The 138,208-nt window shown below is 50.0% G+C and overlaps 11 protein-coding genes across 24 annotated transcripts; 3 read left to right on the top strand and 8 right to left on the bottom strand.

The window, feature by feature from the left end:
• The first annotated feature begins 24,020 nt into the window (after positions 1-24,020).
• Skeletor (DM13 and DOMON_DOH domain-containing protein skeletor) lies at positions 24,021-49,440 on the top strand. Of its 3 annotated transcripts, XM_076520665.1 has the most exons (14): positions 24,021-24,167; positions 33,353-33,490; positions 34,772-34,844; positions 35,640-35,748; positions 36,687-36,849; positions 37,618-37,877; positions 43,446-43,545; positions 44,281-44,465; positions 44,555-44,860; positions 45,422-45,593; positions 45,659-45,852; positions 46,533-46,757; positions 46,824-46,988; positions 49,183-49,440. In XM_076520665.1, the coding sequence occupies exons 1-14, from the start codon at positions 24,083-24,085 to the stop codon at positions 49,213-49,215; spliced, it is 2,208 nt and encodes a 735-aa protein (XP_076376780.1). In that variant the 5' UTR covers positions 24,021-24,082; the 3' UTR covers positions 49,216-49,440. The 3 variants fall into 3 exon arrangements, with proteins under 3 accessions (XP_076376780.1, XP_076376779.1, XP_076376781.1); XM_076520664.1 differs by having other exon boundaries at positions 46,824-49,440; XM_076520666.1 differs by lacking the exons at positions 43,446-43,545; positions 44,281-44,465; positions 44,555-44,860; ... (3 more) ...; positions 46,824-46,988; positions 49,183-49,440 and adding an exon at positions 40,187-43,309.
• Positions 49,441-49,593: 153 nt separating this feature from the next.
• On the bottom strand, positions 49,594-55,198 carry LOC143259240 (DDB1- and CUL4-associated factor 10 homolog). Of its 2 annotated transcripts, XM_076520670.1 has the most exons (6): positions 54,433-55,198; positions 54,201-54,314; positions 53,765-54,134; positions 53,465-53,680; positions 52,759-52,917; positions 49,594-52,686 (listed from the first exon to the last, which is right to left on the bottom strand). In XM_076520670.1, exons 1-6 carry the CDS (start codon positions 54,636-54,638, stop codon positions 51,811-51,813), a joined length of 1,941 nt encoding a protein of 646 aa, XP_076376785.1. In that variant the 5' UTR covers positions 54,639-55,198; the 3' UTR covers positions 49,594-51,810. The 2 variants fall into 2 exon arrangements, with proteins under 2 accessions (XP_076376785.1, XP_076376784.1); XM_076520669.1 differs by having other exon boundaries at positions 49,594-52,917; positions 54,433-55,195.
• A 616-nt stretch (positions 55,199-55,814) lies between these two features.
• Positions 55,815-66,565, bottom strand: St2 (Sulfotransferase 2). The gene is made up of 12 exons (XM_076519487.1): positions 66,365-66,565; positions 66,183-66,279; positions 65,823-66,124; positions 65,667-65,761; positions 65,314-65,604; positions 57,719-57,896; positions 57,457-57,660; positions 57,287-57,383; positions 57,031-57,187; positions 56,847-56,967; positions 56,594-56,688; positions 55,815-56,523 (listed from the first exon to the last, which is right to left on the bottom strand). The coding sequence occupies exons 1-12, from the start codon at positions 66,555-66,557 to the stop codon at positions 56,212-56,214; spliced, it is 2,142 nt and encodes a 713-aa protein (XP_076375602.1). The 5' UTR covers positions 66,558-66,565; the 3' UTR covers positions 55,815-56,211.
• Positions 58,642-63,613, bottom strand: knk (cytochrome and DOMON domain-containing protein knickkopf). 2 transcript variants are annotated; one of them, XM_076520667.1, is made up of 12 exons: positions 63,364-63,613; positions 62,139-62,361; positions 61,954-62,062; positions 61,037-61,275; positions 60,806-60,974; positions 60,617-60,728; positions 60,407-60,543; positions 60,201-60,336; positions 59,943-60,132; positions 59,522-59,877; positions 59,337-59,444; positions 58,642-59,170 (listed from the first exon to the last, which is right to left on the bottom strand). In XM_076520667.1, exons 1-12 carry the CDS (start codon positions 63,437-63,439, stop codon positions 58,983-58,985), a joined length of 2,043 nt encoding a protein of 680 aa, XP_076376782.1. In that variant the 5' UTR covers positions 63,440-63,613; the 3' UTR covers positions 58,642-58,982. The 2 variants fall into 2 exon arrangements, with proteins under 2 accessions (XP_076376782.1, XP_076376783.1); XM_076520668.1 differs by having other exon boundaries at positions 62,139-62,358; positions 63,364-63,611.
• Positions 63,778-67,605, top strand: LOC143259244 (uncharacterized). Its single transcript, XM_076520679.1, has 6 exons — positions 63,778-64,175; positions 64,277-64,352; positions 64,414-64,653; positions 64,709-64,836; positions 64,920-65,631; positions 65,710-67,605. Exons 1-5 carry the CDS (start codon positions 64,142-64,144, stop codon positions 65,174-65,176), a joined length of 735 nt encoding a protein of 244 aa, XP_076376794.1. The 5' UTR covers positions 63,778-64,141; the 3' UTR covers positions 65,177-65,631; positions 65,710-67,605.
• On the bottom strand, positions 67,510-74,141 carry LOC143259237 (uncharacterized). Of its 3 annotated transcripts, XM_076520662.1 has the most exons (4): positions 73,169-74,133; positions 69,106-73,100; positions 68,851-69,025; positions 67,510-68,702 (listed from the first exon to the last, which is right to left on the bottom strand). In XM_076520662.1, the coding sequence occupies exons 2-4, from the start codon at positions 72,982-72,984 to the stop codon at positions 68,479-68,481; spliced, it is 4,278 nt and encodes a 1,425-aa protein (XP_076376777.1). In that variant the 5' UTR covers positions 72,985-73,100; positions 73,169-74,133; the 3' UTR covers positions 67,510-68,478. The 3 variants fall into 3 exon arrangements, with proteins under 3 accessions (XP_076376777.1, XP_076376776.1, XP_076376778.1); XM_076520661.1 differs by having other exon boundaries at positions 69,106-74,135; XM_076520663.1 differs by lacking the exon at positions 67,510-68,702 and having other exon boundaries at positions 68,857-69,025; positions 69,102-74,141.
• A 2,154-nt stretch (positions 74,142-76,295) lies between these two features.
• LOC143259241 (heat shock 70 kDa protein cognate 4) lies at positions 76,296-80,826 on the top strand. The gene is made up of 4 exons (XM_076520671.1): positions 76,296-76,452; positions 77,209-77,425; positions 78,796-80,040; positions 80,126-80,826. The coding sequence occupies exons 2-4, from the start codon at positions 77,218-77,220 to the stop codon at positions 80,638-80,640; spliced, it is 1,968 nt and encodes a 655-aa protein (XP_076376786.1). The 5' UTR covers positions 76,296-76,452; positions 77,209-77,217; the 3' UTR covers positions 80,641-80,826.
• On the bottom strand, positions 80,790-82,994 carry LOC143259243 (uncharacterized). 2 transcript variants are annotated; one of them, XM_076520678.1, is made up of 3 exons: positions 81,798-82,994; positions 81,165-81,685; positions 80,790-81,092 (listed from the first exon to the last, which is right to left on the bottom strand). In XM_076520678.1, exons 1-3 carry the CDS (start codon positions 82,486-82,488, stop codon positions 81,027-81,029), a joined length of 1,278 nt encoding a protein of 425 aa, XP_076376793.1. In that variant the 5' UTR covers positions 82,489-82,994; the 3' UTR covers positions 80,790-81,026. The 2 variants fall into 2 exon arrangements, with proteins under 2 accessions (XP_076376793.1, XP_076376792.1); XM_076520677.1 differs by having other exon boundaries at positions 80,790-81,685.
• A 143-nt stretch (positions 82,995-83,137) lies between these two features.
• LOC143259242 (uncharacterized) lies at positions 83,138-101,014 on the bottom strand. 4 transcript variants are annotated; one of them, XM_076520674.1, is made up of 7 exons: positions 100,292-101,014; positions 95,936-96,079; positions 94,367-94,528; positions 93,056-93,232; positions 91,203-91,466; positions 85,972-86,231; positions 83,138-85,754 (listed from the first exon to the last, which is right to left on the bottom strand). In XM_076520674.1, the coding sequence occupies exons 1-7, from the start codon at positions 100,536-100,538 to the stop codon at positions 85,563-85,565; spliced, it is 1,446 nt and encodes a 481-aa protein (XP_076376789.1). In that variant the 5' UTR covers positions 100,539-101,014; the 3' UTR covers positions 83,138-85,562. The 4 variants fall into 4 exon arrangements, with proteins under 4 accessions (XP_076376789.1, XP_076376787.1, XP_076376790.1 ...); XM_076520672.1 differs by having other exon boundaries at positions 83,138-85,757; positions 100,292-101,013; XM_076520675.1 differs by having other exon boundaries at positions 83,138-85,757; positions 91,320-91,466; positions 100,292-101,012.
• Positions 101,015-102,557: 1,543 nt separating this feature from the next.
• LOC143258932 (uncharacterized) lies at positions 102,558-111,354 on the bottom strand. Its single transcript, XM_076519486.1, has 13 exons — positions 110,946-111,354; positions 110,289-110,358; positions 109,623-110,083; positions 108,000-109,536; positions 107,186-107,310; positions 107,024-107,123; positions 106,060-106,554; positions 105,779-105,988; positions 104,840-105,351; positions 104,043-104,528; positions 103,048-103,214; positions 102,827-102,979; positions 102,558-102,745 (listed from the first exon to the last, which is right to left on the bottom strand). Exons 1-13 carry the CDS (start codon positions 111,134-111,136, stop codon positions 102,678-102,680), a joined length of 4,575 nt encoding a protein of 1,524 aa, XP_076375601.1. The 5' UTR covers positions 111,137-111,354; the 3' UTR covers positions 102,558-102,677.
• Positions 111,355-111,547: 193 nt separating this feature from the next.
• LOC143259217 (uncharacterized) lies at positions 111,548-136,454 on the bottom strand. 4 transcript variants are annotated; one of them, XM_076520630.1, is made up of 11 exons: positions 135,526-136,454; positions 130,117-130,319; positions 129,108-129,231; positions 128,771-128,897; positions 118,225-118,399; positions 117,014-117,131; positions 116,383-116,600; positions 115,817-116,116; positions 115,190-115,414; positions 114,716-114,859; positions 111,548-113,907 (listed from the first exon to the last, which is right to left on the bottom strand). In XM_076520630.1, the coding sequence occupies exons 3-11, from the start codon at positions 129,218-129,220 to the stop codon at positions 113,798-113,800; spliced, it is 1,530 nt and encodes a 509-aa protein (XP_076376745.1). In that variant the 5' UTR covers positions 129,221-129,231; positions 130,117-130,319; positions 135,526-136,454; the 3' UTR covers positions 111,548-113,797. The 4 variants fall into 4 exon arrangements, with proteins under 4 accessions (XP_076376745.1, XP_076376747.1, XP_076376746.1 ...); XM_076520632.1 differs by lacking the exon at positions 135,526-136,454 and adding an exon at positions 134,500-135,401; XM_076520631.1 differs by lacking the exon at positions 135,526-136,454 and adding an exon at positions 130,918-131,118.
• Between the last annotated feature and the right edge of the window lie 1,754 nt (positions 136,455-138,208).

The following is a 138,208-nucleotide window of genomic DNA, read 5'->3' as shown; positions in this document are numbered from 1 at the left end:
CTCGTCCCTTTTTTTTCCATATATACATGTATATATATATTATCAATCGCGTCGCATATTTTTAAACAATTGACAATTAAATCGTGAATTCGAGACCTTCGAAGCCGCGAAAGTCGCGAAAGTCTCTCGAGAATCACGCGAAACGTTTCGAGAGACGTCGAACTTTTCCGCGAGGAAAGGTGGCATTTCACGGCGGAGGGTCCGCTGAATTAATTCGCGCGCGGAACAATTACGAGCGCCGGGGAACGAAGGCGCGAGCAAACCGGCCAGTTACTTCCTCGACCGTCGTGCTGTTGCGCCCGTATCGGGTGAGAGGGAACGCACTCTCGGCTCCGTGAAGGCCGATCGTGATCTCGTCTCGTCTCGTCTCGTCCCTCCGTTGGATCGCCTCATTCCACACGCGCGATTTTTACGACGCGCGAGGACGCGGCGAACGATCGCGTAATTGAGGGATCGATCGATCGACGGCCAAGGCGTGAATGAACGCGAGGACGCCGCGCATCCCTCCCCCTGCGATCGCTGATCCGGAAACCGTCCCCGTGAACCGCCCTTTCGTCGCCTTAATTTCAATTACCCGCGGAAAGTTCCGCGTCTTCGATTACCCGATCGACGGCCAATTTCCGGAGACGAACATTCCTCGCGTTTTACGATACGGTCCGCTGAAAGCGCCGATAAAATGCTCGACGCATCCTGCGCGCGGGAAAGAAACTAATTAATGTTTGACATTCTGTTACACTTGCAGCGCGGCGCTCTCCGAATTCTATTACATTTTACACCGTATCGTGCCGAGTTCGAACGAATCCGCGGATCTCTGCGCGAAGTATTCTTCTTTCGCCGGAGAACCGCAGATGCTTCAGAATTTTACCGACATCGACGCCGAACACTGCGGAGGTCTAAAAGCGACCAGCGAGAAGAGCCCGATGAGGATTACAAGATAGAATTTATTCGATTTTTATAACAGCGTTTCGGCCGAACAGAGAAACGTATTCAATCATTTCTAATGGAAGCAGAGCTTTACGACTTGAATAATAATTCTGAAATAAAAGCCGTATAACTGTACAAATGTGAATAAATAACGCGGATACTTCGCGACTCGTCCGATCGTACCGCTGTTTCCGTCGTAACTGCGTAAACGCCTGGCGAATATTCATTTCGATGGAAACGGGAGCAATCGAGACTCTCGCGAGCGTCTTCCCGCGATAAAAAGGTCGGCACCGTTTCGAAGGTGCTGCGCCTATTTCCGAAAGCACCGGCGAACTCGAGCTTCGTCCGTCCGGAACGGGTGTTAATTGAATCGTCTTAAGAGAGTCCACCCCCCCCCCCCTCGGTTCTCTATCCGAGACCGCGGCGGTGTTAATTAGGCGAGAGATGTCGCCCGGCGACGGTAGCAAAACGAGCGGCGTTAAATAATAATGATCGCGGGAACGGCGCGGCGTCACAATGCCGTAACGCGCGGCGCGCGTTGCCGCGATTCAATGGAGAGTCTCGGAGCTGAAACGCTGAAGCGTTGCGACACGGTGTTTCAACGCTCGCCGAGAGGAGAGCCGCCGCCGCCGCGGATCTCTCTCTCTCTTTGCTCTCTTCTCATGGAGATGCCGGTCCTCCGTCGCTGAGAATGGAATCTCCTCGGCGGAATCGGCCGATCTCACGGTGTGCAAGTGGCATTGGCGTTGCCGTGGCATCTCGTCGCGCTGTAACGCGTATTAATTCGTTAAGACGCGGACGAGCCGCCGCTATCCGGCGAGGATCGAGGCCCTGAGCTATGCCGCGCGAGAGAAAGGCGATCGGCAACGATCCTTCGACTCTTTCAGCGCCGATTTCGACCGCCGACACATCGTACGTCGAAAACTGTCGAACTTTCCCCGGCTCCTCTTCGTTTATTCGTTAACGCCCACGCTGACGCTCGCGTGCGACCGACGGAATTATCTGTTCGAATTACAGCAATGTGTTCCTTACCGACGCTCGGATTCTGCACAAGACTGGACAATTTGGCGAGAGGCGATACGATTATTCAAAACAGAGCGCAAGGCTCGAATAATCGTATCTCCTCTTCCCAAATTGTCCATTTCTGTGGACAATCTAAGCGTCGATTAGAGAGACATTACTGTACTGCGATTTTATTGTCCTCGAACTTCTCTTTCCTGCGTCGATTAACACCGCCAGGTGTTTCTCTTTATTCGTTCGGAAAATGCATCCTCGGAAGAGGAACCGATTGAAATAGCTCGTGGAAAGAAAAGAGCAACGTCCGAGCGGTGCCATTACAGTAATGTCTCCCTTACTGACGCTCAGATTGTCCACGAAAATGGACAATTTGGGAAGAGGAGATTATCCTAGCCTTGCGTCTCGTTTTTATAATCGTTGACAATTTATAACTATAAAAACGAGACGCAAGGCTCGAATAATCGTATCTCCTCTTCCCAAATTGTCCATTTTTGTGGACAATCTGAGCGTCAGTAAGGGAGACACTACTGTACTCGCGATCGGAGGACACGAACGCGGCCGACGAAATCATCGCTCGCCGTGTTTCTAATCGCTTAGAATCGGCCGACTTCGATTTTCGCGATCCCCGAAAGCGAATTCACCGATTACGGATACACCGACGTTGCTCGAAGAGACTAATTCTTTCATGTATTCGCGCACGTAACGTCGCTGCTCTCGGAATGATTAAATGTTAATTGAAGAGATAGCAAATTGCTCAGCCTTCGCCGGCACCGGTAATACGGATTACAGAAACCAATTAGCAAGGGAGAATTAATAGATAGAATCTGAGAGGAGCGTTCTGAAGAACAGGCGGCCGTTCTGTCGATTATATTTTCTGTCTATAAATCACTCTCCACGGTGTTTTTACGTCACGATTAATCAGCCGCGCGTACACGGTTGCTTTCTCCTAGATCGAGAGAATTCTGCGGGGCCCTGTTACTTATTTATATCGTCGGCGGCGATTTCTTTATTACGCGAAGCTCGTTGGAAAATCGTTTGCCGATCGATTCCTCGCCGCTCTAATTGCGATACCCCTTCTCCTTCGATTTTTTTAATTGCGAATGCTGCTCTTTCGCCTCGATCTCGCAGTGGCCTCTCCATTTTATTATCATGAAATCAGTACGATAATTTATTATATTAATAATATATATTATATTATATATAATTAATTATATAATTATTTAATAATATATATTATATTATATACAATTAATTATATAATTATTTATATTTCATAATTATATTATTATTATTATTATTATTATTATTAGAAGATTAATAGAAAATTAGTACCATATTTAATCGTGAGAAAATTACGAGAAAAATATTTGACGCTCGACTAAGTATACAAACGAATTTTACGCGCGAAGATGTCTCAGTGTCTCAGTCCGATATTTAATCCCTATCCCAAATTATTATTATTAATTTACGCGCAACTAGGCTCCGGCAAATCGTACCAACTAAATATAGATTTTCTAACGTTTATATCTGTCTCTCCGAGAATAGAGATCGTTCACCAAGATCGAAGACAGGCACGGAGATTGAAGACAACGGTCCAGGTGCGGAATTAAAAGGCTCGAGGACTCGGGGAGCGATTCAGGCTCCCCGTTTAAAAAGACGCGATACCGAGGAACGAACGTTTTAAAAAGAACACCGACGATCCCGAACGGCTCGGAAGCGGTTCTTCACGGGTCCCCGGAGGCCCGCGATTCCGCCGCGTTCACCGCGAAGACCGTCTCCTCGCGCGAGTTATTCGAAATTATTCCTCGTCCCCGGACCGCCGAACAGATCCATTACTCCCGCCGCCTTATAAATTAGTCCTTTGGGTGCGCGCCGGCTCATCAGCGAAACGCTCGGCAGATTGCATCGGCGTATTCCGGGCCGGTAATATCCGCGAAGCGCGCGAGCACGCGCGCGCGCCGTTTAATCGTCGTCCTACCGATTCGCTGGGACGCGTCGTCCCTATACATACTTCGCTGCCGGCAGATTCCCATCGGCCGCGGGGAAAAATTGAATAGTCTTTTATTAATCGTGCTCGATTCCGCGGCGAGGTCCGAGCCGGACGCAATCGAATTTATCCGAGGCAATTTGCCGGGGCAATTTAGCGGAGAGATAGATAGGGGGATAGGGTATTATCGGGCTGATACAGCGATATCAAAACAGCGGTAATCAGTGCGTAGAATATTAGGTTGGCGGTCGCGGGACGTCCCGGATCCAATTCGCCCGGCGAAGTATTAATTCCGTCTCGTTCTCCGATCGGGTTCCGCCTTCTCCTTCGCGTTCCGCGCGAATCGATGCGAATTTTTACACCGCCGACTGCCGAAGGCGATGGGATACCAAGAAAGCGTGTCGTTCGAACGCTCCCCGTTTCACACAGAGAGAGAGAGAGAGAGAGAGAGAGAGAGAGAGAGAAAAATAATGGGAATGACGCTTGGTTATGTTTATCAATTACTGTGCCCGGTAAAACGACGTCTGCGAAGTTTTCGACAAATTAGATTGTTTCTTTCTCATTTTTATCTATATCGCGCTTCTTAAAACGTTTCGATTAAAAGTGAAATGCTATGAACATTGGGAAATAATTGAGAAAATATACGGAACAGTTTTCGAGCGAGTTCTTAAGAAGATGAGAAGATAATTACCGTCGGTCAGTTACCGAGATTTTTCTGATCACTGTGCGTCAATTTCTGTACACCGATATAATTATTGTATTATTTGTACACTGATCCAGTTACTGCGTGTCATTTTCTGTACACTGACCTAATTATTGTGTGTCAATTTCTGTACACTGATCCAGTCGCTGTGTGCCAATTTGTGTACACCGTGATCCAGTTACTCCGTGTCAATTTCTGTACACCGATGTAATTACTGTGTGTCTATTACCGTACACTGATCCGATTACTGTGTGTCTATTACCGTACACTGATCCGATTACTGTGTGTCCATTACCGTACATTGATTCGATTACTGTGCTTCGATTACTCCGATCGGTTCTATGTAAATAATTCTACATATAAAAAAGAAATGTAAAAACACGAAATATTTCGTATTAAATTATTTAACGTAATATATTATTTATGCTTCGACGCTTACGCTATTATTAAAAAAAAAGAACGCATCGGAAATTCGAAAAGTTAGTTTCCACGTTTTATGGTTATTAAGATGTTGAGAAGTTTTGTCAAATTTTATTCAAAAAATCCAATATCTTTAATTCAGTAATATCGATTTTAAACGCAAGTAAAATTGCTGTGAGGGCACAGTAACCAGGGACGAGCACAGTGATTGACACACTTGCCTTACTAAATGGCGATGTTTCGTGTCGCGACGAGTGTACTCGACGCGCGTAAAAAAATAGTCGCGATTGTTTGGATGCGAAAGCGGAATAAATTAATTGGAGGCGAAGACGAGATAAAATGAATAATATAAATAAATAATTATAATAATAATAATATAATTATTATAATAACTATAATAATAATAATAATATAATTATTATAATAACTATTATAATAATAATAGATAATAATTATAATAATAATAGATAATAATAATAATAATAATAATGCAAAGTGCAACGCTTTGTTTGTCATCGCTGCGTCGCCTACTTTCCGCGACACATTTCAGGCGCACGGTTTTCAAAGAGGTCGCGACAGCTAACCGGCGAATTGTCGCGGTTAATTCGAAATTGAAGAATACGCGAAAAACACGGGTTCATTTCTGATGCTGGCTGCTCCGGTAGGTTGCAGGGGGGGAGCGAATGCAGGTGTAAAGAGCGCGGTTGCATGCCGTGCAGCGACACGCGGGATAGTTCGGCCGGCGAACTCTTGCGAGATCTGGCTTGTTTGCGGAAACACAGCGTCCCGTCGACTCGCCACTTTCGTAATCCACGATTTGCGGGAACTGGGTTAGGAGATTCGCCGTCAACTGGGTCGCCGTAATTACTGAAATTACCGGCGAGCCCTGTTTCTGCCGTCTGCGAAACTCCGCGGCGCTCTAAACGCGGTTTTTTAGCCCGAGCCGCGGTAAACTTTTTAGCCGCGACGCGCCGCGGATATTGTCTCGCGAAAATTTCACGGTTCCTCGGAGAACCGACGCGCCCACCGTTCCAAAGCCACTCTCCGTTCTCGTTCGACGCGGAATTTTCGCGGAATTTTCCTGCGAACGTCCCACGCGGCGGGAAAGAAGCCGCGCGACGAGTCGAGAGAAAATACGATGAACCGAAAGCAAGTACAGCTGTCCCTCAATTTACGCGGCACTTTTTCACGCGGTGCATTGCAACCGGACCGCGCGATCTTCGCGCGGAGTAAAGCGTTTCAAACTGTGAGAAACGGAGGTTAGACGACAACGTGTTTCTTCGTTGGATAACGCGAACGTTTTGAAAGTGAAACAACGGTATCCTTAAATTCTTCGAAACCCTTTTACACGTTCGCATTTCGTCTACTCATTTTTCTTTTTTTTTTTTGCCGCGAATCCATAAAATCTGCGAACCGATCATAACACTCTTCGCGCGGTGTATCAATTTACGGAGCCAGTGAATATTTGTAAAGCTCTTGAATCGGCCAAACAATTCGAAAGTGCCGTTATGGGCATCGATCCGAACGTTCGGCGAGCCTTCGGATTTCGATGGAATTTAATGAAGTGTTGCACGCGGGTTTGTGAAAACTTGGTAAAAGAAAATATCGCGAAAATGTCGTCGGCAAATATTAACATCGACGATGAAAGCGACGTCGATGTTTTATCGAAACTCGGATTAGCTACCGAATCGTTCGAGCGACGAAGGTGACGAGTTTGTGCCAATTAAAAAGAAAAAGAACGTTTTAACAATGAAAAAGATCGGTTTAAGTTGCAGCAGCGATAGCGAGAGACGCTCGGAGTATCGACGGAAATAAACTGATTTCGGAGTTCCGAAGAATCTTTTTGAAATTGCAAACGCGCGAAGATCCGCGCGATCTTGTCCGGGGGAATAAATATTGCAAGAACGGCTTTCCATGTTAGGAACGATCTAGCGCAGGGGTGTCAAACTCGCGGCCCGAGATGAACATTTTTGCGGCCCTGTCAATATATCCGACGCAAAGTAAAAATAAAATAGAAATGTGAATTAGAAATTTTTGAAGTAGTCTCGGCCAATAAAATTTCTCCCAAAATAGGAAAGATAGTATCAGAGTAGAGATGTCAAGTATCAGGACGTAAACAATAATTTAACTTTATATATGTTTATTACAATGTACTAGTCAAAATAAAAATATTTGTTTCTATGAACATTGATTTTTTTTTGCGGTCCACCTGAAGTTAAGCATTGTTTATTTGGCCCAAGTTAGCTTTTGAGTTTGACACCCCTGGTCTAGCGTGAATAGGAGCACTTACCCGCGAATAAAAATGCCTTTATCACGTCCGCGAGCGTTCTCCCTTCGGCATTACAAACAACGGGCACCTTCTTCTGTTTCATTACTGTCACTTCGCTGGAATATTGTCAACTTCTCCGCTGTCGTTCCCGCTGTCACTTTCTGCCAGCGTGTCGTCGATGTCGTTCCAATCGCCTCCACCGTCGATGGTTTTGTAACACTCGGCCAGACTAGCCAATCTTCGGCACCTTTTTTTATCTGGAAAGCGACACACTCGTCAAGGTGAAGTCGATTATTTCGCGTTGGCGTCGAGAATATCGGAAACAATTGGTGGAACTGTTTTATTTTTTCTTTTTTAAGAAACTGATGACTGAATTCTGCCTAATTGACGATCAGATTGTGCACAGAAATGGACTGGATTTGTTTATTTTTGCGTACAATCTGAGCGCCAATTAGGGAGAATTTACTGTAGAAAATGCAACACGGTAGAAACAATTTAAAAAATTGTGTAACAATTTAATTTATCAATTTTCAATAAAAAGTAAGCATTAATCGTTTGTACGTTCCTTGCACATCGCAGTTGGATTATTGCAGATGATCTCTATTCCGCAGAAAAACCCGCAATCTCCTCTCGTGACCTAAAGGCTACCGTTAAAAATTACGAACACATCGAAGCACGGTACAAAAAGTTCAGAGTTTATCTCGACAGTTTATCCACCGGAAGTCTATCAACACTTTCATGACCGCTCTATAAATCTTAAAAATTGTGTAAAATTCAAGTAATTCATTCAATTAAATTTTTAAATCGCAAATGAAACTTACATGGCACCGATTACTTCTTCAATACTCGTACCTCTTGCAAATGTTAATAAAATTAAGAAATGATTACCGTCAATTGATTACCGTAAAAATGAACTTTCAGGAATTAAATTGGGAAATTTCCCTATTCGGTCATCGAGCGATTAATCGGGTTTCCAATTATTGTACTAAGAGGAAACTTGATATCCTTTTTTTTTTGACATAATCGGACAGAGCTTTCGACAGGTCGAATGTCATCGATAACTACGGATTCGTCGATCGACGGAGAATTTGGTGAACGGGAGCAGGCGCGCGCCGGCTCGCGTCAACTTTCTTCGAGCGTTGTGTCGGTAGCACGCGAGGTGTTGCCATAACAGCTGGTTCCCGATGGCGTGCGAGCGGGTATCGCGGGGGATTCCGTGCACTTAGTAGAGCACGGACGAAACGAGCCGTGTAAATTCATCCCGCGCCGTCCTTCCAGATTTCCCACCGAGTTCTCCGCGCGTGGGCGAGCGTGGGCGAGCACGGACAATGCAGCCGTCTCGAAGGACTCGCTCGCCTTCGAGCGGATGAAGGATCGCCGATCGAAGGATCCAAGGATACCGTGGCGCCCGGAGTGACCGTTCCTACGCCTACAGTTGATACCCGATCCGAGCCTACGCGCCGTTCTTTTCCATCGGCGATTTCGTTCCCGAGACGAGGATCTTGCGAAACTTGGGTGAACATGGCGGGAACCCACCTGCCGGGAGGCGATCGGGAGGGAATGGGAAGGCAACGGGAAGGCAATGGGGAGGCAATGGGAAGGCAATCGGGAGGAAAGAGGACTCGCCTGGTCGCGGCGCGGCGCGGCGCGCTCCCAATACTTTTCCGCGCGAAATTGCCGCTCGTTTCCCGTCGACGGGCATTCGTAAACAAAACCGTAACGGGGCCCCGCATTAACCGTAATTCCCCCTTGATACAGATCTCTTTGAAGCCGCCCGGTGATTCAATGGAGCCGCTGAAATTTCCGTGTCTCGTTGATCCGAATAGCGGTTGATTAAAGCAACCGAAGGCCCGACTGTACAAACCGCGCGCCTTTGTTCGGGCCGTGTCGAATTCCGCTGGCTTTCCGGCAATGTTTTCGGCAAGAAATTCTGGAACAGTCTCGTTTCGTAGATCGACGCAGGATCTCGATCGCCCGCGATCTGCGCAGCTTCTTTGTCGGACTCCTCGGCCGCGAGTTGCTTTTGTTCCAGGTTCTAAGGGGAAACGGACTACATCGAGCAGACACTGTGTTTGGTCTATTGTGGCGAAGAATTCAGTGGGTTGGAAACCTGGTGATGTAAGTTATATTTTCGATTATGTTCGCTCGCGTTTTAAAATGTAATCTGTACATGCTTTTTCGTAGCTTCGAACTCGCTTCGAGATATTGCACTGTACTCCGCACGCGTCGATATTCTTTATTAAATTGTATATTTTATAAAAGTGTTGTATTTGAAGAAAATATGAAAGAAAATCGAACGTACAGAGTATAATTACAGTACACACTGTTCAAAGAGACTGCGACAGTTGGTTAAAAGTCAGAAGATTTGCATCCGATTGCTGGCGACACAGAATTAAACAGCTCCAAATATTGTATTTTACCATAGTTTCAGGGGAAGAAGACAACATTGCACAGACGCCTTGGAAAACACCACATAAAGCAGACACTACTTAATTATCTTTCACCAGTTACCTTCGGAGCAAGCGCCGCTGTTACAATATTGGATCAAAAAGACGGTTTTATTTTATAAAATTAACAATTTTATTCCTAATGTTTACATACTCGCTCAACGTTAACATATGGTACATACATAGTGAAGAAAAAACGCAGGAAAAAATCAAATATGTACTTTTATAAAAGTTAAAAATTAAAATTGCCGTTCAGCAAAGGAAGGAACGATGCGAGTATATTCGTTATGTCACGAAATACAGTAATGTCTCTCTAATTGACGCTCAGATTGTCCACAGAAATGGACAATTTAGGAAATAAACCGCAAGGCTCGAATAATCGTATCTCCTCTTCCCAAATTGTCCATTTTTGTGCGCAAACAATTTTCGGAGCAAGACTCGAAGCAGCTCAAATTCGGTCTGTTCGACGTCGAGGATTTTTATGCAAAATAAAAATTCAATTTATTCGTTATTTTGTACTCGCTATTATTTATGACTTATTATTATATTTTACTGATTATTAGTACTATTTTTTACCGATCCTGATTTATTTGAAAAGCATGAAAGTCGGCATCTAAAACAGAAATACAGTAATGTCTTTCTAATTGACGCTCAGATTGTCCACAGAAATGGACAATTTAGGAAATAAACCGCAAGGCTCGAATAATCGTATCTCCTCTTCCCAAATTGTCCATTTTTGGGCGCAAACAATTTTCGGAGCAAGACTCGAAGCAGCTCAAATTCGGTCTGTTCGACGTCGAGGATTTTTATGCAAAATAAAAATTCAATTTATTCGTTATTTTGTACTCGCTATTATTTATGACTTATTATTATATTTTACTGATTATTAGTACTATTTTTCACCGATCCTGATTTATTTGAAAAGCATGAAAGTCGGCATCTAAAACAGAAATACAGTAATGTCTCTCTAATTGACGCTCAGATTGTCCACAGAAATGGACAATTTAGGAAGAGGAGATACGATTATTCGAGCCTTACGGCTCGTTTTTACGAATTGTGAACAATTATAAAAACGAGCCGCAAGACTCGAATAATCGTGTTCTCCTCCTCCCGAATTGTCCACTTTTGTGAACAATCTGAGCGTCAGTTAGGGAGACATTATTGTACCGCCGTTTCTCCGTGACGAGTATACTCGTCGAGCCCAGCTAACCGTGTTAGAATCAACTTCCAATTAAACTAGTTTAATTAGCACGACCAAACGACGAAATAAATAATGTTCAGCGACACCTCGAGGAATCCGGAGCTCTCAGGTTTTGCATCGCGCGAAAAAGGAGACGGGAGGAGGAAGAGGAAGAGGAGGAGGACGGTAATGAAAGAGGCCGCAGGAAAAACGGCAGCGGAACCTGTCGATTTATCTCTGGTCGGCCAGAACAACGAATCGCCGTAGAAAAGCGGAAACGGTAAATTCTATCGGCCGATCGTTGTTTCGAGGTTACAGCCGTGAAATTGCACGGTGTGCCTGTGCCGCGCGAGGACGGCACGAGCGGAGCGAACGATTGTCCGAACTGTGCCACCCTCGGAAGTTCGCGAGCGTTTCGCGGCGGCCGGCCGGTGCCTTCTTTTCTTTCGTTTTGCAAGGACGTTTACGCGCAATTACGGCGGCCGGGAGACGCGCGGCAAATCGTAAACCGAGCTGCACGGCCCGGATCGCTGTAAAACGTTTTGTTACCGTCATACTTGGGGAAACGCAACCGCGACCCAGCTGCGTCGCTGCGAGACCGAAGTTTCCACGGCGTCCGCGGTGCCTCCCAGATGGGACTTCATCTTCGCGGACCGTCGCGGAAATATACGTACCAGGATAAAGGGAATTACCGTTGCATCGCAGCTTCCTTCTCGATGCAATCGCTGTTTCGCGAAGGCCTGGTTACGCGGCGCATAGTTGCCGCAGTTTCGATCACAGTAATTCGTAAACGGATCACGAGCATGGTCGAAAGAGGTATAAACAAGCGTGTAAAATTGCATCGGGGGGCAGATTGTCTTCTTCGCTAGAAAATAATTCCCAAAGTTCGAAGAACATTCTCACTTTTTCCTTGAAACTCGTCGCACACCTCACGGTTACCACGACTGTCTCCATCGACTTCTCTTAATTACCAATCACTATTGCCACAAACTGGACATTTTTTTGCACTTCGTACACGTCTGTTAAAATCTCTGTTATCGTCGCAACTCGATCTTCCCCCTTTCAATGCCCCCTCCTCCCTTTCTCCTTCCTCATCCCTTTTTTTCATTTTCCTAATCTAAGTAGCTATTTTCTTTTCACGCTGTTCTAACGCAGCGTCTATCTCCCGTTTATCAAATAAATATTATTATTATTATTACTATGATAATATTCGAAGAAGTATCGCTCGCCTCCGACGAAACATGCTCGGCTTCCCGTTGCGAGTAATCGGCGTAGTTCTCGCGACGGCTGCGCGGAGATATTACCGCGCTGAGGTGAAACACGAAAGAACAAGTCTGCGAAGTTTCTTAGAGGTGTGTCAAGTGAATTCGCGGGGAAAAATGTGCGAAGCGGTGGTTGCTCGTAGACCGGGAAATGGGAAAACCCCCTTAACGGCGGGAAAATGGCGACGGGTCCCCGGGAAAAGCGTTCGCGTGCCGTGCACGGCCGTTCAACCGCTGGATTATCGGCGTATGAGTCAGGCGTGCCAGTCCTGTTGCATAAAAGACGCTTAAGTATGCATAGAATCAGCCGCACGGAACGATAACACGACGGAGCCGCGAAGTAATGGGAAAGATTATTTATGGATTGCGATATCTCCATATATCTCCGGCTGAATTACGAGGATCTCGGAAAGTTCCCGTGGACGCGCCTTCCTGACACACATTTCCCTCGCCCGGAAAATCCCGGGATTTATAATTCTTCATAAATCCCGTCGAAAACGCCTAAACGTCACCCCCCAGCCTTTCGATCGGCTTTGAACGCTGTCTCTCCGTCTGTCCGACAAAATTCTCCCAGCGCTCGGCCACCGTTCTCCGCTTTATCGCGATGACGAACGAGCGCGGCACGCGCGCGCCGCTCTAATTAAAAAACTTGCCGGTGTTTCGGGATGGAGAACGCATAAACGGGTCCGGGCCAGTGTTCGCGGGAAAAGTAGCTACGTCGAGGAGTGGGTGCGGGCGACGCATGCGAAGGGAGTCCTTCGCGGCGGCGCGGCGCGTCTACCGGGTGAACGCTGATGCGGACGCGTTGCCGCGTATCCGCGGATCGAGGAGCGCGAGATGAACGGCCACGATTGCCGTTAATTGTAACGACCAGGCTATCGATCGTGGGATCGGTTTCGTCCCGTCGAGAACAAAGGATCCCGAGACGCGGGACGACAGGACGGTTGGTTCGTGCGCAATTTACGCGAAACAGAGTGGAAAATGTTGAGCGGGTCGCGCGATGCGTTGCAAAAACTGCGTTACGCAATAAACGGGCAAGCATCTTCTGATGTAACCGCGGCGGAGACAGCCTGAAAAGCGGAACAGTGGTCCGCCGGTTCTCGGTTCCCCGTTTCCACCACGAAAGTCCCGCTCCGGTGTCCAAGTAATCGCTCGGAAACCGGTCGCGCAAGAGGACGACGCTTTTGAAGACTAGTTTGGCAATTTCTTTTTCCCACGTAAAACTACTCGAGCCACCTTTAGAGTAAACTTTGAAGGCTCGTTGACAAACGTTTTGAGCCGTATGCGTGATTTTTTTCGGAGTCGCTGGCATCAGAATTCTGGTAAGTTAATAGTCGATGCACGGTGCTCCCTCCGTAGCGTCGCGGGTCTGTTGTCGTTGTCCGGCGTGTTAATCATTGTTAGGCGAATTCTTCAGACATTTCCGACGATCTTGCGAGTAAACTAGTTTAGAAATTGCTGAACTAGTTTCTAACAAAAGCTGACAGGTATTCGTTTTTCTACAATAGAGAATATAAAAGCTCGCGGAAACAAGTTTCTTCTCGCGAAAATTGCTGGTCGCCTCGATGTTTTAAATGTTGACACATATCTTCGACTCGATAATGTTCTAATTGGTGTCGAGACGAATCTAACGACCTGCTGCACCGTAACCATAAACCTTGAAACAACGCTGAAATAATTTTGTCCACGGATCGCTGCTGCGCCAGACCATCGCGCGGGTCATCGACGAGGCATCCTGCGCTGCTCGGAGACACCCCAACGGGTTTCTCGAGTGGCGCGACGTTACGGAGAGATACCAGGATCCCCGGAAATCCTCGTTAAAGGACGAGGGGCAAGCGCCGCGCCGGATAATTTTTGATCCGCTGATCTTTATTAATCGGCGAGTTCGTAAAACTTCGGGGAAAGTTCGGCGGCCCTCTGCGCGCAGCCCTCTTTCGCAACTCGTGCCGATATTTCCATAAGTCTTCGAGATGATTATGGCCGGGGCTAGGACCTCGAAGTTCCCCAGGACGCCGCGGCGTCGGATCAGCGGACGGTTGCACAAATTTCCAACCGGTCTGCGCGGCCACCGTGAAGTTTAATGAAGTTGGCCCGCCGATCGAGCTGGTTTCCCCGGCGAAGCGGCGCGGTGCGGCGCGACGAGGCGCGCGGAGAAGCGAGCATCCGCCTCGAAGACGCACACACGGGCTCGCTCGAAGCGGCCAGGCCGCCTGATATTTAATACTTTCACTCGAACTCCTTGACCCGCACACAATTGCGCGTGGACTCGCGTGCAACCAGTCCGCTGCGCTGCGCCGCGCAGCGCTGCACCGCGCCGGCCCCGCGCTGTTATCTTGGCCGCGTATGCACAACGGGTCTTATTGCATGCACGACTTGCGTACAGGAAACGCCGGCCCGCCAATTAATACGCGAACGACTTCCAGGTCTGCCGAGCGCGCCGGACACCGAGACGTTAACTTCGTTTTTCTTTTTTCTTTCTTTCTTTTTTTCGACCGCCCAGTTTTCCCGAGAGAGCTGGGCTTTCTCGGTCCCGGGGAAAATTTCACTCGGCCGAGCGAATAAATGCGTCCGGACGCGATGCACTCGATCAATTATGCAATCCTTTGACACCCGGCGAACGCTGGGACACCGCCCGCGCCGGTCAAAGCGACCCAGATTTTTCGTCCGGCGATCATCGCTCGGATCATGCGGCACCTTTATGAGCCGTCGTTTATCCTCGATCAGAGTCGGCGGAGACCTCGTTGCAATTTTAGCGCGCGCACCGATGCGACTATTCGCGCCCGAAAATAGTTTTAAGCGCGAAATTGTCGTCCGCGACGTTTGCGAATACAGTAAATTCTCCCTAATTTCCCTTTTAGCTTTGTAAAGAAAAAAAATGGACGATCTGGAAAGGGGGGACACGATTATCCGAGCCTCATTTTTATAGTTACCGATTGTTGTCAACAGACATAAAAACGAGGCGCAAGGCTCGAAAATTAGGGAGAATTTACTGCACTATACGTCGCGAGGAATATCTTAGTCTCGAAGTTGAAACAGCTTCGCATGCAAAGGGTGAACTGTTCGGTCGATCGAAGGTATTTCTCGAGAAATATCGTTCGAAACCCGAGGATCGACTGCGGGAACTGTTCCGGGAACATCCAGGAAGTGCCTACGGTCCCCGGGACTGACGAGAACGCATTTACAAGTGTGTACCTCGTGCCGCGGAAAGTAATCAGGCCTCGTAAAGACCGCACGGAGCCGCTGACAATGGAGTCGCAACATCGTCGCCCGTTGCCTCAAGTGCTCATAAAAGGTGGGCACAGTTGTGGTTAGATTGTACTCGGAACTGCCGCTAAAATTTCTCCAAGTGCTTATAAAACCAGCGGTCTCCTTTTAAAAACATCGCCTTCGATCGAGGCGATCGCGGGGAATCCGGACAATCGAATCCGATGCCGGCAACTAAAAACTAATCTCGATCGCGCTCGTACGAATGGTGTACCGAAATTGGGACACCGAAAGTTTCGATTCGAGTGCCCGATAGGAAACGTCGATCATCGAGCGTGCTTCCGGCCAGCGAGGCGTCGCAATCTCCGCGAAATGACTCGACGAAATCGCCCGTCCGGCACTAAAACTTTGTGCGGCCCGAAGATCGGTATATAGTCTCGTGCTCCGAGGAACGTTATTAAAGTATCGCTTTAAGGTTCTTCAACGCGTTATCGATCGCGATGCCCTCGGGTCAGCTGACGCGGCTCTAACTCTTTTAACCCGCTACGCTATTAATCGTCATCGTCGCTCGATCGAAAATCGGGGTACACGGATACGAAGTACGGTAATTTCATCCTAATTCGCGCTCGGATTGCGCGCGAAAATGATCGATTCGGGTGGGAAAGATGCGATTATTCGAGCCGTGCGACTCGTTTTCACAGTTACCGATTGTCGCCTGCCACAAAAACGAGACACGAGGCTCGAATAATCTTCCCGAATTGTCCACTTTTGCGCGCGATCCGAGCGCGAATTACGGAGAAATCGTGCAAGATAACGCGAATTAGAGAGAAATCGTGAAAAATAACGCATCTCTGGGACAAGTATCGTCCTTCCAGCACGCAGAAAAGATTACCGGTTACGCGTGTGCTGCGCCTGGGTCGAAGAGGTCGCACGGAAGTTCCGGTCAAAGGTGAGTCCTTCCGGTCCCGGGCTTTCTTCTTCCTTTCTTCTAACCGCGACTCGCACTTTCCATCCGAATTCGGCTGAGAACATTGGAAAAAGCGAGCGTCAGAGCAGCGCGGCCGCGGTCCCAGGTGAAACCTGGCGCCGTGGGAACACGAAAATTGGTTCCGGGGCCTCGACGCTGCCGTTACCTGCCGCCGTTCACGACGGCCGAGGCCGACGCCGAACGACAGAGAAAGTCTTCCTTCTTCTACGGCCAGAACCTCGCTCGCCGGCATGGCACTTTCGCGTTATGTGTCGCGACGCTCGTGAATACGGAATCTGTAATAACATTAGTGCCGGCGAGATTCGCCCGGTTGCGTACCCGCGCAAACGAGATGGACGTTATGCAAGCCCGGCTTCTGCGGACCGGTATGTTCGCTGCGGGGCTTTCGCGGCTCGACAATGTTGCTGCGCGATCAACATTTCTCATCCTCGATCGTTGATGCGGGGCTCATCAGGTCGTTCCGTTTCTCTTCTTCGAAGACTATAGTATATAGTATATACTACAGTATGTGCACAGTATATATACATGTATGCATAGTATATGTGCTACAGTATTTAGTATAACAATATAAACTATTGTTTATGTACGTGTATGTATAATAATATTATATTATATTGTATATATATTATAAAAAATATTATAATATATATATAATATAATATTATATTATTATACATACACGTACATAAACAATAGTTTATATTGTTATATTATATATATATATATATATATATATATATATATATATATGTATGTATGTATGTATATATATATATAATTTAATAATATAATATAATATTGCTGTATAATAATATACAGCAACGTCTCTCTAATTGACGCCCAGATTGCGCACAAAAATAGACAATTTGGGAAGAGGAGATACGATTATTCGAGCCTTGCGGTTTATTTTTATAGTTATAAATTGTCCACAATTATAAAAACGAGCCGCAAGGCTCGAATAATCGTATCTCCTCTTCCCAAGTTGTACATTTTTGTCGCCAAGCTGAGGGACAATTTGGGAGAATTTATTGTAGAGGGTATATGTCCCGATTTCTGTGCCTGTCGCACTTTCTCCGTTCCAGGACTAAAAACTTGTATTAAAAGGAAATGTTTTATTTTATCTATTCATTTATCTATCAACACGCAAGATTTAAGATTCAAGAGAATATTATCACATTGTATTATATTCCACTAAAAACATCATCTAATCACTGATTTCTGCATGGCAAGAAAATGATTTCCAAAGAAAGAACTATCTGAAAAATCGAAATATATCCTTACTGTGTTAAATAAAAATTCGAGTATTTAATGGCAGCTTCGGTAGAGCAAAAATTGGCTTAATGGCACGGAAATTGGGACATCCACCCTATACAGGGCAAGTCGCTAAACTCTCTTCATTTTAAACTGCGTGCCTACCGTCTCGCCTGTCAAAACAAACACAGAACTTCTTAAAAGGTCAATTGACGAAGAAAATGGCCGGTCTTCGGATCCCCGGCGATGGAAACGTGTGTTTCCGATTGACAGCGCGAAGGTCTTATTATCTGGGAGCAGGTAGCAGGGAATCATTGTGATTCATGATCGCTCGCGCGAGTGAACGTTCACGCTCGAGGAGTCGCGTGGTCTCTTTACGAACCAGTTTGAACGGCGTCGAATGGGATCCTCGTGGATCCACTTTGCGCTCGCGACAAAAGGAGGGTACGCTCGTTGAAAGTGAAACCATCGCGGCGTAAAGCAGCCTGGTACCGTGGCTAGGGTTACGGTTCACGATTCATGGTTCACATGTGCGCTTGGACAAGGAAAATGCCTGCCGATCGCCAGAGAGAAAGAGAGAGAGAGAGAGAGAGAGAGAGAGAAACACTCTGACCGTTTTTCTCGGAGATTTCCCAGGAAAATTGAAGCCGCGGCGAGCTTTTCAGGGGCGCGCGACCGTAAGCATTCGACTTTGGCGGCCGGCTAAAGGACGAATAATTACGGCGGTGGCAATTACCACGCTCGTCCGTGTTTCACTTGCACTTGGCCATGCTTATTAGCGGAAGTTAATGAGTCCGGCCGATGAGTTAACGAGAGAAAATTGTTTTGACGAGCTCGCCGCAACCGCCGGTCTCCCTGCTCTCTCTCTCTCTCTCTCTCTCTCTCTCTCGCTCTCTCTCTCGCTCCGTCTCTTTATCCGGAGCCTCGAAGGCTCGTTCTTATGAAATTGATTTTCTAATTCAGATGCTGCATCGCCGGCAAACAGGACGAAAACAAGATCGTGCCGCGCGCGGCACGGTTTCTCGCGCGTGACGCCATTTTCGCGGAGCACCGACAAGTCCGGCAAATCGATCTTCGCTTTCCTCCGGGAAAATTTTCGTACGCATAACTCGCACCTCCCGGCGTTATTAGACTGCGGAGCTTTATGTGCTCACCGGCTGGAAGATTCTTCGCAGACTCTTACTCCTTGGAATTCTGAGCAATTTGCCGCAGTTTTATGTTGCTCCCCAGCACGCTGGAAATATCGATGTGGCAGAACGTTTCGGACCCTTGAAATTTAAGGGCTGGAGCGTGATAGTTCCAGCAAGATTCTTATGATAGATCTTCTGTCCAAGTTTCTCTACGTACGCGGTCAGGATCGTTGCACTGTCGGATCATTAATATCAACTTTAACATTCGATATCAGCATTGAACCGCGGAAAATGTTTTCTAATGACCCGCCAGCAATTTGGAACATAGTTTACGAAGATTGCGATGTTACTGCGCGAAGTCGAATTGTTGCAAAAATCAGGCCACTGTGATATTTTATACGAACTAAATAAATCAACGATTTTCATTCATTTATTTTATTTATTGTTGTTTATGTGTTATTGTATAATGTTATTATGTGTTTTACGCGATCACCTTAGGGTATGGAAAAAGATGATGATCAAAAAGAAACGCTAGTTTGATAGGAACATATGTATATGTTGGTATATTTGCGAAGGGTTAATCTGAAACGATATTCAAATTTCAGTGCATTTCTGATTTAAAAAACTGATAAACTGGTTAAAATTCTTGGCTCGACTCTTGGAAAATCATCAAAAATCTTGGAAAATCGTCCAAAGTCTTGGAAAATCGTCCAAAATCTTGGAAAATCGTCCAAGGTCTTGGAAAATCTCGTAACGTCTTGGAAAATCTAACAAAGTACGTGGAAAACCTTGCAAAGTGCTGGAAAATATTGCGAGGTCTTGGAAAATCATGAAAAATCTCGCAGTCTTGGAAAATCTTGCGAAGCCTTGGGAAATCGTTCGCGAGCCTCGCACGGCCGAATGTCGATCACGAAAGGTGTTCCGAGATTAAAGGAAAGATCTTCGGCGAGATCCGTGCGTGAGTAATAATCGTCTCTAATTACTAACCGCGCCGCTCCCCTCCGCGTTCGCGGGCGACGAGCCGCAGAAAGCGGTTTCTAGGTTGAACAGAAACCTCTTGGTTTCTGTTGGTACACGACCGGCCCGCATACCAGTCCAGCCATGAAAGAATGGAGAGCAGAGCCGAAGCGATGCCTTGAAATCCCGCGCGGATCAACGCGTGTCCGATTGCGAGGAGAGGCTTTCTACAACGAAGACGGACCATCCTGGCCGATGTTTCCGAATAAATCTGCACCCAACACGCGTCTCTGCGAGCCCTCGTTTCCTCTATTAATTCACGCTCGATTACCGCGGCGATACCTTCGATTGCCGCCATTTGTTTCCTTCCTAAAAGCTTCGGCAGCTCGAGCATCGCCTGCGATACCGCGATTTTTCTCGGGAACGGGCTGCACCGTTTTTTCTTTTTTTAACTACTTTCTACGCATTCCTATGTATTTAAGGAGCGTGTATAATCGCGTAGAAACGTAACAACATTCGTCTCTCGTTAGCAGACGGCGGATTTTTATGCACTCGCGGCAGAAATGAACAAGCGAAATGCAGCACAGCGATGACATGGGAAGAATTCGAAGGATCCTGTCACGCTATTTCGAGCTTATTGGAAGAACAAGAAGAGAAGAAGAAGCACGTCATTGTTTAACTCTTGTTCCGCACAGTTGACACGGACAATTTTTATCTCGCAGAAATGTCCGCGGTCGGTTCATTAGTATGGAAAGTTAGGGCAGCGCTTCGCGAGGGTCTTAAAATTGGGTTTCCGCCTGCTCGGTGCTTCGGCCGAAGACTGATAACTTTCTCAATATTCGAGAACGGGAGGAATCCTTTCGAGATTATATTTTTGAAGTGCCGAACTTTAATAGAATGCAAGCGGAAGTCGTATCCCTTGCTCGTCGCAGTAGGTACGAACTCGTAAAGGACGAAGGTCTAAAAAGTAGTAGGAAAAATCCGGTTCGATGATTCTTCGTGCAATTATCCGCTTTTAAAAATAATCCACGATGCATCGAGTCAATGGCATATCTTGAATAAGCAGTGCATCATTTGTTACGCGTGCGCACATTTTACTATTTATTTTATTAATTGTAATCATTGCATTGTGTTTAATTACTCGAAATATGTATCGCAACGCGCAGCAAACTGCGATGCAACCATAAACAGTTCGTACATAATAAAATGGAAAGTCCGATTGAATTTAATACGGCTAATTGAAGGCTGAAAAAAAATAATTGAATATATTTAATTCAACACCCACGAAAGTGTTTTCATAATTTCTATAATTGTAAAGTGAGAAACGGAGCTTCCGACCGCGACGGGTTCAGCGTTAAATCACCGTATACATTATATCCTGCAATCGAAAGGGTACTTCGCCCGGTCAGTTAATATATAATAATGATAATGATGATAATAACAACCGTAAGAGCTGCAAGAATTTTCTAGATGGTCCAGTGGGCCGATCCAAATCGCAGGATCATCGCGAGAGCCCTCTGAAACTCGGCGGAATCGGCTTTTCTTCTCGATTCGACGTAAGCAGGTGTAGGCCTAGGATTCGCAACTTCGTTTTCCCCGGCGCGGCTCGGCTCGGCGGCTCGGCGCGGAAAAACTTTCACGCGTCCGAGGCCGAGGAATTTCAATTCGCGACGCGGACGGCGTCGCGGCGCAATATTGGCGCGGAATTAAAATTCCAACGGGAACTCCGGCCAATTGAAAAATCCTTCCTTCCATTTCTTTTCTTTTCTTTCTTTTTTTTCGTAGTCCGTAGACGGAAAGGCAGCCGGTGTCCCCGCGGCTGAATCAGAGAAACGGCCTCTTCGATGAATAATATTACAGCGGATCGCGGCGGCGGGGGAATTGCGAGAGGAGCGCAGCTGGGGATCCGAGTTGTCGCAGGTGCGATTCGAAGATACACCGAGACGATTACACGCGTCACTTGGTCATTGTCTTTCGCAACAATGGCTGGTACACGTTTGTTTAGGCTCCCCTCGGCTCGCCGGCGGGGGCGGGATAATGGGTTGCACGTGCCGCACAGGCTCGCGGGATCTCTTTCTTCCTCGAGACGCGGGCACCGCACTCCCGCTGGCCTGTGATTAAGTTTAATCTCGCCCACGCATTGCGGCTAATAATCGCGGGACGATTATGAGAGCCCGGCGTGCGCGCGCGCCTCGTCGAGTTTCGCGTCGACGAAAGAACGCCGCGCCGTTACGGAAACGAGCGCGGCCGGCGATTATGCGAACAAGAACGCTCTCCGTCGAACTTTCTTCCCTCTTTTGTTCGGGACGAATACGCTCGGTGTCGCGTCGGACACCGTGCGATCCTCGATCGCCGAGCAACACGCGTATTCTCGTTTCGTACGCGACTTTCTCGCCGCGCCGCCGAGCCGAGCCATGCGAGCGTTCTCCATTTTGATCCGAAGAGAGTCCGGGATGCGACCGATTCGCCTTTTGTTCGCATTGATCGACAGCCGTTTTTCCCTTTCAAACGACATCCGGCCGGCATTCAACGAAATCACCGCGATCCCGACGAAATTCGTTCCACGATCCTGTCCGCCGACGGATTCCTGCACGGCGTCGGCCGATCGAGTTCGCTCGGCGATTCGCATGTTTTCCTCGCGACGATCTTCCATCCGGAGCGTGCAACGGTTTCTAAACTCTGAATATCTTGTCGCGATCGCGCGATAACCCGCGTCTCCGTCGGAACAAGTGCTCCGAACAATTTGGATCTTTCAACGGGAACGAGCGTGCGTTTTTGTAACATCGAGTTTTCCATTTCAATGCGCAAGATACACGGGTCTCGGGGTAATAGAAAGCTCGGAGCGTGCTCGAACAGCAGCGAATACGTTCGAAACGTGTTCTATTAAAACATAGGGGAACGATCTCGCGGCATATAAGGGTTGAGGGATGCCGAAAAGTCGATCGATACAGGCCACGTCGGAGGAACGTGGAGCTTCGGGGACGCGTCGCGACGTTTCGCGACAGCGATGGACGCGGAATCGCAGCCGCTGGAATATACAGGGTGTCCCAAAAATGTCTCGCAATCCGAAAGTGGCGGGTTCCTCGGGTCATTCGAAGCAACTTTTTCCTTTACAAAAATGTTCTCCGAGGCACCGTTAACGAGTTATTAACGAAAAACAGTGACCAATGAGAGGCGAGCTCGGCTGGCGCGAGGCGTCCGAGCCAATGAGCGGAACTGGGCTTGGTGCGCTGGGTGGCTGGGCCGCCTCGCGTCAGCCGTACTCGATTCTTATTGGTCACGGTTTTTCGTTAATAACTCGTTAACGGTGCCTCGGAGAACATTTTTGTAAAGGAAGAAGTTGCTTCGAATGATCCGTGGAACCCGCCATTTCCGGATTGCGAGACATTTTTGGGACACCCTGTAGGAAGATCGTCGAACGTGTTGCAGCTGCTGAAGCAACATCCAAGCGGGATATCTCGGCCACGATCTCGCTACGTAAACTGCGGCAATTGCGTTCTTCCACTACCATCCTGACCTACCTGATTCCTATTCGTCGCGCGGCCGGCCGGTCTGCCGCGGGGACACCGAAAAACGCAATCGCGGACGGGTAAAGCGGCGGTTGCACCCGGGGAATGCGAACAAAAGCGTGCTCATTATTTCATCCTCTCCACGGCATCCTCAAGGACACCGAATGCTAACCGTAGCCATTGATCCCGCCAAGCATTCGTTCAACGGAAGAGAAAGACAACCGTGCTTAGATTCGCTCGCCCCTCCATTCTCCCATTCAGAAGAAAAGCAAGAGACGTGGAGGGAAGAGGGGCGGAAAACAAAGACGGGATCGCCGTAGAAGGGAAAAGACAGCGACGGACAAGATTTAGAGGAACATCGGGCTTGTCCGGTGTCGCGGCGATTTTTCCCGATCGCGTACGATCGGCGGATCGTTTTGCGAAAAATCTGTCGCAGAGAAGAAGCTTCGGCGCGCGTCGCAGAATTTTTGCTCAGATTTTTCGCCGGGAAATTCGGCACGCGAGAAATTCGGAACGCCGCGGGACGCGGATTTCCGCGCGAATTTCGTGATCAACGTATATACATATATGTTCGGATCGGTTTTCGGCTCGTTCGTTTTGGTTATGAGATTTTGATGAATCGTGGCCGATGGAAGATTACCAGGCCGTGTAGAAGCCCACATGGAGCCCACAGGAAATGACCAATCGGCGGAACAGCGAGCTGAACAGAGAGGAGAGGGGTGAAGAGAAAGAGAGACCGAGGTGAAGCAAGGCGAGCCGGTGATCGTAGTGGGATCGACAAAGCTATTTGGATCCAAGACGGCCACTTTCGACGGCAGTAACCACGAAGACGCCATGACGGCACGATCACCCACATCGTCCTCGCCGCGGATCGCCACTATCGGTCTGCTTGGAGCGGTCTTCTTTCTACTGACAGCACGTGAGTTTCCCGAGCGTTCTCCGAACCGTTCGCGAAGCGTTCTCCGCACCGTTCTACGAAACAACTAGCGAGGGAAAATCCTGCCAGATCGATCGATCGATCGATCGTTCGCGCGCGCTCTTAGATCGCGGGACAACGTTCGACAGTGCCGCGATGCAACGTTCGTTCGCGATGCAACCCGTCTCGTTGCTTGCCAGAAATTAGAAAATCGTAGAAATCGTAGAGAATCATTTCGGTCCACCGAGCTGTTCCAAATTCGTGTAAATTCGAGTCAAAACAGAATCCATCGCGGCTCCAGCTTTGCTGAGCTTCGCGCCAAGCGGTCGACGCGACTCGCCACCGATTAAAAAAGTCGTAAAGATGATAGCGAGCAACCGCTGCTTGTCGAATCGGGACCTGTCGCGGTGTCGGTTCGCCGCGCCGATTTTTCCAACGCTCGGCAAACTCGTTCTTAATCGGACACCGGTCGTAAAACTCCCAGCAACCCGGTCGACTTTCATTCCGGATTTAAGAGACAGCGCCCGTACGTTCGCCGCGTGTTCTATCCTTTTCGGCGTGTTTCGATTCGCGGCCGATTAAAAATTCATGAAGCGAGCGTCGACTTAACGCCGGAGGAATCGATCCTCCGGCACCGGCAGCCGACGCTGCGACGCGTTATTGTCGAAGTTTCCGAAGTTATCCACGTTAGACTGCGCACGCAAAGGGTGCGCGACGGAGCCGTGCACTTCTCGGTTTGCATGCACCGGTGCATTCCGCGAAGATTATTAATCGCAACGAATCTTTCGGGACCGTGAACCGGGTTACGTTGGTTCGGGCATCGGGAACCTTAAGCGTTCCGCAATTAACGTTTAACTGGCAGCAGGCTCTGAGGAAACGATCGTTCCGTCGCGGCTGGTGCGAGCGAGAGATTCGTCGGGACCGATTCGCCGCCGCTGTCGGGATCGTTCGCGAGCAAGTCGCGCACGGTCAGTGTGAAATCGCGTCAGAGTTCCGCGGGATTACGGCGTCGGAAGTCCGGTGACAGGCTGTCGCGTCGGCTCGCAGCTCCGGAGAAATTGAAACGGTGTTTCCCGTGTTAGCCGGGCGCGAGCGGAGCTGCAAAACGAGGAACGATCGGAGGACGATCGATCTACGGGCACGTTAATTGCGCGGAGCCAATTAAAGCGAGACGCCGCGCCGCGCCGCACCAAGCCGCGAAGCTCGTTCGACGCTCGGCGTCTCGATTTGCCGGTCTGTTTCGCGACTTTCGCGCTCCACGCTTTTCCTCCGAGCGTGCTCGCGCGAACGGTGGCGAGAGACTCGCGACGACAGGGGAATAAAAACGCGGCCAAGAAATCCTCGGCCGCTTTACGAGCGGCCGAGGTACTCGCGTGCGTCCGCCGGCACCGTGATTTCTTCGATCTCGATCGATCCAGCGGCGTCGATCGGTCCCGGGACAGCAATTTCCGGCCGCGCGATGCCGCGATCCCTTCGCTATCCTCTCGCGATACTCTCGCGACCGACAGAATACGCTTCGGGGAGCTGAGATCTCGCGCGACAATAATCGCGGACGTATAGAGACGTTACGCGGGCTTGTTCTGCTATAGTTGTCGCTTATTGCGAGGCCGAATGCATCGATGGTCGCCGAAAAATACAATTCGGTGCATCAAGAACGTCGAATTTAATCCTCCTTTGTAATCCGTATCGGAGTACAGAGTTTTTTTCGCAGTCCCTTTCCGAGTACAGAGTTTCCTTTATAATCTGTTTCGGAGTACAGAGTTTCTTTCGCAGTCGCTTTCCGAGTACAGAATTTCCTTTGTAATCCGTTTCGAATTACAGAATATCTTTTGTTAACACTCTTCGCCTTCCGTCCTATTTTTCTGTTACTGTTCTCGCGTTTCCACTTGGTCCCTGCAACGTCGAGCCGAATATTCCTCCGATCGATTCGGTCTCCGAGAAATACCGCTGCCTTCGGCTTATAAATATTGAACTTTCTCGGCAAACATACACTTACAATCAGCAGACAGCACAGTTTCGCAACGCGGACGTCGCGACCCGCTAGGAAACACTGGAAAAGTACGAAGGACTTTGAGATTTCATTTTCCGGTCCCTTTGCTTCTATGTATCGACGATCTAAATCTTCGTTGTAGACTCAGATGCAAAAAATTTAAGAAGCTAGAGTTTTTTATTCTTTTTTTTTGTTGGTCCAAGTAACAGGAAAATTAAAGAAACGTATTTTAATCATCGCACGGTTGAACCAGTATCTCTGACATTTAGCAGAATTCAAGCGATTCGGTGCAGTTTCCAAAATGTTATTGCTTTTTGAAAGGTGTACAAATACTATAGAGTCCGCGATTTGTCATAATCAGCGCTCTATCGAAAATCAACAAGCGTTCAGAGCAGCTAGAGTCTCGTTCAAGAAGTGTCGTAATTTACAGACGTCGGTGCATCATCGTCCAAAATTTAGCAAGGACTCGGAGCAGCTACGGTGTCGTTTAAAAAACGTTGTAATTTACCTCGACGCTTCGTCTGAAATCGAGAAGAAAGAGAAAAAACGTTCGCATTTTTAAACCTCAACGCTTGAACCAAAATAAACAAGAACTTCGAGCCTGGTTCGTAAATGCCTGCCTCGCAAACCCGAACGCTTCTTCCACAATTATTCAGAATACACAGCAACCGGTCTCGCCAAAGAAACATAGCAAAAGCTGCGACATTCTACCAGGTTTTTCTTGCGAACCGTCTGTGACAGTGAATTCAAGAGCGACGAATCGCAGGAATCGCTAACACTTAGCCAACCGAACGAGGAGATCTCCCACTTTTTAGCAACGCGTGGCCCTCGTTTTGCTTACATTTTTCTGTTGTCATCGATCAGACTCGGAGTTTTTCTCGCGATTCAATGCCTTTCCTTTCATCGTGAAACACCGTTTCAATTAAAACTCTGTCAACGCTTTGATCACCGCGTCAGCGTGATGCGCGCGAATGACAGAATCGTTTAAAATTTAATCTTTAAAAATTCATTTCTACGCCGATCGACATTAGAATTTCTGAATTTTGTTCAGATCTGCGCGAGGCGCGAATCTCGAGGCAAGTAATCGACGCCGCACAAGTTCGCTTTGCGATTCGAACATTCGATCGAATGTTAATTTTAATATTAATCTTGATTGTAAACTTTTGTAGTCTTCGGCGCGTTCGCGAAAGATCGAGACGACGGCGACGGAAGAAAAGCGGCCGATATTCCCGGCGTCGGTTTCGCGGCGCGAACGGGCGAGATTCAGCGCGTTTCAAGCAACGTTGTTATTAAATCTAACCCCGAAATCTAATCCGCGTGGAGCCTAGGCAACGCGGAGTCATTTTCACCGTGAAGTGAAACGCACGCACAATTACTCCTCGGGAGGCCCGCACAATGGGAACAGAATTCCCTCGGTGGTGCACGCCGCCGTAGCCATGGATTCGCGTCTCGCATTCGGCATTCAAGCCACACTCGAAATTATTCCTCTCACCGGTTTGTTTACCAGCTCGTCGGCTATTTCTTACGTAATGCCAGCCGTAGGCGAGCGCAAATGGAATCCGCCGGCTCTCCTCTCGATATTCCGGCGTTCATAGAATTACGTTATAACGAACGGCAGCCCTCCGGAACTCGATATTCCGCGAGCGGAACAAACGCGGAAGGGAGGTCGCCGATTATATTCAGGGCCCTCTCGCAAGCAATCGTCGCGAGTGACGAAATTTTTCAATTTTTACTTCGCCGGCCGAAGGTTGCAAGTGCCGAAAATAAAACCGTGGCGTAGGATCGTCACATTTTTCTTTGCGTTTGCCTTGGCACGGTAGGATTAAGAACAAATTTCACTCATTTTCGAATCCAACATTTACAATAATAACAATCGGTTCCTTCTTTTCCCTCGGGAGAGATTTATTCTTTATGGTCATGTTTCTTTTTTCAGGTTCAAGTTTTCACATTTTCCCACATTATTATTACTTTCTCTCGCTGCGACAACGGGCTCGTCCCGTCGATAAATGAAGTTATTATTAGACCGCGGATCTTCGCGCAGGATAAAAATTGTCGAAGAATTTTTTGGGGACGTTTCTGCGATGCAGCGTCGACTTTGAGAATCTGTCGATCCGCGCAGCGAGTTCGTGGGGAGAGTCACGAATCTTCCCGGGGCAAATTAATCGATCGGGGATCTTTGTTCGCCGATTTCATCGCGATCCGACTCGCAGCCGGTCTCCCGTTATCGCGGATCCGACGGCTGTGAATACACCGGTTGCGACATTAGCCGCGAGAGTCGTATTATGCGCGGCTCGGCAATTACGCTTGTCCGCCTCCTGCTTTCTCTTTCGTATGAAAATGTCAAAGGTCCGATACACATCTCTCTCTTTCTTTTTTCGTTTCTCTCTATCCTACTCCGTTTCTTCGCACATCCCAGCCCGTTTCTACTCGACGAATCTTTTTCTACGAACGGTTGACCCAAATTCGCGGCTCGCGAGTGTCTATCGGATCCGTATTTCGCGGTCCGATTGGCCCCCGCAGCCTGGATTCGTGGATCCGCGATTCTTCTCGGGCAGCCCCGAGAAGAATACGCGTTCAACCACGTTCCCTACGAGTCGACGCGATGCACACTGGTTCAGGAGAAACGAAATCCTAATAATACTAGATTCTGAACAGTTACTCTAATAATACTAGATTCTGAACAGTTGCTCTAATAATACTAGATTCTGAACAGTTTTGTTGCTCGTTCGAAGTTAATGTAACACCGATGACAACTTAAGACGAACCAGTGTTTCTTCTCGGGCAGTCTGGAGAAGAATACGCGTTCAATCACGTTCCCGTCGCGAGCCGACGCGATGCACACTGGTTCAGGAGAAACAAAACCCTAATAATACTAGATTCTGAATAGTTACCCTAATAATACTAGATTCTGAACAGTTACCCTAATAGTACTAGATTCTGAACAGTTTTGCTGCTCATTCGGAGTTAATGTAACACCGATGACAACTTAAAACGAACCAGTGTTTCTTCTCGGGCTGCCCCAAGAAGAATACGCTTTCAACCACGTTCCCTACGAGCCGACGCGATGCACACTGGTTCAGGAGAGAAACGAAACCCTAATAATACTAGATTCTGAACAGTTACTCTAATAATACTAGATTCTGAACAGTTACTCTAATAATACTAGATTCTGAACAGTTACCCTAATAATTCTAGATTCTGAGCAGTTTTGCTGCTCGTTCGAAGTTAATGTAACACCGATGACAACTTAAGACGAACCAGTTTTTTGCGCTTGTAACGAAAACGCTGGCTTCGATGTTTCTTTGTACCTTACAAAGAAAACATGACACGCGATGATACACACAATTACCATGAATATTGTCATATTGAATCATCTTGATTACTTAGCGGGTTACCGATTTATGAAATCACCGAAATAAATAAAGATTCATCGGAGTTCCGTCAGAGAAAAACAATGCTCCCCGTCTGGTCTCTGGTGTAAAGTATTGTCTTAAACGATGCATTGCAACGCAGTTAATGACATGTAATTAAGATTGGGCGCGGTAATTTGCGGTTGCGTTCAATAGAACCTATTAACTTATCGCATTCCCTGCTGCGGAAGATGCAATCGTTAACCGGTTGTTTGCTTAACGAGTTTACGCGAGCGTTGTTTCTTAATTAATAGCCGCATTTAATATACGACAGTTGGAAAAAGAAACGAAATGAAAAGAAAAAAAGAGATAATAATAGAGAATAAAAAATGAGACAAATGTATGCCACGGTATAAAAATGCAACGAAGAACGCATCTCGCTGCAACCCGAACACAACCACCGTGCCGACGCGTCACCGTCGCCACCGCGACAATAATTACGCACTAATGGCCCTCGGACCGAACGACCTAATGCATCCTCTTCGAGCTCGAAACCATAGCCGCTTTGACGCGCTCCCGCTTCTCATTAGCGATTGATACCCGTGCCAACGATGGCCCAGATTCCGCGGAACAGCCGCCATCTGTCCACCCTTCGATTCTTCCGGCAGGAGGAATCGTTCCCGACGCGAATCAATTTCGTTCTCCCAAAATGAATTCGCGGAAGCGGAAAATTCTTTTAACACTGCCCGCGGGATTGCTGAAGTGGAAACACGCTCGATGGCGTCGCTCGACGCCATTTCGAATCGCTTCGATGTTACGGAATTTTAGAGACCGCTGGCCTACCGAAATGTCGAACCCTTGCCCTACGATTGTCCTACTTTAACAAAGTCCTCCAAAAGGAAGAAAGTCCTCCGTTTAGACATATTAGAGATCTCTAGGTCAACCGCGACGATCAAAGACGACGAACAAAAGCATTCGAGTTTATGTTCGTTTTAAAAAAGAAATCAATAACATACGCGTTTAGTAGATTATGCCCGTAATAACGAGTCGGGCGCGTTACAGTGAAAGGGGTTAGGCCACGTGCGCTCTACATTAAGATAATTACTCTTTTCGAACGATTTATCTTCTCGGATAATCGCTTTTCAGGTTTCCGCTCGCAGGAGTCCAGTAATTTATTAAATATTGATCGCGCGCGGATGATTAATTTTCGCACACGGCTCCACGAAAATCGTATAATTTGCGAGTCGACCCTTCGCGCTCGAGAAACTATTCCAAAACCAAGAGCCCTTCTTCGGATCCACGGATGCGACTATTCATGCGAATGTGAAACTTCGTTCGAGAAATATGTATAATAGAAACAGCACACGGAAAGACGCGGCGACAGATCGAACCCGCCAGCTGCGCGTAGATCCTCTCCTTCGGTTGTCCCGCGAAGGAGCGGATTGATCATTAAGTCGCAGGGTGTAATCTCGTCTTGTCATTGATCGAGCGGGCCAATCAGGCGGTGTAAACACGCGTAACGCGAATCACGGTCGGAAGCCTAGGAGATCCGTGGCCGCGGTCCGCGATCGATCGATCCTCCGCGACGTTCAGCGGTCTTCCCTCGCTTAATACCGCCACCCCTTCCCCCCTCTGTGTCCGCGCGGACACCGTTCCCGTTCGAGATATTATTTCGCGTGCCCTCGGAAACGGTTGCTGGACCAAATAGAACATCGAAAAGAGAGAGAGAGAGAGAGAGAGAGAGCTCTGTGCTCCGCATCTGGATGCATAAACCGCGCAAGCAGCGCAACCCGCACGAACTGCATCCGCGTGCGATTTTTCTCCAATTATCAAATACCAGGGACAAAGTGGTACACCGGTTCCCGGCGCACGTTACATCACCGATTACAAACGACAGTTAACTGCAACGAAACGGCGCGGCGCGGCACGGCGATCTCTTTGCGGGGCCTCGTCTAATTTTCCAGGGATCGTGGATTTTTCAGCGGATCGCGAAACAGCCTCCTCCGGCGTCGATCCGAGGATTTATGCTCGGGCCACGCGTCAATCTCGTCCGATGGACGATATCCTGTCCAGCGGGAGAGCCCCGGTAACGGTACAAGCTCTCGAACCGCGGAGCTAGATGGACGACCGATCATCGGACCGGTTCCCCTGTTTCGATTCGTTAGCATCGATCGGAACCGAACGGTCCGGCCTTGACGTCCGATCCATATTTATGCGATCCTGGTTTCCTCGTGGCCGACTCCGGATCGATGGGAACTCCGCTCGACTCGGTCGTAAACGATTCCACCGACAGAAGGAATCTGCGATGGAATCGGGACCGTCGATCGACACCCTGCGAAATGGATCTCCGCGTCGCCGAGCCTCGCGGTCCCGTGGTCTCTCTCCCTTCTCTCTCTCTCTCTCTCTCTCTCTCTCTCTCTCTCTCTCTCTCTTTCTCTGGCTCTGTCTCTCTCTCTAGCGCGCGCGCGATCTCGATCTCCGGATCGTGGCAGAGAACCACGATTCGCAGAACCCTCGGCTTTTGCATACCGCGTAACGATCCACGGTCTACATCGCGATGGATGCGAGAGCCCGTCGTCGATGGACATCGACTACCGTTAACCGATCGGTAGCCCGAGTCCAACGGAATTTATTATTCTAACTAACGCGATATCCTGAACGCGATTAGTTATGCATGCGACCGGTTCCCGGTACCTAGATCCTACGACCGCGTCCCGTTGCTTAATTATTCGAGGCCACGGCGATCGTCTATCACGGCGTCCATCGGCTCTCTTCCTTTCCAAATATGTCATAATAACAGAGCCCGCGGTAATGCGTTCCCTAGGATCTCTCGGTGGATTTATCGGACCCGCTACACGCCGTCGAACGAACGAACGAAGCCGTCGGCGGGCTTGCCGTCCGAGATCGCGAACGCGCATTGATTCCTTCAAGTAATTACTCAGTTTCGGGCTACCGAGGACGGCGAGCTTTCCGAGCAAACTTGTAAAGCATCCTTTCCGCCGAAGCATCCTCGTTTCGAAAGTGTCCTTCGCGCGCAGATTCGAGTACTGTAATTATCGAGGAGATCGCGGCAAATTCTTCTTAATTGGCGGACAGATTGTGCGTTAAATAGACAGTTGTCGGCAATCGGTAACTATGAAAACGAGTCGCAAGGATAATGATCGAATAATCGTATCTATTCGTACCTAGTTGTCGATTTTTGGGTGCGATCTGAGCGCGAATTAGGGAGAAATTACTGTAATTAGCTACGAAACGTGACGAATTTCGTAGCGAAAAGTTTTTACTATTTTATTCCGCACTAGAAGAGAGAGAGAAAGAGAGAGAGAGAGAGAGAGAGAGAGAGAGAGATCTAATTCAACTTAACCCTTCGCACTCGAAGCTGTTTTAACTTCCAAACCAAGATATTTCAACGCAAGCGTATACAATTTCGATTTCCTATCGCAAGCATATGAAATTGAGCTTACATGATCATGCTAAACCCACATTTTTTAACAACTCTAAACCACTGGGTTTAGAGTCACCACTGGGTTTTTAGTTACCAAAGTTCGCTTTTCCAGCTCGCAAAAGTACCGAGATTACTTCTACAGCAACAACCCGACATAAATAAAGCAATTTATAACGTACGATTCAACGACGTAAGAACTACTTACAAAAAAAAATGGTACAGCAACTTGTCCGCGATGCCTCGGAGCCGCCATTCGTGCGCAAAGGCTTGAGACACCGTTGGCATTGTTTCGTGATAAACCGGCTGGCTAGGGAGCGACTTGAATAATAATGGGGAGGTTGGATGGATATTTGGCTCCCGGCGATAATCCGCGGTAATTAATCAATCTCGATTTCGTTTGCAGGGGTATGCAGCGAGCCTTATTACGGCAGGCTTATTGGCAAGCTGTCGGAACTGCACCACGGCGTCAGCGGTGAGGTTTACGCTGTGGACGGGCGAACTCTGTTCATCAAGGACTTCACGTACGATGGCGAAGGGCCAAGTTCGTAACCAAGAAGCGCTCAACTTTCCCATTACGAGAAGCCCATCGCTTCTATAGCGCTCGGCTCGCTTCCCCGCGGAAAACAGCCGACCACCGGCGTTTCGCGGTTTCTCCTGCCGAGACGATGCTCACATTCGAAAACATCTCCCTGGAACCGATAGCCGTTGCTTCTCGAATCGCGCTGGGAACGCGTCGCTGATCCGAAACGATCGAAACGGTCTAAAACGATTAATCTTCGATGTAAATGCCTCCGCGGTTCTTTTGTTCCGGAAGAGCTGGTAATTGGTAGACTGCGAATTTTTATGGAAAGTCAAGGAAATGAAAATTAAATGGATATTTCGTTATTTAGTAACTTGAATAAGTGGAAAATTGTGTAAGGATGCTCTTGAATCTGTCCATTGACTCCACAGTTTTGTATCTCAGCCGTTCATTTTCTCTATAAATGCATAAAAACCGCGGTCCGGTAATTAACTCCAATCGCCGTCGAACAGTTCAGAACGATAATTGAACTCTTCACTTCGGGACGATTGAGATCGTAAAGATGCTGTCGCAGTTTATAAAATTTTATTTTCAAGCGCTGCATCCGAGTAACGATCTCGGTGCGCGGCAGCGTGATTTTTGTGCCGCCGAAGAAACAGCGATTCATTTCGTTCCTCGTCGGACAGTTCGGAACCGCGATATCGGACTCTCCGCTTTGGTATTATTGAAATCGTGCCGGTTCTATCTATCGCGTCGAATCGAATAAAAGTCGGAGCAGGTATCGACGAGATCCTGTCGATCGGTGTTCCGCGCCGCTGGTCCCGAGCAAGTGCTCCAGAATTTGATCGAAAGTGTCGCGGTGTCCTTCGAGGAACAATAAAAATTTCCAGTCCGCTTTATGTCCCGCGGGCTCTTGCGATCTCAAGGAGTCGCGGGGGCCTCCACGGATCTCCGATGGAACTCCTCGCGAGCAGTTCGACCGGAGAAATCGAAATCGGAGCGTTAAAGTCGACCCGGCGGCCGCCGTAAAAGGTTCTGCCGCGGCCTGTTCCACTCGTCGGCTCTCACTTTCCTCTGCGCAGCCGAGTCCGATAAAATCGAAATCGTGCGTGTCCTTCGCCCGTACACGCGACAAAGTCACGAAAGGATCGAGCCGTCTCGGAAACGGCGAAACAACCCCGGCCCCGTTCCAGGAGAAACTGCGAAAAGTTGTCCGGTGATCGCGGCCGAGCGCTGCTAATTAAGTGGTAAACCAGCGATCATCCGGCCCCATAATCACGGCGATCTTTTCCCTTTTTCCAGCCGCTTTCTTCTACGTGGGCGTCACTGACAGAGTCGACGGGGACGGGATCAGACTGCGGGATGAACGGGGAGGGTGAGTGCCGATTTTTCATTGACCATAGTTCCCGCGTACTCCACGGACTCTTCTACGAATCGTAATTAACCACGGAAACTCGTCCCGCCGCGTTACCACGTTTCTCTTTTTCTCTCTCTCTCTCTCTCTCTCTCTCTCTCTCGGGCTCGCTACAATTGCAGAGCATTAATGCAGACGGAAACATTTACGGATCGGTTCGCGGTAATGAAGATTTAATGAGATTAATTGGTCCCCGGTGAAATCAAAGTGCTGGTTAGAATTCATTGATCGGATCTTGCCGCAACCAGTTTTCATAATGCTATGAAATTGCACCGCATAGACGGTGCGAATCGGACTTCGGCTTCCGTATATATCTCGGTCGATCATCTCCGGGACTCTTTATAGCATCTTTTAATCTATTGTTGTTAAAACAGAGTGGTTCCTTTGTAAGTAAGTGTAATAATAGCGAGTACACGAGTGCATAGTAACGATAATAAGAGTAATGCCGACGACGATCACGGTAAGAATAATTGCAGTAAGACAAGAATTAAGTATGATAGCTTAGAATAGCGATGGCGGAGCGTTCGAACGAAGCAAAGGAATTACAACAGAAGTCGGGAGAATGGCAACAACGATTGGCATCCTCCTCGAGGATCGTTGCAAAATTGTTTCCGCCGCGCCTTTCGATTTCGTCCGCGCTTATCGCCTCGACCCCGCAATCTCGCACGACTCTCGAATCGTAGAAAATGCCTCGTCGATTTCTGCTTGATCCTTGTTCCGGCTACTTTTGCTCAGCTAATTTGCACGGTTCGACAGGACGAAGACGCTGAGGCGGTACCGCAAGGAGGACATCACGCTGACGTTGCCCGACAACAAGACGCTGAACGACATCAAATGGTTCTCCGTGTGGTGCGACAGATTCTCCGTGAGTAGCGAACCGATCGACCGATCATCGATCGTGCTCGTGACCTTCGCCGTCGCTTCGGTAACCGGCGAACGGCGCAGAGAAAACCGGTATAGCGTTTCCTCGCGGCGCAACTTTCACGCTCGCGATTGTCGCAGCGCGCGCGCGAACGCGCGTGCCTGTCGCTGTCGCGCGAGAAAGTAATCGGTTCGGTCGCCGTTCGACCGTGCCACCAACTTAGAATCTCTCATCGGGAATTATATTTAATTGCACCGGACACCGGGCGAACCTCCTCGGCTGTACGAGAACCCGAAAGTCCGGTTGCCGATCCTCGATCGTCGCAAGAGTTAGACGATCCTCGTCGTCCATTCAGATTCTTGTCCATTCATTCCTGCTGTGACGCGCACAGAATTCCGTCTCCTCGATCGTCCTAGGAATCTCTTTCGTTTACGCGAGTAGGAGACACCTTGTCTGGTCGAAGAGAACTCTGCAGCCGTCGTGGATGCGTCGACCCGACCGCAGACGTACCATTTTCTTCGCGGTTATTGCGAAATTTTTCGGTCGCCAGTATTTTCTTAGAAATCAACGAATCGATCGCTGAAAGATCATCGGGACACGGTTTAAATCGCGGCGAAATCGCGAAAGGATCGGACAAACGGACGGAGAGCGACGAGCGCCGCGAAATTTCCGATTTAATGAGCAGCACGATGGAGCTGCTCGTCCGGGATAACCGCTTATCCCACGGTGGTCGTCGATTTACGTCCTCGATATCGCCGGCGGGACGCGAATTTATATCGAGTCGCAGCGCCGGTATGATAAGCTCGATCATGACGGAACGAGAGCAGAGTGCTCGCATTTCCATCCCTAACGAGGGCAACGCGAACGATCGCGCGCATCCCGAGCTTTTCGCGTTAAATACTCCGATAGGACATCGAGTGAGAATGCCGTTGCTTTTACAGGTGAGCTTTGGAGATGTCAGGATACCCAGGGGATTCAACTACCCGAAGCCGCTGAAATTGGCTGCTCTGAGCGGCGTTCACGCCATCAGCTCCGAGCCGATCGTCATCGTTGACGCTCAGACGCTTTTGGTGCCCAGCTTTAGCTACGATGGCGAAGCTCCAGGTATGCGCGAAACGTCGTTAAATCGTTCAAATCGCCATTACATTGTTTGTTTGGAAGTGGAAGATCTTTTTTTCCTGTGTCGCTTTTTTTAAATCGCTGTGGTCGGCAAACCTTGGCTCGCGAGTCGCATGCGGCTCTTTGCTGCCTCGAGGTGGCAGCTTAAATTTTGCTATTATTTGGAGTGACAAAGAAAAATAAAAACTCTCGTTTTTTACCTTCTTTATCGAAACGTATAACGAAAGTCTAAGCCGAGATCTACGGAAGGCATTCTTCCAAATTTTCGTTATGGGTTCCTCTAAAGAAAAGTTAAAAAATGGGAGTCCTTTATCTTCTTTCTGTCGTTCCAAGTAATAGCAAAATTTAAAAAAAGCATTTCGGTCTAGTAGAGTAGTCGCTCTATCACCTAAAAAAAAAGATTCAAGTCGCTTGGTCCAATTTTAAAAAAGTTATTGCGTTTTAAAAGGTGTACGAACACTTTTGTGGACCACTGTACATATAGTATTAGTTTAAAAAGATTTGGTTCTCGAAAGAAATTTCAATCGTTGATATTAGTCTGCCGACTAATGAGTTCGCCGATCACTCGCTTGGACCCTTTTTTTGCACTGAGATAACTTTTAACCTTGAACTTCAACTTTTTATTTTCAAGCGCGTCTGCTAAATCGGCTTAACGAACTAAAACTTTCGATCTCCTAGCCTCGGTTTCAAAAAATCCTGCTCCACGCTCGCCGTCGTCGCGGATCATCGACTGACTGTAAAACCGTGTTGCAGACGCGAAATTCTGGGTCGGTGCTGGACCATCGCCGTCCCCGCAGGGGATCAGAGTGCCGGACGAGTACGGGAGGACGGTTCCCCTGCGGTTCTACGATCGCAAGACCATCGTGCTCACGTTGCCGGGCGACCTAACCGTCCACCAGATCGGACACTTCGGCGTCTGGTGCGAGGCGTTCGCCGTCGATTTCGGCCACGTGCAAATCCCGCAGAACGCAAACGTGCCGCCGTCCCTGAAGATGCTCGGAGTCTCGCCGCAGGTAAGCTGGGAAGCCTTCCCGTAGCCGGGAGAGCTGGCCATGGGGACAGACGCCGGCCCGAACACCTTCTAACCGTCTCGTTCCGTCCGCGCGATCGCACGTGCCCGTCCCGCCGAGGTTCTCGAATCGTTCTCTGCACCAATTAAGTATTAAAACGGCCGGCTGGGTCCACGGTGTCCTCGAGGCGAGACCATGGACACCTGTGGGACACCCGAGGTCTTTCACACAGAACGTTAATAGTCGCACTAAACCAGAGCCGAGAGCGCAGGATTCGGAAATGCTCGTTTCTTTCGGCGTTGGGCTTGCAAATTGAAAGCAGATCCTCGCGCAAAAGGACAATTTACCGAAGGATGCTTCCGGATGGCAGGTCGCCTTTCATTTAATTCGAAGAAACGGCTATCGTTCGCCAAGGATTCGGGGACTAAAAGTTTCAGACTTGGAACAGTTCCGACAGTTCCTTCTCGCTTCGTCCCGAATCGGCCAGCGCGAACTATCGGGGTTGTTGCAAAAGTAACTTCGGCTTTTTTGTAAGCCATCTATTCGGAAAACCGAAGTTACTTTTGCAACAGCCCAAGTGGATCCTTGCGCCAGGATAAATGACCGAAGGATGCTTCCTGAAAGGGCCCGACGACCTCGTCCTTCGCATCGATCTGTCCGATAAGAAGCGACCAGATTCGCCAAGGATTTCAGAGGAACGACGTTCGGTACATGCTCGCAACAGTCTAGATTCGAATCCCGATTAATCGGTATCGCACGGCCACGAAGTATCTGCACCGCAGCCCGCCCGCGTTTCGGTAGGGCCCGACCCGAATCCCGATGCGAATCACGTCCGAGCTGACAGGACGGGCGGGGGGAGGGGAGGAAACGTGCAGGCTTTTACCCCGTTCCCCGATCGATTTACATCGTCTTTAGCCCGAAGACTCGCCGCCGTGTCACGTCCCGCGAGTTCCCCGACCCCGGCAACCAACTTCCGCGTAGTTTCATATTCCGGCGACATTTCACGTGTGCCGATTTGTGCCCCGTCTCGCTCCGCACGACGTTATAGAATTCGCCGGCCGAGTCTTCCGAAAATACCTCCTCGATAATTCGCCCGCAAAATTTTCCTCGAGCAACCGTTCCGCGCCGAAGTGTGCCGTCGACGGAGTCGAATCGTCGGCAATCGGCGACGAGCCGATTCGTCGGAAGCATCGGACGACTGGCATCGCGCGAGATATTTCGCCTAGGCAGAGCGAAGGGCGCCGAAATTTCCCGGCGACCGTCGCATCTCGGGCGAACACGCTCGTCTAAACGGAGCTTCGAGCGGACTCGTCGTTGTTCGACGACGACGACGACGACAACGAGCGCGTCTACGTCAATATTTGCGCGGATATCCGTCGATGGAAGTCGTCGAGCGACGACATCGCGATTTTCCGCGCAAACGGTCCCCGTTCGTTTGTTCTCCTCCGGCGGTGATTTCGCGTAGGTGTCTCCCGATGATTCAAGGTAAACGCCGGCGAGCCTCGATCGATATAGGGCGTCCCGACAGCGACGGTACCGCCGAGAGGGCGGTGATTCTACGCGAACGAACAAATCGAAGACAAGAAATGCGATTCTTTCATTCGAGGCCTCGTTATCGAGAAGATCGAGTTTGAATATTCGGCGAGTACGCGTTCGAGTAACCATGGCTTAGATTCAGTGCTCGTAACGTTTGGTACGCAACATTAGGCTCCGCCTCCTGACCACCGCCGCAGCGGCGGTAAGCCAATTGGAGCAACGCGGGCAGCGAGACGCTGCGACGGTGGTCAGGAGGCGGAGTCCTAATGTTGCGTTCCGAAGCATTCCGAGTGCTGGCTTAGATGCATGGATCTCGATACAAGTCATATGTCACTTATTAATATAATTAATATTACTAATATATAGCTGTACTATATAATTAGTAATAATAAATACTATAGTAGTACAAATATAATTAGTATTAACATGACGTACTGTGTTTCTCATTTCTGTCTATAGATCGAGAATTAATTTAAATGAATATAAGGCACCAACTTACTTTATTAATACAAAAATGATTGAAAATGCCGAATATTCAGAGTCGATTCTTCGCGACAGCAGAGCCTCGACTGAATAAATTTCACTCTTTATTTTCGATTCGTTTTTGTAAGTAAAATCACATCTTACTCGTTCGTTCCACCGATGCTTGCTGGGACACCCTGTATATCGCGCTGCAAAGAGCGAGAGAGAGAGAGAGGACGAAAGAAGAGTGAGTGAGAGTTTGTTCGCTAACACAGGCCCATGCATAACACCCTGTCTCTGTCCTTGTGTTGCAGAACGTGCATCGCGGAGGGCAGGGACAGACGGTCGGTCTGACGAGCCTGTACGAGCCGTCGGCTTCCTCCTCGTCGCCATCGCCGTCGCCCTCGCCGTCGCCCTCGCCGTCAAACTTCGCGAACGCGTTGCTCGCCCAGCAGCAATACCAGCGTCCGACCACCTACCGACCGATCCTCCGCCGAGAAGACAAGATCCAGACCGGCAGATCGGCGGCGGTCGCGCAATACGGCGACGACGCAGCGAGTCCCGACGAGCCCGCGTATCAGGAACAATCCCGCAGCTCCAGGCCGCAGGCTCATAGAGCAGCGAACCAACCGGAACGATCGAGATCCCGCCAGCTCGCCGACGAACCACAGGCGAACTCGTACGCCAGACTGATGCGGTTCCACGGCGACTGGAAGCTCGACTCTTTCGTTCGATACTGAGAGCCTCGATCTCTTCGAATCGGCGCAGCTCTTCCTCCGTAACGTCGCGCGGACAGATCAAAGCAGTCGCTTCGTAGTCGGCTCGGGAAATAAAATCGGAACGATCGGTCTAGCTTTTTTTACCGTGGACTCGACACGAGGGATGCACGCGTACGAAGATATTGTCGCGCGAGTACAGTAAATTTTCCCTAATTTTTCGTCAATTAGAAACAAAAATGAACGATTTGGGAAGTGGAGATACGATTGTTCGAGCCCTCGCGCCTCGTTTTTATAATTGCTGACAATCGGCGACTATAAAAATCGAACAATCGTATTTCCTCTATTCCCAAATTATCTATTTTCGTTTACAAACTGAAGGAAAATTAGGGGGAATTTACTAGGATGTCGTAGCTGTAAATAATTTCTCACGCTAATTATTTTCCTCGCAAATCGATTCATAGATGGAAGAGAACTTATTCTCCAAAATATGGCGGCAGAATTGTAGTCGCTCATTTGAAATCTTAATCGACTGTCGTATATGATAAAGTCTAAAATCTTAAGCGACTGTGCAACAATCGAATTGCACCGTCCGACGCGCCAATACGGAGGAAAAGCTGTGCTCGATTCGTGCGAGCCTTGCCTCTATAGAAACCTCGACCCGTCACCGCTTCGTTAGTCGTCCAAACGCTCCGTGCCGAAACTTTTCCGGGAAACTGTAACCGGCCGGCCCCGGAAAAGCCTCCCGAACGATTCGAACGGTCGGCCAGGAAAATCCCGGCGGTGGATCAGGCCCGCGGGCCTCGTGCCCGAAAGCGGCCGGTCGCGTTCCGACAAATTGCCGGATGTTCGGTGATCCGGGCCGGCGATTTTCCGCCGCGGAAATCTCCGGTTTTCTGCTGCGATAATAAATGGCCGGAGGATCGTTCGCGGAGTTGCCGGGCCCGGTCGCGTGGCAGCCACCTCGTCAAGTTCGGGACCACCGCACCTTTATTTATTTAACCCCGTGCACCGCCGGCCGGCCTTTGCAAGGAACGCGCGCGCGCGCGACCTGCACCGACTTCCGGTCGCCTCGGCGCGGCACGGACGCGCTCCGGAACCGGAAATCCGATGAAATTCGAAAGACGTCGCGGGGAAATCTACGCTGCAGCAGAGATTAGGTATCGTGGAAGAAACGAGGCGTGCTGTAGAGAGACGATCGTCTTCGGATGATATATTAGGACGCTCTGGAACGATGATGCTCTCGGCCCCCCTTTTTCCGCGGACCAACTACTAAATCACTTTACACGCGCCTACTTTATAATGTACTTATTTGTGCATTATGAAATAACTGCTGGAAGAGAGTGTCGGTCAATCTTGAACAGTTGAAGAACATAATAGCAAACGAAAGGAATTCGGGTCAATCGATCGCATCGAATCGAAGCAAAAGTTGTCACGTAAATCACATTATGAAATTGATCAAGATGCTTGAATCTGAACGTGGCAAATCAGCACGTTTGTGTTAGGTTCGATTGTTGTTAATTTCGAACGCACGGATATTTTCATTTTGCCCTGTAATTATTCTTCGTCGCTACCATCGCAGAAAATCCTGTTTCACGCGGAACAACATTTCGATGCGAATGAAAGACGAAAACCTGAAGAGTTCACAGAACATAGAAAGAAATATCTTGGAATGTATCGTTTCGGAAGTAATCGAATTGCTATAAAGAATTCCGTAGGCTGAGAATCGCTTGCTCCAGAGCCTAGAATCTAGATCCTAGCAGACACGACGAGCTCGCAAATTAGACGCTTTAATTTTCACCGTTGCTCGTAGAGTCCCTTTTCCAAGGGTGGCAAGTGCAGCGCCGCGCTCCGTAGGGGCGCGCGCATCGCTCCTGTTCCACGGGAACAATACGAGCCGCCGGGATTCTCATGGTCCCCCGTGAAATATTTGTCGACATATCCGCGACGGCTCGCATCGTTCTCCAGACTGAAGCGCGTGCGCAGCGAGGAAGTTTGGCGGAACGCTCGCGAATGGAGAACCGAATGCCGGTCTGGACGAGCGTTGCATCGGGACTGTTCTCGGAGAATCGGTTCGTCGATTCTTCCAATCGCGGAGGTCCCTTCGTCGCGATTCCCTTCGCGCTCTGGAAGAGTGGAGCTCGAACTTCGAACTCGGATATCCCGCGCGGCTTATTCTCGGGGAGCGCGAGAAATAAAGAAATAAAGACGATTGCAAATCGCTCCCGATTAATTGTATAAGCTCTCGAGAACAGGGCGAAAGCAGCGTTCGAACGAGGATCTAGAAAAACGATAGCTTCGGGACCAAGGTCTGCGAAGCTCTCGAGCGGCGAGCGCGTTCGGAATGCTCGCGAGCGTTCGAAGCGGGCACCGGCAAGCGAGAGAGGCGACGATAGAGAGGGCAATTCGTTGCGCGATCAACGCGACCGAGATCGCGCTTGATCAAAGAGGTGTCGGTGAGGCAGCGGCCGAGCGAGAGAGACCGGAGCGAAAGTGAACGGCGCCGAAACGGAAGCGTTACTTTTGTAAATAGCGTGAGAGGAACTGGAATTGCGATTATGACTGTGATACGAGGCCGGGGCGGTTCTCATTGGAGAACGCTCGCTGCGGTTAGGCCAGCTCTGTCGACCAAGTGCAGATACTTCGCGAGCCACGGGAGTGCACGCATACAGATGAGAACAATAATAAACGTATAAACGAATAAACGTATTTTTCTTGTAACACGAGTCCCTTTTGTCTCTTACCTCGAGAATTCTCGATTTCGATCTCGATCGCGCTTTCGGCTCGAGTCGCGCGGATCTTGTCCGATCGATAGAGCTAGGCGCGTGATGGTAAACGGTTTGTCGTTTGATTTCAGTCGAAACTGAACTGCGAAGTTCTCGAGGACAGGCTGGGTCTCGAGGTGCGTTGGGCCGTGGCCGGAGACAGCATGGTCGCCCAACTGGTCGGGAAACTCGGTGAGTACGCTTTATCGAAAGCAGCCCGCGAAATATTCCGGCCACCGGTGCAAACCGAAGATTAAATTAAGAGACCGAACGATTCGATCGACGCGTTAAACGCGGAGCCGATTTCACTGGCTTTTCCGCGCTATTTTTTAACCTTGATACCGCCGGTCCTATGCGTCAATGCCGTCCGAACGACAGATTCGCCGCTCCAAAAAAGAGTACACTGTCGGTCCAAGAGAACCGAAATCACTGAAACGGAAAGTCCACTGTCAGCCCCAGGGGACTGACGGCGCGCTCTCAACGTGTTAACGATGCCACGCGGAGCGCGTCGACGCTGTCGTACAGACGACGTATTTTTAGGCGTGTCCCCCGCGAAAAGGGGGGGGTCACGATCACCGATGGGACCGAGGGACACCCGTCTCCGAAAGACCATTTTCCACCCTCTGTAATCGTTCTTGCAGAAGGAAGGAGAGCAGAAACATTGCGTTACACGGTCCAATTAGCTCGACCTGGCGGCCCTTGGATCGTCTTTTCCCGTCCCTGACGCGTAACCTGAAATTTTGAAAAAATTACAGTAGCCGGTACCAGGTTTTATCGTTCATTCGGCGTTGGTTTCGTTCGAATATCGCCCGTGGTTGTCGAGAGAAACGCGGTTGAAGTTACGGGTTGCAACCCCCGCCGGAAGCGACGCGGCGCTCCGAATTGAACCGGGTCTCTGAGTTTATTATTCTGGTCGTTGATCGGCAGAGAAAGGCCAGTACATGGCCTTCGGAGTGTCGGCGAACCCGGAAAGGAGCATGATGGTGGGTGGAGACGTGGTGGTCGCCTGGATCGACAAGCAGACTCTTCAGGGTCGCGCGGACGACTACTTCCTGCAGGCGAAGGCTCAGTGCTCGGGCGGACGAGGCAGCTGTCCCGACACGCGCATACAGGTGGGCCGATTTTATTTCGACGGTGTCCATCGAGCTCGAGGATTCCTAATGACGTCGATCCGCTAACCGGACGTCGCGTGGTCTCACAGGACAACACGAACTCCATCCAGCTGCTGAACGCGGTCCTGGTGGACGGGTACAGCATCGTGACGTATCAGAGGCCGTTGAAGGCGAGCGACGAGCTGGACCTTCAGATCCTGACGAACGGCTCGCAGGCGATCATTTGGGCCGTTGGCCCGCTGAACGAGAGGCAGGAGGTCAGCTTCCACTCGGATTACCTGAAGACCGACCGGTTCATCGATTTCGGCAGGCCGCCGTTCTGGAACTGTCCTGTGCCGGAGCAGGAGCAATCTCAGTTGTTCGGAGAAAGCAACGACAAGGGCAGCGTTAGCCAGGTAATCGGTAGACCCTGATCTTGCATTCCCTTTGTCCGGAAAATATTCTCCGACGCCGAGTAGGTGACAAGTTGGCGATACAGCCTCGACGATTGTTCGATTCCAGTTCTCGACGATAAGAGGACTTCTCCATATTCGGAAACGTAGAACAACTTATGGTTATCCAACTGGGCTCGATCTTTATTGTAAATACCGTGCACTCGTCCATCGATTTTTTCGATCATGGCACTATGCTCTTTCAAACAGAATTCAAGGGGGAGTACTTAATATAATTTTCGCAACGTTAAGTTAATTGTAAGAAACATGAGTCGGATAAAACTAACTTGCTCCCTTTTAATCATTTTAACAAGTTGCATATAATATAAAGTAATTCTGAAACTCTTCCGATTGTCTTTTCTCAGTCCGAATTGCGATTATCTTATTTTATTTTTTATTTTTACTCCGTATCAAGTCGTTCCAAAACTCCGAATTTTTTCCTTTTCGTGATTTTATAACCATCGAGCAACTTCCCGTACACAACCAATAAATAAATAAATACATAATAATGATTTGTCGGGACAGGAGTTGACTGTAACTACGAAGAGACCCGAAAGAGCCGCGGCAACCCCTGCGCCAGCGTCGAAGTCCAACGCCTGGGAGATACCACCGATTCAATGTAACGAACCCGACGACAGGGTACTGTACGCTCAGATGGGTCCCACTGGAGGAAAGCACGGCTACCCTGCCATCACCGGTACGAAATGCAGCTCGACGCGATCCGAGCTTGTCCGTCTTCATGTAAAACGTTGCTTCTTCCAGGTCACGTTGGATGGGGGATCAGCTGGTACATAAACGGTCTCCTGATTCCGGTGATCAACGTGGTCCGCGGGCAAAAGTATACGTTCATTGTGGAGGGTGGCGAGAATGCTGACGTACCTGCCAGGTACCATCCGTTCTACATCACCGACGACCCGATCGGCGGTTATCAGCACAAGACTCCGGAAGAGAAGGCTGTACGTACTTTCATCGTCGAGATTTCATCACTCGTTTAACACTAACACACACCGAACAGTAAAATCGACTGGTGTCTGAATTCGATGCCCAAATCGATGTCTCGTAAAAGCAACGAGATACAATTTATTTAGATCTTGTACAGTTTTCGCTGCAGTGGTTCGTTCATCATGAATCATCGTTTATCATGAAAACGTATATACATTTTTATATTAGGTCGTACTATAAATAACTTCCGATGCAGTTAGACTGAATCTATTGTCCGTATCTGCCCGCTATGAGTCACCTGGACAAACGAGTTTCTGCTTTCACTGATTAGATAAGGGTTAAAAATAAATAAGATATGATATAGATAGAATATAGTAGAATAGATAGAAATAAATAAATAAATAATATAGAAGAAGATATCGAATAATTAGAGAATATAGAATAGATCTGGTCAGAATCTGGACAAACGAGTTTCTGCTTTCACTGAATAGATAAGGGTTAAAAATAAATAAGATAAAATATAAATAGAATATCGTAGAATAAATAGAAATAAATAGATAATATAGAAGAAGATATAGAATAATAGAGAATATAGAATAGATAGAGAAATAAATAAATAGAAGAAAAACTCGAGCTAATAATTTTAGAACGAGGAACGGATTATTCGATCACGGTAGGGTCTCTCTGCTCGTAGAAAGTGAAGATCTTCGCCGGAGCCCAATGGCAGAAAGGTCAATATCGGCCGACCGGCGTAGGCCGTTTATGCAACTGGTTGCCAGACCCTGAGCAACCCCCAGCCGACGAATTTTCATCGTTCGGGGCGTACCAGCGCTCGCTGACCCTGACGTGCGACTGGGGCGAGCCGGGCTACGTGGAATGGACCCCCGACAAGGACACTCCGGACACCGTTTACTACCAGGTACCCTGACCGAGCCGATCTTCTTCCGTTAGATCCTCGGAAGCTAAACGATCTATGCGCCCGCAGTGTTTCACTCATCGTTACCTGGGCTGGAAGATCAACGTGCTGGACAGCTGCGACATCGACGAGTCCGCGTCTGCCAGCGAGAACCACGAGGTCCGCGTCGATCCGACGGATCAGCAGCAACAGGAGGACCTCGAAGGCAGCTCCAGCATTCGCGTCGCGAGCAAGGTAACGCCCACGGCGGAGTTTCTTCAGCAGCATCTTCATCACGGTGAACCCGGGCTTCGTTATCAGTATCATCCATCGACTAACCACGGCAAGCTAGGCGCATCATACACGCAGCTACTAACGACCGCTAATAACAATAATAACCACAACAACAACAACAACAACAACAACAACTACGTGCGCTTGCAATCACCGTCCTCTTCGTCGTCGTACGAGGAGCAGTTCGGCTCGAAGTCGTCGTACGCGACCCAGCACCGTCACCACGACGAGGACGTCCTGCAGAAGCATCACAACCACCATCACCACCACCATCATCACCAGATGGCGCCGGTTTACCGCGACCAGCCGATGATGGCCGGCAACAACAGGCACGCGACTCCGCCCTCCCAGTACCCCCCCGGCCGGCAGCAGATCGTCGAGATCGAGCAGGAGCTCCACCAGCAGCCCTCTAACCAGCAATTGTCTAACCTCGTTGCAGATGGCCCGCGACCAATGAGCCACGGGATCAAATACGTCCCCCAGATCGTTTATTCCAGACCGGTGCCCCATCATTACGCGGCCAATTACCATCATCTTTATCATCACGCGCCCCACCACCATGTCGTCCATCAGCCGGAGCAGCGGACGCAGCTGATGCTGATCAAGAGGCCGGTGATGACACCGCGAAGACCACCGATGCTGCCGAGCCCTCATCCGCAGCCGAGCATGCAGCGACCCGTCTTCCTCGAGAGGAAGAAGGCCGTTTATCGGCCGGCCTCTTCTACCTACAGGCGAACGTCGGAGAAAATGCCGCCGCAGCCGCAGATCATCAAGCTGAAGAAGATCGAGCCGAAACAGCCGACCAAATTAGAGTCGAAGGTCTCCACGGTGGACGTGTCGAATCTGTTCCCGGTGCCTCTGAAACCTGCCAGGAACACGGGCTTCAATCCCGACTCGATCGTGATCGAGGGCGGCTTCAAGCCGATCATCAAGAGCGTCGATAGGTCGGACGATCTGGCCGAGAAGAGGATCTCCGAGGAGAACGAGCCGCCCGTGCAGGAACCGCTGAACCACAGGCCCGTGGACAGCTTCGAGCCAGTGTTCATACCGTCTCCGCCTGTTCCTACTGTCGACACTGCGAAGAAGTCCAAGAAGAAGAGCAAGCTTCGCCCCGGGGACGCCGACGACATGGAGATGGCGGCTGACCGGACCAACGCGTACTATCTGCCGCCTGTAGCCAGCTCGGGGCTCAAGGACCCTCCGCCGTCTTCGGGCGTTCTGATCACGTACGACGGGAAGAGGCTGAAGGACTCTAGCCTGGCCAGGTCCATCTCCGCGATCGACGATCACCGCGGAAGACTGTCCTCGGATGTTCTGAGCAGAACGCCGCAGTTCGGGCGGTTCAAGGGCGAGCTTCCGGTCCCCGTTTCCGAAGAGGGCCGCTTCGCCGACTCGCCGGAGAAACGTCGGCTGCCGTCGGCCGATCTGTCGGTGCCCGATGGCAGATCCCGGATCAACACGAAGCTGACCTTGGTGTCGCGCGCCAGGAGGTCTCCGCACGATGGTCACGCGCACGGGAATCTCACGGGGATTAATAACCACGATCATCACGATCACCATCATCATCGCGACGATTCTTTGCTTGCCAGCGCTGCTGGAACGGTCTTGGCTAACTTTGGGTGCATACTACTCGCCGTTGTCTTTCGCCGTGTCATCTGAGGGGTTGGTTGTCGCAGGGAAAACAGGATTTCCAAGGGTAGTTCGTCGGGAATTCAAGGTCGCCGTGTGAATCCGTGTGCTCGGCGCAGCTCCGGGAGGCGATATCACGCGGGTCACGGACCGGATGCTCGCGCGGGGATCTAGGATCGATCGGTCGTTCTATTCGGATCGTTCGATCGCCGGGAACGATCGTTCGGCGGTTCGAACGGTATCGATGTGCAGAAGCTCGTAGATAACGGACAATGTAATCGGCGCGATAACACGGGAGAGGAAATATTAACTAACCATAAGATACTTGGTTCTCTTTTTCTTATTTTTCGTTTCTGTTTTTCTTTTTACTTTTTTTTTTACTTATTTATTCAGCTATTTATTAAGAGATAATCACCGTCCATTTTGTTTGTTTGTTTGTTTCGTGCGCGGATCCACTCGCGGGAGAAGACGACGCGAGAGTCTCTGCGTACGAAGTTGATAATCGAACGTGTTTGTTCTTCCATAGGGGATTGGATTCCGAGAAAAGTTAGCCGAATAGTCGGTTGAGAAACAGCTGTTAGCGAAAATGAGCCCGACCGCAGAACGAAACAGAGCTAAAAGTAACGCGTAAGTGTCGTCTCTCGGATTGATAGGTTCTAAGTCTCTCGAGGTGCAACCACGGAGGGGAATACCATCGGTCCACGTGCTACGGCAAGAGTTTGCTGAGTTTTAACGTATATACACTTGTACATAAGTTCGTTGTTAATAAAGATTGTAAAACGATCGACGACTGTGCCCTGCGCAGAGAAATCATTCGAGGTCCGTTCCGACGAAGGGCGATCTTTCTCAAGATCCTGAAGGTAATAATAGATCGCTCGCGAGAAAGATCGGCGAACGAGGGGTAGGGGGGAGGACCGACGCAGGGACTCGAGATGCGGACGTTAAGCAATGTTTTATTGTATAGAAAAAAAAAGAAAAAAAAACAAACAAATCTTACAAAACAATCAGCACACTAACTACTGTACACGATCGTACGTTGTCATGTAAGATGTCATGTAAGAGGGCGCGAGCGACGTCGATCAGCTAGCCTCGTCAATTACCCCGGAGGCAATTGTCGACTGGAACTGGCGATGGGCGAAGATCGGGCTCCATTTCCGGTCCTACGCAACGAGTCGCCGCCGAATCCATGGGGGGGGGGGGGGAAGTGTCCTCGTTCTGGTGGTCTTCGAGCGGCCACCGGTTCTTCGTCGCACGAATAACGGTCGAAACCGTTCCAATGAACAATTGCACGGTACATCCGATTCTTGCACGATATTCCCCGAAATTGACAAAAAAACGCCTATCTTCCTCTTCACCACTCTTTCTCTCCCTCCCTTTCTCTCTGTCTCACATGCACACACGAACCACGCTACTCCACCTCCTCCTCCTCCTCCTTTTAAAAGTAGAGTCCCACTTACGAACGCCGTTCCTTATTACACATATTATTATTACACGTATGTATCTAAGTCGACGATATATTTACATATGTTACACGACACTTCTTCCCAGCCTTAACGATACAAACTCGCTGAAACTATCGACGCGTCATGAGTCTTGCGGCTCCGAAAGGGTTGCGTCCCGATCCTGCTCCGAATCGAATCGATTACGTTTGTGTTACGATCGCTCTGACGGCTATTACAAAGAAGGGTACACGTGTTCCCATTCCTCGAAACGATTCTTCTCCATTCGCCTCGATCTCGTCCTCGACGCTGCTCTTGCCACTCTTTTTCACTCTCTCTCTCTCTCTCTCTCTCTCTCTCTCTCTCTCTCTCTCTCTTTCTCTCTCTTCTCTTTCAACAATTTTCGCTGGTTTCATCGCGCTTACAGCTAGCAACGGCGACTGCGGCTAAGAAATTGAATACTAAACGGTCACGCCGACGCGTTCTTGAACAAAGTTGAGTACGAGCTACCCTTTGGCGAGGGTAAAAACGATCCAGCATAATTTCGACTGATTATCGTAAGCACGAGCTTATCGACGGATCGAGGAGCACGGAGTTTGATCGAGATCTCCGCTCGTGGAGAAATCGGGACGAATCGGGGGGGATGATCGGATCCCCGTGGAATTCCACCGGAAGTATGTACAGTTCTGCGGGAGGAATGTTTCTGAGATACAAGTTTCAAGTAAATTGCTTGCTCCGCGGCGATACAAAAGACAAGTACTCTGCCGTGAAAATTCTCATCGAGATTCATGTATGTGTGTGTGTATACATGTGTTTGTGTGTGTGTGTGTATAAGTGTGTTTATGTACTCTGTTTATCGGAATCCGTGGAAAACACTATGCTCTCGCTAGGGGGAGAATTTGGACTGCATGCTGGTGAGTTTGTTCGGGAAAGAAAAAAGCGAAAACAGAAGGGAGAAGAAACGGCAAATCATGTACACTGTCTATACATGCACAGGGTGTCGTCCCGTACCCAGATGATCCTGCGATTCACGCAAGCTAAAAGCATAGAAGTCGCATCTTTTCCGTGCGAAAAGATTATGTTCTATGCTCTTGACTTCATTTTGTGCAGTCACCCTTTCCTAGGGTGCACCATAGGGGACATCCTGTATGCGAAGGGCCCGGCAGCAGGCGGAGGGAAATTCGAAGAGTGATCGAGAGAAGTATCTTTGTGATTTCGGTCTCAAGTTTTTCTGACGATTTCGTGGCAGCCAAGATCCAATCTTTTCGAACTATCGAATCTACTTCTGTGAGATCGCCGCGCTGATCCTTGCCTCGGATCCAACATAAACAACTATTAATTTAAAGACTGGCTGCTGGAAGATCAGAATTGAGTTATAGAAAAATCCACCAATAGCGACAGCGAGTACGGGCAGTAGCATAGCATGTGAAAGAGTTATTCCGACTATTGGCGAACCAGTTAGCGACACGAAAATTGACCCGAAGTCCCAACATTTCCCTTCCGATCCTTGCCTCGAGGAACCCACCCCTGAAATTCTCCCCAACCTGTCGCCTAGCCCATTGTCCATTGGGTCGTCGAAGAATACTGAACCCCGAACTAATCTTTGCGTCAGCAAAGTCAGACCAGTTTGTTCTCATAGAATCTCACCGACGACCCAGTAAATGGAGCGTAAAGATTTGTTCCCTAGAGCCGGATAATTCAAGAAGCTTCGCGTCTTACTGAACCACCGGCTCGTGCCACACGATTTTCCCGCTGAGGCAACCAGAGACGAGAAGGCAGTGCCTCGGTGAGAACTTGGTGCTGACCACGATGCCGGAATGGCTGACGGTCGTGGCCAGCTCGTGCAACTGCACGGACTCGAACGGAGGAACGCAGTTGGAGAGCTCCGAGCAGTCGTTGGAGAACGCTAGCAACCTGACACCGTATCCGAACGGCGAGCAGATCAGTCGTCCATCAGAGGAGAAGCACAGCTCTTTGATATACCCGGAACCCACGTTCGGCTCCTCGATATAGTGAGTCAGCCTGGGCCTGTTCTGGTGGATCATGCGGTTCCTGGGTATGGCGTACATGGTCTGCTGGCCCTGGCGGTTCTGATTCTGGACCCGAGTTCTGTCCCCGATGATCACGACGGTGTTGTTGCTGGACCGGGAGAGCCAGTCTCTCTCCTGCCGCAGCCTGGCCTCTCTAATGGCTACGTGAGCCTCCCAGACATCCGTCGTGCTCACGTGGAGCTCGATGTTGCCGGAGGAGAAGTTGTCGATCATGTTCGGCCGGATGTAGTTGTCGTGCGAGTTCGGCCTAGACGTGCTAAAGTCCAGCACGAAGTCTCTGTCAGCTTCGATCGAAGCCTCCTCGTGTAGACTCTCGTTCTCGCTCGTATCGTACACGTCCCTGTCCTCCTGCCTGGCGTCGTCCCTCTCCCTGTCCCTCTCTCCGGCCGTCCTGGCGTCCGAGGAACCCGAACTCGAACTGACCTCGACCCCAAGGTTCGCTCTATTGGCGCTGCTCCTATCCAGACGGGGGATCCTCGACTGCGACCGTGAAGGTCGACGAGAAGGACCGAACCAGCCAATCCTCGACGGTCTAGGGGGCTGTTGAGCGTTCTCCGATGAGCCATGCGAGTTCGAGCTCGCGTCCGACATCGTCGTGTGCAACACCCTTACCCGCCTCGGACTCTCTAACAAGAAGGACGATGGCGGCTCGTAGTCCTCGAACTCCTCCACCGACACGTCGTTGAATTGCGGCCCCGACTCCTCACCCTCTTTACCCTCGTCTTTGGAAGGCGGCAAATCCCGCTCTTGGATGTCGTGAATGCAGGTCCACTGTGATCCAAAATCGTCTACGTTAGATGGAGGACACCGTTGGGTGTTTAGATATCCTCCATATGATTCGATTTCGAGCTACTGGATTCAAAGGTTTTCAAAGTCTCCCGTATAACGCGTATTCCTGTGATTTTCGCTCCAAATGAGGACAGAAGATAGATAGAAGTACGGCAAGTCTTCATAAGTTTAGACAGGATAACTTTTTTAATAGGCGTTATTACGATCTGTAGATTTTTCTTCAGTCGATTTGCTGAGCCCAATTTTGTAAAAATTTGAAAGCCTGATGTTAATGAATGCAATGGTCTAACAAGACCATCGACCTTGAATACCTGTTGCAATAATTTATGGCCAGATTCAGATCAAGCGTGGAAAACAGAATCGAAATGCTAAATTGAATAATCTTTGTCGGACACAGGCTGGGTACATTAAATAATGAATATATGTATAAATAAAGTAAACAAGTATGCACAAAATCAACAATCAATAAATCAACAGTCAATAAATCAATAGTCAATAAAAAAAATTATAGAAATTTGTGCAAACGAACCTCTGACTTCTCCCCGTTGCTGACGTTCCTCGACAGTGCACACCATCCCTGTGGATGCACCTGCAGGCTGGATATTATCTCTGCGTCATCTCCCGCCGGGAAATCGGTTAAAAATTCTACTCTGTTGTGTGCTCGTTTATGGGAAAACAGGTGCGTGAAGCTTGCCACATACGGTATGGTTGTTTGAGAAGACTGCATCAGCCGATATATGTTCGGCTGAAATTGCAACATTATTTGGTTACAAGCAAGATACTAGAGATAAACGTTGTTCATCCAATCAACACCGCAAGTTAAACTTACCCGAAATCCAGCCAGGTCTTGAGACAGTGTTCTCAATTTAAGGTTGTGAATGATAATCAGGTAACCAGAAGTGGTGCTAATCAACATCTTACTCGCGTCTGGACTAAGTCTCGTTCGCATCAATCCATTTGTATGGAAGACACGAGTGTAGAGAATACTATTTTCGGTAAATGTGTTGATGTCCCAGGTATATATGCTACCATCGAATCCGCTCGTCAACAGCAGGCTGTCCTTCGGACTATACTCGATGTTCTTCACCCAATTCGTGTGGCCATAGAGCGTACGAATCCGTTGCTTCAAATTCCTTGCATCCCATAGAGCTACAGTGCTGTCATCTGAACAAGTTGCAAACATACGCTGATCTAAAAATCTATTAGAAAAATTATTAGAACTCTTATGTCGACTCGAATATCATTCTCAAACGAGCGATATGCACCTAACACAATTGACACAGTCGTCGTGAGCATTTTCTATCGCATGGATTAATCTCCTCCTCAGGGGATCAAACATTAAAATTGTTTTTCTCTCGCATGCTGCCAGCAGAAGAGATCTGAAATATAGCAGAAGATTCATTACCCCAAAATCAATCGTTTATTTCTTCATAAGTACATAGAAATGTAAATCATAGATATAAAACAATATGAATAAAGAACAAAGAGAATACTAACCCATCTGGAGAATATTCCAAGTTAAAAACTCCTCCGTGAGTGGCGGACCCAGTACCGGAGAGTGCATGGTCCCAGGAGGTTACAGGCTGTATGGAGGAGTACAGACTCTTGTGAAAGCGATCGGCATGACCCAGAGGAAAATTGATGCCCAGCTCGCGCTGCCTTAACCACAGACTGTTCGGTTGCCTGGTTCTTATCTTAGGCATTTCACCCAGGTGTGAAGTTCACCAGCATTCAATCCAATATGATCAGCGGCCCAGAAAGCATGGAACACTTGGTGATCAAAACTTAGAGGAGGGATCAATCTCTGAGGTCTTGTTGGGTGCTTGATCACAAACTGCCAACGGATCGTCGTTGACGTCGAATTCGAGTCGAATTAATTTTCGGTCGGGCGAGAGATCACGATATATATCTCCGATACAATAGATCACATCGGTGCCCGTTTATGGGAAAACGATCCGGGTATTTGAGACGATCCTGTAGCACTTGCGACTGCTTAGGTTAAGCGCTGCGCTGCGAGTTGCGGTCCTTGTTACACGTGACTCTTGACAGACGCGTTTATGTTTTTTCCAAAGCCGATGTTCCACGATGGGACAGTGATTGCCGTAAATTATCGACTGAAGTGTCAATGCCGCGTGCAATGTCAGACTCCGGAGGGATTTTAAAGGAACTTTAAACACCTGACACAACACGAATCAACGCCATCTTTGCTTTGACATCCAACGTCGTGCGTGTCGGGAACGTTGGATGTAGTGGCTCGGCGCCACTCTTGAAATATCGCGACGGACAACAAGTAGTTTCGCAGCCCGCGAACAAGAACTAATCAATGAAACCAATCGTCGTCCCCTTCCTTTAAATGTCCATTGTGCCGCGTCTTTCTCTACTAATTATCTTCGTCTTCCAATTAAGTCAAATTACATTGTCGCCATCAGAAAAATCGAACCGCTCACTTTGGACCGCTACAACTTTGAATAGAATCATTATTTTTTCATAAAATAATTCTTTTCGAGGGACATAGAACTTCGACGAATGTATACAAATCGTAGTTCTGGACTAAATTAATATTTTTGTATGTGATAATATTATCGAGTATATTAACGAAGTATGAAATTAAGAAACTATTAAAATTCAGAGTTTCAACAACTGCTTAAAAATCGTACAACTGGATCAAGAATATTTGAGAACGGATCGCAAATAAAACCACACTGTTCTCCATTCACGTCCAATGCAAATTGACTATGCTAATTAGCAAATCGTCATACTAGACCACACCTGCGGCTAGCTTTTTATCCTCCGGTTTTCCAGTCCAACTATTACATGTACAGATGAAGCTTCAGTTATATCAATCCACCGCGGACGCTGTAAAGGTCGTCTTGGTCTCATTGTCTCGTAACAATTAAATCTTTATTTGTAGTGGTCGCATTTACCAACAAAGTAACGAAAAACGGCGGAAATCAGTGGGCATTAATAGAAAACCGGTCTCCCATTGTGAAGGAAACGTTTCCATCGGCGGTCGCAATTGAGAAACTGGAGGCGTTAATTAATTTCCGCCGCGAACACGTCACGCGCATGCTTTCCCTTAATCGTCTAATAAATTTTTCTCTTTACGAGCAAACGCTTGCAGGACGAATGCACGTTGTTCTACAGATATGCGTGCATCCGTTGCATAATATATTTATTATACATTGGTCGTCGCGTCATAACGAGAAATATAATTATCTTGTATATGGGTCCGGCGCAAGGTCTACACACACAGATTACAGTATCCAATTTGTCCATTCATTCCTCGTCGCGGGACACGGAATACTTGTCGTAATCAAGCCCGCTGCCGCTTAGATGTCTCTCCGTCCATTTGTCGAACCTTTGGGACAGCTCCGGGGACATGTAGTTCTTCCAATCGCCGACCTTGCCCTTCCTGAGGAACTTGTTGTCCTCGGGCACGTCCTTCTGCGGTATAATGTTCTCCAAATTGATCGCCGGGTTCGTCGCCATCTTAGAGAAATCGAGATGCTCGCAGAGGCCCTTGATCTGCTCCTCGGTCACGCTCTTGCCCAGGAACTTGGCAGTCCTCTTGATCGCTTCCGCTTGGTTCTGCAAGCAGATTAATCACTCGAGAGACACCTGTCGCCGCGCGTCATCGCTAATTACAAGACTCTCATACCTTTTTCATCTCCTCGTACGTTAGGAACAACAGGTTGCCGTTGTCCCTCATCGACCAGAACTTGAGCACGTGCTCCCAATACGACCCCATTGGTTCTTGAACAGAGACACAACGATGGATCGTCGATAGACCTCGCGCATTTCTGACAAAAACAAGCTTAGACTCGAAGCAGACTGGTTTTTTGTTGCTCGTTGCAACGATCGAAAGAAGAAACGTTCGATAGGAAGCTTTTGTAGGTTTTCTCTGCACTCACGGTCGCCATTCAGGAACAATTCAGCGAAGTTATCGAAGCTGCCCGTGGCGTTATGGAATGTCCTGCAGTAGTGGTAGAAGCTGACGCAGGTGTCTTTCGGGTTCCTCGAGACGTAGATGATCTGAAAGCATCGCCTCGTGAGTATGCGATCGTTTCTTCTCTATCAGCTCGTGGAAATCCAGACCTTCGGTTTCTTCTCGTTGATCTGTCGTGGTAGAAGATCGTAAGGCAGATGCGACTTGATGTATCTGGGGCGGGGCATGTTCACCACGTTCGTCACCGAGTCGCCTAACTTCGCGAAGAAATCGACGTAGTTCCCGGAGACCATCAGGCTCGATCCTCTAAACAAACAGCAGTTCCGTTTGCTCTAATCGGTCTCCCATTCGCGTTGATCGAAATCTTGCGGACCTATAATAATCGTAGAACTGTCGGACACTTACTCTAGCAATGGATTCCGCAGGATGATCATGGTCCGCGCTTTTTCGTAATTGAAATCGTTCGCGATACACCAGACCATCTCCTGCGCCCAATGGCTACCTGTGATGCACGAGCAGAAATATTCAGAACCTCGTGATAAGAGTGACTAGCATTCGTACAATTCTGAAGTTACCGGTGCGCGGGAAGGACGTCATCCAAACGTCGTCCTCGTAGATCTCCATGTCCCGGATCCTGGTGGCATAGAAGACGAAGTGAGGGGGCAGAACGGTGTGCCCGGGCTCTACCCTGAGGAAGCTGGACTTCACGCCGAAGATTTTATCCAATTTCGCGCCCGCATCTCCCTCGATCGTGGCGAATGTGATTGGCTTCGTCTCCACTGAAAGAATTCGTAATTAGAACGCGGGGCGACCAGGCTTTCTCGATCGATTGCGCACTTGACAAGGCTGCTCCGATCAACCGACGTGTATCCTTGGACAGAAGAGGTGTTCGCGCGGCTACAGTTTCCGCAGAAATGTCCGACGCCTTTCCTCTCGGCAATCGTGCCAAGCTCTTTCTTTTCTTTTTTCCTTTCGGCTGGAACAACTTTCGATTCCGGAAATATACCGCAACATCCTCTTAAGCGACTCCCATGGTCCCGCGGAGAATCACGCCGGCGGCCACGATTTCGCAAGCAAAATAGCCGGGTATCGTGCAAGACGCGTGGCTACACGCAATTCCTCGTTTAACGTCCTGTCGTAGGATAATATAAGACAAACAAAATCGAACGTTCGATCGAAATGTCTTACATCCTGATTTTATTTACTTTCTCGCCCGGACAGATTTCACTTTCGGAGAAAGTCGCGGCGTTCTATGTAAGAAATCATCCGGTTCGAAACTACCTCGACGGGATCATGTGACACATTTGGGTTTAGAGACTAAGCGAGGCTGGTGGTTGGTTGGTCGTACGGAATGCATCCGAATATCTGATTTCTAATCGCATATTTTAATGCTCGGCGTCGGCGTTCGATAAATCCTGCTGACCTGATTTTTCTCAGGAAATTTTAATGCTGTCGTTTTTTGAAACCTTTGCAGAACGCGATCTTACTGGAACTATAAATAAAGCTTTAACTTGGAATAGTTGATAATCGAAAATACCAAGAAGATGGGACGAGTGATAGATCTAAGAAAGATGAAAAAAGGCTACAGAGAGAGAGAGAGAGAGAGAGAGAGAGAGAGAGAGAGAGAGAGAGAGAGAAGTAAGAAACGAAGTGTCGAAGAAAAGCTGGGAAGAGGATCCTCTAATTTGTTTCCAATTTCTAGCAGATACAGGGAGATAGTCGATTTGGTACCAGGAGAGTCCACAGGACAAGATCGAGTATTTGTACGGGTAAAAAATAATGTTTTATTTCCATCAGAACAATTCGATTAAAACTAAACACGTCGTAACGTTATAAAACTGTCTAGAAAGTATGATAGTAATCGTGACTTGTGTGCGTGCAGATTGTTAACACGTGATTAAATAATGAATGCAGCTAAGATAAATAAACTACCATTAAATAATCGAAGATCGATGATGTCAGCGTTCTATACAGATGAAATTCTTCCGTCGTTTCTCGTGTAGGAACTAAACGATCTACGCGATCGAAATCTCATCTTATCAGTCAGCTTGCGTTCGCATAGCGAGGAGGAGCGATTAATCTCAGTACCTTATATCTAATTCTATAACAAACGAAATAACACAGCCGTCAATCCAGCGAACAACGACAGTTTCAATGCGACACCGTTGCTTCTCAAGTAAGCGTCCACCACGTGGATCTTCCAGCCCATGTTCGCGTGAGTGAACGAATTATAGTAAACGGTGTCCGGCCACGTGGAGTTCGGAGTGACCTCCAGGACGCCACCATCGCCTGTTAACAAATCATCTTTTGTTCAACAAATACTAAGACCTTGTCCGCATCTATCCTAAGCCTACAAAATTATTCGTTCCTTTGCTCCTCTTCTCTGTCTTCTTAATCGGCTCTATAATTAAAAAAGTCACACGGACATCATCATTAGAAAGTCGTGGCTTCTTACCTGGTTCACAATTGTGCACCAAGGATCTATTGAAGTGTCTGAACGTGGTAAAATCATCGTCCAGTCTTCTATCTCGCTCGTCGTGCTTGCTCAGGCATAGTGGACCAACTGGAACAAGCATTCTTCGTCAGCGCGTGCAAAACAATAGTCTTCGAACACATAAATCGATGAATCATGTTACCGACCCGCGGTTGGTCTTGGCTGGCCACGTCTGGTGAACTCGACGCCGGCGAGTACTCTAATTTTGCTCTGCGCAGCATCGCTCAGTTTGTCGTAGCCACCGTGGGGTTCGTCGGTGATGATCAGAGGATGATACAGGTTCGAGCTGTGGGGATTATTGCCGCCGTGGACCCGGAAATTATAGGTCAATCCTCGACGAAGGTACAGCTCAGGAACCAGTTGACCCTCGATGTACCAAGCCAGGCCTGTGGACGTTTGCCCTGTCATTCCTTGGTAGCCCTTCTTCCCTCCGGACGGACCGATGGTTGCCTTGAACGTTCTGATGCTTCTGTCGAATATTTCCGCCTTCTCCCACGGCTCCCTGTCAAGCAAACATGCTAAATTAATCTTTCTCCTATATCACAAAATTAATCCTAGATCACTTACACCAAGGCCTCGTCGTTCTCGGTAAAGTCCATGCAAGTGTTCTCAGGCTCTTGCCGAACCAGTTCTATTTTCAGATCACTTTTAGGGTACAGATCGTGGAAGGTCGGCTCCTGTTTCTCGTCCAACCTGCCCAAAGCCCAGATAACGTACACGGGACGATCCGTTGGGTACTCTTTGTCTCCTGCGTCGGCTGGAATAAAAAAGATCCTCGTCCAAACCTCCTCTTCACCACTTTTCGATAAACAGTGCTAAACCTACATGAGGTCAAGGTTCGTCTGTAAGTGATGATGTTGATCCCGTCTACTCTGACAGCGGTGTACAGTTGGTTGTTGTCCAGGCCGCCGAAGACCTCGTCTCTGCAGACTCCTCTGTACTGTCCAAGAACCTTGCCGCACTAAGCAACAGAAAAGACGAGATTACGCTACCGAAGAAAGACCGTCTTGCCTTCCACGTTCAAAATATACCGGTGCTTTCGCGGTGACGTTGTAATCAGCAGCGTATCCTCTCGTCCCGTCCATGTAAGCGACCACAACGTCCGAACCTTCCATCTGGCTAGAGGTCTCCGAGCCAGAGAGTCCGAAGGCCATGTACTCGTCCTCGTCTGAAAACCAGCAGCGTTTCATCGGCATGAAGAAAGGTGAACCGAAAAGGTTCGCTGAAAACGAGGTACCTACCAACTTGACCAGCCAGCTCAACGGTGATCTGCGGCCCGAATATCTCCCAACTGACTTGGAACCGCTTGTGGAGTTGAACGCAGTTCGGCAGGGCGTGCGCGTGCTTGATCACCTGTGCTTTGTTTCACGTTAAACGCCACCGTCCCGTTCGAATCGCGAAAACAATAATGAATGAAAAGAGCATGTTACCTTCACGAGCGAAGGCGGCACGTTCAAGCCATCGGGAATGATCACGGAGCCGTAGTTCGATTTGCTCTTCACGTCGAACACGCTCAGCCAGTCGATGTTGAACACCGTCATGTCACCGGGCAGCTGGATCACTATGTCGTCGCCTTTGTACGCGCGAATGGGATCTAGACTGATGGAGGGAACGTGTCAACGTGGAGACCTTGAACGGTCTTCGAAAAAGCGCACACTCACTAGCCGTATTCATCGGGAACCTTCGTCCCTTTGCTGGAAGGCTGCGGACCGAGTCCCACCCAGAAGTAGGTGTCGGTTCCTTGGCCGTCGTAGGTGAATTCCGGGATCTTGATGGTCTTCGAGTCCACGATCGCTATGGATCCCGAGGACACCCCGTGCGAGCGTTTCGTTAGCTGCGAGATCTTCTGCGGCGCCGGGGGATCGAACTCTTCGGGAATGTAGACGTCGCCGAACGTGTTCTGATCGGGAAATGATGATGTAATCGCTATTTACGGTTCTAAATAAATTTTATGCGTGGATTTAGCCATCCGCATTCGAAGCTATTTCGATTCTATTGGGTTGGCAACTAAGTAATTGCCGATTTGTTCGATGAAATAAAAAATTTTTTTTTACTTGGAATGAAGTTTATAATCTGTAATGTATTTTCCATTTTGTTCGATGACCTTTTGCCATCTCTCTGACAACTTGAAAATTCCACGCTCGTAGAAAGTCTGATCCTTTTCGGCCAAAAACTGAGTCAAGTGAGATTTTACAGCGCGTCATCGTCATTAAAAGTTTTACCACGAAGGGAGTTGTCCAGGGATCGAAATAAGTGGTAATCCGATGGCGCGAGATCAGGGCTATATGGTGGGTGTAACATCAATTCCCGATCAATGTCCATCAATTTTTGCCGAGTGGACAAAGACGTGTGCGGCCTAGCATTGTCCAGTTGCTAACATTCACGGATAGTAAAAAATAACATAATAATAATAATAATAATAATAATAATAATAATAATAATAATTTTATAATATAACATTTACGGATATCATAAAAATGGGAGTGAGAGACATCTCTAACTGAAATCGGCAATTACTTAGTTGCCAACCCAATAGAACGAGAAAAGATAAAAATGTTCGGAACAGGTGATGATTTACCTGGCTGCCCAGGTCGTAGATGGCGAACCATTTTATATCGGTCACTTTCTTATTGTCCGGCAAGGTCAGAGTGAAGTCCTTGTTGAAGTACCGGTCGAGGATGTTCGTTCTGAAACAGAGGGCCGTTTAATTCTCCGAGATTCAGAGGATTACCAGTTTCCAGGTAACTTGGAGATTGGACTAACTTCCCCCACTCGTCGGGCACGATGAAACCCTGAGGCCCGGGTCGGTTCGACGCCCCGGCCCAGAAGAATGTGTCGGCCCCGTTCCCATCGTAGTTGAAGGACGTCAACAGCAGCGTGTACTCGTCGACAACGTAGACGTCACCGGACACCTGGTGATGGTACGCGTTCAGCTTGCCCAGGTACTTGCCCCTGTATACCTCGTCGTCATCCTCAGCGGAACCTGCTGATCGTTCGATCGTGACTCACGGATCCTGCGACGACGATCGCCGATCGGGCGAAATTTATCGGTCGATCGGAACGGCCGTGAAATCGCGCGAGCTCTTTGCCTCGCGTGAAAATCGTGGAATAAGGAGAAAAGGGGAAAAAAAACGCGCGGCGATCGCGATCGTGAGAACTGGATCGCTGCGTTCTAAATTGGATTTTCACGCCAATGTAGGCGCAAATTGGCGGTGAACGTCGTCGACGATTATCTTGCCGTTCTCTAGTCGTCGCACAGGTAAAATGGAACACAGTGGAACAAAAGCGGACCGCGGATATAATAAAACCCGAGTTACTAATTAAAATTTATTAATATATTGTAGGTTTTATGCGAAATGTCTGCGTCGACAAAAGAATTGCCTGCGTCGATTGCAAGGTGCAATTATTTTCTTAACAATTTTCGTAATTAAAGTTCAGTATTTTTAAATTCTTCAAACGTTTTGATCGTTTTACACGCGATCCACGCGTTTTTGTTATAAATGCATAAAATCCACAGTCCATTATCGAGTATTACTTTTAAAATACGTGGCTGAACATGTAAAACATTGTATGAAACGCAATCTGGTGTAAAGCGAACGATTCTTGGTCTCGGAAATTCCCGAAAACCGACGGCGACAACTGCCGACGCGTGGAGACTTCAACGCCGCGCAAGGAGAGATCGCACGGCGCTGTCGCCGTGCGATCGTTATCGATCACTCGTAGTCGTACGATTTTCTATTTTTATCATACCTATATCACCCACGATCATCCGCGAATCCGTTCGAATCGGCGATTCACGGGTAATCCTTCATTATCGCAACGAATTCTTCGATCGTTCGGCAAAAATGTATGCAAAACCATTTAAATCGATCATACTACCAAGGTCGTCATCGAAACGAAAATTTCTGCGGTTCTTTCCGAAAATGGCACAATCTTTGACTGACCTATCGGCGGATCACCCGTAGGCAGAGCGTTGAAACGAACGTACCACTGGCAGATATAAGCACGCATGCCAGCACAGTCGCGAGAACCCTTGTTATCCGTCGCCTCGTAACATCTGCCATCGCTTCATCTTCCTCGTGTCTTCGGCAACTCTTCAAGAACTGTCGCGGCAGGTCCGGTGCACGGTCCCGTTCCCGCGGATGCACATGGAAGCCCGAATTCCGATTCGAAAGTGCGAGGAGGATGCGTCGGGAATGCAACGAGCGTCGCGGCACTGCAATGGACGCGGCTCCGACTCGGTCTGAGCGGCTTCGGGCCTCTAGAAAGTCGACTTGGCTGGCCCGAACGGTTAGTATGGTTGGTATACCGTTCTCCGGCTGCCTTGGCACGTGTTCCCGAGTGTCGGGGAGAAAGTGTGCGTGTGCTCGGAGAGGCGGTTCTCGAGCGCGATCCACGAACGCGCCGCGGTGTCACTGGACTGCCGTCCTTCCCGTGGTCACTAACTTGGAATGCGTGTCAGGAAAGGAAGTAGACGAGTGACTAAGGGCCCGGACGTTCCGTTCGTTTCCGAATAGCTGTCCGATGATCGAGGAAGCAGCCGCGGGATCGCCGGCGATTCGATGGAAACGAAACGGTTCGACGAACAGGCCGTCGGTTCGGACACGGTCGTTTCATAAATGCGAGTGCAGCGTGTCCTTGGACGATTAAAAACCGCGGATCTTTCGAGGACGCGGGCCACGCCGCGGAGAATAGCATGCGCGGGATGTTTGATCGATTAAGCTCGGGCGCGAAGCAACCGAGCTTTCGCGAGCAGGATTCTCGCGATGACGAGCGCCGAGCTCGAGGGAACCCGACACGGTGAGCTTTCGTTAACGAAATTGCCGAAACAATGGTTTCCTAAGATTTATCGAGATTACGCGAAACGGTCGAGGAAGTGATCGGTAACTTTATTCGCGCAGATCCCGAGGAAGAGCAGTTCATCCGGATGCTGAAGTTCGCCAAGTTCAAGAAGATCAAGGAGTTCCTCTCGAAAAAGTGAGTCGATCTAACGGGATAATTGTACGAGATCTTCGGAGAATCGAATTCGTGGTTGCAGCCGATCGATCGACTTGCGGTACCCCACGGAGAACTTGAAGACGCCTTTGATCGCGGCCATCGATCGCGGGGATCCGCAGATCTTGTCTCTTCTGCTGGAGAAAAATTCTGCGGACTTGGACGAGACGATCACGCAGCCTTGCGGCAGGACTGCCTTGATGTACGCCTCCTACGCTTCGAGGGATCCCGAGATGTTGCAGGTGCTTTTGAAAAAGGGCGCGGATCTTCGGAAGACGGACATGTAAGAGCGCGGACGCTAGGACGGTGATTATCGAATTTTTATTAAACTAATGCAGCAGGGGCTGGACTTGTCTGCGATACGCTATCGTCGGCGAACGTTCGAAGAACGTATCTCTTCTTCTGGACTCCGGTGTACCTATAAATCAGCGGGATTCCCAGGGTCGAACGGCCTTGATGACTTCCGGTAAATAAGATCGACGCAAATTCTCACCGGTTTTGGTGAATCGGTGCGCTTTGTCAATGGTCAATCGAATTTTATTTATTCAGTGTACCTCTCGAACTTGAACATACTGATGCTGCTGCTGGACCGCGGTGCCGAGGTCAACTCAAGCGACGACAATGGTCTCACAGCCCTTCAGCTGGCCATTCTGTCGAGAAAAAGGGACGCAGCTATCGCCCTGATGGAGAGAGGGAGCGACACGAGCGTGCTCACCCCGAAAACGAAAGCTTCGATCGGTGAGCTGAGTAGAACCGCCATGCCCAGAGTTCTTCGATGCATCGAACCGAAACTGAGGATGCTGTAGCGAAGCTGGGGAACCTCTAGGATCATTTCGATCAAGGGCGCCGTCTACGTTCTAACTTCCTAGCAGCCAGTTTATATTACTTATATTCGTCCCGGAGAAGAAGACCTCGACAGAGTAAAACATAATTTGTAGATTTAGAAGAAGAGATTCTGCTTAGAAAAGTATTCCTTCGTGTCCCGGTCAAACCGCTCGACGACATCTTCGGCCATCTCTCCCAGCCACTGGTTCACCTTGCCGCTCCGGAAGAAGTCGCCGTCGACGTCGATCAGCTTCAGTTTCCTATTCAACTCCACCGCCTCTTCGTAGTTTACCGAGCGATTCGACTTCATGTTCTCGAAACTGAGATGTTTCATCAGCGTCTGCACCTTCTCCTCTGACATCGCATTGCCCAGAAACGCGGCCGATCGCCGGATCACCGAAGACAGGTCCTGAATTTCAAAGCGTTCTTCCCACCGGTATCCTCTAAAACTGTTAATCAAGATTTACTCACAGATTTCATGTCCTCGTATTTCAGGAATAACACGTTCGGATAGCTCCTTCTGTTCCAGAATCCTAGAACGTGGTCCCAGAACGGCGCGAAGCACACTGCCGAGCAGAAAACAGAGGGTCAGACCAGTTCGAGGTTGCGCGACCTTCCGCGCCGTACCTTTCCCGCCCAAGAATAGGCGGCAGAAGCTGTCGAAATCGCCTCGGTAGCCTTCCAACAGTCTGCAGTGGTGATAGTAGGAGACGCAGGTGTCCTTCGGGTTCCTGGCAACGTAGAGGATCTTCGGGTTCTTCTCTCCGGTCCGAAGCTGGCGGGGAAGCAACCGGAAAGGGAGATGGGTCTTGATGAATCGCGGGCTCGGCTTGCCGTTCACGTATGCCAGGCTGTCCGAAACCAGCTGGTGGAGCTGCACTTCCGGATGCCGAGGTATGATCGTCGTGTAATCGAACAGTATCGAGTGCCTGATCGAGAACAAGCGTTACCATTTCGACCACGAAGTTCGGCCAGCTCTAAACTTACTCTAGAAAGGGGAACCTTTCCGGCAGAAGGACCTCGGCACCCTCGAAGTCCAAGTTGTTCGCGATGCACCAGATCATCTCCTGCGTCCACGTTGTTCCTGATTGATACGGACAATTAACGCTTTGGCCATCGGGAACCTAGCCCGCCGGTAGCTAAAGGGTTAAAAGGGCACGGGGAGGTACCAGTTTTCGGAAAACTGCAGACCCACACGTCGTCCTCTCTAACTTCAAATTCTTCGAACGCCTTCGCGAATTCTTGATATCTCTCCGGCAAACAGACGCCGTTCACGTTCACGTAGCCTTTCCGGAACTCGTTCGTGAACTTCTCCCGCAGAATCCGTTCCAAATCCGCGGCTGCTTCGACCTGGGCCGTCATTCTTCCGTGCGCCGGCTTCCGGACGTTGCGAAATGTCGATCGTTACTTGTAATGGTCGTTGATCAAAGCGGCGAGAACTGATTTCGCAAAAATCAGCCGTGGCATTCAAATCGGCGAGGATTCTGTTGTTCGTTCGAACATGGACCGTTCCCTGCTTGGCCAGAACTGGCTGAAAGTTCCCGCTTGTTCTTATATACAACGTGCAACGATTAAGACGAAACGAGCTCAACGGTGTTAAGCGAGTTTTCTTTCCGCTTTTGTGGAACAAGGCCGATGATTACGGTTACTTTTTTTTCCTGGGAACCGACCGTTCCACGCGCAAAATGCCCTCCAATTCGTGAAAACTGTTTTCACACGAGGGCGATCAAAAAATAAATTGTGCAAGCGACTCGAACGTCCTTTTTAAAGGCACACATAAACGCTGCAGAATCACAGCAAACTTTGTTTCGAATGTCAAGTTTTTCCATCAGCATGTTTCGCCGCGTCTCCTCCTGCTTCTCGTGCTGGCGTTTCTTCTGGCGAACTTCGTTCAGACGAAGGTGCCGTTTCCGAAGCCACTCGCGAATCTCCTCGTCGGTGACCCTTTTCTGCGTGCAAACTGAACAGAGAATAATCCCCCTTTTAACCTATCGATCCTTCGCGTCGATCCACGACAATAAAAACATCATTTGACAAAAAAGGAACTGGACACATAATCCCCATAACAGCGTGTTGAAATGAAAGTCAATGCGGAAATCGAAAAAATCTCGTTGTCAGAACTCGAAGGGTTGACAAATGAAAAAGGAGAGCCTTCTATAGAGGTTTCGAGCCGACGAAACAGAGTTAACAAATCGGAATGTCTAAAGAGAAATCGTTCGCGCATACACGCAAAAAGATCGAGCTTTTTACACAATCGCCAGCGTAACAGGCCTGGGTTAGGTGATCGTTGAACGCGAAGAAAGAAGGTGGCGGATATTGTTGTACGGGTTCACTTTATTCTGAGTAACCGGACGAGTATAATCGTCATACAAAAAAGGTAAAATATTAGAAAAATTCAAGGGGGGGGGGGACTATATGTATATCGTCTAAGTCTTACGGGTAATAGAAGGATTGTGTACTGTGATTCAGGTACTAACAACTACTTTCGTTGTTTTTAAAGCATCTCAGTTTCCAGCGTACCGTAATTCGGTCACGCCTGCGAGCGATTCTCCGGGTCCTCGCGGTCATTTTACCAGTAAAACGCCTCGAAAATGCTCCTAGTCCGCTTGCTACAACAGGCTTTTAACCCCCCGTTGTATCAGATCTAACGCACGTGCAACGTCAGCTAAATATATCCTTAGTACGAAAATAACTTGGCAAGACAAACTTCTTTATATTTGATATATATAAATATCGGCAGAATCTAGGCACAAACCGTGTCGAACAACGCGATATAATACTTCAACTCTTAGCTATGCTTCGGGCACCTAAGGTCCTGCTTCTATCGACGTTTCAAGGCGTCCGAGGCGCAACTTAAGATTAAAAACGAACGTTAACGGACTGCAGATCGTTATGCGAACTCTTGATTCTCGTTCTCAACAAACGTTCAAAACAAAGATAAAAATTTCTTTCGTAAAACATAAAATAATAAAAATAAAATTTCATTGCCAACGATCACGTCGAACGATCTCTCCTATATTTTAAAATGCAAAACGCATAAGGATCCATAGTCTAGTTATGGACATTAACGCAAACAATAATACGTATTATGCACTGTCGCGAAACAAAAAAAAACAAAAAAAAAAACGTGTGTCCTAAGATTGAGATTCAATCTCTAGCCTTTCTCGCGGCGAGAGAGTCAAAACTACTTTGTACGTTTCTATATCCTTGGTCGAGTCGGAGGACTGCGATTCGCTAATTGTCCGTCGGTCGACTCTGAACGAGCGCCGATCCTTCCCCAACGTTACATGTTGGATATCACGCTGACACTTTGGGACAGGTCCACCTGGCCCCGCAGCACCTTCTGCTGCAGCTTCTTGCAGAAGATCTTGGCCATCAGCATGTTTCGCCGCGTCTCCTCTTGCTTCTCCTGCTGGCGTTTCTTCTGGCGAACTTCGTTCAGACGAAGGTGCCGTTTCCGAAGCCTCTCGCGGATCTCCTCGTCGGTGACCCTTTTCTGCGTGCAAACTAAACAGAAAATCCCCCTTTTAACCTATCGATCCTTCGCGTCGATCCACGACATAAGGTGAAATAAAGACATCATTTGACAAAAGAGGAACTGGACAAATAATCCCCGTAATAGCGTGTTGAAATTGAAACGAGATTGACTGCTTACCAGTGGGCTTCGAAGACGTCTTCGGCGACTTCAATATGCTGGATGTAGTGGCCATGGCGAGTAGCTGAATCCGCTTCTCCTTCCGCAGCTGGCGCAGATGAGATATCTCCGACATGTATTGCCTTCGGGTCTCTGCGTTGCTAACGAAATCCGCCTTGTTTCTCGTCAGATAGTCCTGCGATCGAATTTCGCATAATCGATTGATTTCAACGAGAGATTCTAAACGGAATTCGAAAAGGAATGACCCGTACCAACCTGCAGAGTGTCCTTCCGAGGCGAGTTCTTGCTCGTCCCAGTCCTCTTCACCATGTTACAGACACAGCCTTCGATTTTGCTCCCATTAACAGCACGGTTCTTTAATGGCACTTTGTCCTTTGTGAACGACAACTCGTACGCGACCGCTTTCGGGTACGTCTGACAGTAATTGTCCTGCTTGCCAGTTTGCATGGCAGTCTGCGTGGCATTGCATCTCTTGCAGTATTTACAGATCCGATCGGAATCGCCCGCTGCAGGATGTCCCCTGGTGTAAGACCCCTCGCACTCGCATTTCGAGTTGTTTTGTACTTTGTGCTGTGGCCACCCGCGGACCGGTCGATCCTCGGCTTCCAGCCAGCGGCCACAATGATGGCCATTGCGCATGACCTTGTTGCCAACTCTGTTCTCGCAGAAACAGTCGGTGGAACACTCGCACAGCTTCGCGTGACCATTCTGCTCGAAGTTGGAGATGTATCCGTCGTTCTCCTGGCGGTACCTTGAGTTGGCTCTGAACGGCATTCGGCCCTTCTTCGCCTGGTTGCTCTCGCAGTCGCAGACCGTCGCACAGTTGCAAGCTTTCCCGCTCGCATCCTCCCTCCTCTCCTGAACACAATACTTCTTCTGACAGTCCCCGCATTTGGAAACGCTGTTGGTCTCCGAAGTCTGAGTGGTCGAGTTGGTCTGGCAGCTCTTGGACAATGGCCTCTTGGTCTGCAGCTTGCAGTCGCATGTATGCTTCGACTTAGAGGCGTTGATCTGATTTTTGGTCTCCTTTTGTTTCAGCTGACTGACTTCCTTTTGCCTGACCACCTCGGCCGAGCTGACGCTATCATCGTTAACGCGATTCACCGTACGCGAGTCAACGGGACTCTCCTCACGGCATACATCCGTATTCTTGTACACCGACTGCACGTTGGATTGGTCCTTCTGCTCCTGCAGGCAGTACACGCAAGCAGACACCACATTCTGAATAGCGCAGTGTTTGAGACACTGACCAGCCTCCGTGCTGCCCTTACAGCTATTCTGAAATTGCATCGCATTGTGCGCAGGACATTTGATATAGTGCACGATCTCCGACTGTATCAACGTAGGGATCGTCGAAGCTTCTTGAGGATCAGTTTGAACGCCGGTGTTCACCAGCTTCAAGGTCGAATGGTGCATGTTCGTGGCAGAGACGATCTCGCCGCCGGTCTTCGAATGTGCGCTGGTAACGTTGGTTGCGGTCTGAGCGCAGCTGTTGCGCTTCCTGATGCGTTGCACCACGCTGTTGGCTCTGCTGTGCGATCGAAATGCTGCCAAGTTGCAGTGCGAGGACCAAGGCTCGTCCATAGAATTCGCCTGACCATCGGATTCGGTCCTGCGCAAGTAATCGTCCTCTCTGACGCAACCGTGAGCCGGTTTCGACTTGAAATTGGTGGATCTTGACTTCCTAGGCGACATCCGGGGCCTCTCGACCCTGCATGGTTCTTCAAGGAGCTTCTTCAGGTTGGACAGATGGCTGATCTCGTTGGTGATCCAAATCAGCTGGTTCCTCTTCTCCATCTCCGCGTAGCTGACCAGTTTAGAGTCTCCTGACTCGGAGTTCCCGCATTTCTTCATCTCGAACTGTCTTTCCGACAAGGTCGTCAGTAACCTCCAATCCATTTGCTCTTCGGTATTGCTGGAACGGACGTTGCCGGACCTTCTGTTGTTCAACACCGCGTCCAGCAGCATCCTGTTATGGTCTGCTGGCGTGCTGTTCGACAAACTGGAGTCTTCTCTCGAGATCTTGCACCTGTCCTGCACGCAGAAGATGTCCTGCGGCTTGGCCCCCTTGCGGTTTCTCTGCGGGAAGAAACACTCTGAGCTCTCGCTCTTGTCTGGCTCCGTTTGAGTGTTGCTACTTCGTCGACAGTCGTCCGACCTCAATCCCATCCTCGCTTTTCTCCCGTCAGTCTCGGTTCTATCCGTATTCTTGTCAATCTTGTCGCTGCTGCTACCTAAAACGTTCTTACCCATCACTCTCCCGCTTGCCGCAGCCTTGCGTCCACAAGCAGCACTCTTCTGATGATTCCAATCCCCCGACGAGTCGCTGGTAGTGTGCTTCTTGGTCAGAGCCTGCAGGATCTCCGTCCTGTACACTTTATTCCTAGCATCGTCCGGGTTCCAAGGCACATTATCCTCCAGATTATGTTCGATCTTGTCATCGGTGTACTTTGCAGTGACGAGTCTCTTGACAACATGATGAATCAGTCTTTTCCTTACGTCCTTGTCGCACTTGTTCGCATCCACAAGACTCTTCAGGATGTTCACGCTCCGTTCCAGGTCTCTGACCAAGCTATCCGAGTCACCCCACAACTTCTCGTTGATGCTGGAACTGGTGTTCGGCAAGGTAGACTGCGACCTTCCTGTGTCAGTCGACGAGACGTGACTACCACTGCCATTAGGTACGTTCTCGTAGACATGACCTGGAAAGTATTCAAAGCTGTTCGCTCTTCCAGTTACATTTTCAGCTTCTTCTCGAGGTGTCTGTGTCCCAGAGCCGTTCTGAGAAGGCTCCGAGCAGCTTCGTCTCGCTTTGCGCACCCTGCTAGCTTCCCCAGGCTCTTCGGCTCTCTGCTTTCTTGGACTGGGGACCTTGTAGGTACCCCTGGAGCTCTTCATCGCCGCAGTCATGCTCCTCTGCAAACTGGTTCCTCTCTTTGGTAACGGCGGTTTCTCTTCGTCAACGACGGAGACCTGGACGCCGACGGACTCCTGGCTGCAGGCGTGCAAGCTCGTCTGTATCACCTTGTCGCAGGTGGAGGGCTTGTTCACTATCGTAGCGATGGACGACGAAGAGTTAAACATCAACGGCAGTCCAGCCCTGTTTCTTTCTCTCGCGTACAGATTCAGCTCGCTCTGACTTCTTTTCAGCGTTAACTTCGAGACTGGTATCGGTAACGTGTTCATCGAGGTACTCTTCTTCAGCGGCGACAACGGCGGACACACGTTCTCCTTGTTCGGTTTGCTGACCGTCCTCCTCGACTCCGCCTGCTTCACGGCAGGGATCTTGAACAACGGCAGCTTCGGTGTATCATTGCTCGTAGCGGAGTCCTGTTGCTTCGAGTTCCTCGGCAACGACCTCTCATTCACGCTTAAGTTACCGCCCGCTATAACTCCGGGTAAGTGACTTTTTACTATAGGAGTGATCTCAATCTCGCTCTCAGAACCTGAAATATTCCCCACCAGAGGAGTGGAATTGGCGTCGGGCGCCAACGTTTTCGCGCTCCTCTGCGTCCCTGCAAGCTTGCCAGAGATTCCAGACTCGGTGGTACCTTCGGGATCTAATCTTAAAGCGGCCGAGCAACCTCTAGCTAAAGCCATGCGCTCTATAGTACTTAAGTTTTTGTCACCTTGCTTGTTCGGGGGCAGAGTGTTGTAGTAACCAACGTCCGCGCCATTGTCCCATTCGAGCGGCTTATGAGAGGCGATGCTAGAAGTAGGGGAGGATACTTTGCGCTCTATGGATTCTGTCAATGTCTCCGGTATCTCGTGCTTCTCTTCAGGAATGGTTTCGGGTGTGTTGCGTTTCAAATCTGGCGACGGGGACTCTGAGTTCGAGAGCTGCTGAGCATAGCTAGCCGAAGAATCTGCATTGGAAGACTGCCCTATGAGCGGAGGTCTGACCCATCGTCTTCTCTCTCTGGGGACGCAAGAGCGCAAGCTGTACTCTTCTCCAATGCAGTCCTGGCGTCCAGCAGCCAGCTTTGGGTTTAGCTTGCATATGCTGTAATAATATTTAATGGCTTCCGGCGTACCGCTGGACGCGGGTAATGAAAAGTACTGATCCAGATTCGCGCTCTGAGAGTATTTCTGATAGTATTCCATTACCTGTGTCGAGAGGCTTCTGTTTACCATGCCCAGTCCCAGCTTCGGCTGCGAAGCCGTCACTTGGTGGCTCTGCCATGGTGCGGTATCCGAACTGCACACAGGATTATCGATCGTGCGCGATTCTCTGGGTCGAGACAGATCCTCTGAAGCATCAAAATCTCTCAGACGACTTTCGGGCGGGTCATAATCCATAATCACCAGCTACAAGTACCTGGTCATCTCGCGTAAACAGTCTCGGACGCTGTCACATCGCGTCGAGAATCGTTTCCGTCGAGCAGGACTGCGCGCAAACGGGCATTGTTTCTGTCTTCGCTCGACTGTATAACGATTTAATCGAAAGGGCACAGTTCGAGGAAGAGGTTACGACGCTATCCGAACGGACACAACACCAACCCAGTTTGGCGTAACAAAACTCTCGGAGAGCTATTCGAACGTTTAAATAGCCTCCGCTGTCGGCATTCTCCTGTATTTTGCACTCGTTTCAAGCACTCGACAGAGAGAGGCTCTGACACTTCACGATTATCTCGCACGAAAACTCTAATTATTGTTTACATTTCCTCGAAAGCGCAATCGTAAATTAGCGGCAGCGGCGAGCAACACGCTCGCGTAGTATTCCACTCACACACGCACAGGGATGCCATCTAGCTGAACGCAGCACTGCGCTGCCATTGGCAGAGCACGATGCTATTCGTTGGTGCGTTTCTCGGCCGCAAATCGTTAGTGCGGCACTTTCCCGCTACATAGTTAAAGACCCGTTGTCAAACGCGATTGAATCGGGGAAGGAGAAGTGCGCGTCTTGAATTTAAATTTATAGCCGTTCGATCGATAGGATCAGTTGATTCTGTTCGTAAATTGATCAACGTTCTTAACAATCGATTTCGGTAGCGAGAAGTTGTACAATTATAGTCTTTCAAAGTGATACATATTAAGAATCGCGTGTTCAACGCTAATCGCCTTTGAACAACGAGGATAAGGAAGGAGATCTTCGACAAATAAGAAACAATTTCAAGCAGAGAGAATCGACGATGCGAGTACTTACCGCGCGCGCGCGCGCGCGCGGTGATGAGAGACTGTTCTGCAGTCTTCCCGTTGACTTCGCGCAAAGGTAAGTAACAATTACTACAATGCACAAATTTTAAAGCAACACGCGCCAAAAATCCTTCATTTGCGTTGCGTAAAAAGTTACTGCCGCGCCATCTACGGTGTACGGTTGGTTCAGCATTTTGCCGCGACTGGCGCTAGCTGCCGGCTTGAAACTTTCGTATTACGCTCAAATTGACATTGTGGCGCATCTGCGCGCAGAACGCTGTACCAAACGTCGAATAGCTTTGACGTTTTGCCACGGATGGCGCTGAACAACGTATTGGCAATTTTTCAAATTATTTACCAAGTTGAATTAAAATATCAACTAAAAACACCGCGAATCGTCATTTTTCACGAACGGTGATCATCTGGAAAAATTGTATAATTTACCGGGAATCATTTTAACAGATGCTCAGCTATTATTCTTCCGCTGTTGGTTGTATATTTTTTAATTAACAACTATGAATGGGATGCCTTCGATGGAACGTTCCATCGAAATGGTTGAAGAGCCGTTTTAGCTAACACGTGATCGAACGAACATTTCACGCGTAAATAGAAGGTTCGCGAATATAATGTGCTAGTCAAATTTATATTTTCAATCTCTATCGAAGCAGTATTTTTAATTAACCGACGTTATTCGCGTTTGCTCGCTATCGCCTAGCATGATGTAATAACAGGTACTATGAATGACGGTATTGCTTTCCTATGCAACGTTGGTGGCTCCTTAATTTTAGACCACGAAATAAATTGTATTCGCGCGTCTTCGAGATCCGCGATTCTCGAGGCTGCTCCGATAGCTATTTTTAAACGATCGTCCAACAATCTTAAATCGTCGAAAATATTCTTCATACAGATACGTCATCGAATCGATACAAAATTGTAGCACGTCCAATGTTTCATCATTCGGTCTACTTTTAGAAATGCGTTGATATTTCAGGAACCGCGTAATCTTCCTGTTCGTAATTCAGGTACTGCAGTTATCGTAATCTTTGTTTTCGTTCTCTCGTAAATACTCTCTCCGATCTGCTCAAAAACAGTTGCGATTACAACCGTCGCAGCATGTTATCGACAATGTGTCGATAAAAGTCTCTTATTACTTAATATTAATATTTTATTATTTAATACTTACCACTATACAGTAGTAGAATTTACTAATTACGAAGTAAATCTACTATGTGAATACATAGTAGTAATCGTAAATTAAAAAATTAGTGACCCGTCGTTTCGACGAGTCCCGGTTTAATGTTTGTAAAGTAGAATTTACTAATTTTTTAATTTACGATTATTCACATCGTAAAGATACATTTATGAGTTATTTATTCAATTTATATGTGTTGCTTACAGTAAATGTTACAATAACGTTTATTGAAAATCAGAATAAATGTCTTACTCTTACTTTTATAAGCTGATATAAAACAGCTGTGTACACATAATAGATTTACTTCGCGCGCGCGTAATTAGTAAATTCTACTTTAAAAACATCAAACCGGGACTCGTCGAAACGACGGGTCACTAATTTTTTAATTTACGATTATTCACGTAATTATTAATTCATTATTATTATTACTATTATTACTATTACTATTATTCACGATTATTCGTAAAGATACGTTTATGAGTTATTTATTCAATTTATATGTGTTGCTTACAGTAAATGTTACAATAACATTTATTGAAAATCAGAATAAATGTCTTACTGTTACTTGTATAAACTGATACAAAACAGCTGCCTTTTATGCTCCGTAAACCGAGCGATATAAATCGCCAGAAATTGAATAGAAAGACTACAATTTCTACGGAATCGTTCAAAATGAACTTTCAAGATATGCAGATGCGCAAGATATTGTAGCAACATGTTACGATACACGTCGAAACACGATCGGAACAATTAGCGGAGCGGGTTTCTTTTTTAACGGACGCAGAAACCATTTCGGTCAAACGAAGGTTGAAAATTTGAACGGAAAAACAACGAAGGTCGCGCGATGTGACGTGTGTATTACAGCGAGGTATAATTCCAAGCCGACCACTTCTCGGACAAACAGAAGATTTAGCGTGCTAATTATAACCGAGATAGCAAATGCAACGAATTCCAGCAGTTTCGTGCGCGTACTCCCGTCACCTCGGTCTCTTTCTCGCGTTTTCGATTAGCCGCTTACGTTATAGTCGTTCCCGTTCTCGATGCCTCTAGAAGCATACGGCCAATGGGAGCGCGGCTTCCTTTCGCGACGCCGTCCCGATTGGCCGCCGCTTCGAAGCTTCTCGAAGCGCGAGATATGAAGTATAAAGGAGCCGGCGCGCTGTCGTCGCTCAGTTACAATTTCGCAAGCGAACCACGAACATTCAAGCTAACACAACGCTCGTGTTAACAGTGCGACTCATCGAGATATACGAAAAAACCGAACGAAACGAAAGGTGAGTGCGTCTTCCTTCACTCCTTTGCCACCTTCAGTCGACTTTTGCCCCGATTATTTTTCTTCAAATTTCGCACCGCACGCGCTCCGAGCCCGAAATATTTCCGCGAATTTCTTCCGAATTTTTTGTTCACTTCTCCTCCCTCCGGCCACGAGATGTTTTTACGAATCGTTTTGTGTCCGTGAATTTCGCCCCGTCGTCCGACCATCGAACACATCTTTCTTTGCTTTCTCTCCCGATCGAATTAACCCAAAAACCGGTTCCAGAGATTTAAATGCCATTCAGCCCACCGACGTCATCGAATTTTCGTTCGCGAAGTGAGTTTCTTTTTTTGCGTACCGTGCACCGTGACGTAGCATTTTGCGACACGTACGTACGTGTGCACGCGTGTCATCGAGGACATCGCGTTGATACAGTCGTGCGGTTTTCTTTTACGTTGACGAACATCATCCGTGGATGATCGCTAATTGCATCATCGATTGCGAACGCGTGCCGCGTCGAATTTTGATTTGGAAATCGACGAGCGAGAGGATAAGAATGCTCGCGCGCGCTTGATAAAACGATCGAAATCGACCGCCAGCGTTTATTGCGTCGCAACGTCGTCGAGTCCGTCACAGATGCTAAAAATAACCTCGCGGCGGTCGATTAGGGTACTTTCCGCGGACGAACGATACGATACGGATCCGTCGTCGCGTTTTCTCGAACGCGAATACTCGATCGTTAATCGGATGCAGTTTTTTTTCTTGATTTTTCCAGACAATAAAAATGTCACCGAAAGCTCCAGCTGTTGGAATCGATTTGGGCACCACGTACTCGTGCGTGGGTGTCTTCCAGCACGGCAAAGTCGAGATCATTGCCAACGACCAGGGTAACCGAACAACGCCCAGCTATGTCGCGTTCACGGACACCGAACGGCTGATCGGCGACGCGGCCAAAAACCAGGTCGCCATGAACCCAAACAACACCATCTTCGGTAAGTTGATGATATAATGCAAATCCGTTCGTCGATGTTCTTCCAGCGGCCGTCGTCGTCGTCGATAACGATCGTCGACGGTTCCTCGCGAGCGACAAGAAAATCGGCCGGTGTAACTGATCTTGCTTAACCGCGAGGCGCGACGGACGCGCTTGCTCTCCTTCCGTTGCGCCAGAATTGCATAACAACAATTAACTAGTCCGTGCCAGGTGACGCAGCGGTTTCGAGTTTAATCTGTGCATCGTATTCTCGTCGTCGAACTGCGGCCGCTTTGTATTCTCACGGTTAGACCGCGGATTGTACGCGTTTATGGCACAATTGAGTCGTTGCGATTTAAGGCAGCGTAGAAATTAAAAGCATTTGCGAATTAAACTATGTATTATTTTTAATCTGGGAAGATGATTAACCCCTTAATGCACAGTTTTTTTGGAAAAGGCCGGCCAAGAAAAATCAATTTTTTTTAATGTAAAAAGACACAATTTAGAACGTTGTCTTGGCAAGAAAATTATAAAAATACAAAAATAATCAAAATTTTTATTGCAATTCTAATTTTCAGAATATTACTATTATTATTATTGTTATTATTATTATTATTATTATTATTATTATTATTATTATTATATTTTATTTTACATTATATTTTAGTAAAACATATATTGAAAAATGAGCGAATCAGAATCTGAATATGAATACGCTGTCGGAAAGCGGCTCACAAGGAAGAGATAAGTCGTAAGTGATAAGTAGAAAAAGGATATATTTTATACTTGAATAAGTAAGTGTTATAGCTTACAATCCCATGTAAATGATAAATATCAATAAAACGATTGTTTTTTTTTTTGCTTTCATATTGTTATTTTTAATCCTCGATTGCATTCGAGTGTGGAAAATTATAGCAACATAAAGTACAACGCCGCTCGAATTATCTCGAGTGTGCACAGTTTGGCCACGTTAAGGGGTTAATAGAAGAATACGGTAAAAATTCTCCCTAATTTTCCTTGAACTTGTAAACGAAAATGGACGATTTGTGAAGAGGAGATTATTCGAAGCTTGCGCCTCTCGTTTTTATAATTGTTGAAACGAGTTTATAAAAACGAGTGTTATAGTTGTTTTCTTTATTAGCCGTTAGCTTCGTTTGTACAAGTCGAAAGAAAATTAAGGCGACTTCGCTGCGTTACGAAGGTGCGCTACTCTCGGTTTCTATTCTCTGCAACGAACGGAGACGATTTTTCTTTCATTTCTTTCATGCGAAACCCGTGCGAAATCCGCTCGCGACGAACGTTCGGCGAAGACTCGATGGTCGCTGCGATGAGAACGACGAAACAGAAGTTTGAAGTTTGTTCGTGTACGCTTACGTCCGGACTTATTTTCAGACGCCAAGAGGCTGATCGGCCGAAGGTTCGACGATGCGACGGTGCAAGGCGACATGAAGCACTGGCCGTTCACCGTGGAGAACGAGGGCGGCCGGCCGAAGATCAAGGTCTCGTACAAGGGCGAGACGAAGTGCTTCTTCCCCGAGGAGATCTCGTCGATGGTATTAACGAAAATGAAGGAAACAGCCGAAGCCTATCTAGGAGTGTCGGTGACGGACGCCGTGATCACAGTGCCGGCGTACTTCAACGACTCCCAGAGGCAGGCAACGAAGGACGCCGGCGTGATCTCCGGCCTGAACATTTTGCGGATCATCAACGAGCCTACGGCGGCGGCGATCGCCTACGGCCTCGACAAGAGGTCGTCGGGCGAGAAGAACGTGCTGATCTTCGACCTGGGTGGCGGCACGTTCGACGTGTCGATCCTGACGATCGAGGAGGGCATCTTCGAGGTGAAGTCGACGGCCGGCGACACTCACTTGGGCGGCGAGGACTTCGACAACAGGATGGTGAACCATTTCGTGCAGGAGTTCCAGCGGAAGTACAAGAAGGACCTCGGCTCGAACAAGCGGGCCCTGAGGAGGCTGAGGACCGCCTGCGAGAGGGCCAAGAGGACCCTCAGCTCGTCGACGCAGGCCAGCATAGAGATCGACTCCCTGTTCGAGGGGATCGATTTCTACACGTCGATCACCAGGGCGAGATTCGAAGAGCTCTGCGCCGATCTGTTCAGAAGCACTTTGGAGCCGGTCGAGAAGTCGCTCAGGGACGCCAAGATGGACAAGGCGCAGATCCACAGCATCGTTCTGGTCGGCGGATCCACCAGGATACCGAAGATCCAGAAGCTGCTGCAGGACTTCTTCAACGGGAAGGAACTGAACAAGTCGATCAACCCGGACGAAGCCGTGGCCTACGGCGCAGCCGTGCAAGCCGCCATCCTGCACGGGGACAAGTCCGAACAGGTCCAGGATCTGTTGTTGTTGGACGTCACGCCGTTGTCCCTCGGTATCGAGACCGCGGGCGGCGTGATGACCACTCTGATCAAGAGGAACACCACGATACCAACCAAACAGACCCAGACATTCACCACCTACTCGGACAACCAGCCGGGTGTCTTGATCCAGGTGTACGAGGGCGAACGAGCCATGACCAGGGACAACAACATTCTCGGCAAGTTCGAGCTCACCGGGATACCGCCCGCGCCCAGGGGCATTCCTCAGATCGAGGTCACGTTCGACATCGACGCCAACGGTAAGCATCGCGTTCTCGGTGAACTTATCCGCGTTAGAACTTCGGAGGAACGGGAAGCCTGACGGTCGCGCGATTCTTCTTTCAGGTATCTTGAACGTGTCCGCCGTCGAGAAGTCCACCGGCAAGGAGAACAAGATCACGATCACGAACGACAAGGGTCGATTGTCGAAGGAGGACATCGAGAGGATGGTGAACGAAGCGGAGAGGTACCGGAACGAGGACGAGCAGCAGCGGGACAGAATCGCGGCGAAGAACGCGTTGGAGTCCTACTGCTTCAGCATGAAGAGCACGATGGACGACGAGCAGCTGAAGGACAAGATCGACCCCGCGGACAAGCAGAAGGTGATGGAGAAGTGCAACGAGGTGATCGCCTGGCTGGACGCGAACCAGCTGGCCGACAAAGAGGAGTTCGCTCACAAGCAAAAGGAGCTGGAATCCGTTTGCAACCCCATTGTCACGAAGCTCTACCAGGCTGGTGGCGCGCCCGGCGGCGCACCCGGAGGGTTCCCCGGAGCACCCGGCGCAGGAGGATTCCCCGGTGGTGCTGCCCCAGGGGGTGGCACGGGTGCCAGCGGGCCCACCATCGAAGAAGTCGATTAAGTTAAGAACGTAGTCATTCGCGCCGATTGTTCCTCGTTTCATGAATCACTGTATTTAAATCATTGTTGACCGATAACTGTTCGTTTCATCGTGACCATTTACTACGGTATAGTTTATTCGAAAAATCGGAGAATTTATTGTTCTGCGGGTCAGTATTTGAATAAAATTTATTAATTTGTTATAAAATCGATGCGTTCTTCTTCCTTATCCGATATCGACGCTGAACTGGAATTATTTATCTTAGTAATTAGTTATTTTAGTGCTAGTTAAGTAATATAGACATTTTATCATAAAAATATTCGGCGAACAGTGTGCGAACGCTATAGAGAAATAGAAAACATTAGCGTGAAAGCGTTACTTCGGGATTTACGCGCCATGGAAATCCATCAGAATGTCTCGGGCTTGTAGAACTGCACGAGAATGATCAAATACGTGGTGATCACGCCGATGAACTGCAACAGATCGGAACGATCGATAAAACGATAAAAAGCACGACGATGGAAGAACGATCGTATTAGACTCACCCCCGTCAGCAAGGAATTGTCCATGTCGAAGAAATCGCACGCGGTGAACCTGACGCGGTGCTGATGCAACTGCAACGCAAAATCGTTCGCCTCGTCTCGGACGCAGTCGCGTTCGAAGTTCGCTCGCAGAAGGCTGTCCATCCCGAAATTGTTCGGGTAGATCGCTGATTGATCCTCGCAGATGCTGACACGCGTACGTTCCTCGTTGGAGAAGTTGCGAAACGAAGCGAACTTGTTGAACTTGGTCAAGTATTGGGCGTTCAGCACGAACTTCTGTATGCACGGACCGATCTTGTCGATCTCCCGATGCGTCAGAGTGCACACCGAACACATCGCGACGAATTGGCCGCAATAGATCATCCAGATCAAGTTGTTCAGCAGGATGAAGCCGTTCTTCCGTTCCGCGGCGCTCATGTAGATCCTGAACAGCTTCGCGACCACCATGATGAACGCGTTCGTGGAGCACAGCAACAGATCTATGCCGTAGATCTCGTTCACCATCGTTATCACCGAACACGCTTCTGCAAGAAACAAGGATTAAACGTCGGGCTCTACTAAACAGGATCGAGATTCCTGCGCTTCAAAATGGCGGATTGCCCGTTCAAGGAGCGAACAACCACCGAATCGTCTCACCACTGTGCAACTTCCTGATCCTCCTGATCTTCAGAGCGACCCAGAAACTGCCCAGTTTCTCGTCCAAGCCCTCGATCGCCAGATTGATCGTCCTGAATCTCAGGCAGATCATGTAGACCACGATGTCGAACACGAAACTGTTCATCAAGGTCTGCGCGATCGTGTAATAGAGCAGCAAGTCCGATGCGAAGATCTGATCGGGATCGGTGAAGTAGTAATAGAGGACGTGACCGATCAAGGACACGGGTCCCAGAAGAACGACGGTCGAGATGGCCAGGATTTGTCTGCTGCGAACGCTTTTGTCGTCGATGGCAAGCTCCTTGTTGATCAGCCGATCCAAGGACTCCATCGTCTTCATCAACGTCGGCCACTTGTCGCGGTGCTGCGCTATGTGACAGACGTAATAATAGGACGACAGATGGCAAATAGTCTCGTTCATGCAGTACATGATCTCGAACAGCTTGCTGGTGAACTCCCGGCCGAAATTCGCGAAATCCATTACACTGAACACGACGATCACCGTGCAGACGGCCACGTGGATCCCGCGGAGGATCACGGTGACCGGTTTAGGGCAATCTTTCGGGCTTCCGACGCCCACGCCGAGGAACCAAGACGCGTACGTTATCGGGCGCAGAGTGTTCTCCGGATTCGGAGGATTGTCCTCCACTTGAACCGTTGTTTCCTCTTCCATGATAACGAGGATTTCTTCGAATGCGTCGCCTCTCGAGCAGCTCGGGACATTCTGCGGCGAAATTCGCGGTTCACCGTGTTCCTCGGTGGATCCAGATCGCCGTGATAAGCGGGATCATGCAAAATTCAAGGGACCTTATGGTTTATGGGACGCGGGGTTTGGCAGATTAGATTCGTCGTCGATAGACACGAAGAGGCATCGACGTCCGGACGCAAAAGTCGTGGAAAGTCCGTTCGAAAAAGTTGTTCATCGACGAGTGCAAATAACAATAACAACGGTTCGGCGTGCTTCCCCTTTAAGGGTGGATCGCAGACTTCGAGCAACTTTAACACACTGGAACTACCGGGCCAGTCGAAATGGCACCTGATTTTTTTCTTTTACAGTTCCTGATGTCATAAAAATATTTCCAAGAGAAATTTTTACACGAATTATTCGTCATCCAAGTATTATATTATCGTTGAAATGCGCGCGGAGTTTAAACGAATCCGATCTTCCAGTTGTTATAAAAACAATGCGTACATTGATCTCGTTAATCAGCTCGGTAGTTCCAATGTTAATTAGAATCGCGGCGCAACGAGAAGTAGAAAACCCAAGCTTCGAACGAACGTTGAGAAAAAAGCTACGGGGACGGCTGAATATCCCGCGTGTGTGTATTATCGAAAAACGAGCTTTATTTGCCCAACGACTATATTACAATGTTATTATACAGTAAACATTTAAAATTGGGATAAAACGATAACGCTGAACATCGACCATTCTCTTTATAACTCTTCTGTGTCGTCTTGCGTGTTTGTCTGTTGTGTGGGTGTCCGTCCGTTCTCCGTTCTCTCCATTCTCGGGTATTTTTTATTCTTTTTTTTTAGAAATCAGGCGGCGCGGCGGTGGCGGGTCGAGTCGAGTACCATACATTTTTTTCCGGTTTTCTGTTATCCGTTTTCTGCGTCAGTATTTTTTTTCGGGGAGAATATTTCATGCGGGCTGTGACGATAGAATTCATTGTTTAACATTCGCTCGTGTGCAGCAGCGACGGGGACCGTGCTCGACGCGTCGACAAGCGACCGTGTCCTCCCCCGAGATTTTAACACCCCCCGCGGTCATTCGCGTACGCATCGTTTAGGCTCGTTTCTCTACGGTCGTCTCGCTCGTGTCCGTGCGCTTCTTTTTGTGTTGTGTGGTTATTTAATCGGGAAAGGCAGCGATAATTATTCGAACACCGGTTGTCGGTACGCGTTTCCTTGCTCTCCGAGACACAGGAATAATGATTTTTCTCTCTCTCGCGCTCTCTCTCTCTCTCTCTCTCCCTTTTACACGCTCTCTTTTTCTCTCTCGTTACCTCTCACCACCCCCCTCGCGGGGCGTGACACAGCCTGTCGCGCGCGATCGCTTCTTACGTATCTCTTACACGCATATATTGTATAATGTATATGTATGTATAATTTTCATCTGTTAACGACGCTTTAGCACTACGATTTCGCCCGGCGGCCCGAGACGATCACGGCGGGATCGATAATTACGTGGATTTGTGGGGGATGGGAGGGAGGAAGAGGAGGAGGAGAATTTCGTGACCGTGGCTCGTTTCTTCCAGCAATTTGGACGATGGGCTCGAATTCCGGCAAATAATTCCGCGCGGGACGTTGAGGAAACGTAGTTGTGTATAATTCATCGAGGAGGATAACAGGCAGGCAGTTGTTCTCCCTTCATGAATTAGCGATAAATCCACGAGGTAGCTCTAGACGAAACAAAATGGTAAACGGAACGTCGGCCCTCGGGACGCCGATGGCGCGCCGCCATTTTGTCGGGGCCGCGGTGTATATTCTGTGACCGTTCTCCACGCCGTTCCGGATAGTTCGCCTAAGATTAGAGGTATGTTTAGCCTCGACCCACTCGAGAATGCCCTGCCAATTGCTTTTCCATCGCAGCGGATTCCGTGTCGAGCAAACGAGACGATCGAACGCGTGTATTCGGTATCTTTCGCGTGTGACGGAATTTACGTTGATACACGGATGCGTGTGTGTGTGCTTTCTCCCCTCGTCTCGACATGAACGCAAGCCTCCGCATTAATAAGACGTTCGCATTAATTCGTCGCGTACTCTCCGCATTCTCTTTGTTTCGGCGCGCGGGTCACTTCGCTGCCGCGTCCGCTCAGGAATCAGCTCCGCGGCTTCTTCGTTCGCTAATTTTTAATGCCACTATACGCGTGTCCCGGGAACGCGATCTTCCCGATCCGTGGAACCGTTGGAGCCGTCCCGGTGAAGCGCCTCCCCTCGAATCTGTCGTTCAGCAGCGGATCTGCCGATTCCGGATCGATCTGCGCGCCGTGGTTCGACCGTTTCGATCTGATATGTGACGTGAAATTAGTCGAAAGAATCTGCCAAAGGGTCTACCGTGTAATGATATGTCAGTACGTCACTGATACGTCACTGATACGTCAGCAGCAAAAGAACCGTAAAAAATCGGCAACGGCTGACTTCGGTACAGCTAAGCCCTGAACCCCCGGTCGAACGAAACCCAAAAACGAAAAAACGATCCTCGCGTCGATCCTTGCCCGAAAACCGACTCGGCGCGGCGCGCGTCCAGAGATTATTGTCGCTAAGAAACGAACGGGGTTCCGACCGGACGCGTGAAGCTCCGTGGGACAACGATATACCGAAAAAAGAGATCCTTCGCGTGAACTCAATGGGGTCTGGGGTCACAAGGTCGACCGTCCAGCGTCGCTCCCGAGCGATGTTCGCCAGGCAAGGAGAAGTCCTCGAAAATCCGAGGACGATTCGAACCGATTCGCTGTACCTCGGCCGCCGATCTCACAGCCGAACCCACGCTCCACCATCGCAGCGACCCCTACGTCCGATCCTAGATATGCATCCGGCGCCTGGATATTGAAAAATATATCTTTTAATAAACAATGCTAGGCCTTCGCGCGTGGCTCGAGCAAACAGCAGCTTGAACGAATCGATGCGGCCACCGGTTTCGCGCGTCCGATCGACGGTTCCGTCCGTTCGGGTCGCCGATCCGTGGATCCCGACGGTGGCGGACGTCGCGACGACATCATCGTCACCTATCCCTCTACGGCTTCACTACACTTGAAAAATGTCACCCGTGGCGCGCGGCGCGATGTTCGTTTCGAAGATGGACGTTGTTGGCGTGGTCACCGGCGCCATTTCCCCGAACCTGTTCGCGTTCACGCCGGACGTCGTGATCGCCGTCGTGATCGCCGTCGTGATCGTCTTCATCGGCGTCTCCTCCGTGATGTCCGACGTCGTCGGCACCTGCTGGAGTACCAACGACAATTACAATAGCGATAACGTCGTCGGGCACAATCGATGGACCAAAATTGAGTGGACGCCCTTCGAAACGGTACGACACTTTTTTGGAACTGGACCAAGCGACTTGAATCTATTTTTTTTTTTTTAGAGGATAGTCGAGACACGACGACCGAAAGGCACTCAATTTGAACCATAACCGTGGACTCGTCGAGACCGTTACCTCGTTGTAGAAGACCTCTTTCCCTTCCTCGACGGAGGGCAGCAGCTCGTCCGTAGAATGCGGTGTCCTTGGGCTGGGGGTGGGCGCTACCTGTTGTTGCTGTTGCTGCTTCTCCTGCTCCCTTTGCTTCGCCAGCCGAAGCTCCTGCAGCGCCTGTCGTTGCTCTTTTTCGTTTCTCTCCTTCTCGAGCCGTCGGGCGCTGTAGCTACGCGCCGACGACGTTGAACTGTGAATCGAGGTTAAGCTAGGACGACGAGAACCTGGTAGAAACAGGGACGAGAAGTTCAGTTCGAGCTTGCCGGCCCAGAGCCACCCTATACTCGTCCTCCCGCTACTCTAACTTCCGGGAGCCTAATGTTGATATCGGCGGGGCCACGAAATCTAGCTGCTCCGATCGAAGGCAGATCCCTTAGGCTTCTAAATTCCAATCGTTCTAACGACTCCGGTACAGATCGGTGATTATGCGAGCTCGATGATAGAGGAGACAATTGGCATCCCCGGTAGATCGGGTCTTCCGATCGTGGAGCTGAGTCCGTAACGAATCGACGCGCCTCGAACGTCCCTTTGAAAGCACGCCCGAGCGAAATGGAAATGTTAATTCGATCGCGACGCGGTTTGATTAATTGTCACCCAGAAGTCGCTCGCTCGCCGGCAATTCTAGGTCAGCCACGATTCTAATCGACACGGCTATTTCTGTCGTTATCAGGGGGACAGCGGATATTTATGAACCTTGTAATGCATTTTGTTCCGCGGAGAATATTATAATAGCGAGAACATAGTACGGAAGGAAGTTTCGCGATCAAGCATGGACCCAGATCCACGTCGGATCCGAGGAGACGGAAGGTCTCCGAATTGAGACGACTCGACGAATCGAATCGAGCGAGCCCGAGAATTCTCGGGAGAAGATCGGCGACGCGAAACGAGCGATGCACCGGGGGTGCAACGATCTCCTCGTCGATCCCCGTGGGATCCCTCGCGGCTGTTCCTGTGTGGAGCAAGGGGGCGGGGGGACATGTTGTTCAGAGCGAGGGTGTGACGAGGGCTCGCGATCGATGAGTTCACCATGGTCAAGCATAGACGAGAAAGCGGATGCAGCAGGCGAGGTGTCGGGCGACTCCGTCGACGTGAGAGAGCTTTCCCCCCACGGCCGTTAATCAATGCGACTCCTTCGCGAACGCGAACCTTGATATTCCGTCGAAATGAGATTCTTTGACACGAAGTGCCAGGCGTAGCGGCGCCGGCGCCCAACGCTCGCGTGTAGCATGCGGACGAATGCAGCAGGCTCCTGGGGAGCGGCTCTCAAGTGTTCCCAATTCAGGGACCTCGTTACCAGTCCTTATTGATTAACGGCTCCGAAGGGCGATAGAAAATAAGCCTGGACAGAGAGAAAGAGCGGCGCGTTCCTGCCATCCTGTTGCACACCAGCCAGCTATAGGTCGCGTCGCGGCGCGCCGCGGCGTTCCTTAATTGCCCGTCCAAGGCTGCGACGAGACGCCGGACCGAATCGCATCGGTGTTCCCTTCGTTCTTCGTTTCTCGAACCTCGAACGAGACGAACAGCCGGTCACGATGGTCCGGAATATTATATCTGTCGCGATTCGCGAAGATGAAAACCGGCCGTGCCGCGCCGCGCCGCGCCGATGAGAACGACGCCATTTTTCCGAGCTGGCAAGCGCAGCCACGCCGAGGAAGCCTACGGATCGTTACTATTGGCTGCGGGACGACTCGAAGCCTCGATCTTTCTAAATAATTCAGAAGAAGTTCCATTCAAATGCTCGAGAAAGCGGGAAGTTACGGAAATAACCCTTTACGAACGAGGATTTTTCAGCGCGCGGACAAAGAAGGGTTCTCGGCCGTCAGCCTCCGATTGCTTTGGGTCTCGGATACATCTTGGGCGAAGATTAACGTCGCAGTCGTGCGACGGTGTATCGTACTAATTAAATCGATATCGAGGTTGATGGTAATGTCTCAGCTAATTCGTTGCTCTTTCGTATTTCGCCGGGCAAACTTTGAGGGATGGTTCACTCCCAAGAATGCGAACCGGCCAATACGAAAAATTCGCTTCTCTGTGACATGTCCGAGAACAGAAACAATCGGAGGCGGACACCTGAAAACCCTTCCTTGCGAGTACATTTCCCTCTGAAAAATATATCACGCACCAAAGTATCGAATAATGGTGAAAATGTTATATACTAGATCAAAATCGAAATGAATTAAAACAAATTAAAATCAACGGCAATTCCGTGATATACTTAGTCAAATTACAAGTGTGCAGCTTCTAAAGTACGATACTCCGGTCTCGACGTTGCCGCCTGTATCGGCATTCGTCTCCAAAGGGTTAAATGCAACAGTGTCTCTGGCTCAGAATACAATGAACTATTCATCGCAAAGCGTTCCGTTTCTCGGACAATATGTCGACTGCTGATTTACGCATTCGCGTCGCAGACGGGAAACAACAGAAGCTCTAATTCAGCTGGACCGATGGAAAAATGAACTCGTATTCGACTGCCGTGTTATCCGGCTGCGTCGAAATTCGCAGTCGACGGGTTCTCCAAGAGAAACGCGATTCGCCGATAGAAAGCGCGATACGAGAACGCGCGAAAAGTATCAGCGTCCCGCAGCCCCGGTTCAATCTCGCAGAGTTTTCGGCAAGCACAAAAGCGCAGCTTCGTCGGAAGCGAGAGGCGGCGGCGGTGGCGATTGTTCACGCTCGCTCGCTTGTTATTCGCGGCGGCGAGGTGCGAGCCTCGTCGAACCCGAACCCCCAATTACGGGGCTAAGCGTTAGAATTTCCCCGGTCCCGTCTCTCTCTTTCCTTTTTATTTTCGAGCGGGCGTGTTCCGGTGAAAGCGCGCGAAATAAACAGCCGGCCCCCGAGAAGCTCCGTTAATTGGAACACAGCTCGACGGCGTTCATTAAAAACCACAGCCGGGCGACGAACATCGGGGGTGGAGGAAATCGGCGGGGGTCAGGGGCGGGGGGGGGGGGATCGAAGCCATCTCGTTTCTTTGTTCTCTTTTTTTTTGTCTTGTTCTGCTGCGGGGAGGACGGGGGGAGGGCTCTCGCATGCGATCCGGCACCGTGATGCGTGCGTGTGCGGCGAGCTAGCTAGTGCGTAAAGATTTCGTGTCTCTCTACGTCTTACCAGAAGAACAGTTCGTTCGTTAACGAGCAACGAAATCGGCCGCTGCCATCTTGCTATCTCGTAACACACTCGTGCAGCGCTTTATTATTTTGGACAGTACAATTAGAATATCGGTATTCGGTTGTGGTGTTCTGTGTCTCGTCGCGATCTCAGTCACGATCTGCGTGCCACGATTCCAACCCGGAACCGTGCCCGTGTTCTGTGTTCGGTGTTTAGTGCAGCGCGATCACGAGAATTCGCTGCGCAACCAGTGGCGTTCAGGCGACGCGTGCGCGACAGTTCCGGCACAGTGGCGTGGGACGTCTAGCGGACGCGCGTCGCGATCCTGCGCTACGTTCGGAATCGTAACGTTCACCCGGTGGACGCGCCACGCCGCTGACCGGGGACTTCCGCGCACGCGTCGTTGCCACCACCGCGCGTCGCGTAGCGAAATTCCGGCGACCGCGCTGGTCCAGTGTCGTGTTGCGAGGAATCATTGAAATGTCGACTGGCGCCATCATTCTGTCGCTAGATGAGGGTGTGTCGTGGAGCGGAAGAGAAGAACAATAATCTAAACAGAGAGAACTGGGGTATGTCGCCGTGGCCGGCACGAAATCGGACCTGCGTTTCCGCGTCTGTTTTCTAAAATTACCGCTTCCGGAGGAAGCTTTCGTTCCCTTCGAGAGAACAGAACCGATCCTCGATCGTGAACGAGGGAACGCAGTCGGGAGACGTGGGGGGGGGGGGGGGGGTAAACGCTAAGTCACAACAAACTACGACACAACAGCGAGAACGGCACGGCACGACTCGAAGCACCACCATCATCTTCTTCTTCTTCGTCATCGGTCTCGCCTCCTCACGATTCGACCAAGAAACGGGGAAACATCGGACGGAATCGATCGATTGAATTAATCACGGCGAACGGATAATGGGAGTCGAGTGGCCCTCCGCGGGTTCGACGCAACAGGAAGCTAACGAGCGACCACCCCCCCCCCCTATTTCACCTGTTAACTTGCCCCGATGCCGAATAATCGCGATTCCAAGTGCTGTCTTCGAGAGATACGGGTTTCGATGCCCGTTAAGCAGACCGCGGTAAATCATCCGAAATAATGCATCGGCTGCAGGAAACGAGGCTCCAATGGAAACTTCGTTCTCCTAATAATCATCGATCGGATCCGCGGTGCACCGGCGAAGACAGTCACGAGTACTCGGCCAGACTTCCATGTAAAAATATGAATGTCATTCGCGAAGTAGTCTCGGTATAACGATATCATTAATTTGTGCAAGCTACACCGATATCGTGAATCGGACCGATTTTCACGTAAATAACGGCTACTTTCTTCGAACTTTGTGCCGTCGATACTAAAGTCTGCACTCAATTACATCGTAATTCGTGATCCTAATTCCATTGCATCGCGCAATTCGCAATTGACGCAATTCAATAACGTTGTGATTGCGACTTAATCGAACGCGGAGACACGAATTACCAATTACAATTAATTCGATTACTGCGTAATTATTCCAGAATCGATTCGATTAGCTCGAATAATTCGTAATTCAATTACTTCGTAATTATAAATCCTCGAGTAATCGGATTCTCTGATCGTAATTCTGAAATATCGACAGCAGAATCGTTGACGTTTACATCCGTTTCAACGAAGCGATCAACGTTCGTGTTTAGCCGAGCACGTTCGAAATTCTTCATAATGTCACGTTGTTACAGCGTGAGGTGTTAATTATAGTTTCTGTCGCGTCGCGGATCTCGTCGCCGTTGCGTCGAACGTGAAACCAGTGACCGCTCGAAGGCAAATGACAGACGGAAGAAGAAAGAAGGAGAGAACACGGCCGAATAACGAGTCATTCGAGCTAGAAGAATAGGAGAAACGTAGGACAGAGAGATAGATACAGAGACAGAGACAGAGAGAGAGAGCGAGAGAGAGAGAGAGACAGAGAGAGAGAGAGCTGTGAGAGTATCGTTTGTTCTGTAACGTTGGTATATAGATGTTTGCGGGTGTGTATCGTGTCTCTGTACACAACGTGAGAGATGCGGGCAGATAGAAGAGAAGACAGACAACGAAAGAGTTAGAAATTGATCGTTGATCGTCTACCGAGGCCGTCGGACGATCCCTCAGCTACGTCGCTAAGGGTACGTCGATGCTTGTTCCCGCCTTTGGTCGCCTGCAGGTGACACGATATAAGCAAGATGGCGGCGGCACGTGCCGCACCTGCTCTCGACGCTGGTACCAAAGGGCCGCGGCTTCCGCCGCTGCTCGGCCTCCTGTTGTACCCGTAGGTCAAAGGTCCTCCTCCTGGGCTGCTTCTTTCGCTGGATCGGGAGGACGGTCGGCCGCCGTGAAGCGTCAGTGGTATACCTGTTGGATTTCAATCGTCATTTTCCAAATTCTAACTCCTCGAAAATAGGTCGGCCTCTCTTCCTCCGGCTACGCGGCAGCCGTTAACCATCGGCCAGCCGATCCCGGGGCATTTCTGACCCATATCTTGGCCGTCGCAGCGATCCTTTCGATTCAATGCAGCCCAAAATGGCATTCCAAACGCCGATTAGGAAATTGAGGAATTCATATTTTCAGAATTAAATTGCAGGCGAGGTTATACTACACGATCTAACGAACCATACAGGGTGTGCCGTAATTACGTTGAACAGGCGGAAATGGGAGGTACCCGAGGTCATTTGAAGTAACTTTTTCCTCAGCGAAAATGCGATCCGCGGTTCGGTTTACGAGTTATTAACGAAAAACAGTGGCCAATGAGAGGCGAGCTCAGCTGGCGCAAGGCGGCGCAACCAACGAGCGGCCGGAGCCCAGTTCCGCTGATTGGCAGCTCGGCCGCCTAGCGCTAGGCGAGCTCGTCTCTCATTGGTCACCGTTTTTCGTTAATAACTCGTAAACGAGGCCGCGGATTGCATTTTCGCTGAGGAAAAAGTTGCTTCAAATAATCTCAGAAATCACCCTTTTCCAAGTGTCAACATAATCATGCAGCACCCTGTAGAATATTGTCTTTAAATTCGAAGCAGCGTGTCCGATCACGACCGTCCGCTTCTACTTATTCGCGCAAATGCTAAGCCCCGTTCGAAACTTCGTTTTCCAGAGTAAATCACTTCGAAAGTTCCGTCGATCTACTGGCGCGTTTCATCGACCGGTTTCGCTTCGCGGAAACACCGGGCCGCGTGTGCGGCCGCCGTGAAATCCGGCGGAATAAAATCGTTCCGCTTGATCCTTCGTTGCCGGGGAAACCGAATCGGTTTCGGGATCCGGTTTTCGATCGGCTGTTCGACGGTTAATCGGGGAACGAAGCGATCGAGCAAGTTGGACGAACGAAACAGGGCGACGAGGTGGATCGAGTAGAATGAAATCGGTGGAACAGGATCAAGGCGAACCGACTGGAAGAAGGTTGAGGGAGCGAAGCGGCTATGCGAAGGGATCGAAGCGACACAAGTAGGGCGGTATACTTCCGTATACCGAGGCAAAGCCGGGAAAGTAAACCGATTAGATCCGGACCTGGAATAACGCGAATAAACCGAGGCGGGAGGGAACTCGACGAGACCGCGGCGTGCGAAGCAGAAGTATTCGGTGGTAGTCAGCGATTGTTAACCCTTCGGTAATAGCTGCGCCGAGCGTCGAGCTTTCCCCTCGAAATAGAACGAAGCGAAGATTGGAGTGCTCCTCCTCGCCGATACTTAAAGTTATTGATTCCACGGGCGGGGGTGGTGGTCGTCGTCGTAATGGAATATGGAGCGGTGTTCCGGTGTGCAGGGTGACGCGAACCGGGTGTATCGTCCGCGCGAACGTAACGGACGCGGTTATCCTGTCGATCGTTACCGTCGGGATCCCGGTTCGCTAGATTTCGATCCCGGCGTCGCACGGCGTGTGTGTCTCTGTCCATCGATCGTCGAAGTCGGGACCGCGGATTCAGCCCCGGGCTGTTGCGCGAGAGAGGTACTCACCCGTGTCGCTGGAGAACAGCATGGGCGGCGCGTGGTTCGCGTTGGCATAGTGCCGCGGCCTTGAGTATCTCGCGCGGCTGAACAACTTGAGCACGAAGCATATCATCGCCGTGAATATCGCGATTCCCGATGCTATGCAGAGCAGGGTCGGAATATCCGTAGTTATCAGCACCAGATCTGCCAACAGACGCGGAGGCTTCGGCTTCACAAACACTCTCGAAGGTAACGATGACGCGGGGCGAGAGGGGCGGGGGGGATGAAAGTTCGCCGGAGCACAGCCGGATGCTTTCTGGACTAGTTCGGTCGGAGGGTTGCTCGAAACTTTTCTTTCGTGCCGGTCTTTGGGGGTAGCGGAGCCAGTTGCTGTGCCCTTTGTTTATTTTCAAGCATAATTAACACGTTACGTTTATCCGTGTAAGGCGCGTCGAATGTTTTTTCATTTAAATTCGATCGATCGTTTATTTTTGTGGAAATTAAACGGGCGAAAGGCGGACATTTTTAAAACACCGCGAACGTTACTTCGATCTTTTGATAACGAATTCGCGACATTTTCTGCGAAGCTTGTGAGAAAGCTTAAGAAAACATTGAACGAATGAAGATCGATATTCGGTTAAATGTCGCAGTGTTAATTTTTGTTCTCGGCTTTTAATTTCGGTAGTGTTCAATTTAACCGTGCACTGTAACTGAAGCTATTTCCCGTCCGATGCGTTAGTTACGCGTGCTGCCAGACTTTTAACGAGGAGAAACGTAAATATGAAATTCTGTTGAAACAGTCGTCGCTAATGTGAACAATCTTCATTAACTTATTATTGTATCTAATTTTGTATAGAATATAACATCAATGAAAGCGTGTTAAGTGTTAAATATTTATCGCGCACTGTTGTCAGAGATGCAGCACAGTAATTGCAGCACAGTCAATTGTGGCAAAGTAACTGATTTTTGTAGACCATAGGCGAACGGTAACTGGCTCCAGAACTTTTTTTATTCCTCCTGCTAATTTCCATCGACAAAAGAAACTTTGAAACGTTAAGAAACGTCATTTAAATTGCTAAAATTGTGTTTAGTAGCGAAAACTCACGAAGGCTGCGAACAGAGCACCCGTTATTTTCACGGGAACCGTAAACCTAGGGTTAATTAACGGAAGTATAAAGCGAACAGTGGGTCCCTGGAGCTCTATCCGTATACTAGAAGGAATATTTTTCACTCGTGCGGGGCAATGGGCACGATGTTCACGAGACTGTTCGCGTTCTTTCTGGTGTTCGGATCCTGATTACGTTCGAACGAGATTGGCAATTAGTTGGCACGATATACCTTCGGCGCAGAACACCTTCCTGGTAGGCTTGGACAGGGTGACCCTATGGTAGCCCTCCTTGCAGTCGCACACAGCTTTGTGCTGCACTTGGGTGCAGGTCGAGTGCTGATCCGTAAAAGTGCATGTCGCGCGATAGAAGCACTGCTCCCCGAGTCTTTTGGCTGGAAAAACCGGTCGGTTGTTCGATTACTTGACCTAGACCACTTCTCGATCGTCTGACCGAGCCTCCGACACCTCTACTGGTAACGCGGAACTTTGCGCGAAACTCTCGCACACTTTCTTAACCCCTTGGGTACATTTCACGACCGAGACTCGTCATGCACTTATGTTGCCTAAGTTACGGACGACGACGAGTCTAATTCGTCGTTCGAACTTCTAGTCACTATGTATATTATCGCATTGAAATAAATGATTTCTCACACAAAATCTGTCGTCTTTACAGTATACGTACTATTCAGCGCATCAACAAATTAAATGCGTTCCAGACGCAAGAATTTCTTCAGATAAATCTGTACCCAAGCGGTTAAGCCTTCGAAGCCCCGAAAATTACAACAACAGTATAAACACTTGTCACTTTCACGAGGCGATCTGTGGGGCGACCAATCGCAGTGCCCTCGGTTTGTTTGCGGGCATATTGATCACTTAGTTTTGTAAAAAAAGAAACAAGCTTCTCGATCGCTTATTTCCGAATAAAAATATTTCATATATGTCCTACTCGGTAAATATAAAATTAATTATGGTAGAGAGAAAGAACTAAAAGCACAGCAATTGGTTACCCGGCTTCGGTATCCTAGAAAAAAAATGAACCTCTTGGGCGCGAATGACGAGTATACTCGTTATCGGGAAAGATGACAATTTCAAGTGTTACGACAGATCCTTCGATTTCGATTGAAAATTGCATTCTCTTATTGTAAAAAAAACGGGCGTTCATCCGTATCTATGAATAAATAAAAATTTAGGACATCGTTGTCGAAGCAGTCCCCTATTATCGATTGAGTTCGGCAAGAAATTAGAGGGCCCCGATCATTTCGATGATTCCGTCGTCGGCGTATTGTGCCGTTTAATCGAGTTTCGCGTTCCAGAAAAAACGCGAGGAGAAAATAATGGAGCGCCAGTGGATACGCGGGGATCAATTATCATTTGAAACTCAAGGGGGAGCCAATGAATGCTCGTTTGAAACAGATAGGAGGATCAACGCGTTAGTCCGTGACAAGCGTTTGAATAACCGGCCGTCAAAACGGATCGGGCACGCGAGGGGAGGAGCGGAACACAAAACGTTCTATTCACTGCGCGTCGAACAATCGTTTAAAGACGACGACCAGCTTCCTCGACATTTATTTTCTCGTCTCTGCACTCCTCCGTTCGCTGTGCCTCGTTTCCACTCTCTCGTCTCTCCCTCGATCTCTTTCTCTCTCTCTCGTCTCTCCCTCGATCTCTTTCTCTCTCTCTCTCTCTCTTTCTCGTTCTTTCTCTCTCGTTCTCTCTGCCACTCTTTCGTTCAGTCCGCGTTACCATGGAGTTTTTGATATCGGAACGACCTACTTGAACGCGGATCGCGTGCTACATACGTTTGGCACATCCTTTGCTAGCCCCAAGACGAACCGGATAGAATTCCTCGCACTCGCAGAGACTGGTGACGGTGTCGCAGACCACGTGCAGCAGCTCCGGATTGCACGAGTCATCGCACGGCGAGCCCAGCTTCTGTCCTTTCGCTGGAAACAGCGCAATCGATAGTTTTGCACGGTGCACCCGGTTTCTAAATAAGTTACGCGGTCCGCGAATAGCTCGCCGATCGACTGTCTTTTCGGGGAGCGTCGCTCCGGGTGAGCCGAGTGGACGTTTCCCACAATTTCGAGCTATCATTTTTCCCCGGATCGAAGCCCGCCACGTCCGAGAACCACGGTAGCGCGACATCCGCCGGCTCCGGATAATTAAAATTCTGATTTTCGGCAAATCGTTTCGATGTTCCAGCTGCTGTAATTTCGTAAAACCGAGGACTGTCTTTTCGGGGACGGGAACGCCGGTCCGGGTGAGCCGAGTGGACGTTTCCCACAATTTCGAGCTAACATTTTTCCCCGGATCGAAGCCCGCCACGTCGGAGAACCACGGTAACGCGACATCCGCCGGCTCCGGATAATTAAAATTCTGATTTTCGGCAAATCGTTTCGATATTCCAGCTGCTGTAATTTCGTAAAACCGAGGACGCGCGACGGTAAACCCGCGCTCGTTTTAAAGCTTGAAGCTTTCACCTTCGAAGTTCACCGTTCAATTTCTCCTAACAGGCTTTTATACGATACAACAGACCGAAAGTATGCTCGAAAATGCTACAAATTGAGACCGCTTCAAAAACAATTGATCAATGAACGAGGATCTACGCGTGAATTCGAATATTGTAGCTTCCCCTTTTCAACGACCCCTCAAAATTTTCGAAACAATGCAGATCGTAACAGTTCAAGCATCGAGAATTCGTGGGAAATTTATAGCGTACAGAATTTCTGGTGGCAGCGCGGCTCCTTCGATCGTGTTCCGTGTCCACGCTTTCGAAATCGAAGCCTTCTTCGACGCAGGACTTCGGCAAATTGCGCGACCACGTGCTCTTCCAGCTCGTCAAAAATAAAAGAAAAAGAATCTGTTCGCGCCGCGGAAACGGAAAGTCGCGTGAAAAGAGCGCAGCCGGAGCGTTCTCGTTGATTAATTACGCGAAGTCTCGTGTCCGCGGTGTTCGCGCGACGGCGAAGATAAAGCTAGCCGAGCCGAAAGGAAGTATTTAATTGTGCAGTTGCAGCGAACCCGTTCTTTGGCCCTTTGTCACGCGACGAGCGCGCGCCGTGCCAGTGGCGTCTCCGACTAATAAAAGACGAAGGCGACGTCGTGTACGGTATCCGGCCGATCAAAAGATGCCTGCCGCCGCGTGCTCCTTTGTAATCAACGATCGCCTAAGCACGGCCGCGACGCGTACACCCTAGATCCCGGAGGGGCCGTGATCGTTTTGTCTCGGAAATTACCGGCTGAACTTTTCTCCGGCTGATTGCGCCGTTTTGCGGGTCAGGTTACCAGGCCCGGGCAACTAGCCAGACGACTCGCTATCGATTCCGCCTTAATTACGGCATTACATCGTTATTAAATGTTTCGGGAATCAGCCTGTGCACCGAGGCGAGTGCCATTAGCACCGTTGGCCGCCGTTCAGAACCGTGTCCGCGGTACCGTAGCTCCGCTAATTAGGCTTCCTCGGGATCGTTGCGAGCCGGGCACCGGATCCGGCCGTTATGTTCTTCGAATCCTCGTTTCTCGAACGATCAAATTCAATTACGCTCCGCATGCGAATGGAGACACGTTTCCCTTCTCGGTTCTGCTTCCCGAGTCGGAATCGAAGATGTCCGACCTGGACCAAACCCTATTCTACCCCTATTTCTCGCGAAGTATTTAACGCTGGGTTCACGGAAACCGTCGAAACGACGGGTCGCTGACTTCTTAATTCACGATTGTTCAGATCGTGGAGACACGTTTGCGAGTTACTTATTCAATGTTTGCGTTACTCTTGTGGCAAATGTTACAGCAACGCAGATTCAAGATCAGAATAAATCTGTGGCTAGGAGGAAGTTCGCGGCAAGTCACAATTTCGAAAGACTTAAATCGATGCATTAATTGAACCGTAGGATTTACGCAGGATTCACGTATTTACCAGGAGATACGGTAAATTCTCCTCAATTTTCCTCGAGCTTGTGAACGAAAATGGACGATTTGGGAAGAGGAGATACGATCGTTCGAGGCTCATTTTTATTTACGCGTCCATTTTTGTCTACAAGCCGAAGGAGAATTGGGGAGAATTTACCGTACATCTTGCAAACAAATTCGATAGACTGAAAACAAATTGTGCAATTTGAAGCATTACTATTTACGAAGCTTTAATGATCAGAACTGCGAGCGACGATGTCTCGAAAGCATGCGACTTGCGGCGACTCGCGGTTCCCTGCAGCCACGGAAATGTCTGATTTGTTACCTTTCTAAAGCAATATAAAACAGCTGATTTCGGTGCTCCGTAAATCTAGCGTTAAATCTTAGAAGAGTCGAACCTATTCCATTAGACACGAGCTACTAGCCACTGCACACCCCTCTCGCAGCTTCTGTTGCAAATCCGCAAGAGATTTCCGGGCGAAATAATAAAATCTAACGATCCAATTAAGGGCGCAAGGCTCGATGACAAGAAAAAGACGAAACCACTCCACCTGGGGTTGGAAGCTACCTCTTCAGCTCGAAGCCTCTACCACTCGAGAATCAATTGGCTCGTGCGTTAGCTAGCAACGTCGAGTCGAAGTTAGGGGGTCGCGGACGTTTTTCCGGCCGCGCCGCGAAGAACAGCATCCCCGAGACAGCCCTTGGCCGACCGAAGATAGTCGGTTGATCACGGTGGTGACCTCGTTCGGGTCGGGTCCACGGGGTGCGACTTGCCGGCGTTTCTCGAGCCGGTTATCGAGCTCTCCTGCAAATGGGACTCGACTGAATGGCACGAGAAAAAACCGACGATGAATGACGCACGGTTCTCTCTTCGTTAACCTTTCCCTCGGCCCGGTCTCTCTCCTCTATCTCTCTCTCTCTCTCTCTCTCTCTCTCTCTTTCGCTTTGGATTTTCGCACGCCCCTGTGGGCCGAGTGCAGGCCGAGGAAGAGAGACTCCTTTGAAGCTCACGCAGCCTGCAGGCGGTGTGCAAGCCTCCCACACGCGGACGCCGTGCAAGAGAGCTTGCAGCATCCATTAAAATCAATACCGACGGCGTGGTTGGCGCGAAAATCAAGAAGGACGAGGCTCCGACGCGGTTCCGACGCAGGCGCGAGGGCTGCAGCCGCGTTCCGTGACATGTACTATTTGTTTTCTTCCCCCTCGGACCCAGTTTGCATCGAGGAATTTGCATGATTGCGCTTGGGATGCGCGGACCACCGAAATCGACCGGTTCGACGTTAACGGCGAGCCGAATTTCGTCGCCGCCGGAGAGCTGCCAGCACTCGTCGTCGGGGTGCTTCCGACGAGTAAGTTCGTTCGACGGCGAACCTGCCGGTCGAAATTGATGGCATTCGATCGAGGAGCTTCTCGGCGAAGCACTCGAGGGAATCGACCACGGCCGATCCCGGAGAAGAGCAAACGCCGCGATCGTATGACGATGACAGTGACGAGTGTTTACCCTCCGGCGCGGCGGAGGCTTCCGGAGTGTTTGCTCGCTCGGTATCGAGCGCGTCTCCGCTCCGCGTGCGATCGTCCTTGTTTCACCTCGCGACGGGCCAAAGAGACAACGTTCCTCCTGCCCGCGGAAGGGCGCGTATCGATCGAGGAACAACCTGGTGTGACAGGGACGCGCATCGGGCCGTCCTCGATCGCCGGGACGGTCTCCTTGGCGGCTCGGCGAAACAACTTTTGGCCGTTCGCGAATCGCCCGAGTAGATCAGTTTCAGGATACACCCTGGACCGATCCCCTGGGCCAAGAGGTCGCAGGCCGCGAGTCGACGTTCGCGGACGCACTCCGCGGCACTCTGCACCGCGTACAAGCGTGTCAACAACCCTCCAGAGAGCCTCCTCGTCCCAGTTTTCCAACCCCATCAAAACCTACGCTCTCTCGACCCCATCGTCCCATCCGCGCGCACTCGAGACGCATATCCAACGATTCCAACGAGCTTCCTGGCGTGCTCGCCAGCTCTGGGCGGAGGTCCCGACGCAGGATGGCACCCCGACCGCCTCGAGGACCCTCCTCGTCCCAGTTTCCAACCCCGAAGTCGAAACTACGCTTCCTCTCTCGGTCCCGTCGTCGCGTCGTCCGCGCGCACTCGAGACGCACATCCAACGGTTCTTTCGACGAGCGTTCTCCGCGAGCGACCTCGTCTCCTCCGGCAAAGGGGTGAGAAGGATGCATTGCTGTCCGGCACCGGCCGACTTACCAGCAGTGACGTTCTCCTCGAGGTAGTCCTCGTCGTCGTCGTAGACATCGGTGTCGTCTTCGTCGTCGTCGTTGTTGTTGCCGACGGCCAGGCTGGAGCCGCGCAGGTCATCACCTGCGAGGTGTTGGCTGGTCGGCCGGTCGTTCGCGCCGCAGCCGACGCGGCTCGAGACTAGAAAGACGAGGCAGATCAGCAGGAGCCAGGAACGGCAGCAGGTCAGTCTCAGGGCGGAGGGAAGTGCGCTCATCGCCCCCGCGGCGCGAGTCAACCCCCGAAACCGACCACCGGCGGCGCATCGACATCCTTCCCCGTCGCCTGCCCTACCCCCCTCCCGCCCTCCAGCACGCCTTCTCGCCCTCTAGGCGTTTCGCCAGCGACTCGTTGCTCCTCGCTTCTGCTGTAACGTTCACGGCGACCGATCACGTCCCAGACCTGCTGGCCCCTTCGGCCTCCCGGGCCTCTTCGGCCTCGCGGGGCCCTTCGGCCGCTCGGGCCTCTTCGGTCCTCGGTCCTCGGCCCTCGGCTCCCCGGCCCCGGACCTCGGACTCGCCCTAAAACACGAGGCACGACCCGTCCAAGGCGCGTATTTCGCCTGCACGCGCGCAACCGAACGAGCCAACGCGGCCAACGAGAGAGGACTCTTCGCTCTTTCCCGATGTCCTCCCGGCTGTCGGACAGCGTTCTCCGTACCGATGCTCCCCGTTCACTGACGCCTTCCTTCCGTTAGCCGGTCGACCACCGCTGCCGCAGCTGCGCGATGTGCCAACCCCCGCGCTCGCCTCCTTCCTTCGACACCCTTCCACCCTTCGTTCCAGTCGATCCAGATCGCGGCTCTGCCTCCGTTCGCCTCGCGAAACACCACCGCGACTACCATAGACTATCGCTCTGGCTGTTCCTCGGCCCACGATTGGTCCCAAATGTTCACCCTAGAACCGTTTCTCCAGTTTCGAAACGTCTCGTCGACGATGCTGCTGCCTTCGAGATTCGAGATGCCGCCGATATCGCCTCGACGACGACGTTATCGGAATTATGGACGGTGTAAATACGGTTTACGATCTTCGCAGGACGCCCCAAGGCCGTCGCGACGTCGAATAAATTGCATCGCGGGGGATGCGAATCGGGACACGATTTCGTTCTATGTAATCGTCTGCTCGATACTCTGAATATCGTCGATTCATCGATACGGTTCGTTAATGATATCTTAATTTAATTTAGTTTATATTATGCACGGGTGAAACCCTATTTTCCACGATATACAGAACTAAAAGCTCTAATATCAACGTAATACGGTATCCGCGAGTCAGCGGTTTAGGCGAACAGTTTGCGTAAACTCGTGTCGAATTTCGCGATGTTGGCGGCAAATGTTTCTAATTTAGGTGTAGGAAGATCGGGCGAGGTCTTCGCGAATCTTCGGACGGAAATCTGCAAAGCTTCGCAGAAGTTTCGTTCGTAGGCATTGCACAAGGTTAAACGTGTGGAGAACAATTGCATTGCGAAGGGTGCAAGTTGGGGAGAGCGTGGTGCGAGGAGTTCAAGTTTTCACGAGTCCGTATCGAGGACCTAGTTCGGGGGAGGCTGAGAGGACGGGTTCCGGTCGGTTTCGAGGGTGCATGCGTGAAGATCGTTCGGCGATGCTGGAGGGGATAATGGAGGTTCGTGCATCGCGGCCGAAGTACAGTCGTTCGGCTTCGGTTGACGCTGCGCTGCCGTAGGACACATGCACCGCGATTCTTGATTGCGTATCGATTCCGTGCACGAACCTGTGCGATCCGTTATAACCGAGACCGAGGCTAGCTGGTCTAGCACGCTTTCGATTTATTCCGCGAACGAGAAAATTCACCGACAGGAAAGCGCCTCGCGTATCGCGAGCATTATCGCGTTGCGGAAGCGAGGCGCCACGGTTATCTTTCTATAACTATCTTCACGCCGTGTTTTCATCGTCTTATCAGAACGCAACCTTCTCCGTCACGAAAAACTTCCGAGATTAACATCTGACTGATTTCTCACGTTTCCATTCGCGAAACCAGTTTTCGAAACCAATTTTACGAAGTCGTAGGAACTGTCTCTCTAGGAGAAAAATTCTTCGTGAACTTCTTTATTCGATAACGCATTATAAATCGCACGATGCTCGGGTAAACCCGATCTTCTTATCGTTACAAAGCATCGCGTTCCAAGATCCAGCCTTCCAGGAAAAAGACTTTTCCTGGTTCCCTCGGGGGTGGTTTTTTTTCTCTTTAGCGGACCGACGCCATTCGAGACGCCGAAGAATATATTAAATCATTTATTTGGTATCGCAACGATAAGATCAATTTTAAGAACAATGCAACAAGTTAAATCCAAGTTTAAATTAGTAAAATACATGTTAAATTAATCCGGCCTCACAACGCTAAAGATTGTTGTCCTCCTCGGGCAGCAAAGAGGTCCTGCTCCGCGCCGACACAGCCGGAATGTCGCCTGCGTGAAATCAACGAATTATTTCCAGCGACAAGCTGTTGCGCGGTTCACAATTACAGCGAGAACAATGAGTATAATTACCGATGGAAAAGCTCCTCGCTCTGCGCTTTCTGACGAGCAGAACAGCCACGATGGCGACTGTCACCGCGACGATCGCGATCCCCAAGATCCCGCCCATCGTGACATAATTCATGACCTTCGTCTGTTGTTCGGAGATCGTGTGGCAAGACGAGTCTGGAACAAAGTATCCTCGACGATGAAGTTTCGATCGTAGAGAAGAAGTTTCGATGAAATTCTCTCACCTGTGCTCATGAGGCACGCGATCGAATCGTTGTTCGCGCCGTCCGGCCTGTACCTTTTCGAGCAGAAAGTCTCGTTGCCGATCTCGTTCGAGCAATCGTTGTAGCACAGCGGGCTGCTGGAGAACACGCTGACGATGGTGTCGTTCACGTCGTCGGCGATCACCGTTCTGCAATAAAAGGAGGCATTGTTTCAGAACGTTGTGTCGCGAACACGATGCGCTGGTACATCGTGGAATGTGCTCCGAGTAGTGGAGACGAGACCTCGCAATTGTGATTCGACGATGCCAATGGATTTGTACCAATGGATTTTGTCCAGTCGTACGCACAATGGAAACCTTGGTCCTCGTGCAAACGACCAGCGTAATTTACGACTGTCCTTCGAAGAAGCTATTTTTCAGATGATAAGTTCCTAACCTTGACAACGCAATTTTGCGGTAGAATTTTTTTAGATATACCTCAATAGCAAACGGAGACCGTCATAAATTCGGAGAGTTTCCGAAGGGTACTTGAAGCGGACCCAAGGGCGATGCGGTCCGACGCAGGTATCCCGAAGGAAAAGTTCCACACATTTTCACGTCGTTATCCTCTCCGATCATCACGTCGTTCCGAAAATACGCGAAGGGCGTAAGAAACAGGCAGTAAAAAGGACAAATGAACAACGCTGATTGGGAAGGTCCAACGCTTGGGGTTAGCCAATCAGGGTTGTTCAAGAATTTAACCAGGGCAAACGGCGAGTGTAAAAACGAAGACTCGATCACTGCACCGCGACTCGTCCGAAGACAAAGTTCGCGAAAGAATGAAGAAGTATTCTACACCGTGCAACGAGTGCACAAGTCCTTTCGAATCATCCTACCCAAAGATTGGCAATCCATTGGCGTCCTCCGATCGGCCACGTTCTCGTTCACGAGTCGCTTTCTCCGAAACCAATCGGTTGTAGAGCTTTCCGCTGCAAGTCGTTCGGGAGTCGAACATCGCTGCTCAAAAGCTGTACTCACGTGTTCAGTTGCTGGTCGTCAGGCAGCGCGAGGACAACGCAGAACAAGGGTTGGTCGCATCGCGACCCGTTCCATCCGTAGAAGCACTCGCAGGTGGCGTTTTCGGTGACGCAGAGCCCGCGCTCGTTGCAGTTGTCCTCGCAGGCGCTGACGCAGCCGGTCTCGTTGTCTTTGCGGACGAATCCGACGTCGCACCGGCAGTCCCCGGGTGCCAAGCACCTGCCGTAGGTGCAGTTCCCGCATTCGGGCTCGCAGACCTGCTTCGCCCCGTTGAGAACGAGCTTGTGCCCGCCTGCGCACTCGCAGACCCCGGGAGCCACGCAACTGCCATTCACGCAGGAGACGCAGGACGGCGCGCACCTGCCGTCCTGGTCCTTCTCGAACCCGTGGTCGCATGTGCAGAATTCAGGCGCGTAGCAAGTGCCGTTCGCGCAGTCGAAAGCGCAGACCGGCTCGCAGGTGAATTGTGCCGGGTTCTCGACGTATCTGCGAACACCGACGCGAACGAAGTTAAATTACATTTAGACGCGCAGCGTGGAAGATCAAAAGACGTGCGAGAAGAATGAAAGGTGAGAGAGGAGCAATGAAAAAGAAGATACGGTAGATGATACGAATGGAAGGATAGAGTCGATGATAAAGTGAGCGATCGAAGGGGTGTTCAAGAAGGGGGACTACGTTGAATTTACGAGAATTATCGTGACGTATTAAATTTCGTCGTTACGAAAGTGAATGGTGCGAAACGAACGTCAACGTCGACGACGCTTCCGACGAACTTATGAAAGCTCTCGGACACCCACCGGTAGCCGTCCTTGCACCTGCAGCTGTCAGGCGCCACGCAGATCCCGTACTCGCCGCAAGGCTGCTCGCAGTCCGGCACGCAGCCCGATTCCGACTTCTTGTAACCTTTGTTGCAGCTGCATTCGTTCGGCGCAACGCAGGTGCCGTACGGGCAGCCGCCGCTGCAGCTCGGCGCGCAAGCGATCGGATTGCCCGGCTGCAGCACGTAGCCGACGTTGCAGTTGCATAGGTCGGGCGCGACGCAGGTACCGTTGCCGCAGGGAACTCCGCAGACAGGCGTGCAGCTGTGCGTCAGTCCGAACAGGGGCTCGTATCCTTTGTTGCACTTGCACTCGTTCGGCGCGACGCACACGCCGTTCACGCAGGATATTTCGCAATGGGGCTCGCAGTTCGACGAGACGTTCGCCACGGGTACGTAACCGGCATCGCAATTGCAGAGATCCGGGGAAACGCAGTGGCCGTTCCTGCATCCAGCCGGACACACCGGCGTGCATTTGCCCGTCAATTTGTTCTGGAAGCGATCGATTAGTCAAGATCAGAGTTCTGCTAATTCAATTGCGTAATCGAATCACATTGTATTTCGATCGCGTTGGCTGCATCGTAGAGCATTATATAATTCGAATCTTTCGGTTAATTAGATCGCTAATTAATACAATCGCGAGTGTGATTGAAACGCGGTGCAATTGAAACACAATTTAATTGAAATACAATGCAATTGTGTGAGATACATTGTAATTGAAATACATTGTAATTGAAACACAACGTAAATCAAATGTAATGGAATTCGAACGCGATGCAATTCAAACGCAATGCAATTCGAATACAATGTAATTGAATTACTTTGCGATTGCAATTCCTTCAGTAATTCAGTTGTAATTCCGCAGAACTCTGGCCGAGATGCAACGCGATCCGTATTTAATCAATAATCGAACGATTACCATTTCGTATCCTTCGTCGCACTTGCACTGATTCGGTCCGATGCATTCGCCGTTCTCGCAGGGTTCGTCGCATTGGGGCTTGCACAACGTACTCGGGTCGTTCTCCAGATGGACGTAGCCGAGAGTGCAGTTGCAGAAGCCAGGGAACGCGCAGTACCCGTTCGTGCATCCACCTGGACACACCGGCTTGCATTCGCCGGTCTCTTTGTCCTGGAAACGGATTCGGTTAAGCGAAGATGCAACCGTGATTCGAATTCAAACGGAATTGCGAACGATTCTACCATTTCGTATCCGTCGTCGCAGCTGCACTCGTTCGGTTTGCTGCAGTGCTGGAACTCCCCGCACTCGGAGCAGTAAGGCACGCACACGTGTTTCATGGTCTCGTTGCCGAGATCGAGGTACTCCCTGCTGTACCCGTAGCCATCGTGGCAGGTGCAAGTGTCCGGCGCCGTGCACTCTCCGTTAACGCAGGCGTTCTCGCAGATCGGCTCGCATCGATAGTTGGAGCCGTTGGCTTTCTGGTAGCCGTAATCGCACACGCAGGTGTCGGGTTTCACGCAGACGCCATCCACGCAGGGCTCGTCGCATCGGGGCGTGCAGGTGAACCCTAGATCAATTCTGTGAGAGAACTGGTAGCCGGAATGGCAGGTGCAAGTGTTCGGCAGCGTGCAGTCGCCGTTAACGCAGGGAGGTTTGCACACCGGCTCACAGGTGTCGAACGAGGATCTTAAATAGCCGGGGCAGCATTCCTTTATTGTTTTATAGGAGGTGATGTACTGAAACGACGAGATTTAACAACGATTTTCACCTGTAGCACTATCACAGACGGAGAATCTCGTCCAACGACAGGACCATTTCTATTTTCGTTCGTGTGGCGGGTTCCTCAGGTCATTTGAGGCAACTTCTTGCTTTACAAAAATTTTCAGTGACCAATGAGAGGCGAGCTTCGTGGGCTTCGTGCGCTGGTTGGTTGGGCCGCCTCGCGTCAGCCGTACTCGATTCTTATTGGTCACTGTTTTTCGTTAATAACTCGTTAACGGTGCCTCGGAGAAAATTTTTGTAAAGGAAAAAGTTGCTTCAAATGATCCGAGGAACCCGCCATTTCCGGATTGCGAGACATTTTTGGGACACCCTGTATACACGAGCACTGACAATGCCCGGTGATCGATCTGTTCGATCGAACCACTCTCTAACAGAGCTGCGAAGTACGACGATAAACACTGTCAATTTTCTCGCGTCGCTCACCTCTTGCTTGTAATTCCATCGTTCCCTTCTCCTGTAGAAAATGCCAAAATGCCTCTCGCGGTACGTCTCGATGTACGGGACGTAATGGGACTCGGTGTAGCTGAGAAACGTTATATCAGGACTGAGTCACGAGGTCGGCCGATTTCACGCGATTCGACTCACCTGACCAATCTGTTGCAATACCCTAATCCATCCGGCATTGTCATCGACAAGCCCGCGATTTCGTGGGAAGCGACAACAACAACGAACCAAAGGAACCTCATCGTCTCGGGAAACTTGGACCGCGACTAAATGCTCGCGAGCGTATCGCTGCACCAAACAGCATCGTTCTCCTCTCCGCGTCTCTCCGGCAGTCTCGGTCAGACGCGAAACAGGAAGTCGAGCGATACCGCTTTCCTGGACAATCAGAAAGCCTCCCAGCGCATTCGATATGAAATCTCTATCTACCGTTTCCATACGTTCTTTTCGTTCCTTTATTCGTCCGACAACTTTACAAAAGTTACATCGACGTCTATCGCGTCGAGACGCCTAAACAGCTGGCTCGCGATCCCAACTTCGTGGTACTTCGCACTTGGACACACCTGCTACGGGTGCACGGGTACCTGAAATTTTCGGGTGCCCCAGCCTTGGATCGGGTTCAGCGTGGCTCGGGTCGGGAGCCGAAAGCTTGCGATACTCGGGTACCTGACATCGAAGCCGAGTCAGGTACCCTAAAATCTACTGGCACCGGCTGACCAGACTTCGATATCTGGTACCCGAAATCTTCGGGTACGTCTCAGTATTGCGAGCTTTCGGAACTGAATACGGGATCTATAATTCGGAACCTGAACCGAGAAAAATACCCGGCCCGACCCGAAACGTCGGGTACCCGCTCACTCCTAGCCAGCGATGTCGTTCATCGCTGTGAATCTCTCTCTCTCTCTCTCTCTCTCTTTCTCTCTCATTCTGTCTCACACATCTACGCTCGCAGTTTCTACGACGGCATGAACGTCTCGTCCGGGACGCATCTCTGTCTGCCTTTGACGCCGGTCTCCTTCCTGAATCCGAGGTTACAGATGCAGTGGTTGGGCAAGGTGCAGGTGCCGTTCGGACATCCACCCGGGCAAAACGGCAGGCACCTGGTCCGGGTCGGGTCCGTCGGGTTCATGATGTAGCCGCGCTTGCACCGGCACTGGTTCAGGCCAACGCATTCGCCGTTCACGCACGGGATCTCGCAGATGGGCTCGCCGGTCTGCGGCATCCCGGTCTGCGACATCCCGGTCTGCGACATCCCGGGGTGCGGCCTTTCGGGGTGCACGGCACCCGGCTGGACGCAGATACCGGACATCTGGTCGACGACGTACCCGGCTTCGCACATGCAGTTGTTCGGTCCGACGCATCTGCCGTAAGGACCGCAACCGTATCGACACTGCGAGGCGTTCTCGATGGGCCTGGTCTGGGGGCAGCGGCCGGTGTTAGGGTCTGGGAGGAGTCCGTAGTCGCACATGCAGAGGTCGGGGCCTACGCAGTGGCCGAGCGGTCCGCAGCCGTTTCTACATTGGAACGGTGCCGCCACGCATCTTCGAAGGTCGGGGTCCAGTCGCGAGCCCTCGCCGCAGACGCACTGGTCCGGGCCCACGCAGGTCCCGTTCACGCCGCAACCGAACCTGCACTGGGGCCTGGTGTCCGACATGGATGTCAGGGGCACGCAGTTGCCGCGCTGGTCGCGCTCGAACCCGATCCTGCAGCTGCAGGTGTCTGGGGCAACGCACTCGCCGTTCGGGCATCCTCGGGGACAGTCCGGGACGCAGCCGTTCGACGAGTCCATCTTGTAACCTGGCCTGCAGCTGCAGACGCCTGGAGCCACGCAGTCACCGTTCTGACAGCCTTGAGCGCACTCCGGGCTGCATCTGCCGGATGGGTTCATCGTGTAGCCTGGCTTGCAGGTGCAGACGCCCGGCTGGATGCAGTCGCCGTTCGGACAGCCTCCGGGACAGTCTGGGCTGCATCTGCCGGATGGGTTCATCGCGTAGCCTGGCCTGCAGGTGCAGACGCCCGGCTGGACGCAATCGCCGTTCGGACAGCCTCCGGGACAGTCTGGGCTGCAGGTGTCGGACGAGTTCTTCGTGTAACCTGGCTTGCAGTTGCAGAAGCCTGGGGCTACGCACTCGCCGTTCAGACAGCCTCGGGGGCATTCCGGCCTGCAGATGCCAGCCGGGTCCATCGAGTAGTCCGGCTTGCAGGTGCAGACGCTCGGGGCAACGCAGTCGCCGTTCAGACACCCTTGGGGACACTCCGGGTTACAGCTGCCGAGCTGATCCTTCTTGTAACCTGGCTTGCAGTTGCAGACACCCGGCTGGACGCAGTCGCCGTTCGGACAGCCTACGGGACATTCTGGGCTGCAGCTGCCAGATGGATTCTTCGTGTAGCCTTGCCTGCACTTGCAGACGCCCGGCTCAACGCAGTCGCCGCCGTCGCAGCCCTGCGGACAGCTCGGCGTGCAGGTCTCGGTGTCGCCCGGCGGGTTCGCGTACCTGGGAACCGCGGAGATTCAACGGCATCGCATTAATTAATTGCACTGGCTCGCGATCCGCAGGATTTTTGATCCAAGAAATCTCACCCTTCGTGGCAGGAGCACACGCCCGGCGACGTGCACTCTCCGTTGCGACAATTCTCGCAGGCTGGCACGCACGTCTTTTGCTCAGGTTCGTAGAGGGACGGCGACGGGGAGGACTGCAGGATGTAGCCGGTCTTGCACCTGCAAACCCTGGGTGCCACGCAGTCGCCGTTGTTGCAGCCGCCGGGACAAATCGGCCTGCACTCGCCGTCGACCTCGTCGTAGCCTAGCTTGCAGATGCAATTGTTAGGCGAGAAACAGTACGCGTCCTTCTGGCAGGGCTTCTCGCAGTACGGCATGCAGATGCCCTTCGAAGGGTACCAGTTGGTGGGACAACTGCACTCGTTCGGCGCGGTGCATTTGCCGCCGAAGCAGCCCTGAGGGCAGCGCGGCTCGCAGGCGTCGGACGTCACGTTCGCCTCGTAGCCGTCGCAGCAGTACAGGATCGTGATCTGCCCGTCCGTCTGAGGACGTAGATCGCGGAATTCTTAGATCGGGTCTCTGCCGATCGTTCGAAGCAGTTGGAGGATCCGCTAATTTTATGTAAACGCGCGACGTCAAGATTGTCCGCGGCGATCGCAAACGGCGAAATGAGAAAGAAGGAAAGCAACGTTTCGCGTGGATCGTCCAATTGTCTCGAGCATTATGGGCATTCTCGTGGATACTTACCGCCCCTTCCTCCGGCAGAGTGTTGTGAGGGTACTGTTTCGTGACGTTCAAAGCCATCGCTTCTGCGTAGCTGAAAGCACACACGACACATGAAAACATAAACGGGCCAGCCAGCTCACGTTGTCGTGATAACCGGGGGGCCAAAGGTTACGCGTTCTTACGCGATCCACGAATGCCGCGTTCCACTCTATTACGCGCTCCGAAGAAAGAAAAGAATTTAACCGTGCAAAAATCCGTCGAACGACTGCCGCTTTCGTTGAGAATCGATTCTTCCGAAAATCGGTCCTACACTGAATCGTCGTGTACTAAACAAATGTCCAAGTACTACAATACGTTAACAGATACCCTGCTCTTCTTCTCTTATTGTTATCTTTCTCTATTATCGGTAACTAGCACGGTTCACGTACATCCTCCGAAGAAGAGGATATCACTCGGGCATTGTCGGAGATGCTTCAATAAAAAAATTACCACCGATGGTGCAACGTACGCGCTTTTAGCCAAGCTAGAGCTTTAGAAGAGGAGCCTTTTGATTTCTTCGAAAAAAATTCCCGAAGTTCGCGATCAAGAGGAACTGTTGTCGGACCGGCGTTGCCGGATCTCCGTTTCCTCGCGTCGATTGGAACAAGGGGATGATCGCGAGAACGGGACTTTACTCACGACATCGTCTTGTAGCAACGTCCAGCGAGCGTGGTGGCGTTGGCAGCGGCGCCCTGTCCTTGCCTGCCCCCTTTGACACCTCCGCGGGACCGATATCCGCCCTTCACGCCCTCGACCGCCATGGTGTCGGCGGCGAGCAGCGTAACCAGCAACGCGCATACGATCGCGGTTGTTCCCATGTTGTCGATCATGTGAGCGCTGATCGAAGACTGGTTTCTTATGTTCGCGTCGCGCGCGATCACATCGATCCTGATAACACCGAGTCGTCCCGGGGTCACACCGCCTGCACCATCATCCAGCGGATCCGGCTGCGTAGTTGTTCGCAGAAATGTTTATGGATCGCCGCTGGCGAAACTGACCGAGTTCGTGCGAATCAGCGTTCGAATCAGCGCGTTCGTACGCACAGTCACCGATTCTTTTTCCGTCCGGTTACCGCGAACGCGTCCTACGGCTTCCCGCGAAACGAATCCTCGGACGCGCGTCCTTGGACCACGGAATCGCCCGTCGCAGCTTCTCGGAATCCTACGGACGCCCGGAGACGCATCTATCGGGTACCGTTTGATTTATAGTTAGCTTAACAAGAGAAACGTTTTACGTTACGCGCGCCCGAGACCTTGAACATGCAGACCGTTTCGACCGCATCTCCTTTTTCCCGCACCGTTCGCCGATATCTTACCAAGAAAGAAATGACTCATTGTTTTGTCGAACGTTCGCTACCAACGTTCGAGGCCTTGAGAATCGTACAGGTGGAATGTACAGGCTGTTTCCAATGCCTCCGCATTTTCTCGCACCGTTCTTCAAAGGGATCGCGCGACAGAAACAATCCGTTTGTCCCGGTAGACGTCGTTTGTTGCGACTCGAAACCATTTTCCCTCGTTCGCCAGGCAGCTCGGAACTGCTCCGGTCAAAAGCCTCGTCCAATCGCTAACCCAACGAACGAAGGAGAAGTTCGATCGAATCTCTCCGGCATCGCGGTGCGAATGCACTCGCCGGAAAAAACCGGCAGTTTCGACTGGGCGCGTCGCGCGTTTATGTAATCCGTCGATACCGTCGAACAAAAGGACGCAGCTGCATTCTACGGAGCAACGAGCCGGGAGTCCGCGAAGCGCGATGGCCGGCTCGTGTCCCATTTCTGATCCGTGATAAGCCGACGTCAAAAAGAGGCGACAGTGTCAAAATCGCTCGGGTGTGAGAAAGAGAGAAAAAACGAGAGCGAGAGAGAGAGAAAAGGAAGACGATCGCTGGAAGACCGAGTTCGCGGCGAGAAACGTTCGAGTTGCTATTCCCGATCGATCGTGGATAGCATCGTGCCGTAACAAAAGTGAAACGCGTGCGTGCGCGGCGCGTTCGATGCGTTCGGTGCGTGCGCGCGGCTCGTTATCGTAACCGAGGCATGTTCGTCGGCGTGCAAACGCGATAATCGACGCGATGCATCGCAATCGCTGGTTCTTCTTCGTTCTCCTCCGACGTAGTTTCTCGATGGACCCCGGTCCGATTCGTTGCGACTTTATTATTATCGATGATGTCACCGCGTAAATGCAGTCCCCAGCGCAGTGCCGCTTGTCCGTGGTCGTCGATGCGCCGCGCGGAATCGTCGGACCGGGTCACTCCAAGCAGACTCTCTCTTCTTCTTCGGCAGCGTCTTTGGTTTCGAAAGCCTCGCCTCCCGGTCGCGATGAATCGCGCGGGCAGCTTTTCGAGCTCGCCGGATCTCCCATGGGTGCACCCGAGCCTCAGATCTCGGGCCACCGGCAGCCTAATCCGCGCCACGCGCTCCACTTTCCTCGTTGCCGATATCTCCAGCCATTCATTCATAAAGTTCACGACACGACCTCCCGGATAACTTCCATTGAAAGCCGCGCTGACTCCGCAGATAATTTCAGGCCGGCAGCCGGCGTTTATCGGCCGCGAAAATAGATAGTGCAAGCAGCCAGCCCGATTCTGCCGCCGCCGCCGTCGCGCCGAGTTACTTTCGTTGGATCCTTCGAGGGGATCTCGATCGAACGATTCCATGTCCGGTACCGGAATGGCTGGCGCGGATACGGGCATGTTCAGAACCGAGACTCGCGTGTCCACAGCTGACGTATGTGCGCCACCGGGAGACTCGATGGCCACGTTGACGTCAACGGGGCCCGGAGAAATGTTGTCTTGTCGCACGGTACACGCCCGACCCGCCGGATAATCTAATCGGCGCTGTTTTTCTCGGCCGGCTGCAGCCGCGTGTCCACTTGGCGATCCTCCCGACGCTCTTGGATCGCGGACGATCCAGGACAATCGGAGGAATAGATCGCAGAGGCGCAGGGATCTTCCGGATCCCTGGAGACGCTCCACGCCTCCGCTTGGTCTAGTCCGCGTTGGTCACGATCCACGACGGAGTCGTTTCTCGATCTAGGATCACGCGGACAGGAGACAAAAGGATCGATCGCAATCGCGATTCAGCCTTGCGCGCTGACGAGCCTCGCGTAAGGTCGGAAACCAGTCCGGTTGGATATTTCTCGGTCCGTAGACGCGCCGAGCGGAGCCGAGCGGAGCCGGGCAGATCGGAGTAGATCGAAGCGGAGTCGAGCCGACTCGCTCACATCCGCCTCCGGAATCGCACGTGAGATCGTGACTCGAACAATGGCACGCGAACGCCTCTGGCGCGACAGTTTTCTCGGCGACCTCTCTTCCGCGAAACCGACCGGCCCTGGAAAAAGCTCGGCTGCCGCCGCTTTCTTAACGGACTAATTGAGCTGGATCGCCGGATCCCGCGGCGATCTGGCCCCGATACCCGGGGGCCCGGCCGCCCTCCATCGATCCACGATCGATCGGCATCCCGGTCACGCGCTCCTGCGCGGACACGCGGGACTCGGCTACAGTGGGATCTCGTCGTAGATGTGCTCCGGGGTCGTCTCGCAGCCGAACGTCTGCAGACGGATTCGAGCCGACGGAGGACGATCGTAGTGGTCGTCCTGCAGGAAATCTGGGCAACAGAAGATTTTCGAAGCTTTCGACGAGGTCTCTTTCAGAGAGCTGTAACTTCGCGACAAAAAATCGCAGCGCAGTTTCTTTTTTTTTTAATTGAAGGGGAAGAAACGAACTTTGTTCGGACGTAAACGGCATCTTCGAAAAAAATTTTGCAAGGTTCGTGTGTTTCGATGAAATCGGCTGTTTTCGACAAACATGGCCTCGCATTCGAAAGGTCACTGCGGCGAGGGTGCGTCAAACTTATAATCTAGAAACTATTAGCTTGAAGTAGAGGTCTCGAGCTTTAATTTAGAGAAAACGTCATTATTCTGCGATGATTTGTCGCGTAGTTATCGTCGGTCAAAGTTGGCCAATTTTTATCTAAAATTTGTCGATGCCACAATTTTTATTGACAGCATTTTAGCGTCGTTTCAAGGTTCGAGATTATAATATAGCAGGCATTGTGTTCTCCTTGGCACAACATTATAAAGTCAGAAATATACCATTGAAAAGATCGAAATGATTTGAATTGTTTCTAACAAAAGTTTTGTTTCTGGAATCGTATATGTTAAAATTTGCAGAGAAAAAAAATGATGCACTTCCGTTGAAAACAATTTGCTGCATCGTAGAAATTGTCCTTCTAAGAACTTCTTACGATCGTAAATGTTCTAATTGTGTTTCAATTGCGAAGAAAATGGTTCGACGAGAGGGTTGCAGGCAGAATCGAAGTTGCCCTTGGCAGTCGTTGCGCGTTCTAAAGTCACGGTGCAATAAAGCTCTCCGAAGAGCTGACCAAAACCGAGGAAAATCGAATTGCTGCTTACCACGCAGATTGCCGGATATGCGAAAGCCGATGGCGGCAGCGCCGTTCGCATAATTGCTGTTGGGATCGATGCTCGGGATCGTCAGTATAGTGCCGGCCTCGGGTGTGGACGTGAAGAACGCCGGGATCTCTCGTATAGGAGACTCTAGAATTCGAAGGCAGATTTCGAAAAATCTCGTGGCATGTGCTGAAGCCATTTTTTAAATAGGATCGCAGAGAAATAGCGAACGAGAGAGAGAGAGAGAGAGAGAGAGAGAGAGAGAGAGAGGAAGCTCCCTCGGAAGAAGGGCGGGAGGCACAGGAAGGGAGAACACCGAGCAGCGGGACGATCTAATCCGACGGATGAGTAATCCACGCCTCGGAACGGTTCAAGATGGCCGCCGCGATAGGATTACGCGGATGAGATCGGGGTCAAGGGCGGCCGGATTTCACCGAGAGCCGTGGAAAAGCAGGTTCCGCGGAGGCAGAGACTCACGGGTCGAGGTGTTGACCAACGAAGGGTTCCTCTTGTCTATGGTGCCGGTGTTCTCCTGGCTCTTCGTCTTCTCGACCTCGTAGATCGAGACTCTGGCCGACTCGAGCAACTTGGATCGCATGTACAGCACGAGCACCACGGCCACCGAGGTCAGGCCGAGGGAGAAGATCGAGGCTACGACGATCAGAGCGATGTCCAGCGGGATCGAAGACAGGTGCATCATGTCTGACGAGGATCGACGGCGCGTCAGGTTCTCCGTTCGACTCGCTTTCGTTTAACCTTTTAGGTACGACGCGCCACTATAGTGGCTTCCGCGGATGTCATCTCTCTGAACGACGCGCCACTATAGTGGTTTACTCTAGTAGCTCACTCGGTCATCGTTTGAATCAAATAATCGTCTTCATATGCATTGTTTCACACTTCTTTTGTCTTCACATCGATTTACAATATACAGACATATCTTAACAATATAACTGTTAACAATATAACTGTATCTTAACAATATACAGACAGGATATACAGACACTCTGCACAGTACATGTCAGACCCTGCCGTCCAGAGAAATAGCCTCGCGCAGAATTCAGCCGTACCTAAAAGGTTAAACGCGCTGAAGGGCGTCGGGTTTACCTTTGTGAATATTCTTATCGTAGTCCGATTTCAGCGGCGGCAGCTCGCGCAAACGCTCCTCGTCGTCGTCGCCGTCCCGGTGTCTCAGAAAAGGGTTCTGTATCGCGAACTTGTCCTTCTCCAAGTTCCTCCTTCTCTCCGGCACCGAGACCAGGACGATCACCGGCCTGGCGGTGCTCGGATTCGCCTCTTCGCTCGTCTGCGTCCTAGTTCTCGGCTGATCCGGGGTCGAGGAGGCGGTCGTTTCCGGGCTCGTTGTTTCAGGCAGATTATCCGTCGCGACGGAAGCCTCGTCGCCGGCTAGATTTCGAAAACAGAGAGAAAAACCATCGGTGCATTCTGCGCGAATATCCGTCGACGACCCGGAAAGGATCGCGGGACCGTCGCACCGTCGAAAGATGCACGGTTTGTTTGAGCAGCCGCACGCGTTCCGTCGATTCCGAGCAAATCGTGTTGTGGACTTGCAAAATCGAAGCCCGAGAAACAACCGTGTTTGGCGAGAGCCAATATTTGACGGCAATCAACGGTTGCGTCACGCCAGTCAATACGAACTGGGTTTTTTTCACCTTTGGTCTCCGACGTCTCCGACGTCTCCGTGGTTTCAGGAAGCGCCGACGATTCCTGTTGATCGTCGGGAAGCGTGCTATTGGCAGCTTCCACGGTTTCGTTGCGAGGCACCTCGGCCACGAGGCAACTACCGGTCGCTGGATCGCATCGGTCCTCGCAGCTGCACCAAAATGCACAGTCCGGTCCCCAGCGGTGTTTCGGACAGGACTCGTTGCACCTGAATGGTAAACACCGCGATTACGCGCGAAACAGGTCGATCGAGGTGCACTGGAGGCGCGTATTAGGCGAGCCGGTTCAATCGACAGGCGGCTTTATGTAATCCGAGGAAGTCGAAGGCCTCTGTCCAGGTAACGCGGACAGGAAGAACATTTTTCTCGGTCTCTATATAAATAGCTGAATCCTTCCGTTGCACAATCCCGCGTGCGGTTTGTTAGCGAAAATCTTATGGATTCGTTCCTCGTTTGCGACGGATCTACCGACCGCTGGGACCGCGGGAGCGATCCCAGCGTTTAAACGGGCCGACGATCGCTAGACGCGCGATCCGTTGGGCAATCGCGCGGCGTTCAAAAGCGGTCGCCAACTTTTCTCCGAGCTATGAAGAAATTTTATACGCCGGTGATGCGATCTTACATTGGTCCACTCGATCCTGGCGGGCAGGGGCACTTTCCATCCAAGAAATTGCAGGACACGTTTCTGCCGCAGTTGCATTCCTGTTTGCACTCCGGGCCCCACGTGCGCGGTTTACACACTGTCAACAGATGTAAAACGAGGAACTTCGAGACTTCGAAAGGCTAATGTCGCGCGTCGCGTGACCGATTAAGCGAGACAGTTGATTAATGGCTAATTGAAAATGATCTCGACTTTCCCGAGTAACGCAAATGGATCTATAGTAAAGCACGATCCTTCGCCTTCGATTTAGGATCGATAAAGGGCAATAATTTTCGCGGGGATACAACTTAAAATTTTTTAAATCGAATTTTCCCTCTAAAAACGGGTCGCTTTTCCTCGAATCAGCGATCGGGATTCTTCTTGATAACTTCGCTATCTTTTTCTATGCGATGTACCCTGTTTTAAAGCGGACACTTTCAGTTTCGATTCGAGCTATGTTATATTAAAAAACTTCCATGGTAACGTAACTTAAAATCGACTCGAATTCTGCCTTCGAAATCGAAGCATTTCTCTTCGAGGCAGCGATATCGGGATTTGTCGATTTTCCAAAATATTCTCGTAATCATTTTTTAAGCGATAATTACACTGCGATGAAGCGTAATTTTCGAGCTCTAAGTTAAGCTCCAAGGGTTCCAAAATCTTAATGGGGATACATTTTAAAATCGAGTAGAAAGAATGTGTTGAAACGGAGTCATTTGTCTCCCGCGTTGGCAGTCACAATGACTGTCAACAGTGACATACAACTGTGACATACAAATCACAGTGTAAAGAAGTTTCTGGGAAGGTTCTGCGATCGTTGTCTCGTAAATGAAGCAGCGGTGCTTCCGCGCGGAGGTCCGGGTTGTGTTTTATGGCGGTGAACGCCGATTTCGGAATCGCGACGATCGTTCGCGCGAGAATTGCCGGCCGCACGCGTTCTCGCGATCGTGGAAGGTCGGTCTGTTTCGTCGAGCGTGAAATATATCCGGCCTGGCGAAGCGTTTCGCGCCTCGCGCGCTCTTCAAAGTCCGCGAAGCTCCCGGAAACGCGACGGATCGACCGCTTATCTTTCGATTTTGAACGGCGTAACCGTCGATCCCCGGCCAGCGACCCGTGAAAAAATCCCGACCATACGACGACTCGATATTTCAAAGTGTTTCTAGACAAAATTATCGGAACAGAGACTCACTCACCGATCGTGCAGTCCTCCCCCGCGTAGCCCGGATAGCACTCGCAGCGGCCCGGCGAGACGCAAAGTCCGGCGACACACTTTTTGCAAATCGGTACGCACCTGTCGCCGGACATTTTGTACGGCGCCATTTTGTAGCCCTCGCAGCACTCGTTCACAGTCCTCGTCCTTGTCTCCGTCTGCAACAGAGAGCATTATCATTCCGAGGACTCCGAGAAGCGAGCATCGCCGTCCAAGCGAATCACTTCGGCATTTCAGCTAGCTTAGTTTGGTTTTCTTCGGAGCGAGCACAGGTCCCACGATTTCTCGTCTTTCTCCACCGGCTTCTCGGCATTTTACAAATTTACCTTCGCTCGAAACAAATTGAAACGCAAAGCCGAGGAGTTGCCGTCGCTGTGTCCGAAATAATCGGAGACCTTAGCTCGGCGTCTTTCCGCAAGATAAATCCCGAAACTTTTACGAGCGATCAAGCCGGTGCACGTTTTTGCGAAAATTCGCAAGCACAGCGGAATAACGTTGAAACGGCGCGCCCGTTTCCAAGTGGTCCATCAACGATAAGGATTACGTCTAAGCGATTTAGCCAGCCGCAAAGCCTTAAATCCCGGCAGATTGTCCGCTCGATCCAAATGTTAATCGCGCGACTCGAATTCTATAAACCACCGGGCCGTCTAAACGGGGGCCGGTGGTTAAGGAAATGATTAGGGAAGAAAAAGTAGGCCGTCGCGACGCCGTCGGTTTTGGCAGAGAACGAGCCGTTTTGGACCGGATCCCACTTTCCTCGGACAGACGATCGCCGAACGGTAACGGGAACAAGAACGAGAACGAGATCGAGAACGAGAACGCGCCCTCGCGAAACGAAAGCGAGTGGAGGCACGTGCAAACGTGTAACCGTTCCGTTCGTAATCCGTCGTAAGTGGATACGCGCGAGAAAAGCTAAGTCCGCGTCCATAAAGCAACCATAAACCAAGCCGCCCACTCCTTCCATCGCGCTCTCACTTCCTCCTGGATCGTCGAGGCGCGCCGCGCGCCGCCTCGATCTGCCTCGATCGTTTTACACGCGAGTCTGAGCGGAACGATTCCGCCTCCTTTTTCTCGCTCCTAATCTTCGATCGCGTTCCTGCACGCTAAATCGACTCGCAAAACCCGATCCGCTCGATCCTTTTGTTTCCCCGAGTCTGTTCGCTGCTCTCTTCGCTGCCGACCATCGGGGGCGCTTACCTGCATCGCGGCTAATTGCCCGTCGAAATCACAAAGAAAAATGAAACATTGACGAAACGTTGACGTTATCGTTAACTGTGTTTTGCATAGAAGCCGCTTCGCGGTTATCGTACCGATAAATAACGATTTAAACAGCGAAAAACATCTCGCCGCGTCTCTCGCGACGAGCAAACGAGCGAACGGCGTCGAGGAGCTTTTCCCGGTGACGTTGTTCAGATTCGGAAAATATCGAGCGCGTGTCCACGCTAATGATGCGAACGATTTAATGCCAGCGATGACACGGTCGAGATACGCGAGCGAAGCGGACAAGTCCCTCGGGGAGAGATCGAGGAAAAAAATCTTTAATCTTGTTTCTAGAAACTAATAGTATTCTCGGTGCGCTCGTTTCCTGATTACACTCTTGGATTTGTTTATGTTTTCCCGAGCACGCGTTACGCAAACAGGCCGAGCCGCGTCGAGCTATCGGTCAAGAATAGAAATGGCATAATTCAGGACGCGCGCGGCAAGCAGCCTCTAATCTAATCGTTCGCGAATCCGCGGCCCGTTTGACAAGATTCTGGCAGGCTCCAGCGGATTCTAATAGACGTTGAATCCGGCGTAACGGGTCGAAGGACCGTTTCCAGGGGCGCGTTATTTAGCCGGCTGGTATATCGCGCCGCGGGGCCTCTTTATGCATAAACCAAAGCCCTAAACCGAGCGAAACTGTTGGCAAGTTAGCTCGCAAGCTCGAGCACCCGATTAATCGATCAGCAGAACAAACACTCTCGCGGTCGTGCCTCCGTGCCCGCAAGTTCAGGATCACGCGAATCCTAACCCGAATTAGGACCATGATCCCGCTTATGGTGTCCGCGGGCGAGGCAATAATTCAGGGGACCCCGTCCAGAACCGGATCAACGTTACACCGGCTTCGATTGCGACTTGCCCTCGCGGGCAAGCCGCGGGGTTGGGATTTTGCGCTGAGGGGTTTTTCTCGGTCCGCTGTCGAACGATTTAATAGTCACTGAAAAACCTCTTGGACTCGATTTTTGTTTCTTTTCTTTATTTCATTTATTTCAAACTCTTGTCTATTTAGTGAAAGCAGGAACTTGTCCCGGTGACTCATAGTGGGCAGATACGAACAACAAATTCTAGCTAGTTCTGCATCGGAAGTTATTTATGACTCGACGTAATAAAACGGGTTTTTTACGTCGTTTTTTCTATGGTGAAAGAATACTAAAAGGAATTTCAATTTCGATCGAACATCTTTTTCGTGCAACTCGAAAGCGTCGCGTTTGGAAATAACGTGAAAGCAGTCTCAAAAACTGCACATAAAACTGCACCGAGGTCGGTTCGAGCCGCGTTCTATTCTTCTTGTCTTCGATCATTCGCGTCGGCGAAGGAAATTCCCCGATGTTTTTCTTGTCGCGAAACGATCGTCAGCAGTTCGCAGATCTCCGCGGCGGATAGAGCCGATCGATCGACCCGGAATCGTCCCCGGCACAATGTTGCAACGAATATTCCCCCGGTGCATCGAGGACGGAGGAGCTCGCTCGTTGCGCAAGCAAACGACTCGCGGATTAATCGCGAGTCGGCTAACGCGCGAGCAACAGAAGCGAGCAACAGTGTGCTCGCCGGCAAATACGAAAACTGATTTCTCCCGGCGCGCGGTGCGGTGGCACAGATCATTAACACGTACCCTTTTATCGCTGCTAAAAATTGTTCCTTTCACTCTGTCAACGCGCGCCAGAAGATAAAAACCGCGAAAATAGCGACACGCGCGCGGGACCGCGGCCGTCTCATCCGCGTGTCAATTAAAACGATATCATACACAGAGCGGAGGAGCTTTCGACATCGGAACGGCTCCGTTACCACGAGAGCCAGGCATTCCACCGTAACGATACCGAGTGGATGCCGATTTAATCTATGCTCTGGAAACGCGAAATATTCCCGCTCGTAGATCATTCGGTCACGTAGCCGATCGACGTAATCCCGGCACCACCTGTTTCCGTCTTTCGCGGCCGTTTCCTCCGATCCAAGCTCGGCCACGGATCGGATTCCCAATTTATACGCGGAGAAACTCGAGGCTCGTTCGAGGGAAACCCATTTCTTCTCCGCCGGTTCCGCGAACCATGCGAATAAAGACGATTAGCGAGCTCGACGCTCCACGATCGCGCGACAATTTTTGGCAATTTTTGGTAATTTTTTCAGGGGAAGCATTTTTCACCCCTCGAGCCGGCGCGACGTGCACGCGCACGTTTCTCAACGCATTTCTATTCTCTCGTTTTCATTGATAGTACGTCACGTGCTAAGCGATGCATTTTGTTTCGTACAGGGTGTTCCATAATTGTGTTAACATAATTAACCGGAAGAAATCGCGACGAAAAGCACTGGATTTCTCGTAAATCGATCACCGCCTAAGCGAACTCTTGCGAAATTGACGACGCGAGGGGTTAATCGAAGCGCGGCGGACTTGTTAATCGAGATTCGAAGTGCGTACCGAAATTTTTGCACCCGGCGATAGCCGTTCTCATCGAAGCTACGACTGCGGTATACCGACGGCGCTCGAAGTGAAAAGTTGGCTACCGGCGAACGTGATTCTGAACCACGCGTGAACGTATCGCGTGAACTTTCGGCGTCTATTGACGCTTCCGCGATGCCAGGCGCGAACGATTAGGGCCATGGGTTTACCAGTTCGACGAGAATCGGGTGGACGCGCCGGTCTTCCGCGTTTCAGAGCCGCGTGAACCTTTAAGCGAGCAATAATCAAGAAATAATCGAGCCCGATCCCGCTTTTTTCGCGAGAGTTTTTCCATAGAGATCGAACCGGTGGCGGCGAAAATTTATGTAAAGGGAAAGTTCGCGGCGAAGCTCGAGAGCGAGAGTTTCCGCGAGCGAAGATTTAATACGAGAATCCTGTAAATATTTATATCTCGGGAAGCCGATTAAGTCGATCTTGATCTGACGAAATCCGCCTCTTATAATTCCGCCGATGTTTCGATTAATTATAGTTCAGGTTTCATAACCGGTGGTCGAGTTCCTCTCGAATCAATTAAGGCGCGAATCGGTCTATGGTTATGGGCGGCGACGGCGACAGCGCGATCACGGCTATAGTTACGGGGCCGAGCGACAAACGGCCGTTTTGCGCAACGGCTGCCACGTTTTTCGGTGACCGATCGAATAACCGCCTCTTAACTAGATTCTATAGGCTCGTAAAGTCGACCGCGGCTCGCTCTCTTCGGGGTATCGATTGCTCGCGAACACGTAACCGCCGAAAAGTTGTGCAATTCCGGGGATTTTCTATCGTAGAAAACGCCGGCCGACCTCGGCGCCCAGGGTCCTGTCTAACGCCGAGTTTTCACGGCACGGTGGATCGTTTCGTTTTCCCCGGTTTCCCGGGAACTTTCGAAAAATTCCTGCACACCCTCCCCCCGGCCGCGCTTTTCCGCGTAGACTCCCACGGCCGCGCCGCGCCGCGCCGATGCGGTTTACGCGCTCCGAGCAATCATAACCGCGGCTGGTAATGCGTTCAAGGTCCGCCCCTCGTTGTCTCGCTAATGCACCCATTGTTGCACCGTGTCGTCGATACAGTTTTCGCCGAGCTATTATTACAGAAGCACCGGGAGCAAGAGCAATCGAGGCGAATCGACGATTTTTGTTCGAACAGCTTCCGTTTCGACGACCGCGCGGTGCCGTTAACGCCGTATCGCGCGAACACGATCTACGCGAACCGATTGGCATTTGAGTTACGAGATGTTAATGGACGATAAAATTATTACATTAGGAATCGATGCAACGACCAATCATGTCCTTGGTAAGCTAACCGCCGTGAATTCGCATCGACGTTCACGATAGTACTCTCTAACGTGCTGTTCGCAACGAACTATTGCTCCCTTACGGATCGTAGATCTGCCGGCTGTAAAATTTCAGAAGCACCGGCTTCGAATCGCATCAGATTTCCTCGAATCTACTATGCGCTGTCGCGTTCACGTCCGATGCTTCCCGAATGTCGAAGCTGCATTAATTGCCACAGTATTTTATAAAAATACTGGCTGCGAGAACATGCTCGTATGCGCGACTCATCGCTGCCGGATATCATTGCGTACTTCCCCGAGCAGAGATTACAGCCTCGTTGGACGCAACTGTGCAGAAGTGTCTGCTCCAAACTGTTTCAAACGCATTCGCATTATCGCGAATTCAACGAACAGGTACCATTTCATGCTTCTTCGAGTTCGAACTAAGGATCACGGCCTTGTTGGATATGGTCGTTCAGAAAAGTTTCGTTCAAACCGCCTCAAACGTCTCCGCGCCGCTGCGAATTCAACGAGCAGGTACCATTTAATACTTCATTGGGTTTGAACTAAGGATCACGGCCTTGTTGGACATGGTCCTTCAGAGAAGTTTCGTTCAAACAGACTCAAACGTCTCCGCGCCACTGCGAATTCAACAAGCAGGTACCATTTAATGCTTTTTCGAATTCGAACTAAGGATCACGGCCTTGTTAGACATGGTCCTTCAGAGAAGTTTCGTTCAAACCGCCTCAAACGTCTCCGCGCCACTGTGGATTCGACGAGCAGGTGCCGTTTCCCGTTCTCGAAGCGCGCGTCCAGACTCGCGAACGTTCGGAGGCCAGAATCAAGGGGGGAGTCCGTCTCAAACCGCCTCAAACTTCCTTGTACCGTTTTGCCTGCAACAAGCAGTATCGCAATGGTACCGCCGCCAATGGTTCCGCGTTTTCCTGCGCCGATCGGCGACGGACATCGACCGTCTATTCGCCGTCGATCCTCGCCGATGCAATCGTTACGTTATCAGTTGCATCCTGCTCGTGCGCAACGGCGGTTTCGAAGCGACGAGTGATCGATACGCGGGGCGGCTCTGGCTGCAAATTGCAACGCGTGTCGAAATACGGCCCGAGCCGTTAGCGGAACCCCGACGAATTTTTCACGGCGAGGAAAATTCCCGCGCGAATCGGCGCCGTTCGAAAGTCCTTTTCCGCGCCGAACCGCGCCGAGCTGCGCCGATCGTTGCGCAAACCTTTTGCTCCGCATTACGCGGCGTGATGTTCCTACGCAATAAATATTATGCCCGCTTCGGCCGTGAGAGACTTGGCCAACACGCGATACAAGTGGCTGCAGAAGCCGAGAGCTCGATGCTGCCGCCTCTGTGCACCTGGGGCTTCGACTCTTTCTCATAGAAGTATGGCTCTCATTGTCGGTCGGGCACGACTATGCCGCGACTTCTGGGACCGACGGGTTTACTTCTAGATCTAGCAGGGATCTCGATGCAACGCCTCTCTTGTCCGAACCGGAGTTCCGCGTTATTCGTACCGTTTCGAATATTTATCTAAACCTGATGTCCGAATGAATCCTTCTTGGTCGCGCGCGCGAATACGTATTTTATTCGAACAAGGATTATTTGTTATTCGTCCTAAATTATTCTATCCACTTGTTCGAATAATTTATTCTTAATAAAACGCAACAAATCTTGCGATGCAATATTTGAAAACACGAATATGGAAGAAATATATCGACGAACCATGAGAAAGACGCTTTATATTCTATCATTTTTATTCAAATCGATTATTTGTAATCGATAATTGCCCGTAGGAATTCCTGTAAGAATAAAATCGTACTCGAACGAATCCTTATTCGAGTAAAAACTCATTCGGATGAATTTTTATCGATGCCAATTTTTATTCGATTGCGTCAAATACAATTTTATTCGTCAGTTTGCAACGATCTGCAACAATTGCAACGATCGCAGTGATCTTGCTTCTTCGTTGAATAAAAAAGTCGGTCGAGTTACGTTCGGTTACGTTGAGTTATGGTGGGTTAGGTTGGGTTGGATCACTATTATGTCATAAAAAGAATATTGATTTCTCGCGTTTTATCCATCGCTCGCATCACTGTGCGACGCGTAGAATATTTCATCGAGCTCCATCTATTGCACATCGATGGTTGACGCGGCGTTTGGCCTAATGATCCAACGTACCCGACAATCTCGCAGCGATCTGCGGTTGCTCTTTGTCCTAGACATTAGACGTTTTTGCAGCCGGCTATCCGTCGCGGGATCTAGACGACCTTCCGATCAGAGAGATCTCTCAGACGAAACTTGGGAACGCGATGTGAATTAGATTCGTATCAGATCGGGACACATGCCGGGGAGGATCGCAGGCTCTGGCTCGTCGAGCGTAAATGAAATGCTGATCAAACGTAGCGTGGATGCATTCGCGAGCAGCCGGGTCGAGCTTTGTTTCTTTGGAGCGCATTGAATTGATCCGACCGGATTTAGAACTCTGCGACCGGCTCGCGGATCAAATGATCGCTATACTATGTATCAATGCGGCGCTCTCTAGCCAGCAAAAACTGGAACCGTAGAGGATAGTGTAATATTCAGCGAAAAAACCGGAGCTGGTACGAGTATACGCTATGGGGCGACATGCTCAATGGGAAGGGTGGCCGTAGGAATTTCTAGCCGCAGTTTCGCAGCCGCGTTCTCTCGCCGCGATTTTCCACTCGAGCCCGTCCGCCATCGCGTTAATGGGAGTCGATTGCGAAACGCGTATTCAGGCGAGACCTCTTTTCTCTTCCGGCGATCCGTTGTCTCGATCGTCGCGTAAACACGCGCGAATTTCGACGCGATCTCGTCGCCGAACTGTCCCCACCGTTCCCGGTGAATTTTCATCGGCGAAAGCGCAGGTGGTTCCATCGACTCGCCGCGAACACCTGATCGATTAATTCGAAAAAGAAATCACCGGCCACCGATTTACGGTCGCCTTCGTAATCCCGGACTCTTATTCGACGAATAAGATTCCGTTATGATCGACGAAGCGGAGGAACGATTCGATAAATCGGCGCACGACTATCGATCGCCGTTTACGGTCCGGTCCGGCCCGAGCTTATTTGCATCGAACAACGCGCTCGCCTTCTTCCGGCGGCGAGCAGATCTCTATAGAACGACGATAGTTACGCAAGCTCTGGCCATTAAGGTAGCCGTTAGAATCGTCCTGGCGCGCGGGCGATCGATCCGCCCGATAAATCGGAACACAGCCGCGCTGGATCCCCGGTTAATTGATCTATCTCGGCCGGCCGCCAATTAATCGGTCGGTGTTCCGCGGCTATCGCGTAAATTCATCATAACGAACCCGCGCGTTTTCCGCAACAGATCCCACGGACAATCGGCGTGGAATCGGCCGGCGAATCGGCCGGGGAATTCCGTCGAATCGCGAGCGTTTAACTTTCTTAATCACACTAATTATTCCGCTTTCCGCGAGGAAACAGGCAAACCGTATCATTCGCGGAGATTGATGGCCACCAGAAACGGGGTACCGAAACTTTCCTCTAATTATCCCCGTTGCGCAACGGCCGCGCATTTGCGCTCGAGTGTCCTCCATGCGCCCGCCGCGATCGCCATTTTCTTCTGGCCGGCTGAAAAACCGCGCGGACACCGTGCCGCACGAAAGTGTGACTGTCTCTTTAAGCGGGACGCTGTCGTCGACCAGGAAACAATTAAACGGAGGCCCCGAGGTGCCGCCGACGCTGATTAACACGCCGACAATGCTGCTTTGCTTCGCGATCCTCAGAACGGAGACTGAGACTTACAGCGCGTCCGCTGGAAGAAAAACCCGCCGCGGGAACTCTGCTCGACGAGCTGTAAAACTTCTTCCGCACTTCTCGAGTGAAATTGATCGAGTGATCTTCACGCTCGCATTTTTTGCCGCTGCGTGAAAACCTGGCGAATTGTGATTGCTGCAACGCGCGGCAACGTTTCGAACCAATTGCAGCAAATTCTCACGATTTTTCTTTCCTTCAGCTTGTAAACAAAAATGGACAATTTTAGAAGAGGAGATACGATTATTGTTTGCACATTTTTGTTCACAAGCTGACGGAAAATTGGGGAGAATTTAACCTTATTGAGTCGAGTCACATAGATAAGTACATTCTCTTCATCAGGCGTTTATTTTGGTCCTTTTTATTTACTTTTTTGCTTTCTCTGTTTTATTTATTTCGAAGCCTTATACGTTATTGAGTCGAGTCATGAATAACTTCATCCTCTTTATCAGACGTTTATTTCGTTTTTCTTATTTACTTTTTTGCTTTTTCTATTTCATTTATTTCGAAGCCTTATCTGTTTAGTTATCTGCAAGAGCTCGTTTGTCCCGGTGACTCATAACGGGCAGATACGAACAATGGATTCCACCTAGACGCATCGGAAGTTATTCGTGACGCGACGCAATTAAATAAAAGAAACGCTTCCGGTCCCGCGGATGCAAACAAGGCGGCGCGAGGCGCCCGGCTAATTTCGCAGCCGGAAGAACAAGCGAAGCTACTCGGCCCCAAGTGACGATAAGTGTCCGCCGCTCCGGAATCCGGGAAACGCGTCTGCTGCCAAGTGTTTCCGCGCATTTGTTCGGCAACGACAGCAACGGCCAGAGGTTCCGGTTACTGTGCGCCGGGTTCGCGGGATTTCCTTGTGCCCCCGAGGCAACGACGCGTCGCGTTCGTCCTTTTTCAGCCGTTTAATGAGACGCACGAGGCGCTGTGCTCGGTTTCCCTGCAATTAGCTCTCGGGACCCTCGTATCGACCGCGAGACCGACGAGGACTCGGCTGTCCAGAACCGGAAGACCCGATGCTTTATTGCCGCTCGCATGAGGGAACGCTACATCGTTGGAGGATTTGTTGCAAATGGGCCTCGCCCGCCGCGAGGAACATTGATTTTATACGGTAAATAGCTTTAATTACAGAGCCGAGACGCGCTGGCTCGACTCTGGGCATTAATCGAGGGACATTCGTTTAGTAATTTATTTATTTGCGTGCGAATTGCCCGTTGCGAGGTGGAACGAAACGAATTAAAACGGAAGCTATGATAGAACTGTTTATGCAAAAGTTGGTTATCATATTTAGCCAACGGCCGGATTATGAGTAATGGAAAAGTCTCGCAGTCGTTACCGCGACGTCGACGCGGAATTGGCGAAAAAATCGAATAAACGGCTGATTGAAGCCAGCAACCCCGTATTCGGCAACGCAGAGTATTTCTGACCCGAGTGGAGAGGGTTCAGGGATTGAAAAGCCTGCGGAAAAGTTCACCGCAAGTCGAAGGTTGACCGAGAATCTTTGAATCTTTGCTTTCAGCTAGCGAACGGTGGCCGAGATCGGCGAATCGCGAGCAAAGAACGAAACTCTGGAAGAGCCCCGGAGCCATTCGGACGCTCTCCGAGAAAGATTAAAGCGGAACACGAAAACACCGAGGCATTCAACGCCGAGGAATTACACCTGGAAAAGATTTGTCTGTAACGGAGCGGCGCGGCGATTGAGACGCGAAGTGGGAAGGTTACAGTTCAAATGGCGGCGCTCACCTTTAACATGTACCGTTCCCGCATCTCGGTTCTGGTCTTGTTGCACCTGGGCGGGATCTGCAGGCACCAGGTGAACGTTTCCACGGTGACCGGCTCCTCGTACCTTTCCAGCGAGGTGACCGTGTAACTGAAAACGTTCGATCAATTAGCTGTCCGACGCGACACCCTTGTCGGGACAGCGCCGGCATGCCGCGGGCCAGCCGAGACCGTAATAAAACGTCTGGGTTATTGTCAAGGCGCGTTCGCGAAACTGCAGCACGATACGGCGAATCTATTCTCGTTCGTCGTCGCACCGATTCCGTCTCGATTTTTGCGATCTGTTCGACGAACCACTCACTTTTCTAGCCTGGTGCACACAGCCTCCGGCAGGAGAACGAGGCGACTAGCGGAGGACGCGATCATCAGGCAGCTCAGTAGGCAGCTCAGCAGCCAGAACCTCTCGATGCTCATTTCAGCGGGATCTGGATCGCATGAGAAAACAGCTGTGCACGGATCAAAATCGTCGGACGAGTTCGGACGAGTCCGCGATTTCCGGCATGTTCGCGAATTTGTTCGCGATCGACGTACGATTCGAATGATGTAAGGAAAACGCTCTCCTCTTTCGCGAAAGCTGCTCGAGAGGAACGTCGAGCTTTAAAGGAAACCGTTTCTCATTCGTTAATATTTCTGCGAAGTATGCGAATAAACGAAGCGAGCGATAATTCGTTCTGAGCAGATAGTCAGGTTTTCTATAGATAACAATTTTCGACTAATATATTATTAATAAATTATTGTATATAGTATATATTATTAATATATTATTATATATAGTATATACTATTAATATATTATTATATATAGTATATATTATTAATATATTATAATATTATGACAATAATTTTAGTCTATAGATAGTAATTTGATAGTCCAATTTTCTATAGACAAAATAAAGAACAAATATTCAATTTTCTAACTTCTAAAAATTCTATATATTATTAATATATTATTATATATAGTATATATTATTAATATATTATCTTTCATCTAACATATATATTATATATCTGACAATAATTTTAGTCCATAGATAATAATTTGATAGTCCAATTTTCTATAGACAATAAAGAACAAATAGTCAATTTTCTAACTTCTAAGTTTAAATAAATCAAATATTTTCATTGTTATAGAACAATATACACGTTAATAGTGCTCGTTCGTAAAGCGATAATAAAGACTTCGACGTGGTGCGATTTAATTCTCGCGTGAACAGCAATTTCCCCGTAGTTCCGCGAAATCTCTGGAATTCGGTAATGATGAAGTATCACCTGACGCAAGAACGGTGCACGGCATTCTGGCTCGATACTTACGGTCTAATTGCAATCCGGAGTGTCAGGTAGGCCTGTCGCGATGTTCTAGAACGTCGCTAGTCCAAACATTCCGGAGGGACGTCGCGTCGACGTCGTCCAATGTCAATGCGACGCCGCCGTCATCGTCGTCGTCGTTGCCTCGGTCTCGCTTGTCATTCTTTCACCGGAAACACGCGGATCTACCGGCTGGACGGCGGGTGTCCCTGTACGCACAAGTGTCTAGTTACCATCGGTAACACGAGAACCCTTGACGATACGATAAGACGATATTACGATCGTCGAACCGTTGTGTATATCCAGGAGGCGGGAGGAAAAGCGCGTTTTCCATAGAAAGTGGCTGGCCATGCGATCGGTGGTCGATCTAGCGAGAAAGTGTCGGAGGATTCGTTTACAGTGTTTTCGCGACGCGATCGCCTCCGCTTTCGCGGCGTCTCGGAATGATCGATCCTTTTTTTCCCGAACGTGCCCGTGGCACCCGTTTTAATTTAACCCTTTGCACTCGAGTGGCGACTCTGAGGCACCACTAAAATTGTTATATCATATTTCAAGATAATTTGTATATTAACAAAGTTTAGATTTAAAAAATTGTGAAAACTATAACTCTTGTTACGAGTCATCACAAGACTCAATGTCATATGCATAAAATGCACTTTGTCATACAAAATCGAAATAGTATAAGTTAGAAAAGTTGATTCAGATTTACAGTTAAAATCGCTTCGAGTGCAAAGGGTTAATTTAACGCGTTCACTGCCGGATCGGAACCCTTTAGGAATCATGCAGCTTCAAAGTTGTGAACCGCACCGCTTTCGTTATCCGTGAAAGTGTAAATTGTTGCTGAAACAGCAACACGGGAACAACAAATACGAAATCGGTCATTTTGACCGGCACCATAGGTTCGGCGTTAAGAAACCTGAAATTAGAAAGTTTCACGAACTTAAATCAAATTTAGTGCGCTCGAACATTTCACCGCGCAGATCAGTTTCTAAATCTAATCAAAAAATTGTGATCTAGCACGTGCGTGTAGCGTAAACGACGCGAGGCGGCACAATCAAGGTGTTCGTAGATTTTGTTCGTCCGTGTGGCCTAGAAACAGGACCAGGTTTTTAGATGCTGCTAAGGTTATGTCAAGGTTATCTTCTGCAGTCTTAACAGTTCATATTATTATTATTATATTTATATATATATATTATATTATATATTTATATTATTATTATATATTTATATATTTGATATATATCATATATATTGATATTTTATATAATATATAATATTTTATATTATTCCGACTGAAAAAATATAGAGGCAAAAAAAGCAGATATAAAGAAAATTACTTAAAAGCAACAGAAATATTATAAATTACAGGCGATTGAGCAAAAAATAAACGCGATCGCAATCGTAGCAGTTGGGAAATAGTTTCGTGAGTGTTTCGAAAGGATCGCGCCGTGCCGAAATGAAGAAAATGCCGGAGGGAAAGACGAGAAAGGAGGCTCCGTCGTTCAGACGGCGCGGCCGGAAATTGTGTCGCCGATATTTGCCGTAGAAGGAACAAACGGTCCCTTTCAAAGGACGTCCTTCGCGACAGGAAGTATTAAGTTGCTCCAATTGGCTGATTGGCTCGACAATGCCCGGGCGACGCGTCTAATAAACATACGGCCCGACGTAAATAACGGGCGGCCGACGGCGGCCCGCTCGGAAGATGACCGGACAGTTTCGAAACCGCTCGAAGACGCTATTAATTACGGGTTTCTAGGATTTCGTAATGCCACGGGAAAATTGGCCAAGCTTGACAACCCGAGAGGAAGCACGATTTCTCTGCTTCTGCTGTCGTTAGACCCGTCGATCTTTATGCAAAATCTGCATTGTTGCGAGAAGCAAGAGTTAACGGGGATCGCTGGTTGCTCCATGCTAGTTAAATCTCCTCGAAGTCACTTAAGGAAACGATTGTAACGAGGGACGCAGCGACGAGTGGTCTGCGGCTTTCCGCGCGGAATAAAGATCGTCTTCGCTACGTAGATCGTTCAGATCGTTCCTCGATCGTTTCAACCCTCGGCACTCGAGGGATCTTTTCGATGTACAGCAAATTATCCCTGCTTTCGAAATTTTACGAGAACTGATAAATAAAATATTTCGTATCTTATCGAAATTTTATTTTATTTATTTTATTTTATTTTATTTTTATATTATTATAAATATTCGTATTTTACACGATTACCTCGAAGAACGATAACTTATCGTCGTCGTATCGACGGTATCGGAGCGCAAAGGATTAAAAAGATGTAAACAGTTCAACGGAGTATTTTTAAATTCCTCCAATGTCTCTGCTATTTCGTATAAAAATTCTATAGGTCCTCGCGAAAGATCTCGTTAACGTTGGTGAATTTTAATTAACGATCTCTCCGATTGGAATTCGACTTCGAACGGCAAACTTACGGACGAGTCGGCTGCCTTTCTAGACCCGATGTCACGGAACACCGTCTGGCGGTTCGGTTCTAATGCCACTGACAGTCCTATTCCTGGTTCGATGTGTTTTCATATCGACCACATGTGGTTTCTAGTTCAATCTCGATTTTTTTCCGCAGCCACCCGATACAGAGAGACGAGGGGCCACCGCGCGCAGCTGTTCGAATCGTGAGAAATACTGCTCTAGCCAACCCCATCCCCCCTCCCTGCCCTCTCGCAATACATTATCTTGTCACGGAGCGTCCCGTGAATGAACCGGCAGACAGGAATGCCACTTATTCCGAGGACGATACCATCTCGATACCGAGGTTCTCATAGGAAGACACTTGCTTCGGAGCTAGATCGTGCGATAAGCTGCCGCGGGAGAACGTCGATCGTGCCGGCGTTTACTCGATCATCTCGATTATGTCGTCAGACTCGTCTTCGAGCGAGATCCCGACTTAATGGAGTCGTTCGGGCAGCCTCTTTCGCGGTTACAAAATCCTCTTATTTAATAGAAGCTGCCGGGGCCAGGGCCGCGGCACAGCCGTTTATTGGACCCGAAACGGCCTTCGCTCCGCGACGAGTAAACCAGACACCGTAAAAGTGTTATTTTTACCGGCCGGAATATATTTATAGAAACTCGTCTATATTTGCTTCGGCGTGCCCCGAAGCATCCGTTGCAGTCCAACCGAAAATACGATTTGCATAAAATGTACGAAGCTGGATCCGGTTTCGAGCAAGCCAAGACTTTCGGAGGACTCTCGAGCCGTCCCTGTTGCAGCGAAACGCGAGTTTGCCAACGATCGTCGGCGAGAGTAAAATTCGAATTGCCCGGCGTTACATAAATTGCGAATAAAATGGGAGCAGTATGAAGGATTAGAGGCGGCGCGTACACGCGGCCCCTTTTTTCTTTTTTTACGGCGAATGGAAAGTCGCCGGGAAGACCGTTGCCCGAGCAGCATCCTAAAACCGTAGAATGCAAAATCCACGAGCAATTACACTCGACCCGCCTCGTAAACCAGTTAGCAGACCGCGGAATGACTTCATTTCACGTTTCTCTCGGATGGCTACGGCAAAAAGCCGACGCGTGTTACGCGATCGGCGCTGGCGAAATTGTATCGAACGCGTGGCGAATTACTCTCGCACGCGTTCCTCGCTTTTTTTTTCCCCTCGGGGCCGAGCAATTTTGCGGCACTCGTTGCGAACGAATGGCTCGGGTTAATTGTTCCGCGGAACGGTTTGTCGCTTTTTGCCGGGTTTATTTAACTCTTACTCGTTGCTGCAATTTGGACCCTGGAATTTCAATTGAAATGCCGCTAAAGGATTCAGAAGAGGGAGAAGGAGTCGCTTTCGGAGCCTAGAAAAATCGCGAAGCCTTTGGAAAATGAATCGAAACATTTTACAAGACGCGGAAACCGGAGTGTTGCGTAAGAAAATTGTAGGACACCCTATGAAACTCGATTCGAAATTTTTACGAGATACAGGAGGGAACCAGGGATGATTTTTGTGCTGTACAAGAATTTCGTTGGTCTGCGATGACTGGACAAACAAATTTTTTTAGGTGTCAGAAGGAATCCGGAATGATTTCTGTGGTCTACAAAAATGTTCACACCTCTGGAACGTGGACTCAAAAATTGTACAAGCTGCGGGAAGGAACCAGGGATGATTTTTATGGTATACAAAAATTTTGTGGACATCTGAAGAATGGATTCAAAATTTTGAAAGGTGCAGGAAGGAACCGGGGATGCTGTGAACGGTTTAAGAAAGTCGCAGCACCCGAGAGAACACTTCTGCCATCAGCGAATCGTCGAGAAGTCGGTGAAAGACAAATACTATGCATCATCGAATAGCTCGTTAAAGGAAATCACCCCGTTCTCACGGCGTCGGAAAAATAATAATTGTTACGACGGGCTAATTTCCGCCGCGGAATCCACAATTTACCTGGCCTCTCAGCAACGACGAAAGTCGATTTGCCCGCGTACGTGATCCGCTGCGGAGTTTCACAAGCAATTACCGCGGTCCCCGCGCCGGCCAGCGGAGGACACGCGAAAATCTGCGAGATAAATCATGCGTCGCGTCGCCGCGGTAATGATCGGGTTGCGTAAACGGAGACCATCTTGGATTCTCGCGACGCGTTCGGTCGCACGAGAGTGCGTTAATTAGAATCCCGCGGCAGATCGCGCGCAGTTACACCGAAACGAATTAATTGCCGAAGCTCTCACGTCGAAAACGCCGGGGGGAGGAGCTGCCGTGAGGGAGTGTCCGCAATTAGCCCAATCTATGCACAAAGGATCGCTCGATTGGCGAAATCGTTGCGTTAGAAACCGCGGAGATGCATCGCGATCGCTCTTATCTCTTTCTCCGAGCAAAGAAATAATCAGTCGGTTGAAAAGTTCTTTCGTTAATGTTCTATTCACCTTCCGCGAACGCTTCGTTGTTTCTCGAGACTTGGATTTATATATATCGCGACAATTGCGTGGGAATTTCTGTTAGAATCACTGCGACGCAAGTCGTATTCTCGAAAATGTTCGAGAGAGAAGTGAAATAAATGATAAAATTATTACGAATTAACTTAACTCTAAAACGTCTTAAAAAATAAATTCGGTCGGTAAACAATGCACGATTTAGCGAACAATAACACTACCCGTCTCTTGCAACGAGAAAAATGTGACTCACGCCATTGCGATTCTAACGCGCGACAATTGCTGAACCGACAAGCTGATCCGAATTCGCATTGCGTCCAAGACAAGCCGACATATTTCCCTTTGCGATTATTACTTGTTAGCCAGACACCTGTCCTTCACCTTTGCCAATGAGAACGTGCACGGGGAGACCCGTGATCAACGACGAATCTGACAGCGAACGTCGCGTGCGATTCGCGTGGCGGATAACACCGTTAAACAAGCCGGAATGCTTCGAGGCCGTTCGGAATCGTAGGAGATGAAGATTCTGCGAACGGATACGTACGACGAGTTAACTCGTTCCTCCTTGGCGAAGTGCGCGCGGCGTCGTTTCAGCCCTCGCCGACTGACTTCGCCGTGTAACTTGCACCGAAACAGCACCGAAGCTTTCGCTTTCACTGACCGATCCGAAATCCCGGGATCGCGGTTACGCAACTTCGGCGCCGCGCTCGGAAAGGTCCTCGACAGGAAGGTCCTGGCCGGCGGGAAAGGGACTCGCGCGATAGGGAGAGACGTCACCGACGCTTTCACAGACCGATTCGCAACTGGCTTCACGTCCGTAACGAGCAATTGGCGTCGCCGGCACTCGGAATGCACTTGTGGCACAATGAACTCCGACCCCGGTCGACAAACGACAACTGCAACGGGAAGAAGGTGGGGTCAGGAGATCCCAGAAGGGGACAGGGCCCTGCCGGAGCGAGGGACACGGAGGGAGAGAGAAAGAGAGCGAGAGAGAGAGACAGAGAGAGAAGGAGAGTGGACTGTCACTCGAGCCGAGCCGGCAGTGGTCGCTGGGGATATCCTGCGGAGACATTGACACTGCCCGGTGAACCTTCGCCGAAGCGTAACGAAGTTCACGACCTAGGTGCATCCATCTTCCCCGGCCCTTCCTGAAGATCAAGAACTCGAAGATTCGGCCGCCTGGTCGGCTGGAGCACGCTAATCTGCACGGGGTCCGGGGGGTCAACTCGGTTCGGGGAATCTCGCTGATTGGCGGAATTGACGAAGGAAGCTTGTTTTCGGGACCCCCGGCGAGGATCGGCGGACCCTCCTCGTTGAATTCGTTCGAGTCCCACGCGGCCGAAGGATCGCGAGAATTTGTCGCGCGGCATTTTTGCGAAGGCTCGCGGGAGCCTCGAAGACGGGATCGCGGATCGATGTAGGAGACCGTGGATCTCTCTGGCCGCGGATCGATTCGCGTTCCTGTTCGAGGGAAACTGGAGGTCGGCTTAGCACACGCGTCCGACGACGAGCCTATGAATAATGCAGCTTGCCACGGTTTCAAGTAATGCACGTAATTTCGCGCGGCGAGGTGTAGGCGTCGAGGAGATTGGTCCGACACGACATTGAGAGACCCTGACTAAGCTGGCCTAAATTAAAACGAACAGTCTTCCAGCGATTACCGGTTCGATGGAGTGGCGGAAGGCCTCGGGAGCGTCCAGGAAAATTGGCACGGCGAAGCGTTACGTTTTCCGCGGCCGGTAATTGAAACGGTTTTAGCAGGGGCCGTAACTCCGACGATCGCTTTCAATTATACGCCGAGATTCCGCGGAATTGTTCCGACGGACGTGATCCGCGTTTCTGATCCCGGAACGATAGCGTCTTCCAGCGAAATCGAAAGACGGAGAGCACCGTGGGCAGTTGGCGGCACTGTGCGGCACCGGGCTCGCATAATAGGATGATTGGTTAGGGCAATTCGCCGAGTTCCCTCTTGGTCTCCCAGCACGCAATAGAACAGACCTAGCCCAGCCCGGCGCACTCGTTTATAATCCCGTGACGAACAACATCCGATGGGACCGAGTAATTAACCATTAACGCCGGGGAAAAATTCGAGCCTTCGATCCGCGTCCCTCGGCGGCTGCGAAACCGGAAGCCGTGCTTGAAACTTTCCGCGGACGCGCGCCGTTTCCTCCGGACTTGCAGTTTCCGAAACTTCGTCCTGGTTACTTATCGCTAATTAACCCGTTGCCCTGTGATTTCGTGACGGGCTCGTTGCGAGGATTTCGCGCACAATTTACAAATGAAATTATTAAGCACATTCGTTCTGCGAATTAATCCTCGGACGATGGACCATTTCAACGACCATGCAATTTGTTGTGGATCGACTGATAATTACACTGGTTCTTGTATTATATTCAACGAACACCTACTTTATTAGAATTATAGACTAATATATAGAACAGAATAGGATATATAGAATAGAATATATATATTTATTATAATAATACACACACACACATATTTATTATTTATTTATTTATTTGTGTACACAATATATAAAATATTATACGCATTGTCTTAAGGCCCATCCACCAATCCCAATCGTTATTCACATTACGATCAAACCAACGCAATTGACGATGATTCTAATAATTCTCACCACCAACATATTTTTGAAGATTCTTCCTGTAGATCTATCATTCTTTCTGTTGTACCTAGCGCAACAGCAATTTATTTCATTCAATTTCTGTAAATCGAATAATCAGCTCACGATTAAAAGTGCGCCGAGTCAGTTATGACCCGGCGACGGGTCATTTGGAAAAAAGCTACGGCGAAAACTATGCGGCTGCGGCGTCGACCGACCTCTCCGTTGGATTCCCGACAGGACTACGTCCTGGAAAAGAGTCACGGCCGGCTCTGAAAACCGAGAAAATTGAATTTCCGGCGAGCGACAACAACGCTAACGCGTCCGCCGATGTAATTAACGGTTTTAATGACCCACGGGGGCATGACGTCCAGCCGTCCGAGGCCCGACAGCGCTCCCGTCGCAGATTGGTTTATCAATATCGCGACAATATTCTGAATAATTGCCCGGTTATCGTTTCCGTCGCACGCGGCGTCTAATTAACGCCCGTACGAGCCGCGGCGACGGCTCGATTTCAATTAACGTTACACACGTAATTCGCGCGAACAGCGACGCTTCGTTATCGCGCGCAACGACAGAGAGAGATCCGATCGCGGCCGCCGGC

This window comes from Megalopta genalis, chromosome 3 (assembly GCF_051020955.1).
Source record: "Megalopta genalis isolate 19385.01 chromosome 3, iyMegGena1_principal, whole genome shotgun sequence".
Taxonomy (NCBI): domain Eukaryota; kingdom Metazoa; phylum Arthropoda; class Insecta; order Hymenoptera; family Halictidae; genus Megalopta; species Megalopta genalis.
The sequence above is the reverse complement of the archived record's forward strand: the minus strand, read 5'-3'. Positions and strand labels throughout refer to the sequence as shown.

Coding starts and splice junctions, on each gene's coding strand:
- Skeletor (XM_076520664.1), top strand. CDS start 24,083: ATGACGGCACGATCACCCACATCGTCCTCGCCGCGGATCGCCACTATC. Junction 33,491..34,771: donor GTACGATGGCGAAGGGCCAA/GTTCGTAACCAA, acceptor CCCTTTTTCCAG/CCGCTTTCTTCTACGTGGGC. Junction 45,594..45,658: donor CGGCTACCCTGCCATCACCG/GTACGAAATGCA, acceptor TGCTTCTTCCAG/GTCACGTTGGATGGGGGATC.
- LOC143259240 (XM_076520669.1), bottom strand. CDS start 54,638: ATGCCTAAGATAAGAACCAGGCAACCGAACAGTCTGTGGTTAAGGCAG. Junction 54,135..54,200: donor GACTGTGTCAATTGTGTTAG/GTGCATATCGCT, acceptor TTTTTCTAATAG/ATTTTTAGATCAGCGTATGT. Junction 52,918..53,464: donor GCAACGGGGAGAAGTCAGAG/GTTCGTTTGCAC, acceptor TTTGGATCACAG/TGGACCTGCATTCACGACAT.
- knk (XM_076520667.1), bottom strand. CDS start 63,439: ATGGCAGATGTTACGAGGCGACGGATAACAAGGGTTCTCGCGACTGTG. Junction 60,544..60,616: donor TGAGCTGGCTGGTCAAGTTG/GTAGGTACCTCG, acceptor GCTGGTTTTCAG/ACGAGGACGAGTACATGGCC. Junction 59,171..59,336: donor GGTGCACAATTGTGAACCAG/GTAAGAAGCCAC, acceptor ATTTGTTAACAG/GCGATGGTGGCGTCCTGGAG.
- LOC143259244 (XM_076520679.1), top strand. CDS start 64,142: ATGACGAGCGCCGAGCTCGAGGGAACCCGACACG. Junction 64,353..64,413: donor AAGGAGTTCCTCTCGAAAAA/GTGAGTCGATCT, acceptor TCGTGGTTGCAG/CCGATCGATCGACTTGCGGT. Junction 64,654..64,708: donor GATCTTCGGAAGACGGACAT/GTAAGAGCGCGG, acceptor AAACTAATGCAG/CAGGGGCTGGACTTGTCTGC.
- St2 (XM_076519487.1), bottom strand. CDS start 66,557: ATGACGGCCCAGGTCGAAGCAGCCGCGGATTTGGAACGGATTCTGCGG. Junction 57,897..65,313: donor CTAAGCAGAATCTCTTCTTC/TAAATCTACAAA, acceptor GTCGCTTAAGAG/GATGTTGCGGTATATTTCCG. Junction 57,188..57,286: donor CTGCGGAATCCATTGCTAGA/GTAAGTGTCCGA, acceptor CTGTTTGTTTAG/AGGATCGAGCCTGATGGTCT.
- LOC143259237 (XM_076520661.1), bottom strand. CDS start 73,149: ATGGATTATGACCCGCCCGAAAGTCGTCTGAGAGATTTTGATGCTTCA. Junction 69,026..69,105: donor CTCGGAAGGACACTCTGCAG/GTTGGTACGGGT, acceptor ATTCGATCGCAG/GACTATCTGACGAGAAACAA. Junction 68,703..68,850: donor GACGTCTTCGAAGCCCACTG/GTAAGCAGTCAA, acceptor TTTTCTGTTTAG/TTTGCACGCAGAAAAGGGTC.
- LOC143259241 (XM_076520671.1), top strand. CDS start 77,218: ATGTCACCGAAAGCTCCAGCTGTTGGAATCGATTTGGGCACCACGTAC. Junction 77,426..78,795: donor CCCAAACAACACCATCTTCG/GTAAGTTGATGA, acceptor ACTTATTTTCAG/ACGCCAAGAGGCTGATCGGC. Junction 80,041..80,125: donor GTTCGACATCGACGCCAACG/GTAAGCATCGCG, acceptor TTCTTCTTTCAG/GTATCTTGAACGTGTCCGCC.
- LOC143259243 (XM_076520677.1), bottom strand. CDS start 82,488: ATGGAAGAGGAAACAACGGTTCAAGTGGAGGACAATCCTCCGAATCCG. Junction 81,686..81,797: donor GATCAGGAAGTTGCACAGTG/GTGAGACGATTC, acceptor TGTTTCTTGCAG/AAGCGTGTTCGGTGATAACG.
- LOC143259242 (XM_076520672.1), bottom strand. CDS start 100,538: ATGAGCGCACTTCCCTCCGCCCTGAGACTGACCTGCTGCCGTTCCTGG. Junction 96,080..100,291: donor CGAGGAGAACGTCACTGCTG/GTAAGTCGGCCG, acceptor CGCTGTTTCCAG/CGAAAGGACAGAAGCTGGGC. Junction 94,529..95,935: donor TAGCAAAGGATGTGCCAAAC/GTATGTAGCACG, acceptor CGGTTTTTCCAG/CCAAAAGACTCGGGGAGCAG.
- LOC143258932 (XM_076519486.1), bottom strand. CDS start 111,136: ATGATCGACAACATGGGAACAACCGCGATCGTATGCGCGTTGCTGGTT. Junction 106,555..107,023: donor GATGGAATTACAAGCAAGAG/GTGAGCGACGCG, acceptor TCGTCGTTTCAG/TACATCACCTCCTATAAAAC. Junction 103,215..104,042: donor GACGACCAGCAACTGAACAC/GTGAGTACAGCT, acceptor CTTTTATTGCAG/AACGGTGATCGCCGACGACG.
- LOC143259217 (XM_076520630.1), bottom strand. CDS start 129,220: ATGAGCATCGAGAGGTTCTGGCTGCTGAGCTGCCTACTGAGCTGCCTG. Junction 115,415..115,816: donor CGATAAGAATATTCACAAAG/GTAAACCCGACG, acceptor GATCCTCGTCAG/ACATGATGCACCTGTCTTCG. Junction 113,908..114,715: donor CATATCCGGCAATCTGCGTG/GTAAGCAGCAAT, acceptor TCTGTTGCCCAG/ATTTCCTGCAGGACGACCAC.